The sequence below is a fragment of the Siniperca chuatsi genome, linkage group LG9 (assembly GCF_020085105.1).
Source record: "Siniperca chuatsi isolate FFG_IHB_CAS linkage group LG9, ASM2008510v1, whole genome shotgun sequence".
NCBI lineage: Eukaryota > Metazoa > Chordata > Actinopteri > Centrarchiformes > Sinipercidae > Siniperca > Siniperca chuatsi.
Genome location: NC_058050.1, coordinates 4,241,319 through 4,364,325, shown reverse-complemented (window position 1 = coordinate 4,364,325; position 123,007 = coordinate 4,241,319). Strand labels below are relative to the sequence as shown.

The 123,007-nt window shown below is 40.5% G+C and overlaps 4 protein-coding genes across 22 annotated transcripts in view; 3 read left to right on the top strand and 1 right to left on the bottom strand.

Annotated features, from left to right (window-relative positions):
* Nucleotides 1–6,397: 6,397 nt before the first annotated feature.
* On the bottom strand, nt 6,398–16,658 carry LOC122882306 (homeodomain-interacting protein kinase 1-like). Of its 6 annotated transcripts, none has more exons than XM_044209568.1 (17): nt 15,700–16,658; nt 14,929–15,120; nt 13,595–13,776; nt 12,327–12,450; nt 11,404–11,520; nt 11,226–11,294; nt 10,909–11,096; nt 10,310–10,816; nt 10,157–10,227; nt 9,387–9,501; nt 9,156–9,305; nt 9,003–9,073; nt 8,782–8,845; nt 8,391–8,700; nt 8,233–8,304; nt 6,980–7,074; nt 6,398–6,472 (listed from the first exon to the last, which is right to left on the bottom strand). In XM_044209568.1, exons 1-14 carry the CDS (start codon nt 15,964–15,966, stop codon nt 8,550–8,552), a joined length of 2,268 nt encoding a protein of 755 aa, XP_044065503.1. In that variant the 5' UTR covers nt 15,967–16,658; the 3' UTR covers nt 6,398–6,472; nt 6,980–7,074; nt 8,233–8,304; nt 8,391–8,549. The 6 variants fall into 6 exon arrangements, with proteins under 6 accessions (XP_044065503.1, XP_044065504.1, XP_044065502.1 ...); XM_044209569.1 differs by having other exon boundaries at nt 6,431–7,074; nt 8,391–8,505; nt 8,631–8,700; XM_044209567.1 differs by having other exon boundaries at nt 6,431–7,074.
* A 14,604-nt stretch (nt 16,659–31,262) lies between these two features.
* cspg5a (chondroitin sulfate proteoglycan 5a) lies at nt 31,263–91,116 on the top strand. 10 transcript variants are annotated; one of them, XM_044209562.1, is made up of 7 exons: nt 31,263–31,854; nt 54,167–55,169; nt 72,799–72,987; nt 80,861–81,017; nt 84,721–84,777; nt 87,927–88,028; nt 90,083–90,220. In XM_044209562.1, the coding sequence occupies exons 1-6, from the start codon at nt 31,758–31,760 to the stop codon at nt 88,011–88,013; spliced, it is 1,590 nt and encodes a 529-aa protein (XP_044065497.1). In that variant the 5' UTR covers nt 31,263–31,757; the 3' UTR covers nt 88,014–88,028; nt 90,083–90,220. The 10 variants fall into 10 exon arrangements, with proteins under 10 accessions (XP_044065497.1, XP_044065492.1, XP_044065498.1 ...); XM_044209566.1 differs by having other exon boundaries at nt 31,265–31,854; nt 80,861–80,939; XM_044209557.1 differs by lacking the exon at nt 87,927–88,028 and having other exon boundaries at nt 80,864–81,017; nt 90,083–91,116.
* Nucleotides 91,117–104,508: 13,392 nt separating this feature from the next.
* On the top strand, nt 104,509–108,672 carry elp6 (elongator acetyltransferase complex subunit 6). The gene is made up of 7 exons (XM_044209555.1): nt 104,509–105,029; nt 105,279–105,357; nt 105,458–105,528; nt 106,244–106,368; nt 106,754–106,970; nt 107,353–107,514; nt 107,918–108,672. The coding sequence occupies exons 1-7, from the start codon at nt 104,976–104,978 to the stop codon at nt 108,041–108,043; spliced, it is 834 nt and encodes a 277-aa protein (XP_044065490.1). The 5' UTR covers nt 104,509–104,975; the 3' UTR covers nt 108,044–108,672.
* Nucleotides 108,673–109,429: 757 nt separating this feature from the next.
* Nucleotides 109,430–123,007, top strand: part of LOC122882300 (SREBF chaperone) — a 47,910-nt gene continuing 34,332 nt past the window's right edge. The window contains exons 1-4 of one of the 5 annotated variants that reach the window (XM_044209551.1): nt 109,430–109,452; nt 116,767–116,967; nt 121,959–122,079; nt 122,616–122,773. In XM_044209551.1, the coding sequence (XP_044065486.1) occupies nt 116,846–116,967; nt 121,959–122,079; nt 122,616–122,773 (401 nt within the window). In that variant the 5' untranslated portion in view covers nt 109,430–109,452; nt 116,767–116,845. Of the gene's footprint in view, nt 109,453–110,699; nt 110,982–111,781; nt 112,270–112,351; nt 112,374–116,766; nt 116,968–121,958; nt 122,080–122,615; nt 122,774–123,007 lie in introns of those variants that run through there. The other 4 variants (XM_044209550.1, XR_006379326.1, XM_044209548.1 and 1 more) reach the window with 4 other exon arrangements.

The following is a 123,007-nucleotide window of genomic DNA, read 5'->3' as shown; positions in this document are numbered from 1 at the left end:
AAAGTAATTTTGGTTTACGCTGTGTCCTCCAAAACCCGACTGTGCCACTTTGAGCCAGTCAGATGTGGTTTCCACTCCATTTCAATTCTGCACTCAAAACAGCACATGCTGCTTATTCTGACCTAAATCGACCTGTAAACAAAATACCACGCGTACCACATTATTTTATTGCATTATTGTTTCAAATATTTTTGTCTCGGCTTTTTACAGCCTGTTTCTTTTAACTTGTGTAGCACTTTGGTCAACATCTGTTGTTTTTAAACGTGCTTATAAATATATTTGACTTGACTTGACTAATGTAGACTAATACAAACATATTTACACTGCTTGTCGCACCCGAATCCAATTTGAAAAGGTTCTCTACCGTGTCTTCCAACACATAAAAGTTGTGAAAAGATTAAAATTTAAGTTTACTACAGCATCTCCAACACCTGCTGCAGTTTGATTATCAGCTGACAGAGACTGAACGTCATACCTGCCGCCTCACATTGCGCCTGCACTCCATTTATCCAGGTTTCCTTGGTGGCACGCCGGGCAGCCTTAAGTAAGTACGTTTCAACACTTGCATATTAAGTCAATTAATGAAAACTTTGGTTTATTAAGTAATTTTTTGGCATTCCTGGTTGTCTAGTGCTATAAGAAATATAGCTGATCTGGTTACTGATAAAACATTTACAATTTTATCAAGTCAAATCAGATTTCTGGAGATATTTGCAAATAAGAAATAGTTTGGGGGAGTGTAGTTAAGCAGTTGCCTGGGGAGGTTAATATGTTAGTGCTGTTTTAAATTACCTAAAAATAATCATTCAGCTTCCACCTTTTAATAAGATAACTGCTAATGCAATATATGGCAACTGTGAGAACGCCAGGCTGATGTGGCAGAAGGAATGGAATTTGAACACTTGGGCGAAGATTATTCCCAGTGCAGGCTGGTTTATAAGAGAAGCTTGGGGAAAATTTACACACTATAAGATACTTCTATATTATTTTACACCTGTCTGTCTTCATAAAATGGGCTGTACCTGGTTGAACCAGGATTAAAACATTTCAGGACTGCAATGAGGCAAATAAAATTATACAAAATTAAATGGAATAAAATAACAATAATTTAAGATATAACAATTCAGTAATAATTAAACCAATAAGACATGTTGGAAATAAAAGTGTGTGCTTGCATTAATAAAAAGATGTCACTATGGGTTTTATAGATTTCCACCCAACGTGAAAGTATTAAAGTCCCCCTCCACGCAAAAATATGTTTTTCTTCTTGTTCCTGCAGTTGGATGTTTGAGCTTCACTGTGCAGAGTTTGACACTAGAAGGCTGTTTTCACATTCATCTGCTGAAAGTGGAAAGTTTCTCTGTGCTCAGTGAAAATCTGATTTAAGGGGTGGAGCCTCGATATGTGACATCACAAATAGCCAATCCTGGTCCACTTTGCAACGTGTACAAGTGTGATGTGGAAACATGAAGCCGCCAGGGCACATACACTGAGAACTGACTTTACAGTGAAGCAGGAGACATCTTGTGTCCATCAGGAAAACTTAAGGAATGAACAACATTTGCATATTCATAGATTATGGAATTTTTAATGAGCTAGACGGAGTAGATGCCCTTTTAAGGATTTTAATGTGGAACATATACTTTTTGCGGAAAAAACATCAGACAAATATTATTGTTCCAAGCAGACTATTTGTATGTATGTTTTTTTTTTTATATATACATGTGTGGAGGGGATCTTTAATAAAGGTAGCAACACAGTGTAAAAACTTTACTTAAAAGTTCACTAATCAATATTTTTATATTAACGGTAGGTCAAATAATTACGTGTAGTGTAAAAGGAGAGCAACTTTCAGCTCATTGTTTGGTTTTACAGCCCACAACTTTACTGTTTTGGTTTAGTCAACCTTGTTTCGAACAGCAGCAGGCAGCAAAACTCCCAATGGCTTGTAAACTGAGTTTGGCATGTAAAATTGGTGGAGTGTCCCTTTTTTAAGCAAACATAGCAATAACACTGTAAAAAGTTTACTGAAAAGTATGAAAGCACCGGGACCAAAATATTCTAGAGCATAAAATGTAAAAGCACTCACTGAAGTGTTCAATTGTATGAAGTATTTTAATCTCAATCTGACTGCTTTATTATACTGTTGGGACAGTTAATGAATTTGAAAATCTTAATCTGCAAAGTAACTATCGCTGTCAGATCAATGTAGAGCAGTAAAAAGTGCAATATTTCTATTTGAAATGTGGTGTAGAAAAATATAAAGTTGCACAAACAATACATTTGAGTTTTTAAATTTAAAACAAGGTACTTTTAAAGAAGACAGCTATCTGGTGAGTTTTGAACAAATTTCACAAAAAAATCAAAGATTAGAGAAAAGTTTGAAGTATGAATGCAAATTTGTGTAGCAGAACTTTCTTCTTTCCTCTCTCATTTATCGTCTCATGACCCCTCAGATTTATCTCGTGACCCTTGGAGGGGGCCCGACCCCTAGGATGGGAACCACTGGACTAAACTACCCAACAGTATATACAGTAGTTTAAAATAACTCCACTTTGAGCGGCTACAACAGTAAAATGCTACTTACACATTGATGCATCAGCATTAACAATCTAATAATGCCATATATATCAGTCAAAGGAGAACGGGTACTTTAACTTTTAATACTTAAAGTACTTTTTGCTGTATGTACTTTTACTGAAGTAGGATTTTGAATTAAGGACTATTTTTACATTGTTGTACTGTTACTTTTACCTTTAAGTAAAGGATCTGGGTACTTCTTCCACCACTGGTCTGGAATATTACCTCCGTAAACTTAATTCTTAAATGAGGAATACTAATATTTAAGGAAACATCATATTTGATAAGTAAGCCCATCCGCTTACCCCCCTCCAAAGGTGCATCCGGTAAACTGGTGATTAAAGGATCGGTAAACTGAAGATGAAGGTTGTTACTGTGTTTCCTGGTATTATGTGTGTTTTTCACACAAACTGCAGCTCCAGGAGGAGAAACTGGATTATCTGTTTGTCTCCCTCTTGCCTTTGTGTTGGGATTAGGGACGTTGCCACAAAACATCTGCACATAATGCGTTCACAGTGTGTAAACTACATTTTGTAGTGACATCACAGGCTTATCAAGCTTTTGTGGAAGTGTGTGTTTCATTCTTATTTAGGAAAAAATTGTCTACTCAGACTTCTTTCATCCCTCTTGGATCTTTTGTATTTTAGAGAAAAGAACGGTTTCCACATAACATTTTTCTTTTCAGATTTGTAATACGTCCAACAAAAAATGCATTTTCTCAACAATTGTCATAAACAGCTAATTGTACACATCAAACAGCAAATTTGCAAGATGGCAAAGTTACTTCACAAAATTTAATAAATAAACCATACATAACTGTCCTTGAAAAATTGAAAAAAAGGCTTGCTTCTTTATTCTTTCACATCTATTTTAGGTTAGACAAAACAGTACCTTATCACCGTGATTCAAATGTGATCAATGCAAGAAATGTTTAAATATAAAAATGCTAATTAGGAGAGAAACAAACAAAATAAAGACAATAACATCTCATTATTTTATTAATTTAATAAATTTTAACTGATGTAGTGGCGAAACTGAATAATAAAGTAAAAACTCAAATTTACATGGCAGAGGTACAGTATGATGTGCACAATTACTGGTTACAGAGAGAACCGTGTTGAGATTTTGGATTAAATCTGCAAATTTCATTTTGTGACCGTTAGATTGCTTTCTACATCCAATTTGCTACAAAAAGCCCTAAGACATGGAGCTTTGCCCAGCCTGGGGGGCACGTGAGGAGGGGAGAAGATGTTATTGGTGTGGTTGTTTTGCTGCTTAGCTCTCAGCTAGTAGCATTTGTGTGTGCATGTTCATACATGAAGTGGAAATGATAAGAATAACACAAGTCCTGACGCTGTTTAAAACCTAATCCCGACTGGCCAGCGCTATAATCTGGCGAGGGGGGGATTTCTCTGTCCCGCAGATTGACCATGAGGATGTTATTGAGAGGGATGAGGGGCCAGAGGGTGATTACTCCCTCTGTGGGATGGGAAGAGGGGGGATGGGGAAAGGACCTTTTTTAATTTTTGTGTCAGATGAGCAGGGCAAGAGGATACAATCATCAAATATTGTGGAAACAATGATGGTGCAGACGCAGTTCAGAGCCTTTCTTCATGTGTGGCATGAAGCTAACATTTTTAGCTCCTGATCGTTGGGTGCTGGATTTTGAACTTTACTAACACACCAGTTTCAGACACCCCTTTACCAAGTCCAGCTCACGGGTTCAGGAAAGAAAGCTTTTTGTCAGAAGAGTGGAAGCTGTGTGGAAGTGGAAGTTCAATGTTCAAATAGTCAGTCTGCAGCCTCATAAGTGGAGTTGGGTGTTTATAGTAAAATTTTATATCAGTATTGTGAATGATTTGACAAATACCTGCATTTATAGAAGTAAACTTTTTTTTTGAGGATTGTATAGACAATCTATCATTTAAACAGTGCGCAATGACAAGATTACTAAAATTTTGGTTTGGTAAAGTTTGGCCCGATGGCAGCGCCAGAGGAAAGGCCATGTTGTTACCTAACTTGAAGAGGTTTTATCCTCTCCGTGGTAGCCTTTTTAGTCCGCTCACACCAGAAAATGGCACAGCAAATTCATCTGCCAGTAGGTGGTTCTTGTGACGTAGGGACTACTTGCAGGGCTAGATGGGGAACTAATGTAGTTAGCTAACGGCTAACACGGTAGCGCGACGGGAACATGCTAATAATCAATCACAGCAGCTCTCTGAGCTTCTTTCTATTTTCTTTGTACTGTGCTGTTATTATCTCCCCCCTGGCATTTTACTCTCACGATTTTACACCATTTCATTCAATAAAAAGCTATTCCGAGCAAGTTAGCTTGCTAATTTTCAGTTAACTAGCATTGACTGTTAGTAAGCTCGTTAGCTTAGTCACTAACGGGACGATAAGTTCACACAGTTAATTGAAAAACAAATTTGTACTAGTCTGCAAACCATGTCTCTTTTATGGAGGGGTAAATAAAAATAAAATGACTATTGCTGTGATAACTTTCCAGAGTAAAACCTTGTCTTCAAGAAATGTTGACTTTACTGAGAAACAGAAGAGGAGGCAACACAAGTGAGAAGAGCCAGAATGAAAAGGAGGACTGGAGGATGGGACAGTACGGTGTTGTGCTATCTTAGCGTCTCTGGCTATGTACATTATCTTGCAAAGTGTACCTACAGCAGCGCTTAACTAAACAGAATAAATATACAGTAGATAGAAATGTTGCTGAAGTCGTCTGCTGCGTTGGCTGCAGTGGTCTGTGTGACTGTGGGGCAAGAGGGGTCTGTGTGTGTGACTGGCGGGCTGGCATGCTAGCTACCCCCAAAGGTGCTTGTGGAGCTTCTCAACTACGAAAACGTTGGAGCACATTTTCGAAATCTACACAGTTGATTTCTCTCCTCAGAAATTCTCAGAAGTGAATTTAGTGATGAAATAGCATACGGAAATTGTAAAAAAAAAACAAACAAACAAACAAAAAAACCTACAGTGTGGTGCTAGAACATTCTGCCTCGCAGTCCACCATTAGCATGGATGTATAATAAGAACTGGATATGGTTCAGTGGCCACTTGCGGTATTGCAACGAAATATTCCCCTGCGGCCCAAAAAGCATTTTGCCCAAAGGCCATCATTATAAAAGAGACGTCTGTAAAACTGTTGACACCTCGAACTGCAAACAAGGTCAATTGTGACTCTTCCTATTATATCTGTGAAGACCTTGTATAATTTTTACTGTGGTTCCTTTACTGCATTTCTTTAAATTAATTAGACTCATCAAATTAAATAGGTGTACTTTATTTGCCTTGTATTGAAACAATTGAAACTGTAAACCCCACAGCAGGATACAAATGGTGTGACGTAATGTCGGAAGAGACATTAAATAAATGGAATGACAAAACCTTGCATCCAATTAATCAATTTATTTATAATTTGAAGCCAGATTTAAAGCTGGAGTGCAGAACTTTTGTCTCCCCCTTCTGGCAGTGAGAGTAATTACACAAACACTGTCGACGCATTCTTATGATGTACGCCTACTGTGAGCTCACCCCAGGCTCCTGTTCAGAAATAGTTACAAAATATAGAGAAATTTCCATAGTTCCAAGACAATAATCCATTATTTAGGTAGAGTAAATGTAATAGCTACATAGCCTGCTCCAAATATTTTGCCAACCTGTCCAAGAGCAGTAACTTGATATCTGTGTCTGCCCTCGGTTCGTCACTCAGCGCTCTCCAACAAGGAAAAGCTAAAGCTACACCAATGGTTATCCGTGTTTGTCCTCGCCGTCAATCACTCTGAATGCCGTGTTTCTTTTTTATCTGGAGCATCAGCCACTTTTCTTGGACGCTTCTTAGGTTTTACTCCTAGTTGCTGAAGCCTACTAGTAGCTACGGTTTCTCCAGAGCCACGTAGAGAGAGAGAGAGAGAGAGTTGCGTCATCTCTTGGCTCATGGCTTTATTGGCGTGACTGCATACAATACAATGTTGCCATAGGATATTAACACAAACTATACAATCATAATAAACAAAACAAACAATGCTTAATAATACATTTTTATTTTTTACAGCAATGATTGCAGAGCTCGCTGCATGGCTCTGGGTTTCTCCCAGCTTCTGCTCTGGCAAAACTCCCAAACTAACCCTTTAACGGTAGAGACTGGAAGAAACCTTGGGAAGGACCAAACAAGAGGGAACCCCCCTTCCAGAGATAGTTTAGTGTCTAGTGGGCAAAAAAAAAAACCTGGTGCTGATAATTAAATGTAAAAAATTTATAAGAGGGAGCGCTCTTCACGAATAACTCTCCCAGTATCTCCTCCTCTCCTCTGGGTAACATCTAAAAACTATACTGGATGAGTGTTTCATCCTTGTTCCACCTGTGCAGGCGTTACTATTGACCTACAAACCTCCTGATGTCACCCTGCACCGTGGATCTGGTCTGCTCCGTCATCCCTCTGCGCTTCTTCAGCACTTCTTCGGCGCTGCTCTCACATCCATTGGCCTGGTGTTGTCAAACAAGACAAAAACATGACCGTTTTAAAGGGGCACCCCAGTGATTTAGTATTGCACTTACAAAGTTAGGGGTCTCATAAGAGACAGATTAGATAAAGAATGTTCAAAAGTGGCAGAAATCCTGACTTTTAAGGTGGTTTTTGTCGCCGTGATCTCTGTTGTTTTCAATGTAAACAAGACAGCAGCTGTGCAGCACCAGTTGATTCAGTTCAATTCAGTTTAATTTATATAGCACCAAATCATAACAGAAGTTATCTTTAGACCATACTCTTTATAATATTAATATTATATTGAGGATGGTTCAATTTCAACTTCTGTCACCGTGTGACCATGGCAACCATAGAAAACCAGACACAAGAGCTAATTTTACTGATATGAGTTCCCTGAATTTTAAACCTCTTCACCAGCAGTGAATAAAAATATCAATGAAGAGAAACAGTCTTGGAGCAATATCAGCTTCAAAGTTTGATTATCTGGTCCGAGCCAATAAAAATAATGATTAAGATATTAGTCAGCAGAACCATTTCCTCTATTTTAAGCTACAAGCTGCTCCATTTAGCTATGTGATGACTAGGTGGATAGCAGCAGCCTGTGGTGTATGGTACAGATCTTTATTAGGACTGAAGGTAGCCGGTACCCACAGAGGGGGAGCTGCGCCCTGCTGCCAACATTTAAAAATACAGAACATCCACATTGGCGGGAGCCAGACGCAGCAACCCAGTTAGACTCTCCATGCCCCCTAAATGCCAACTTCTCAACACATCTCAAGCTTGTAATGCAAACTTTCTGCTAAACATTTTAAGCCTTATACACAAGCTGAAATAACCCTAACAATATCATAAGGGTTATTTTTTCAAAGTTTGGAAAGCTCCCTCCAGCGCCACAGAAGACTGTGTTGTCACAGAGTAGTACACCTCATATTGAGCAAACTGAACTTCATGTGTCAAATCTGTGGAAATCCTATTAAAAATTATTCAGGGAGTCAATTCCACTTCATTTAACACAAGCGTAAAGTGTAAGATTAAATTGTAAATTCCTGATAATGTTAGAGCCAGCATTCTGCATACTGCTTCATGTATCAGACCTTTTAAGAGAATTTATTTAAAATCAGCTGATCCTGAGAGTGAGTTGCCATAGATGAGCCTACCTATATGTGTGTGTGTGTGTCTACACCCTCATCTTCATCCTCTTCCTCTATGGGGAGCTGCAGTCTCGACTTCTGCATAGATCAAAACTTGTTTGAATCTCTTGAATCTTAAAGTCTAATGATAGATCATCGAAACAGGAAAGTGATGCAACACTTACCTGTTGCCATTCTCCGAATCTTTACCAGCCACTTTTCTTGTCCTCAGACTTGTCCTGGGCCACCGTCGCTGGAGCCTCCTCAGAGTTGCTGAGTATTTTTGCATCTGGTGGACTTCTGTACTCACAGATGGAGAGACAGAGTTGCTGAGTCTGTTATACTCATATCGCAAGACATTTTCTGGCAAACAGATTTAAAAATATATTGAATTCAAGTGTGTGTGTTGGCATATGAGAGCCTACTTTGTGCGTCCGCAGCCCATCCAGAACTTGTCTTCTTCTCCTTTTCCCTCTCATCTCGCAGTCTGGGTTTCTGCACAGATCATCTGTTGTCTGAATCTCTTGAATCCTACAGTAACAGTGCAGTCTAACAGGGAAGTCACATAACACCTACTTGTTGTTACTCTCTGAACGTTTGGACTTCCTTGATGAAGCCTGATTAGAGTTGTGGAGCATCTCTGTGGGGAAAAAAGAAAACAAGGAAGTTCACATGTTCACCAACATTTGTAAACAAGGTAGATTCACAAAGTGTCACCAAACTACCCACATGTGTCATTTTTATACAGGAAATGGTTGAACTGAGACCCATTGAATAGGAGTCAAAGATTAGCTTACTTGTTTGTGTCTCCACCTCATCCAGGCTCATCTTCCTCCTCTTCCTCTCTGGTGAGGAGCTGTCTGGACTTCTGTATGAACCAAATATTGTTTAAATCACCTGAATTTTAACAGACAAATTTCACATGTACAAGCAAGTAAAATAATACCTACCTGTTCCCACTGTGTGAGGCTACAAATGTGACCCACGTCCTTTTCCTACGAGGTTTCATTTTGACCTCACTTGATGGAGCTTCAATTTGAGCCTCCTTTGAGTCATAAAGCAGACTCATCTTCCTTTCTGGCGAGCGGCTGTCTGGACTTCTGCATAGATGAAATGTGTTTGAATCTCTTGAATTTTAACAGTAAAATTGAATCAGTACACACAAGTTAAATAATACCTACCTGTTCCCACTGTGTGAGGCTATAAAAGTGGCCCACATTCTTTTCCTCTGAGGCTTCGCTTTGGCCTTGCTGGATGTAGCCTCAGTTGGAGCCTCTTTGGAGTTTTGAGGTAACTCTGGAAGAAAACGATGTTATAATGCTTAGAAAGTTAAGGGAAGCAATGGTTCAAAACCGGTTTCAACATACAAGTTAGTTACAGCATAGACTTAAAAGAACTTAAAGTTAGTCACTTGGTTGCTTGTACTGTAAAAGAAAATCGTAACTGTTTAGGGGCAAAAATGGAAGAATTCTAGAGACTTTTGTTGACGCTTTTAGTATTTATGACTATTTATGTGTGAGCCACATCCACAGCCATCCTCACCTTAGCAAAAAACATCAACGTACAACAGAAGCGATCAATAAATGATTAATGGATTATTAATCAGAAGTAAGCTAATTCAGATGTGATCACATACATTAGTGTCTCCTTTTTTAATTGAACAGACTATTACAGGTTTCTTAATTTCTGTAATTATTTAGTAGTAGCTTTCTGTCCTATTTCACTCGAATGATGCATCAGGTGAAACATCACTTTCTGCAGCACCGCTTTGATCGTGTTTGCCTTTAAGTTAAAGCGTGAGTAGAAACGGAGCAGCTGAACAAAGTGGTGAGTTTAGTGTGAAATAAAATAGCTACAACGTATCAGTTAGTGCTGATTTTACACTCAAACTTGCTTTCAGCTGGTGCAACAGGCTGCTGGTCCCAAAGTGAACTGCCATAGGTGAGCCTACCTTTGAGTGTCTGGACACCGTCTGGGTTCATCTTCCTCCTCTTTCTCTCTGATGAGGAGCCGTCCGGACTTCTACATAACCCAATTAGAGTTTGAATCTCCTGAACTTTAACAGTACAATTTCATAAGTAGAGAGAAGTTCATTTATACCTACCTGCTGCCGCTGTGTGCAGCTATAAAAGTGGCCCATGTCAGTTTCCTCCGTGGTTTAATTTCAGCTGTGCTGATTGGACCTTCAGTTGGAGCCTGTCTGAAGTCATGAAGAAGGCTCATCATCCTCCTCTTCTGCCTAATAAAAGTGGCCCTTGTCCTTTTCCCTTGAGGCTTAGTTATGGCCTTGCTGGACTGAGCCTGCTCAGAGGTGATGGGCAACTGCCGCTCTGGCCGGGTCCCTTCCTCGTGAATGGAGAAGCTAAGTTGCTGTGGTTCTGATGATCTCTGGTCCTCGTGGATGGAGAGGCAGCTGGAGACGGCCGATGCGATCCCCAGTACGAGGGGATGCTCTTGGCGACTGTGCCAAGCAGGAGGGACCTGGCGGGAGACATTATGCTGGTCCAGGCTGGCGCTTCTGGTGGTGCTGGTGGAGGCCTGCTGGTCCCTGTTATCAGAGCTCAGACTCTGATCCTGACAGACTTCCATCGTTTCACAGCACGATTTCACGCTGGAAGAAAATCAATCATTAAATCAAGCAACTACATTCATTCATCCACACCAGCACAGAGAATATATAAATGGTATTTAATGTAGACTTACTAGAAGCTGTTGGGGTAGCTATCTGCAATGTCATTCATGGTGATGAATGGATCCTCAAGAAGCTGGCTGGGTGTTACCCTTTTATGAACATCCAGATGAAGCATCTTCTTCAGCAAATCCACAAAGTTCTCCCGGTCTTCCATTTCTGCCATGGTGCCCTGATCTGACAGATGACAGGCTGGCCTTACCTGAATCAGAATAAATCACAAAGGTCAGTAAAATCTCTATGTATCTTAATGGCTCATGGTAATGAATTTGTGGCAAATGTTCTCATGTTTAAGAATTAAAAATCTGATTTGCCAAATGGGACTTCCTACCTTCTTCAGATCATCCAGGGAGGTGAAATAGCTTTCGGTCCAGGTGGCTTGTCCATATTCAAATGGTGTCTAAAGAGAAATAATATTCTATTAGCTAATCTGTCCCACACACAGTAAGTGGTATAGGATGGAAAGACAAAGAGACTGATGGAAAGACAGAGTTGTGTAGTGTTTGGACCTTTAATCTCCACCGACGTTCACGGCACCTCTTTCTCTGGAAAAAACAGATAGTTTTGACTCCATCGTTGAGAAGTTGCTGCGGTAGCTGACCCTGAGTCTGCACCATATGTCTTAGCTGTTGGTACAACAAAAAGTCACAAAGTTAGGAAATAGACATGTTTGCTTTCTTGCCCAGAGTTAGATGAAAAGATTGATCCCACTCTTATATTGGTACATTAAGTATGTAGCTGGAGCCGAGGTCATTAGCTTAGATTAGCTTAAAGTCTGAACAGCGGCTCCAACCAGGACTCCGGGCATGACGAAGACGCGGTGCGTTCAGGCGGGGACACGAGAGGCATCAAGCCGAGAGGAGCGAGAGAGAGAGAGGTCAGGCATCAGAGAGGCAGCGACAGCGTGTACAGCCAGAATATTTTTCACATCTAACGCGGTGAATTAAGGATTTATTTCGGCCAAATCAGAGTTGGCGATTGTAGGAACAGTTTAAGGACTAACCAAAACGGTTTTGGTGAGTTTTATTTAGTTTCTGTCAGAGTTTGAATGAAGTGTGTTTAAGCTGGTCTTAGTTCGGTGAAAGAGACAGAGGTGAATTCAGAAGGTGTATGGCTGTATTTTTCTGTTCAAGGTTAAAATATGTATAAGAATATTTCCTTTCTTGATATTTTGTGAGTTTATTTTGTTTATTTATTGGACTAAAAAAGCTTGTGTAACATTTCCAACTCGCTGCTTGGTATTACAACACAGGATGGGCCGGGACTAGCAGGTTAGCATGCTAATCTCAGTAGATATCTCTGCAACACAATACATAGATGTCGTTGACGTCAGAACTGCTACTACTTCACATTCTGTTGACAAGGTTTGTTTATTAAAAAAAAAAAAGAAATGCCAAATCATACATATTGCCCCTTTAACTGTAACACTGACCATGTCATATTCGCAGCTGCCAGGGTACAGCACATAGCCCAAGAACAGCTCCGCAGCAATGCAGCCCAAAGACCACATGTCAATGGCCACTGTGTAGGGAAATCCCAGGATGACCTCTGGAGACCTTTAGAAAAGAAAAATAAATACCAATACATTGTTTTGTTTTTTGTTTCGGCTGCTTTATTGGATATAAAATCCTAAGCCTTAACTCTGCTATAGAGACAGAGCGCAATTGAGTCCCGCCCACACCGGAGGGGAAAACAATTCATCGCTCTCCATTGACTTTATATGGCGTGAAGGTGCCTCCTTGTTACTTAGCGAACCACAGAAAAATGCCTAAAATCTGCTGTGTGGTGGGATGCACTACCAACAGCGTAAAGAACCCAGAACTAACTTTTTATAAGCTGTTGAACCGAAAAACTGAGCTTTTAAAGGTCCAGTATGTAGGATTTAGTGACATCTAGCGTTGAAATTGCAGTTTGCAACCATTTGAATACCGCTCAGATCATCCTCCCCAGTTCCAAGCGTGTAGGATAAATTACGGTGGCTGCAAAACTTGCGAAAAACTCGAACGGCCCTATGTAGAGCCAGTGTTTGGTTTGTCCGTTCTGGGCTACTGTAGAAACACGGCAGTGCAACATGGCGACCTCCACAGAAGGAGACCCGCTCACTCTGTAGATAAAAATGGCTTATTCTAAGGTAATGAAAACACAACGATTCTTATTTTCAGGTGATTATGCACTAACGAAAACATACTTATGAATATTATATTCAGTTTCTGCCAATAGCTCCTCCTAAATGTTACACACTGGGGAAAACTGGGATCATGCCACTCAGTTACCTGCACAGCAAGCATTTTGAAACTGGTCAAAGATCCAAATGTCATTTTTAGGCTAACTATATTTCTGTAAGTTAAGCTAAAGCATTTTGACAGAATGCAACTTGTGTTATAGTGGAATGTGGATAAACCAGAAAGCTATGCCGTATTATGTATGCAAGTGTTTTAGCTAACTACAGTAGTATTTCTCCATTAAAAGCAACATAAGGAGAAGGGACACTAAGATACACCGACAAGTTTGTCAATATACCGTTTCCTCTCTGGTAGACATAGGGTGCTAAAATAATCCTTTGACATGCTGAAATCTAATGTTTTGTTAGCATTTCAGCCCTTGGTTGCATTTTGTGGCGCAGATTGTTTTCCTCTCCGGTCGCCGTGGTTTTCAAAGTATGACGCACTGCGCTCTGTCTCTATGTTGGAAGTGACTTACCTGTAATAGCGTGGCTGGATGTAAGAGCCCCACTGTGTCTGTGAGACATGACAGGCCAAGCCAAAGTCAATCATTTTAATCTTCAGTGGCTGGTTTACACGGTCCACCATCATGATGTTGTCTGGCTTGAGATCTGTATGTACAACTCCTAGGCTCCTCAGGAGTTGTAGGGTTGTGGCCATCTGAAGTGGTGAATTAATCATGTAAGAAGGTCAATCACTGGACTTCAGATCGACGGATATTTCTGAATACAGCTTTGCCAAGTTTAGTGAAGACATCTGAGGCTGAGTGAGCTCTGTAAGATCTGAACTCAGTGTCATTTCAGGGCAAATTACTTATTTACACACAGTAGAACAGAAATAGAAACACCTTCCAAGTGAATGTAGTGGAATACAGTCCAGTACAATAGTAAGGATTTTTCTTGACTTCCTGCATTAAAATACACTGTAATACAGCACCACAAAAATCCCCCAAAAATCACTTTTCTGACAAATTCTCAACAATTGACCCTCCCCCGAGCAGCGATTCATGATAGCACATCCACTGTGTGGAAGCCAGTCCTGGATGCTGTCAGAGTTTAGGCTAACGTTAGCAGGTCTGCCCTGCTTTTTCATGGATTCTGGGTTTACACTCCAGCAACCCGGGCAGCTCCTTTTCCAAGATAGCGCTACATTTGCTAACACACTGATTAATCCTGATCTTCAAAGCTTTACAAGTAAAACATACTGTTTGAAAATCCAACAATAAAGCATCTAACCTCTGTCTTGCTTGTCCAAGTATTTAAGCTAAGCAGCCAAACAGAGTTATAAGAATGAAATAACAGTCTTCAGATCTACACTCCAATACAAAAACAATGTTTCTTTATTATCATTTATCATCAACAGTGAGGATGCTGACTTTTTGCCTGGGACATATTAGCTTTAGCCTCTGTTTTTTAGCACGATATATATATGCTGCCACCAAGTACATATTTGAGATACCTTTAACCTTTTTTAAAGGGTTCTCGTTTTAAAACCAATCTGGAAACATTGAAACGTCAGCTGGAGAAGGTGTTTTCAACCAGTGCTTGACTGAAATGAGAAGCCTGCTTTTTTCTAACTCTGCCTGAAATCAGTGACCCAGTGTTTCAAAAAATAATTCTGTCACTGTTATTGTAAACTGCTTATGTGCCATGTGAGAATGGAAAGCTTGACATGCATAGCAACAGTAACAGGGCTTGGTGAACGGTCATTGGCATTGTATTTTACAAATGTTCCTGCATGTATCCCCTCCTGTAGGTCTATTACATAAACCTTTTGTGGTACAACTCTAATGTAAGCAAAAGTGGCAAATACCTGGTGCAGGATTGGGCGGATTTCTTTCACAGAGAGAGAGCGGGACGGTTTCTTCTCTAGGAAATCCATCAGACTCACGTCCAGCATTTCAAACTCAAGACAAACGTGCTCTTTGTCAATAAAAGCATCATTGCATCTGACAAAGTTGAATCTGTCTGAGTCAAAAGCTCTCAGTTGTTGAAGGATGGCCACCTGGGGAACATATGAGATGTTTATATTTTGGGTATGCGATTTTAATCCAGTACACCTTTTTTTGTCAAATTCAGCAAATATCTCCTCACGGTCCGCTAGCTGTCCGTTCAGTGTGCGCGCTGAAAAAAAACTGTTTGTACACAACCCTGGCTCTGTAAATGGGAAACAAACAAAGTGGTTCGGACTGAGCCACACAACACTATTCCAGTCATGATTTGTGTGTCAGGTAACATTAAATGTCTTGCCCAGTGACATTCAGCTTACTTCCTAGTTTGCCAAGATGTGCTGTTGTTGTGATGTTAGCTATAGTAGCAGGAGAGTTGTGAGTATCGCTGTCTGGAGCTGCTGTGCTGGCTCTGGGAAACTGTCTCGTCCTCTCTCAACTGTAGGGACAGTTGCTAACCCACAACCTAGCTAAATTAGTTATATTACTCGCTGTGTCGTTGTTTGCTCTATATCACGGTATTTGTCATGGTATTGGATTTCTTCAGAATCGCATACCTTTTAAGATGAATGGTTTAAAGTACATTTGAAGCATCGTACAGATGAAAACTTTGACAAGCATCACTTCTGTTCGACCTCGTTCTGTGCCTCAGATGTAAAGTTGCTGTTCTTGATTATCTTCACGGCCACCGTTTCCTTGGTGGCTGCTTTTACGCACTTGGCGACTTTTCCAAAGGCACCCTCCCCCAAAAAAGAGCGAACCAAGTAGTCAGAGGAGGGGGAGGAGAGGACGCCTAGGACGGCCTGGGACTCCTCACCTGAAGAGGAGGAGGAGGAGGAGGATGTGGGCTCCTCCCACAATTTGTAGCCTAGAGGAGAAGGAAAGAGTGATAGACACAGCATGACACCAGCATTAAGGGTTTACATGCAGGGATGATATTTGTCATGCTCCCTTTGTGTTTAAGTGCAGATTGAATGAAAGAGTGAATTTTGGAAAAGGATTTATATGATTGCCGACTGAACATTTCATGTAAATATAAAACTACATAAAAATAAAATTAATCAAAAATCTCGGCGTAGATATGTTTATTTGGAAACGTTACTCCCACTGATTTCAAATTGCTTGTTTTATTTTTGATCACATTCCTGTTTGTAACCATTAATATGCCATTTTACTTCTTTTCTGATCAGACTAAATACATATTTCATTAAATTAGAAACTTTGATAGTCATGTAGAATAAAAAAACAAGATGAGAGAGAGGTGGTGCAACTATCTAAGCTTATGCTGTTTGTCTAGTTACTTTAATACATCTGCCTCATCAGTGGACACTATATGAATAAAGTGGGTAAACAGAAATTAGCTTTTGCCAGCAGTTTGAGATCACTTGTCGTTGGAAGGAAACTTATGACTTTTTGTCACTGAAACAAACAAATTGAATCAACTTACCATGATGTCACATGTGATGTTTTCTAAATGTTCCAAACAAGATTTTCTCGAAATTGAAATGTTGATCCTCTTGAACAAAATTACAGTTGAAATAATACATAGAAGTTATTTCTCACCTGCTGTTCTCTGTGACATTAGTTCATTCTAAAGGCGTCTATGGTGTCACATTCTGACGTTCTTTACATTCTGCAGGTAGAATTTCTTTATATTGTACTGTATGTCTTTTCTCTTTATTGAACACACATGTTTGCACCAATCCTCAAACAAACACACTTTAATGGAAATATTTTCTCTTGCATTCAACGTCAGAAATATCCGAGTACAGAAAAAAATACACATTTCAGTCAGATTCTTGCGTTTTCTGTTCTGTGGAAAATCAGCCAAAACTGTTAATCATATATATTTTTCAGTGTTCATACAACATTTACACGGGGAAGAGAAATGTTTGTCATTTTATACACCACTGTAATGCAGCATCATAATATGATACAATACATTTTAAATAACTTATATATACTTATTGAAAAGTTCCATGATCTACCAGTAAATGTAGCTGTCAACCTTAGCAGTACCGAAGCACATCGCATTCACCAAAGAAAAACTGATTAGAGACTTTATCTCGTAATTATGACTTACTATTACATAATAATGAGAAAAGATATCACCATTATGATATAACAGGTGTTACACCGTATTCTGTGACCCATCAGTGTTACAGCCATCATGGCGATTATATCATCAGTGGAATTAATGCAGAGACGACCCTGTGATAGTGGGAATCTATTTTTGAGGATCTACTACATTGCTGAACAGATAAAGATTATTTTACCATGATTATTACACTATTATAATGATCCTAATCACCATCATCATCTTTGTCACTATTATCATCATCATTATCATGACAAACATCATCATTGTCTTCATCGCTCAGATGTTAAATTTCATCTCAGAGCAGAGAATAAATCATTGCAAATCAGACTGTACCAGATGTCCGGTGCATCGTGGTTGTAACTGTGATTTTATCTGTGATGACAGCCATCACTGTCATGTTATGCTTTTAGACAGCAGTGTAGTTTTTGGTCCTTGTTGCTCACTGTACCTCAGAAGGAGTCAGACAAAGGACAATGAGGAAACAATGGTTCTGAGGGGGTGGGGAGGGAGGAGAGGAGTCATTAGAGGAGAGGAGGGATGGAACAAGGAGGCAGAAGAGGAGGAGGAGGAGGACAAAGAGGAAGGCAGAGTGGGAGGGAAGGGAGATGTCTTTGCATGCTTTCCTTTACCCCACAAGCCCATGTGGTGCTGTGAATCGCTGGCCTACTTTAGCCATCTCAAATTTGCAGTTCAAAATAAAGCCCATCTTTGAGCATGCTAATATTTGTTGATGTCTAATACTGTACCAGCAGTCAAAGGCGGACTCTGTGATGAGTTCTGTCATGCATTAATGAGAGCAGGTTTTCACCCTGTCTTCAAGGCTGCTGTCACCACCACTGCTCCAAAGAGGCCAAAACATATCCAAACTTTGCACTCGTTAATATTTGTCCAAGTCTAGTCCAGTCTATGTTTATCAAAGCCAGTCTTAGACTTGAATTAATTTAGTTTCATGAATTTCCAGTTTTTTTAAATCTGCTTCTTCTTTGACTGCAGCGTAACAATTTATGTATTCAGCTTACTTTAAACCTGCACTAATCTTTATTTTTTATATTGTATTTAAATCAATAATGTGAAAGGGTCACTCATGGTGACAGTAACACCCAACTCTGCAGCAATACAGAGCTTTTTAGCCTGTTTTTACTTATTGTTTTGGTTTGATTATCTTTCAGTCAAACCGGAGTTCAAACAGGCAGCCATCCGGTCCTAAGTCTGACTCTTAAACCTCTGAGCTGCTGCTGCCCTGGACAGAAAAATCAGACTGAAGACAGACCTGCTGCCTGCCAAAGAGGCTAGAAAAACTGACCATTCTGCTGACGCTCCTACTGAGAATATCTGACAGCGAGAGAGGAAGAAGGGATTGAGTGTTTTACACAAGGGCATTTTAACTTGACACATGGGCTCAAACAGTGACCTTTTAGTTACAAGACAGTCTGTCTCTTTGCAGTCTGCAGCGATGCTGATGTCAGATATCTCTATATTTAGGTATGGATTTCATATTCTTTGAGGTTCGACTGTCTCTTCCTCTCATATTCAAACGATGAGGCTGACAGCGGAGAGAGAAACATGATTGACACGTGTCTGTTGAAATTTGCTCTCACATCAGTTTTTGCTCAGTTAAGCAAACATTGAGATGAAGATGTAAAGTTAGTTCATAGGCCTGCATCCCAAAAATGAAGCCACATTATAAGACTTCACACACGTCATGGAACATTGCTGTGGTATGACTTTAATCACGCAGATCTCATTATTTCTGTCCATATAAATGAATTCTTTGAATTGATTTCATTGGCAGGTTCTAACAAAAATTAGGATGCTTCATATGTTGCAGCGTGTGCAGGCTTGCAGCCGAAAATGTTTTGCACACTTGCCCTTACTGTGTGAGCATGAATAACAGTCAGGAGTTCATCATTAGTCAGCAGTGGAAGAAGTACTCAGATATTTTACTTAAGTAAAAGTAGCAATACCACAGCGTAAATAAAGTACCAGAAGAAAAAGTACTCATTATGCAAAATGGCCCATTTCATAATAATATATATTATATCACTGGATTATAATTATTGATGCATTAATGTATAAGCATCACTAATGTTGCAGCTGGTAAAAGTGGACCTAATTTTAATTACTTTATATTCTGCCGGGTAGCTTAATCTATAACAATATATCATATTTTATCAGTTGATTTATATTTTGTATTGAAAATCTGAATCTGTGAAGTAACAAGTATCTAAAGCTGTCAAATAAATGTAGTGGAGTAAGAAGTAGAATATTTGCCTCTGAGATGTAGTGGAGTAGAAGTATAAAGTAGCATAAAATGGAAATACTCAAGTAAAGTACCAGTACCTCAAAATTGTACTTAAAGCTAGGGTAGGTAATGTTGTAGTAACTAGCAAGACACAGCTACATTTTGAAAGTATCCAACCGAAAAAATCCCACCCCCTCCCTTCAGGTCTCCTTCCAAAGCCTTTCCCCCAAAACACATTTCCATGCACGGGCAGGGTGTGCGCACGTAGGCAGGTAGACAGGCCGGTAGGCCAGCCAGTCATTTCATTCAGGCCAAATTAAATGATTGGATGGGCTTCTTACGGGCCAGCGACAGATACCGGATTTAAAAAATTTTTTCAGAGCATTTGGTTTATTGATTGCTGTCGGGATGTAAAGAGAATTTCAACAAATATAACAAAAAATGCTTCTGAAATACATTACCTACCCTAGCTTTAAGTACAGTACTTGAGTAAATGTATTTAGTTACACTGCCATTATCATTCATGTTCATTAATTGATCATTAGTTGAACTTGTATGAACTGTATTCCTCTTCTTGGTCACAGCCACATTTTTGCAAATTTTTATTGACATTAGAGACAGTAAACAACTTTTAAATTTGCCGGTGTAGAGTGTAAATAAATAAACAAAGCAAAGCTGCAGTGGGTTTATATAATTATTTGGGACCACACATACAAATTCATCAGCACTCATGGTCTTGTACAATCCATCAGAACACTAAAGCTTTGGGAATTTCTTCATCTAAGCTGTTCACCTCTTCCTCAGCTCAAGACATGAGCCTGTTGTGGCTTGTTATGTTCACACTGAGCATGTCTGTATGTGTGTGTGTGTGTGTGTGCGCATAAGTGAACACACTCCTTTCCCAGAATGTTTCATAATTAACATGGCCGCTCCCTCCGGCCTCCCACATCTGCACTGAATCTGCCACTACTGATGAGCTTTACACTTTACTACTCAACCGTTCTCTGTTTCTCTCTGTTTCTTTCTCTGTCTTTTATCTGTCAGTCCCTGCCCTCCCTCTGGTTTTACCGTCTTCTGACACACTCACCTCAGATTTCACCTTTACTCCTCACCTTCCACTTCTTCTTTTCAGCCATACTAGCAGCTCATGGGACAGAAATGCCGGTCAGTTCAGTCAAAACTGAAATATCTTGACAACTACTGGATGGATTACCACAGAATTGAAATGGTTCTCAGGGGATGAATTGAATTTGGTGAGCCCCTGACGTTTTATGTAGAGCCACCAATTAGAGGTTGTCACTGGTCCAAAATCCAATAAAGACCAGAGGAAAACTTTCCTGAACCAGACATGCATGGATTAATATTCAGAAAATGAGACCCAATTGGAAAGGGATGAGATTTATGTAGTTTTCACTTTTCAGTTTGTATTTTTAACTGGAAGTCAATATATTTTAAATTTGTATTATTATTATTAGTAGTATTATTACTATATTATCTTACTTATCTGTATATATTCTAATAGCACATTTTTTTCTGTATATGTTTTTATTTCACACATGCTTTGGCAATGTTAACATCTGTTTCCCATGCCAATAAAGCCCAATTGAATTGAAGTGAATTGATGAGAGGACAGTCAGAACACGTCTGAAATAGAAGAGAATTAGCAGTAGACTTGTCCAAACCCAAATAGAGCGAGAGAGAAGACCAACCCTGGGAGCAGCAGCCTGGTTTCAGACCTCTGAATCGCCGCCCATACTTTCTCTCTGATTTGTTCAGCTATTCAAATAGGTCTTGGTGCTCATTGTCATGTGTTTCACCCGGTTAGAGAAACAACTGACCGATCAGAGCTTAGTAGGTGGAATTAAGAGTGGGGACGTCATCTTCTTACATAACTAGCTAGCTACATTAATGAAAAATAGCGACAGAAAAATGGCGAAAAGTGTGGATGAAATTCGACATAAAATCTACTTATTTCTTTTTATATTAACAATTTATCAAATCACAATGTGACAATGTGAAAGGTGTCCCTCATAGTGATGATCCTACAGAGAATTATCACCTGAATCTGCAGCTCCCTTCGGCTTTACGGAGCTTTATAGTGAGTTTGTTAGCTGTCCGACCCACAACTTTACCGTTTTGGTTCAGTCTCACCGCTCTCATAGTGTAATTATCGCCCCGGGAGGCAGCTGTTTTCAGCAAAAAAGCTCTAAAAACCCACTGTACACTACCTGCTCAGCAGCAAACAGTAGACAGACACAGTTAGAGACTAGCTGGTGAGCATAGTGGAGCTTTTAGCAGCTAAAGAGCCAGATATTTCCCCCAGGAGTTGGTGGAGACCAAAAACAGAGCTAAAAGAGGGTTAATAATGACTCCAAATGAATGAACTGCTGGATGTGTAAATAAGGAACTGTTTGCTAATGTTTGCTAGATCAGCTTAAAAGGTGATGATATCAATGTTGTGTTCACAACTTGTTTCCGTGGCTCCCTAGTTACCAAAAAAACGAGTTATTGCAGGTTTGATTTAACTGCTCCTAGCAGCCGCTAAGCTTCCGTGTCAACTGAAAATGACATCAGGAGCACAGAAAATGTCACACGCTACTGATTCAGGCAAAACAAAACAACCGCCCCCACCCTCCCAACAAGAAATTGTCTACAAATGTTTGATTATCAGGTTATGGCAAAATCATAATGTGTCACCACCACTGACAAGCAGCAACAGTCGAAGATGAATTATATTCGTGTAATTTTTATCAGCTGATCAGATCTGAGACTCTGCTGATAGAGATCCACATTGTATTGAAATACAGACCCACGACAATAAAATGGGACTTAACTCTAACCTTGACCCAGTCAGATGGAATATAATTTGAACGTGGCCCACCTTGAGTCCATGTTGGCTTATGAGGAAACCAAAAGTCCTCTACCATCAACAGTCCAAAGTTACACTCGACCAACACTTATCATACTTACAAATGTATGACAGGAGACGGAGATGATTGCTAACATTGTACAAGTGTATACAGGTTGACATGCTGTGAGCATGTTCACGTGCTAATGTTAGTTAAATGTTACACTAAACGTCAGCATGTTTACATCCAACATTCATATGTATGTGTGTATGAATGCTAATGTTAGCAAAGCACAGCTGAGCCTATACGCACATTACAGCAAAGTAAGCTGAGCCCAGTGTGACAATGTGGAGCTAGAGGCTGAGATGTCCACCGTACAGATGCCAAGCTCATGCTGTGTCCAAAATCACTCTCGCTTCACTCATTCACTACTCCCTGTAAATATAATATACACTCACAGACACAGTGCACATTAATAAATTTGCTGTAAATGCATCAGTTCGACAAGAAGCTATTTCTCATCTGTAGTCCCTGGACTGATGTTACTCTAAAAATAATAAAAACAAAAGAGAATATTAATATTAGTATTTAAAAAACATCATACAGGACATCATTATACTACACCGTCAGGTATTATTTAAAACATGCAACACAGAGGCTCATAAGACAAGACATTACAAAGCAATGAAATAGGGGATATTAATGTTAATAGAAATATATACTGAATATGCAGCAATCATCGTCATTATGTGTCATCACTGACAGGTGTAGCTTTCACATCTATAAAATGTGACACATTGCATTGTGGGATTGTTAGCAGAAAGTAGTGTCGGACTCGGACACTCAAATAAGATGGCGGAGGGTAAACATAGTGCACTATGTAGTAAATAGGGAGTTATTTTGGACACAGTCTTACTCATATTTGCTTGTTATTTGCTCCACTAGTTTTTGCTCTCATTGTAAGTCAGTCTGCAAATGTTCAGCTGCTAAAAACTAGAATGTAAATACTAAACGGCTAAAAATGTCGTTCCAAACCCAGCTGATAAAAGCTGTGTTTATGTTTCAAATGTAACATGCTTTTCAACTTGCTGTATTTCAGTGACTGTGTGTGTTTTTCACTGAGTGCATCCAACTGTGAGTGTCTTAAATCCTGCAGCAGCTGAACCGCCGCAGGTCCTTGCCCTTTTGTTGGAGGAGCCTGTTGCTATAGCGATGGTTCCATAGTTACAGTTGATGAGCCTGTGGCACCCAGCGTTCTGTCTGGCAGGTCAGTGTGCGAGGCCACTGGCTCAGTGATGCCTGTAGATGCTTTGCAATCATAACAACAACCATCTGCACCACCATATAAACAATTGAATCAAAATTGTGCTGCTAGGAAACAGCTTGAGTCCAAGTTTGTTTCCAGCCAGCTGTTGACGTTTACAAAACCTGCAACAGCACAAAACAATTGAACCTATTTAATGTTTATGTCATTTATGGTCCTGTGAGTCAGCCAATAATGCCAAAAAAGATTTTGTCACAAGGAATTACAGCAATAGAAATCATACCTACTGTTTCCTCACTGTGTCCTGATCTCAAATGAAATGGCAGTAAAATTAAACTGTTCCTCGTTGTCTGAGGTCCTTCAATGTAGTGCTGTCTGCGCGACAATGCACGGTTACATAACAGAGATTTCACTTATCTATTTTACCAGACTCAACAGTCAGTATGCTTTGTTTTGTGTTTATTCAGACTGAGAGTCAAGAATGACTTTGACAAAAATTACTTTTGGTGTAATAAATGCAAAAATGACGTGCAAAATGTGTGTCACATTCACCTCAGCAAATCTACACAAGGCTGTTTACATGTCCAGAAAAGCTCGCAGTATAGCCTAATCTTGCTCATGCTGCTTTTTTGGCCTTGTGTCTGTTGTTGCCAAAATGTTGAGTTCTGTGACGTGCTTAGCCTAGCTTAGCTTAAACACTGGAAACAGGGTTAAACAGCTAGCAAACTCCATTAAATGTGTATTTCATAAGTTCAACTGTCATATTTGAACACTGTACGCATGTTTATACATGAAGCAATAGAAAATGAGACGCTGGTTTGAAGTGCAGCTAGCTCACACATTGGAGCACTGATATTCTACATCTCAGAAATCCTGTCCTTTTAGTTAAGTTGACCGCTTTGCAGAGTTTGGTAACTCTGCAAACTAAAACCCAGCTGACTGATGTATTGGTGGCTAATAACACACAACATTTAAATATGGCAGTTGTGAAGTTGTTAATGCTGTATTCATGCCATGACGGCAGAATAGGAAGAGTGGGAAAACTTCCAAATGATTCCAACTTGGGAACGTTCACCCATTATTCCAAGATTGATTATCCCTATAGTTAGCTTTGTAGTCACACCAGTTAAATTGAAATGGTCTAAATTATCCATTTGTATCATGTTACATATTTGTTGCGGTTTGTAATAGCTCCTTTTTAATTAACTGAATTGATTGTATCAGTGTTAATATTTGATTTTATGTTGATATGCCAGTGCCGGTGGCTTCACAGACATTTTGTCACTGGTTTGTGGACACTTACTGTATGTAGTTATTTTTGCCAAGCTGGAGATATCGTAGCTGTCAGAAATTCCCAGTGCCTCAGATTTAGAATTACAACTAGGCTGCCCATAATTATGTTCTGTACAGCAAGATGTGAATAAGGCAAAAGCTAGGCAAACTAACTGAACATACCTGAGTGAGAGTAAATGGATGAACACGTATATAGAATATTTAATACATGTATATACAGTATTCCACATATATAGTACACCTGTACAGAGAGCTGACTGTGAAATACTGTTTTAACATGTCAACATTGCAAACCACAGTTATTGTCTGTTTTTCAGGTTACGTGTGGTCATGCATGTTTTCATAGTTGACATTTCACTGCTGTGGGCATATGAGGCTTATGAGGGCATAAATGTTGCCTGTGTGTGTGAGCGTGCACATCGCACTGACAGGTTGCAGTCTTACAGAGTCCACACTGCACTGTGATGGCTGTGTGTGTGTGTGTGTGTGTGTGTGTGTGTGTGTGTGTGTGTCCAATCATTCTAGTGTTCATGTGCTTATGAATAGTAAGTGTGTGTCAGTATGTGTGAGTGTGTGTGTCATAAAAAATGGAGAAGGCTAAAATAGGCCAGCGGTTCACAGCACCACATGGACTTGTGGGGTAAAGGAAAGCATGCAACGACATCTCCCTTCCCTCCCACTCTGCCTTCCTCTTTGTCCTCCTCCTCCTCCTCCTCCTCCTCCTCTTCTGCCTCCTTGTTCCATCCCTCCTCTCCTCTAATGACTCCTCTCCTTCCGTCTCCTATCCTGTCCTCTCTCCTCTAATGACTCCTCTCCTCCCTCCCCACCCCCTCAGAACCATTGTTTCCTCATTGTCCTTTGTCTGACTCCTTCTGAGGTACAGTGAGCAACAAGGACCAAAAACTACACTGCTGTCTAAAAGCATAACATGACAGTGATGGCTGTCATCACAGATAAAATCACAGTTACAACCACGATGCACCGGACATCTGGTACAGTCTGATTTGCAATGATTTATTCTCTGCTCTGAGATGAAATTTAACATCTGAGCGATGAAGACAATGATGATGTTTGTCATGATAATGATGATGATAATAGTGACAAAGATGATGATGGTGATTAGGATCATTATAATAGTGACGAATGCTAATAATCATGGTAAAATAATCTTTATCTGTTCAGTAATGTAGTAGATCCTCAAAAATAGATTCCCACTATCACAGGGTCGTCTCTGCATTAATTCCACTGATGATATAATCGCCATGATGGCTGTAACACATCTGCAGTGGGTGTCCTGTAAGTGAAGGTTTCATGACTTACTATGTCACAATTATGAGATTCAGAACCTTTTCTCATAATTATGAGAAAACTATCAAGTAACTATGAGAAAGGGTTAATGTGGTAAGTCATCGCTATTTGAGAAGACAGAGGCATGATGGCGCTGCTTTATTTGGAAGATGTTAATGTCACTAGGTAATGTGGATGGTATAATCATTGGTGTGGTATTCTATGCCTTAAGTGAATAACCAATCAGGCGTCCTGATGACGTAATGGTGTTATGTACATGAGGTTGATATGTTGACGAACGTGAAATACAGAGTTTATGTATTAGACACTAAAAGTGAAAATACAATAAGCATGACAATTAGTCGTCTTTGGGAACAGCTATCAAAATAAAGCATGCGCTAAAGTATGATAAAATGTTTGCAGTGGCAATATAGATGAAATTCCTAATTATCCTAGTTATCTCATAATTATGAATTCTTTTCTAGTAATTGTGAGATACAGAAGTCATAATTACAAGATAGGATCTCTAAAAAAAATGTCTTTGGTAAATGCAATGAGCTTGAAGTAAAATGGCATTTTAATGGTTACAAACAGAAATGTGATCAGAAATAAAACACGCAGGAAAATGGAATATCTCAATTTGAAATCAGTGGGACAGCTGGTCATGTTAGGGTTAAAAAACAGTGCATTCCCAATGCAGCACTACATCCACTGAATTTAGGTTTGATCACTGTGAATGACGCACTTTAGCTGACGTGAGCTGTCCATATTTGTTTGCCTTTTCACTTCTATATTATCAAGTTGGTTTTATCATTTTCAGTTAGTCATTATTATAACTTCCATATGACATTAACATGGCATAAAATACTCATGTAACATGCTAACATGCTAATGTGGCAGCTGCTGGTGGCTGTAGAAAAAGGTCACTGTAGTAATTAGGATTAATTACTGATGGGACCGTGAATGCCCTTTTTCACAGACAACATTTTGACATGTCACAGTAGGAGAAGCACAGGTGTAAGTACTAAACTTTTCCATGTAGCTTCTTCAGTTTTAGGGTCCTGATATTGTGCATACTGGTTCACTGTCACACTGTCATGACTTACTGGATCACTTAAATAGATCGAAGCCATTCTTAATGTTATTAGTAACACCTGTCCTTTTCCTACCATGACAAGTCAGAATGTCTGCTGTGGAAAATGGGTATTCAATGCATTTTGTATTAAGAAGACTAACTTTGGAAGACACCTCCTTATTTGGCCAACTCAGGACTGATATTAGCTTTGGCAGTGGAGCTGCACTAGGAAGGGAGTGCTTAGGAAAGATTACAGCGACCAGTAACTCTGCCAATGTACATGTGGGCATGTGAGTATTGTATTAAGATAGGCTTGAAAACATCTGAACCTGTCCTTTAACAACAAGCCAGGGCACACGTCTCATTTCCATATGTGCAGCAAACGGCATTCTTATGAAATGAGCTCCAAGGCCAGATCCTCTTCTCATTACCACGTATATTTATTACAGAATAAGCTAATTAGACTAGATACAATTTAGTCTGCACGTATAGAGATATAGGTCATAAAATGACCCCGGGTCTGCTGTTTGCACACTTACAGACTGGCTGTATTGTGTTTGTTCCAGTTTTTAGGGCTGTGAACTATAAAATAAAATTGTTATTGCTAACATTGCAATTTGATTCATGCATGGATCACTCTGTTCTGATGATATAAGTGGTTTAAATTGCATCTATCTTGTGCAGCTACTAACAAACTGGAAAACTATGTTTTTTGCTGCTGTAGGGTTGCATTTTACACCTATTCTGTGATTTGATTAATACTTAAGGCAAGCTAGCAAGCGCTAATTACCTAGCATTAATATAAAAATAAGAAAACAAACCAAATTAGTTTAGAGCTTAGATCAAAATAATGGACCCAACCGTTCGCCAAGAATCACATTTTTCAATTTCCCCCCAATTTCTTGCAAGAGGACATTTGGGAAGCTGTTCTTTGCCGTAACTTTTTATTCCTTTTGCACTTCCCATGAAAAATAATGAAATTGAAACAAAAATCATAAAAAGTTACTGTTTGCAATTTTGATTAAGAGAGGTCCAGCTGTAGCCAAATGTGGGTTTCCCTGTTTATTCGACTTTATTTTTATTATGTTGCTTGCAGTATGAAAAAAAGAGCAAGTAGAGGAGACAAGATATGCGAGTGGGTGATAAGGGATAAGTGTTTGTTATGCTCAGGGTGGCATATCATATTTATTCCCTCTGCGATGGGGGGGGTCTTTATGTTTTGGAGGTGAATTAGATATTAAATGTCCCTAATCCATGTGTTGATGAGCACTGTCCCTTATTTAATATCACTAAAGCGGTTGGCCTGGACTGTGACAACAACAGCACGTGACCCGAACATGATAGCTGTAAGAGGAATTAACCCCAAATTCTGGAGAACGCCGTGCTGCCAGACAGAATTAGGTCTGGGAATGTGTGTTTGTGTGTGTGTACAGTGAAGGTTGTCCTATTATAATAAAGGACCTCAATCCTCAGAATCAATTCACATCCTGTTTCCTGTCGTCAGCTGTGTCACTGAGTACTGTGAGTCTGATGCCAGTGAGCCAGAGTTTTATACATTTGGGCCACATTCACACTGCTGCTTTAGTGCAGAAACAATCAGTAGCCTGACAACAGCCATTTAGCAAGCAAAAATGCCAGAAAGTTCCACTTTCTCAAATGTGGGACGTTACTGATTTTGTATGTTGAATATCTTTTTGTCAGACAAAAGCAATTTGAAGCGGATATTTTAGAAACCAAATGATAAACCCTCCTGGGGATCACTAAAGTCTTGGTTTATCTTAACTAGATTCCGAGACCAACTTGCTAGTTTTGTATGCGAAAACTGAAGCTGGATTTGTCATTATTGCCAAACGGTGAATTTTTAGCCATGCTAGCAGCGTGGCTCTCGGTCTGCTGGTCGGTCGGTGTACAAGTACAGCCTCACTGAGCTGCCAGCGTGGCTGTAGACTCTGATTCTTGCTGAGTGTTAATAAGCTTTGATTGTTAAATTAGCTCTGATGATTCACCTGAGACAACTGTCAGATGACAGCTCAGTTGAGGCAGCATAAGCATAGACAACAGTGAGTCAAAATGAGGAAAAGATAGATGAAAAGACAAATATCTCACTTTATTAGATTTGGGAGATTGGAAGAAATTAAAGTTCATAACAGATGGGATGCCTTTTGTTATTGTTCCCCTGTCCAACATTGCTGTCAGCTCATATTGGGATCACACAGTGGAGTAAATATAACCAGTCGCCCAGTGAAATCAGATAAAAGCAGAAAAGATCAGGAAGGTCGGCAGCGTGAATACTATAATGAATGAACTGATGGTTGTGTGGAGAAGTCCATGAGGCAGAAAGAGAGAGAGAAATGACGGGTGTCTTAGTACTTATTCAAGATATTTTTTGGCAACATTATTTGGGAGGATACACATTGTTCATACAGTGTTCCCAAAACATTTCTCTGCCAGAAAGGAACCATATTTTATATTATTTAAATGGAAGCCACCAAAATGTCCTTTTGGCCTACTTTTTACAATTCACTGAACACATTTTCTATTCCGCTAAACATTTCGTAAAAAAAAAAAAAGCTGGCATTGCTACTGCTTTCACATGCACACGTACACATAAATAACCAACTGCGGATACAGGCACACACACAAAACATCTCCTGTTGCCCGTTGCCCAGCCCCTCTCTCTTTATGCCTTTTTTTTTTGTGTGTGGAAGAATGCCCACAACCCCCACCACCATCATTACCCACAGGGCCCTTGGGCATTCATCACCATGCGTATCCCCCCATTTACCCCTCCAACCACCCCCCCCCCCACCCCCTTATGTTTGCTTCTCTGTGTCACCCCATTAAACAAAGCTGGTTGTTTTGACGCCGTCAAACACCACACTTTTTACATAATCTCAAACTGCTTCATCCTCTCCGACACACACACGGAGCGATGAAGGGAAGTTAAGCGCCTTCGAAATAGACCGATTTCCCTGGGGGGGGGGAGTGCAGAGTCTTCACTCCTATTGAGATCCAACACTCTCAGATGAATAGCAAATAACTGAAAGCTTTGGGAAAGAGAGGGAGGAGGTGGAAAGGTTTTTGGAAAAGAAGAGAGGAGGTGGAAAAGATGGGGAAAAGTGTGAGTGGAGGAGGAAGAAGAGGGAGGACGTCTTGGGATGCAGATGGAAGAAGGAAGAAGAGGAGGAGGAGGAATGTGTTTCCAAGAAGGGAGGGAAGGAGGAGGTAGAGGAGGAACAGTTTTAGGGAAAGGAAAGGATGGAAGAGGAGAAGGATGGGAGGAGGGAAGTAAAGGAGGAGGAAAAGTGTGAGTAAGAGAAAGAAGTGGAAGGACAAAAAAACTAGGGAAAAGTTGGATGGAGAGAGAAGGAGGAGGAGGGAAGCATATTTGGAAAGGTGCAGGAGAGAGGGCAAAAAGGGAAAAAAGAGGAAAAGGAGGTTAAAAAAGTCTTGGAAGATGAAGAAAGTGAAAAAGAAGAGAACGAGAATATCTCTGGAAAAGATGGAGGTGGAAAAGTAGGAAAGTTTTAGGAAAAAGGAAGGATGGAGAGAGGAGGAGGAGGGAAGTGTCTCGGGAAGGGGATGGAGGGAATAGTTAGAGGAGGAACAGTTTTAGGGAAAGGAAGGATGGGATAACATAGTTGGAATGGTGCAGGAGTGAGAACAAAACATTGTAAAAAGACATAAGATGTTAAAAATGTCTTGGAAGATGAAGAAGTGAAGAGGAACATGTCTTTGGAAAAGAGGGAGGGGAAGTCTGAGGAGATGAAACAGGAGTGAGAGTGTTGGAGGATGAAAAAGTCGGGAATTTTAAGGAAAGGAAAGGATGAAGGAGGGATGGAAACATCTTAGAAACGGTGCAGGAGAGCGGACAAACCGTGTTGTGGAAGAAAAAAAGGACAAAAACAATCTTGGAAAGTGAGGAGAACGAGGAGAGGAGTACAAATAGTCTGAGGAAGAGAAACGTGGACGCTTTGAAGGACGAAAAATTAGGAAAAAGTTTTAGGAACACGAAGGATGTAGCGAGGAGGAGGTGGAAAGCGTCTTGGAAAAGGGGGGGAGGAGGGATGAAGAGGAGGGGGTAGGGGGCATCAACAACCCTTTTTTCCCCTCCCCAGATGATGAGAAGGCTGCCGAGCGCGCTGCACTCCGCCGTGCGTTTGTTTCCCTCTCAGCTACAAAGTGCCCAAAGCACCGATCCGTTCCGAGCCGAACCAAGCCAAGCCGAGCCACGGCGTGCGTCTGCGCCCCCCGCCTCCTCCACCACCACCACTACCACCACCACCCACCCTCGCCTCGCCGCCTCCGACCGCCGTTTCTTTGGCAATGGAGCCGTAACCAACCTCAGTGTGCTTAACTGAGCCGAGCGTGTGAACTAGCAGCGGATACGAGGAGACAGCTGAGACCAAGCGGCTATGGAGGAGAAGCGCAGGGAGGCTGGAGTCTAGACTGCACGCAAATCAACAGACCCACTTGTCCGGATTACTTTTTGCAACATTTGAACTCTATTATTACTATTAGAACAGGGATTTCCTTTTTTTTTTCTCGTGTGATCATCTTAGGGTATCATTGCACGGCGAGGATGCAGGGGAAGGAGGCGAGCTTTTGCACGGGATGCTGGAGACTAACGCTGCTGTCGTGCGTCCTGGCTCTGCACTTGATCCCGCTGTCTGTCCATGGTAAGGAACTGCCCTCCACTGTGCACTTTAATCATGCAAAAACGTCCACATGTATTGCTTAATTTTCTTGCTGCTGCAGCACTCCTCTCTGTGGATTCAGGGTACCTACACACACTCCCACAGGGCAGCCAGAAAGGAGGTCAGTGAGGCTCGGATTGTAGGTTAGGAAGCACTTCACGCTCAACTGGCATTGATCGACTATTGGTTAGTGAAATTTGGTGACATTATTCTGAACACTATATTGGTCTTGGCAGTTTCCAGTCACTGCAAACTGAAAATAAATTGGATTTTGGATCATCTGTCCTCAAAAAATGTGTTCTATAGAGCAAATGTCGCCTTAATATCATACTGTAGGAATAGCATAAGCATTTTCAAATTCGATAGGAATTTTATATCGTTGCCTAGGGACAACCATGTCATGATTAAGTCATTATTGAACAATATGCCCCTGTAGGAATATTTTAGAGAATTCACAGGAAACAAAAATGGCATAAACCGAAATTAGGTCACAATAAAGACAAGTAGACGATCTAAGTCTTTATGAATATTATAGAGACACGAGAGGATGTAGAAATGAGGTCAGTATAAACCAACTGGACACCGTAGACACACTGCAAGACAGCATATTAGGACATTAATTGAAATATTGTAAGATCCCACATTGTAAGGACTAATATTTAAAGAATATCACTGAGATATCTTAAGATATGAAATGCAGTAAGGTCACTATCAGCTCAGTGCTGAGTACTGTAGACACTGTAAGTCATTATACAGCATGGGGGGGTTAAAAATACCACTGAACTCCCTCCAGACACTAAAGATATACCGATAGGACATTACAGTGGCATTTTAGGAGGCAATCACAGCAAAATCGGGTCACTAAATCATCACTCGTAGTATAGCAGACGACTATAAACCACTGTAGGAATATTATGGTAGAAACTACAGAGATGTGTGACAGTGACAGCGTCCAGCCGATGCAGTAAACCGGATCCCTGGAGGCGCACTGGCACTACAGCGACACAAAGGCGAGGATTAGGGCCGGGGGACCTGATGAATAATTCATGAAGGGATCTGGACGGACATTCTGATACACAGAGAGGGTAGAAGAAGAAGAAGAAAAACACCCGAGTAAACAAAAAAAGACACGGCGGCCTTCTTTCTCTGTGTCTCTTTGTCTGAGATTCATTGCGCACGGCGGGCTACATTACTGTCAGATTAATAATGCAGGAGCGTGCACGAGATGAAATCAGTCTGGCGTTATAATCCAATATAATCTGGTTGGCTCTTGTCATCGCACTGGCTGGAATTCATGGAGTGTGATGGCAAGGTGAAGTCCAAACAAAATCATGTTGTGTTTTATTTGGAGAACAAAAATCCACCTGGAAGCTTTCTAAAGGGGAAAAACTCAGTGGAACATCCAAGAGCCATGTTCCCTGACAGCTGCATATCTGAGCCAAATATATAATGATTTAGCACACTGACCAAATTATGTCCTTTCAGTCACCAGCCTTTGATTCAGTTTTCCCCTCAAATGGAATGGATATGAAGGCCTTTTCTTTTTTCTTTAAAGGCGCAAGTGCATTTGTTCCCCAGTTACACCCATAAAGATGTGAGAGCATCTAACCAGTGTTTAAATGCTTGCCCAGGCAGTGTAATGCACATGAATATAAGAACATTGTGTAGATTACTTGGCCTTATCTCCCTTAAAGGAAGAGTTTTACATTTTGAGAAATACGCTTACTTCGCTTTCTTGCCAAGAGTTGGATCAGAAGATTGATACCACTTTCATGTCTGTAAGTTAAATATGAAGCTACAGCCAATAGGCAGTTAGCTTAGCTTAGCATACAGACTGGAAGCAGGGGGAAACGGCTACCATGCATCGTTAAAAGGTAAAAACCTACCACCACCTTTAAATTTGACTAATTGACATTACATCTTGTTTGTTTAATCTGTTCAAAAATCGAAGTGTTAAAATGTCAGTTTGCGGAGAGCAGTGACTTTCTAGATTCTCTGCTGGTTGCCTAGCAACCTCATCATGACGACAAGCATATTTCCCAAAATGTCAAACTATTCTGTTAAAGATACAATATAAATGCTGCATCAAAACTATAAACCTAAACAGGAATTTCAAAAGTGATACTACCAAAGATGAAAAGATGTTTGGGCATGTTGGTTGACCCTGACTAGAGGTGTCAGGGTTTAAACTCTGCGTAGTCTCTTCTAATGAAGTGCCCTTCAGCAAAGCACCTCACTCCCTGCTGCTCTCGAGCCGATACACCAGCTGACACCTCAGCAAGAGGGAAGGTGATGAAAGGAAATGTTCCTTCCTGCACTGCAAGAAATCCCCATCTTATCCAATAATGTTTGACTGCTGGACCTCTGAAAACATCTTCCACTAAAAAACAAAGTAGAGCTGAGGCTGATGGGAATGTCATTTGATTTGCAGGTATTTGGTCATAAACCAAACCAATGTGACCTGATGATGGCGCTAGAGGAAAAGTTAAGGGATCACCAAAGTTATTATAATTTATCCTGTGGGGAACATGAATGTCTGAACCCAGTTTAAAGGCAATCCATCCAATAGTTGTCAAGATATTTCAGTCAAAGGGGTGGACCATGTTTGGGGATCAATATAGGATATTAAAATAATAAAATATCATATGATCATCTTAAGCTCACCTTTGAGCACTAATAATCACTTTATAACTCCCCTTCAGGAATATTTTTGTCACTTTTCATCAATGCCGCAGCAGGGAGTTTGTGTCAGGTGGATATTTAACAAAAAGAGGTTGGCAGATCCGGTGCAGACGCCTTAAAACAACCTTGGGCTAACCCTCCTCCTCCTCCGTCCCCCTCGCACACCATCACCACACACACACCCACCCACACACACACACACATACACACACACACACACACACACTTCTTCTCGCTTCACCGGTGAAGTGTGGATGCGGCAGCTTGCCCCACATCTGTGAATGATGCTCAGACGACCAAGGCCAACTGCCCTGAACTGACAACAGCCAACCAGAATACCATCAGTCATTTCCTGTCGGCTTTTCCTCCGGTGGCCATTTGCAATCCTCCTCCTTCTTCTGTGTGTTTAATACAGATGATATGTTGCCGTCCCTCCCATCCACCCCTCCCCCATGCACGGTTAAGATGTTAGATAGGTGATTGACAGAGTAATGGTTTCTCATTTCTGCACTGAAACTCGTGGCTGTAGAGCTTCTTCTATGCTCTTCTCTCCTTTCATCCTCCTCCTCCTCCTCCTCCTCCTCCTCCTCCTCTCTGTCTCTTTTTTGCTCTCTGGCCTGCTGACACATATCTGCTAGCTGGCAGATTTTCTTTGATGTGCAGTGGGTTAATCTTCAAGCCAAATCCTCCATCCATGACTCTACTAACCCAGTCCAGTCTTCTTTTTATCGCAGTATAGGGAATGAAAAAACACACACACACACACACACACACACACACACACACACACAAGAACAATCTTAAAATGTCTACAGCTCTGGTTATCAGTGAACAATGGCTTTGTACTCTCTCCTCTGCATCTTCTCTGTCGCCATGGAAACCACACACATCCGTTGACACTGGCTAGCAGAACAGCGCGTTCATATCGGCGCCATAATGTGTTCGCGCTTTGAATTTCATTAAGGCTCAAAATGTTGGTTGGATTTTGGCACATGCTGAAATTTCTTGCCAAGTCTGGTGGCTCTACAACTACTGACCATGCGTGTGTGTGTGTGTGTCCAAAGCCACTGACAATGGGTGTTGTCCATCATTACCAGCTCTCATTTGTAGATGATATCATCATTTGTACTGGTGTATTCATTGTTTCTGGATAATGATTTCATGCGCTGCGCACTGTGTTTGATTTTCAGCAGATGTAAACGTTTTACTGTTGACTGTGCAAACATCAGTGTTTTTTTACTTTCATTTTAGTGCCAGAGGGAAGATGTAGCATTTCAAGGGAAAATCTGTCTTCAAAGTTGTGTGTCACCTCACAGATCATCTGCAGTTTGCCTTGAAATTATTTTGGGAAATGTTCAGATTCAGCGTCTGTAATTTGGATTACATAGAATCTAGCTGGAAACATTCTACGGAAAGCAGAGAGTGACATTACTTTAGACACAGCATCACAGTTTGTGTATGTTAGCTGTTGGATGCTTTTGACTTCCCTGAGACTGAGTAATGGACTTCCAGAGCAGCCAGGACTGATGGCTGATAATTCATCAAAGTACTGCAGCTGAACACATGTCAAACTGCTGAAGCCATAAAGGGCTCAGTTAGGAGAGTAATTAGCATTAACATGCTACCATGTTAGTAGACTGGCAGCAAAAGGAAAGACTGCAGTGAAGTCAGTTTTGAGTCACTAGTTTCAGTCTGACAGCAGTTACTCTGTGATTTTTCATTGAGTACATACGTGCCCATGAGACACGAGATCATATAATCTGTCTTTTTCACATTTTGACTTGTCATTGCAGGAAAAGCACAGGTGTTACTAATAACATTAACAAAGACTCAATTTTTCTGTCCCAGTAAGCCATGACAGTGAACCAGCATGCACAATACCAGGATCCTGGAACTGAAGCAGCTAAATGGAATTCAGCCATCATTGATTTTATTAATTCCACCTGTGCTTTTCCTTCTGTGAGATGTCAAAATGTCTCCAGTGAAAAAGGTTTATTATGGTGTTATCTATGGTGCTAACCAGTGACCACTGCACTTGGGATTTTTCAACATTTACAATCTGTTATAAGAAATGTTATAAAAAAATGTATTTTGTTACTTTTAGGTTTTTGTCATAGTTTCATAATGGATGATTCTCCACCTCGTGATTTACGTTCAGTGCCACTGAGGGAAGTACTGGGAAGGAAGGAGGTCGGGGTGGTGGAGATGTGTGTAGCACATCTGAATTTCATGCAGGATACCCAAGTTTGCTTCCCACCACAGACCTGCAGTTAATGTTCAGTTTTATTAACCGTAACCGTGATCTTTCCCCAACTTTAAGCAGTATTGGCTTTACTTTACTTTATCTTCATCAGGAAAATCCACTCAGTATCAGTGCTGCTTTCCAGGGAATCCTGGGTACATACATACATTAAAAACAAACAAAACAATTAAAAATACATAACCCCATCTTAATGAGTTTTTTTCCCTCAAATAAATAAGCATGATCTTTCCCTAAAATTAAATATACCGTAGCTGTCATGCGCTGATATTGTATGAAGCAAGAATTATAAAAGCACTGGTGCTGGACATAAAAAAACCATTGTCACTGAATGTAATTCGGGGTTTTGTAAAAATTTACATTCTTTTCTGGCAATAAGTTTGGAAAGAAGACATACAGGTAAAAAAACAAAACAAAAAAACAATCCACAATCTAAGTATGTTTAATATTAATGAGACTTGCAAAAAACACTGGAGTGGGGAACACAAACAAATCCAGCAAAGATACTTAAATTAAGAGGAACAAATTTTGATGGTTTCTATGGTTTGTTACAAAATAACTGATATGTTTTGAAAGTAACTTTCCCCCATTTGAGACTCAAAAATAACAAAGTAGGAGACATTACTGTATATAAGGAACCTAAATAAAGAAACAAGCAGAAATACTATACACTATACATTTGCCTTTGAGGCTTTTTAGTGACATCCAAAACAACTCATGTGACACTGGAATGAACATATTACCAGTGTTTCCATTCATAATGCAGATTATCTTTCTGACTGTAAAAACTATGATTTTTTAAATGATCTTGTATGATCAGAAAATTACATTGAGCTAGTCATTGATGGTTAAAATGATTATTAGATTATTCAATTAGTCAATTTACAGAAAATTAATTAAAGATAGTTTTCATAATTAATTCATTTAACTAATTAATCACGTACTATTATCAAACATTTACTTACATTTACAGCTTTTCATTATTTTTTTTACATTTGATAGATTTAACAACTGATTAAAAAACAATCGATAATGAAGCCCTAATCATCGCACTAGGTGTTTTGGATTCAGTCACCAAAGCTGAATTATTACCTGAAAGATGGAGAGTCTTTTCTCCCTCGGGAACAAGGAGGGACAAAAACTTTTCTCGCAGCACTAAATTGAGATCGGTGGTGGCGATTATGTGCCTCATCCCAGATAAATCTGTTTGTTGGGAAACTAAGTGATCCTAATCTCATTTGTAATATCCTCCCACCTGGATCTGCCTGCAGGGCCAACATTAGCATACTTAGGTGGCCACAGGCTTGACCCGACCAGCTGCTGGCTTCTCTCTGTGTGACTGTGTGTTTGTGTGTGCAGACGTACTGTACTGAACATGGACGTGTGTGTGTGTGTGTGTGTGTGTGTGTGTGTGTGCATTTTAGCCTCCTCTGAGGTGCAAATGTCCTCATACAAGAAAGCAACAACATTTTTTGAAACGGGCATAAAATCTGAAACACAGGTTATGTGTTGCAGGTGAAAATTATGTTTGTTTTTCATAATTTCGAGTGAGCACGATTTTGTTGTGTTCGTTAAACAGTTACATTTATGCAAACAAAACAGTTTAAGCTATAGGCAACTAAAACTGTGGTACTGTTTTGATCAGAAGCTTTATTCACAGTAGATATTAGTGTAACGGCATCATTATCACATAAAATTACATAAAAGCAAATGTTGTTAATGTCAGACTCCAGCCAGTCAGACAACAGTGACAGAAAACCTGCAATGATGTGATTTTCTGCCTATTTAGTCTTTAACTCTTAACTTAAATGTTTTCATGTTCCACCAGTTAATCACTTTCTTCCTCCTTCAAACAGCTGTTAGCCCTAAAACATTTAATTATCCTGGTTTTCAGTGGGAGATTTTAGTGTCTCATTATGGTCTAATCTAGTGTGGCTAACACACTGATTGTATAGTACTGTAAGCTTTGTGTGATCAATAATAATGAAGAGCCTGTGCCCTTGATTAATTGATTGTTTGATTTGATTTGATAATTTAAAAAATCTTCACGGCAGCAGTTACAGTCATTGAGGATAGAAACACGATGAAGCCTTGTGACACATTTCCATTGTGGTCCTCCAAGATCCAACAAACAACAAAAACCTACAAAGGCAGTGTGACAAAGCTTACTAATCTCTTTTAGTGGTTTAAAACATGGGATACAAATGACTGAGAAGCCATCTTTTCAAGGCCAGTTGAATTTACTCTCATGGGAAGATAATTCCAATGTGCTGCAGCAGAAGAAATTTAAATAATATGTTTTCACACAACATGCCTCTTGTAAAATTTCTACAAGTTTCTCTACTTTGCCTGTTGGATAGCTGCAGGTTGAAACTAACAAATTATGATGACTTCATATTTTTTTATTTTTTCACTGACTACTCAGCCCAGTATCCCTAGGAACTATATTCATATTGGGTAATTCTGCAGCTCACAATTTACATCCAATGCCAACGTTTAGTGCTAATGCAGGGTGCCCTTTATGTGGTGGTGTCAAAATGTTTTAGTTGTCTAAGCCCTAATCATACTATAACCTTGGTTTATTTGCCATGACTACAATCTTTCCCTAACCATAACCATACCGTAGTTTTCATGCACAGTTATTGCAGAATCGTCCAATATCAACATTCTTGTCTTGCGATGGGTAAGGGTTGGACTACTATGTAACTCAAGTTGAAGACAGACTTGGGCAATTGGCAGACAATGATCACAAACCTGAATAAGGTGTAAACATGCCACAGTATCCCTGTTTTTATTATTATTATCCCAGTACTCCCGCTAGCATATTCAGGTTTCTCAAAACAGGCACTAGGGCTTATCTAGGTCTCTAAAACCACAATATGATGTTCACATGGGCAAACATGACTGAGATACGCCTCTCATCTGACCCTGTTAACATTCAAATGTAAGATTCAGTCAAAACACACAGTACATGAGCAAATACTGCAGAATAAACAGAAACTACTACTACTGATGGTTACAGCTCACTGTACCCTGAAGTTGTTGTTAACCATAGTGCTGTTTCTGAGGCTTTTCAGCCCAGACATGAATAAAATCCTGCTAGTAAGTTTGCAAGTTTTAGCATAAAAATCATCTAAAAATCTTATAAGATTTCCACAATGGCACCACCTGAAATAGCACATTTTCTCGACCTTCTGAAACTCATTTAACACAGTGTCATCAAAGACTTAAGTGTGCCGGTATTTCTCCTCCATGTCGTCGTCCTTGTCAGCGTCCAGGTGTTTTTTTGCTGCAGCTCTCACTCACAGGTGTGGCAGTTGTTTGGGGTGTTATTGTCGCCGTCCTTGGCGGTGGTCGTCCAGAAGTTTTTTTTACTGCAGGTGGAGAAGGTCATCGAACGACCCGACAAAGTTTCATGAGCGGTCTGACAGTGACGGGCTGCTTCTGTCCTTCGTGCTCAAAGACGAAACAATTAGCGTACAGTACGTGTGCTTTTTTTTTGCAGTGCTGAGTTGGCGTTCTTCTCAAACTCTGGGCGCCCTTGAACAGTAATTTACATGTTTTTGTGTGTGTTCATATAGGTGGTATGTGTGTGTGTGTGGGAGAGATAAAGGGTGAAAAAAAGATGGAAGATGGAACAAGAGCACAATTTCTGTTTGTGCATAGACTTCAACCTGTCTCTGTGTGTATGTGTGCTTCAGTATGGTTCCTTCCTACTGTATATGTGCCATAAATGTGTGAGCGTGTGTTTGTTAGTGTGTTAAGTAGGTGCTAGACTGTCTGTGTATCGGCGTGTCCTTGGTGAAGCGAGTCATTGAGTTCATGCTCGTGCACAAGCTCCCCTCCCCTCTCCGTCTGGCTGTGCACGGTCCTCGTTCCTCCCCAGCACTCTTCTTCTGTCATATTAGCATTCAGTCCGCCCATCACACCCCTCTCTGAACACACAAACACACACACACACCTGTCATGGCAATAAACCAGGTTCAGCAGTGGATTTATTTGGTTTGTGCGATGCTGTTTTCTCTTGTATGATGAGTTTGTTTCACAGCTTATGTTCAGACTTAAACAATAGAGTAGAATAAAATAGAACCAAGACAATTTGAGCTAAAACGATTTCTCAATCAATCGATTACTGGATCGAGAGGAAATTTTAACCTTTTTTTTTTAGTAAATTGTCAAAAAATTCACTGGTTCTTTGTTAAATTGTGATGGGCATTTTTCAATATAGACTAACTGCTTAATCGAGAAAATAATCATTAGTTGCAGCCCTAAAGACAATAAAGACATAGACAAACAATAAACACAACACACATCATAAGTCAGCAGCAGTACAGCAATATATGAACAACATCTCCCAAAACCCACCCGCTTTACGCAGCAATGATTGTAAGCAGGGTTTGAATTTCTCTCTCAAGCTTTTTTTTTCTCAACTATTTCTGGCACTTTCTGTTTGAACAAGCAAGTGCTACTCTATGAATGTCTCCCAGGAAAGATTGTCCGACAGTGTGTGCTGTTGCCATCATATTTAAACAAATATTGTATCTCTCTACTCTCTATAACAGCTGCAGTTACAACCCTCCTTCAAATGTGGCCGTTCAGAACAGCTACAAACACTTTTGCCATCCAACGTGGCCAGACCCCCTTCATTGTATCTAGTTCTTTTACTTAAACCTAACCCAACGCTTATGAGTGTGAAAATGTGAAAATCTTCTATGCATGACCTCATACACATGCAGGGCATGCACACGTGTCCACACACGTACTGGTGTGGAATTGCACAGTATCACATTTTTCAACCTCATAAAGCCACAGTTCTTCAAAGATAAACACATTATTATTAGGTGTGTGTATCCCTGTGTACACGAGTGTGTGTTTAATGTGTGAGCATGCAGATCTTGTCGGGTTTGCAGCGCCACATCAAGTCTAGCGAGGCCCAAGACCGTTTCCATGGCAACACATCCTTCCTCCATCCCACCACCTGTGGAGTCAGAAATGAAAGGATTTATGTGATGAAAGGAGAAAAAAGAGACAGAAAGACAGAGAGGAGACAGAAATGCTTGGAGAAAGAGATAAAAAAGACAGAGAAAAAGGAAAAGAAAGGGGACATTCCAGAAATGAAAGGATTTATTTGATGAGGAGAGCGGAGAAGGGAGGGATGAAATGAACGAAATTTGTGAGATGAGAAGAGGGAGATGAAGAGGAGGTGAGGAGATGGCAAGACAGGGAGAACAAGAAAGGAGAAAAGATGAGTAAAAGAAGAACAGATTGAGGAAGAGTGAGAGTGGCTGGTGTAAAATCGATGCATATGTTTTCAATTAGAGCCTAATGCAGATGTGTGCATTTCCTCTTTATATCGATATTAATGAGCAGCGTTGAGTAAAGATAAGCCTCATGTCTTATTCATGAGTGAGTGAGTGTGGGAACGAGAAAAGAGAGGAGGAATGTGTGTGTGTTTGTGTGTGTGGTTCTCTTGAGGTTCAGGTATTTGAAGCTAAAATCAATGAGAATGAGTTAAAGAGGCTCTCCCTCTGCTTCATCTCTGCTCAGTACAGTCATTTTTATAAACATTAATTAAATCATCACAAGAAAGTCACTAATCCCAGTTGCCTAGTTTTTGTAATTTTTGGGCTGGATCAAGTGTTTCTATCAAGGTAACGTGAATGTATCAATTTGCAAATATTGGGATGAAGTTTTATTAAAGTGCATTCACACTGTGGACAAAGTAAATATTGACGATTCTTTATTTGTACAAGTTGGACCACTGAAGTGGTTTTTCAGTCAGTGATTAATTGCCACAAATCAGCCCAAAAATTTTTTTGTTTATTAATTTGCTCAAGTAAGAAAACACAAAAAATCGGACAGTATATAGACGTCTCACAGTATGCACTGACTGTGTGTCTGACAGTTCAGAACATACCATAAACTCTAGTTGTTTCTTTCATTTTCCTCTTATTTCCTCTTGTCTGTGTTCGTTAGTAATCTTTTCCCTGATGAAGATCCAATTGGGATTGGAACATTGTCTATTTTAATACATTTGTGGAGAACTTTGTTTGGAGTCAGTGTGCGTTACCCTTTTCATCTATGCACTTTTCCAATAGGCTGTACCTCCATGTGATGTGCATATAATTATGCACTTTCAATACATTCATTAAGTGGAGTCACAGGAGCTTTTGGATGAAGACTGGCGCCACTTTGCCCTTTTTTCTTGGCTAAATAAGTGACTGCAAGGAAAATTTTGCACCTTGCACTTTAATTACTTGCTAATTGTCAAATGTTACACCCTCAAAACTGGACGTGACGTCATTGGTTTGAACTGTTGCTTTTTAAATAGTGAATACTGAGCATTTGAATGCTCAGTATAGAAAATGTGAATTGTGCTTTATTTGTACTGACACTTAAACTGCAATACATATGCCATATTGTAATGGGATTTTACATATCATATAATCAGTGAAATAAAAAAATATTTATTGAGATTTCACCATCAACCCCTACAAGATACAACCTCCATATTGTTTCTACGGAAGCCTGTAAGCTTTTTCCATCTGCCATTTCAGTGTCCAACCTTTCCCCTTCTCCCTCCAGTCTGGGTCAGCAAACTGGCTGGCGGACCCTATCTGTCACAACCAATCAGGTTCCTCTTTACAGTCTGTCACAGCCAATCAAAGTACCCCGGGTCTGTGGGTGGTTTAATGGCTTCCCCTCTCCAAACTGATCTGGGTTAAACAAAAGGCGAAGCCTGAGGGTCGGCGGCTCGCCAGCACAGGCTAACAGCACTTGGCCTTAAGGCGCCATCACCCCCAAACAATCAGTCTCACATACACACACACACACACACACGGAGACAAGCCAAACTCTTCTCATTATGACCATCCACACCCTTCACCAGAGGAGCTGGAATCTACCCCAATTACCAGCGGGTCATTCTGGCAAAGAGACAACACACACACACACACACACACACACACACACACACACACAAACATAAACAGATTCACAGACATGCAGTGTGAGGAATCTCCTTATGTAATACTGTTTGATTATCTTATGTAAAGTGGGAGGGAAACAAACAAAGACTCTTTTATTCCATCAGTTTTGTCTCATTTGGGCCTCAGCTGGACCCAGACTGAGTCTGAAACCCTGAACTGACTCGTCCTGACTTGCCCCAACCCCGACCATGCCAGCTGACGTCTAGTCTGCCAGGTCGGTGGCTCTAATTGGGTAAAAGACGCTGGTCATTGTTGGTTGAGCTAGGGTTGCACTTACGAAGAACTAATTGCCGAATCGTGCCCCTAAAACAGTCTGTCCTTCCGACTTATTTAGTTTTTTATTGAGTCCTAGATTGTTATTTAGTTTGAAAAAGTCAAAGAAGCTACCACAAGGTTAAGATTAGTTTCTAATACATCGTGGTGTGTTGGTTGTAACCGGCAGAAATCTCTCTCTAAAACAAGCCTTTTATGAATTACAGAATGTGATGACTAAGTTTTATAACACATGGGACCTTGAATTTATTTAAAACCCCACTGGACAGTACAACAAAAACAAAAGAGCTTCAGTGAGATGGAAAACCTCAGTCTTTTTTGTTCATTACTTTAAATCGATCAAAATTCTAAAGCAAAAACTGATTTTCCAATCGTGTGCAATCTTTTACTAAAATTGTGCATCATAAAAAACCTGACTCAGTGGGTCCCTTATGGGCTCATTAATTGTCCTCATGTGTATTATTAGAACTTTATGGACTGTTTGGAAATCATGATATTGTCATAATGGTGATTCATTTCCTGTTGTGTTTATCGCACAGAACCAAGGGAGATAATTCGACATCAAAGTCATTTAGATGTCACACTTAGATTCAAATTTGTGCATTTATACTTTATTGGCATGACTTGTGGCAGCTTTAATAACTTTGTCAAAGCCAATCAAACAATAATTGACAGACACACATTACTTAATTGTGTATGGGTTGTATATTTTCTACAGTAACTGCAGTGCATCAGATCTACTGGAAAAAAAAAGCCGTTGTGTACCGGTGTGAATCAGAATTTACTTTGTCGAGCATCCACAGAGGAGCCATGCTGCTCCCAAACCAGCTGTCCGTCAAAAGGTTCCTCCTTGTTAATCCAATTAGGCTAATGAGGCGGTGAAAGGGAGACAACTCCACTTAATTGGAGATCAGTCCAGAGATGCACAGTGAGGATTCTGGCAGACTGACACCACTGTGGTCTCCTACAGCAGACTGCCTAAGTTCTCATAGTTTGTGTGTGAATGTGTGTAAAATGTTTGTTTGTTTTACAAGATAATGCCAGGACAGTTAAAGACTGACTACCTCTGTAGCTCATAATATGTAATTTGCAGATCTTACTTTTTATTTTCTCCTGATTAGTGATTGTGGAAATGAGGCCTCACTGTTGGTGTGAAGGGTTTAGTTACCTCTGAACAAGACTAAAGAGTCTACAGCTCTGTAAGGCTGTACTTAGGCATATTGGTCCATCGGACTAAATGCTAACATCGACATGCTAACAGGCTGATGTTTAGCAGGTATGAGTTCACCATCTTAGCTTAGCATGTTAGCATCCTAACATTTGTTAATTAGCACTAAACACAAAGTACAGATGATGCTGATGGGATTGTCATTAGTGTTGCAGGTATTTGGTCATAAACCGAAGTATTAGACAAATTAAAATTTGACCTGATGATGGCGCTAGATAAAAAGTGAGAGGATCATCAAAGATGTAACAATTCATCCTGAGGGGACTGTTAATGTCTGAACCAAATTTCATGGCAATCCACGCAATAGTTGTTGAGACATTTCATTGAAAACCACAAATGTTAACCTTAGCAATAGAGGAAAATTCAGGGGATCACGAAAGTCATAACAATTCATCCTTTGGCCACCATGAAATATCCATCAAATAATTGCTGTGATATTTCAATCTGGACAAAATTGGTGGAAAGATCAACCGACATTGCCATCCATAGAGCCATGCTGCTAGCGTGGCCAAAAATGGGTGTTCAACCCATGTTAGCTCATTTTTTATTCCATGTAATTGTGATGTTTTTTTAAGCAAGCCACAGGCACCGCAGCTTAATGATGAAGCCAGTGTGGAAGTGACTTCAGTTATAGCTGTATTATTCACAGATAGATTCTGACTTGAAAACACTCAGATTGTAGTAAAGGGATTGGAAGATGCCAAACTTATTTCCATAAGAAGTCAAACATGAGAGTTTCCTTTCTTGTAATGGGAGTTTTGCTGGTGAAAGACAGTGTAGCAGAATCGTGCTACCGTGAGTTCCCTTGGCTCTGAGACACACGTTGAGACCATGTTTTCAGGCAATATTCTTTATTTATTTCTTTTTCTCCACACACAACCTTCCCTTCCAGCATCAGCCGTTCCTCCGACCACCTCTGCTTCTTCCTTTGTGTCCAGAGAAGCCAGCCTCCCACCTCCACAGGCGGGTATTTCTGAAGGTTGCTTAATTGACAGGTGACTCACTCTCAGCTGTGTTGCGTTCCTGCTTACTTGTTCCACCCAGACTCCACCTCTGTTTATCCAAAACTGGCTTTTCAGGCTGCAAACAAATGCCAAAAATGAAGCAATGGTTGTGTTCAGTCTTCATAATGTCTTGTCAATAACCTGAGGGTGATGTCACAGATGTGATGTCCTGTATGGAAATAAGATGACAGGGTGCAGGGTGTACAGGATGTACAGGGTGTTTCTTAATACAAGGCCTATAGGCTTGGTCACACTTCCAGTACTCCACCTACAGTCCTTCTTGAAGCCCACAACTCTGAGGAATTCATGAATTCATGTACTCTGATAGAAGCCAGGACACTGTGATCACCGTCTGCCATGTGAGCAAGTGTGTCCTCAATTTGTAGCAGTCAGTTAAACAAAAATACAAATATGTTGTAATGATGATCAACACGCTGAAATAAAGTCTGACTTTGGTATTACAAATGAGACCTGCACGCAGACTATTAGAGACCCCGATACTGTATGCAGGGATATGAATAACCAGGTTTCTCATGTTCCTTGTGAATGCCATATCCTAAATATGATCGAAACCAGGTTACTAATATGCATTGTTTTTCCTACACCGATATTAAGGCGGTTTTAACTAACTTACTAAGATGTTCTAAAAAATAATCTAGAATCTGCAACCATCTGTGCATTTAGAGATGTTTCTGGTGGAGTGGCATGGCCACCTGCTGATCTTAATTACAAACCAGTTTGCCATCTCTTTTTCATGGATCTGACACCCTGCATCTCCGTTCTCCATATGCCTGCTCACCACAACTTTGCTCTGCGCTCCAAGAGTAGTTAATGTTATGATTATGATTTGGATTGTGATATTAAAGTTAAGATAATAAATAAACAATGATATTGTCGCAACAAGAACAGACACACAGGACTTTTAAAAGGGAGCCGTTGTTTGAATTTGACTTTTTTTTAATATGTCTAAATATTTTACATAAAATGTTCAGACGCTTTTATAAATGTTTATTCACATGAATTTAACTGTATTGCTTGCAGAAAGCTTAAAGGTTCGATTACTTCAAACGCTGAGCCATGCTCAAGATGATTATTCAAAATCTTTAATCCAAATTAAATTCTAACATCAATAATAATTTTAAAAATGCTAAACAGAGAATTAATTATTTAATAAAATTGAATAAATATTCTACTACTATTACTAATACTAAGAGTAAAAATATTTTAACAGTAGAAATGTGTTTATTCACCCATAAATAGTTCAGTCCAGCTTGGGACAGTTTTGCCGCCTCGGAGGGATGGTGAACCCGCACGTGTGCAAATAAATTAGTATTTATTTGTATCTGGCTAAAACTCATAATATCCCCATATACAAGATGTATACAAGTTTTTCTTTGACACTAAGACTAAGTCATCCATGCTGGCATTTCATTGGCGTGCTGTGCCATAACTCCCCCCACCCCCCCCTACTCCTGCCGCCCCCTGGCAATCAGATCGCCTATCTGCAGTCTCGAGTCACCACGACTGGACGATATGAAAATTGAAACGATTGCCCAACCCTAGCACAAGAGTCATGCAGTGGCCTTCAGCAAGTGTTGCCTCTTGCACCAGGAGCATCATACTGTAATATAACTCGGCTGAAGCGGCGTGAGATTTGAGAGCAGTGATTTTAGACAGAACACAGTAGATTGAAGATCTCTGTAGAGTGTTTTCCCCCTCGGCTACTGACAGACTGGCAGAGTCGGAGTAAAAGTCCAAGAGTCTTTCATAGACCATGAAAGCATCTCCCATCCTCTCTCCCTCTCTCTGTCACTCTCCCTCTGTCGTTTTCACCATCTCTCTCCATCCTTCACTTTGTCACATCCTCCCTCGGTTTTTCTCTCTGGCTTTTTCTCTTTCTTCTCTCTGTCATGATTTGTCACATCTCCCTGTCCCTCGTCACCATCTCTCCTCCCTGCCATTCTCTCTGGTTGTGTGGCAGCCATTGCTGTCTGTTTTCCAGCCTGTACAGTTTGTATTCTTCATGCCCGTTGCAGCAGCAGGAGGAGGAGGAGGAGTTAATTGTGTTGAAGGCTGACTGGTTTTCCCAGTAGATTCACCCAAACACTGCGCTGATCTGGAGAAACTGTCACTTAATGAGTGTATTGTCGTCAGATGTGTGTGTGTGTGTGTGTGTGATTGACAGAAAACACAAGCGAGAGATAAAGCAAACAAAGGGGAGTATGATTGTTTTTATGTGTGCTTAAGAGAGAGGCGCACATTTACGGTCTTGAATTCTAATTTCCTGGTGAGCATCAAGCATTTAGTGTGTAAAATGCTTTTGTGTAGTAACAGTAAAGCCTATTCTTTATGCGTGTGTGTGTGTGTGAGCGTGGTTTTGGCATATTACCTTGGGCTGCTCAGTTGATGTGTTAAACAGCAGTGGATTGTGGTACTGCTGGAAGGATTAGCCCCAGAACGACCCCGGCTTCAAAGACGCAGCTCACTGCTGCTGCACCACAAAACAAAACCTTCAATAAACTGAAGCCGTCCACCTGTCAAACGCCTCGTGGCCAAAGTGACAGCCTCACGCCTATTGATGACACCATAACATGCATGCATCCTTGGTTTATTTTGGCGAAGAATATCTATTGATCAGTGTTCATGCTCTTTCTCAGCACTGTCCTGTTTCACACATACATTGACACAATTCAACCATGTGATCCTCTTTACTGGCAAGAGAAGCAGCAACTGGTAGAAAAAAAGCCTTGCTCAAGGGTACTTTGATAGTAGATGAAGAGGGAATAACATGCAGACGTTCCCACCCCAGATTCAATCACCCTGCAGCAGCAGCGGAAGAAATATTTTAGTATATACAATGTGTTGTATATAAAGGTAGAACTAATTTCTTTAAAATGGAAAATAGAAGCTGAGCTAATATCTCCTGTAATGGTCTATAGTGTATGTTTTAGTGCTTCTACTGGTACTCAATCGGGAGTTTCTGGGATTTGCATGTCAGTTCATCGAATCAAGTGCCTGTTCACAATCACAGAAATCGAGAAAAAAGAGGGTTCACCTGGTGCCCTAGGGGGTTAAGGTGCAGACCATGATTTGCAGCGTCTCAGGTTTGCATCTGACCGGGGAACTTCGTCATTCCCCCGTCTCTTGCTCTCCTCATCTCTCTACTTTCAATCTAATAAAGGCATAAATATCCATCCAAGAAGAAGCAAAGAGACCAATATGTTATCTCATATTACTCTCAATAGACCAGAATGCAGTTAAATCACATGATATATTGTTATAGAGTTACTCAACAAAACTCTTACTCTGTTGCTCTTCACCCATCCTTAATGTTCTGTCCAGCTAAATGTATAACCTACGGTACAACTCAAGAAATTCCTAGTGGATTAATTGACTCCCTGCTTTTCATTAACTCATTTATCTCTCAACTGAACTGAAATGAAACAGATTTTTTTTTAAATAATCTCAGCAGATGTATGCAATCATGCAGAAGGATCTCTCAAAACACCAACTTCAGAAAATTCTTGTGATGCCAGAAATGTGACGTGTCATTTTCCTGTAACAACTAATGAATTACAGCTCAGTCTTCGTATAAGAAAGTGTGTTTTTATTTTTGTATATATCGGCCCTTACAAATAAAGCTGACTTGAATGATTAAAGTTCAGGTATGTGATCTATCTTAAGACATTTGTGAAATGGAAATCACTAACTAGAGGTAGAAGAGATTGTGTTACTCAGCAAGCAGTTCTGGCTTCCTTTTTTAAGTGATGAAGTTATTACACTGTTGCTCCTTACTGAGGGTGTGAACCTTTTATGTCTGTTTGTTCCCAAATCAGACATCACGTCATGTAAGTCATAAAACTTTGGTGGAGGTCATGATAAATAATGAACACTGGCTGTGTAAATGGAGCTCACTGAGTGTTGAGGAGACATTTAGAGATGGACAGATTAAAATCCCAGAGGGTCACGGTCAGAGTTTATCTTCAGTCAGTAAAGATCCTCACATATGCCATTTAGTGGAGGCTGTTTACCAAAGCTCCTTATACGACCCCAAGTACACGCATTTATTCACTGTGGGGGATCAGGGTGGGAATTTACCCCCCAAACCCTAAGGCACGAATGTATGTTGTCCAAAATGTATAAATGTGAACCCTTTTCATGAGCGTAGATGACAGTGATGAGGCCACAGACTGAATATTAAAATATAACGCTGGTGTTAATTCAGCATTTCTTTAATTAAAGATAGGTTGATAAGATTTCTCCAAACTTTTTAGTCTTATTAAACACCAATTTTTATTAATAATTTTGTCATGTTACTGGAATGACTAGGACCTCAGTCCCCATAAAAGACAAAGGTTTTTTTTGGCTTAAAATGAACAAAAATGATTAGTTACTTAATTAGGACAGTTATTGTCCACTATGTGAGAAATTGTCTTTGGCTTCACTATCAGTTTTAAAGTATTCAACTAAGAGGAAGAAGCCCAATTATTGCCTTCAGCTGAATGGCTCCAGTTAAGGTATGCACTCTGTGGGCTGTCTAAATGCATCCTGGGAAATGCAGGAAAGAGTAGAGGCAGATGATGTTTTTAATTATTAACAACTCCCCAAGAAACTAAAACCAACATGGATCTGTCTTGCTAACAAGTACAGCGCTCAACAGTGAGGTTCCAGAAATGAAAGTCCCATTCATATTCTGAATAGAGGATTTTGATTATTATCCATAATGTCGTAACCATCTAAGGTAGACTTGCCACGAGCTATGAGATTGTGAAACAAAGGTATATGCTCCTGTAGAAGCCACAAGTGTGTATGAAATCAACTTTGTTTTAAGAAAAACACATTTTATTCATGATCTCATGGAGAAGTACTACACTACCCACAATCCTACAGTGTTACAGCGACGTCTCTGATTGGTGGAGTGAGCTGTTACCATGGAAGTGTTTACCCCACCCATGAACCCACAAACAGCTAGTGAGATTTTTCTTTAACTTTATTTACACACTAACAACTTACAACATGTTTAGCTAGTGAGTTATTGCTAACACTGAACTCTACGTTCGTTTATGTTTTGTTTACCACAGAGCAACAATGATTTCTCTTTCTGACATGCTGTGTATTCTTAGAGAATCACTACAACACTATAATAATGACAAAGGTTATATTCAAGAAGAAGCGCATTACTATCATTAGGTTGGAAGTTGTTGGAAAGGTATGATTTGCAATGGTTTTATGGGATGCATAGCTCCTTCACTCTTAAAATAATTATGTACACAGTCTTGTATCTTTGCCTTTTTTTCTGTTTTCCAATCTTTTTTTTGTGTGCTGTGAATCAAATGATTTATGGTCACGATTCATCTCGTAGTTGGTTGGCTTGGTTCCAGGGCTTAAAACTCTTTATATAAGGATTTTCTGAAACATCAGTGGAGTGAATTAATGGGAAATTCACTTCCAGAACCGGAGCCTTTAAAAAAGTGGTCGGTAACTGTTGAGCTCTATTGTATGTGTAGCCACAGTCTGATATGATTGTTGTCCAAAAAACACATGAAAAAGCCGAACCGTTGCATCGGGTAACATATTCCTTCTTTGCAATCAGATTATTATTATTATGCAGTCAGATATTGTGGTTTATTCCTCACAGCTCATCAAACTAACAAAGTAGCGTAAGCAGAAGCCTGATATGGAGCGACTTTCAGGTTGACAATGCAGTCATGGAGTTGTTTCAGGATAAAATGAACTCACTGTGGTGCAGACAGTGAAAGAACATGTCACCCAATGCAACAGAGCTCTTTAATGTGTTTATTATGTGGAATTCTGTTAGCATGATAATCAGGCTGAATCTTCACAGAAACTGCAGTAGTGGTTGGTAGGATAACGATAACATCAACTTACAACAGCCTCCATAGCTGACTCTGGCACAGGAAGATGACGTCCCCATTCTGAATCCTACCTGCAAAGCTCTGATAGGATCGGTTGTTTTCCAACCAGGAGAAACAGCTGTCGATAGGTGCGCTCCAAAACCCATAGTGACCGTGACCGTGGCCCAGGCCACTCGCCGTAGTTTGAGCGGAGTGGCCCGGGTTTCCTCTCCATTTGTATATGTCACACAAAATGGCACCTGCTGCTTGAATCCGTGTGGCAAGCAAACAAAATACCACATGTACAAGCAGCATCGTAAACAATACAGACTAATAAACACATATTTCACTTGGCTTATAGAGGCTGAATCTAAATGGAAAAGGTACAGTTGTGTGTCTGCCAACACTTAAAAGCTGTGAAAAGATTACCACAAAGTTTACCACATCACCACTACTACCTGCTGCTTGATCATCAGCACCCTTGCAGCTATGTAACAAGTGGCATGCCGGCATGACCAACTGTTTTAGGCTGTGGCTACAGAAACTTGTTAGCAGGATAGATACATTATTTAGTCTATAAAATAAAAAGATAAATCTCAACAAATCATGTTAGTTTAATTTTCTTTCAGTAGATAAAAAAACAATGCTTGTGTTATTGTAAGGTTTATTTCAACTCTACATCAGAAAAACTGTTGTCGTTTTCATTTGTCAGTCATGATGAACAGTTTCTGTGTCATCTTCACATATTCACAGCTTTCTTACAATTGTCGAGACGCTGTCTTGTCGAGACGCTGGATCTCCTCAAGATCATCACCTAACCCCTGCAGGGCACCCCCACAGTCTCCCAAATCCCTCTCCGACCCCATAATCCGTAATCCCAGCTCCTCGCCATTCAAGTACATTAGTGAATTATTCCTTTAATCCAATGGGGGAGCGACTGTAAAGCAGCTTTTTGCATGACTCAACGAGCCGCCCTCGGATGAAGTAATCGACCAGAGGATAAGTATACGGCCAGTCACGTCTTGTTTTAATTTGTCAAGCCTTTCAGAAAAGGGTGGTGCTGTTTTCACCTCTCTTGTCCTCATCCAGTTTATTTTCAGCCCCTCGATTGTTGAATTTTTCATAGTAATGGTTGCTGCATCTTCTGATGTCATGGTCATCTGTGTGGGATCTGCATTCTTCTCTACAGCTGGCTGCACAGAAGTACACTTTTCTACAGTTAAAGCTGTAGAACACAGTGTCAGACTATGAAAACCCCGGGTCCAGAACACACTGAAAGTAATTGCATTTTCAAATCCTCTATGGTGCCAGATTGAGGACAAACAGTCCATTCACCACAAATATAATGTCAACAGAGTAAAATGCCCAAACTCATGTTTTTCTCATGTTTTTTTCATTTTATAGATATTTTATACATTTTCAAGGGTATTTCTGAATTTCCTGAATAATTTCTCAATCTATTTTAATGATACAGAGAGAGTATTTGACAATATTGGTGCTTTAAATCAAACCAGCTGCTTTTCAACTATAGACATCTCCCTGACAAGCCCTGCACTCCAGTAACTGGCCCATTTGAGAGCTAGTTTTTCCTGAGCTGATCGATACAAACTGTGGTCTGTTTTTTGAGTGAAACCATTTTCACCTCATTAAATTTGCTGAAATTCCCTCGCCACTATGTTTCTCTGCTTCTTTTTCAATCTGAGAGGAAAAAATCTGTGTTTTTTGCCTTCATTCAGGTCATAGTGGGGCCACTATCTATGCACACATTTGTGCTCAGGGTCTCACAACACATATCATGGTCCAAGAGGCTTGGTGAAAGGTTTACAATCATAACACCTTCATGGTTTAAAAATGTATAATGCAGAGTAATGATTAAAGACACTGCTCTCCAGTAGTATAAATTAAAAAGCCATAGTTCTCCTGTGAAAGCCTTAAAACAAACTCACTTTTTCAGTTGTTATATTTTTACTAAGAAACCTTTTTTTGTGTGTGTGTGTTTGTAGGTAACGTTATCGGGACCAATGCCACAGAGCCGGACAGCATGGTCAATGTTACCTCCCTGCTTAATGAGGAAGAGGAGCCTGTCAAGGTCAACGAGATGAGCATCTCAGCCAGTCCCGACATGATCAGCACTGTGACCCCGAGGGTGGGCCGGATCCCCCATGCCGGCGAGGAGGAGGAGCAGAGCAGCGGCATGTTCGGTGAAGCGGTGGTTCCTACGGAGGAAGTGGGTGTTGCAGCCCCGCCCCAGCTTAGCCCTGATTCAGCTGAGACAGAGCACCTGCTGCCTAGCAACCCACGGGGTCCGGAAGTCATGGAGGGCGATGAGAAGGAGGAGAAGGAGGAGAAGGAGGAGGAGGAGGAGGAGCGTCTGCAACACACCGACCCGCCTTGGATCCACGCCAAGGACACAGCTGTGTTTGACCTGGATCACCTTTTCACCACTACTACTACTGCCCCACCCTCGGCCGCCACCAACCCCTCTAACCCTGACGTCCTCCATGTGGACTTCTTCGACCCTGCCTCTCGTGGGCGCAGCCTCGACCTGGACCCGCCCTCTCCTTCATCACTGGCCCATGAGCTGCAAGGTGGTGACCCGACCTCCTGGGCGATGCCGGACAACTACGACTACCTCACACCCTACGAGGCTGGCGTGTCCCCCACTGCTGATGAGTACACCTACAGCACCACAACCGACGCCTACGAGAGTGACGAAGACCTCCGGCTCCCCGCTGGGTCTCCAGCTCGCTCCAGGCCCCGGGTCCCCGGGTCCGGCTCCTTCATACCTGGAGCGGCACTTCCTGGCGCAGGAGCTCCGGTACCAAACGTCCCTGCGGTAGCTCCTCCAGCGGCCTCACCGGTGGACGGGTCAGACGGGATGGGTGGATGTCGTGTGGGCTACCAGATGGTGAACGGAAGTTGCCGCTCGCCCTGCGACATGCTGCCCAACTACTGTTTCAACGGGGGACAGTGTTACCTGCTGGAGGGCATGGGAGTCTTCTGCAGGTATGAAGCGACATAAACAAACACGTTCACCCAGTGACAAAAGCATGTACTGCACACTGCATTAACAAAACAAGCCACTACCACTCAGCAATATACAGGCCATAAGTAGTCCTCCAAGTTGCACTAATCTTTTTCATCCGCATCAAAACTTGCACCAATTCTTCTCAGATTCACAACTTAGTCAAACCTGAACTCATAGATGTCATACACATGCTGCTGCGATCAGTGCAACTTACTTTTTCCAGTGATTGCAGGACTTCTAATGTCTGTTAACACTAAACCTCCATAAATATGTTAAGATATCATATAGAAGGGACACTCCTTATAACTTCAGAGCTTGCCTCATAATCATCAAATTTAGACATTTTCTTCAGTATCAAAGGTAAACCGGTAACTTACTAACTCCATGGCAACATTGTACTTGTTGTACACCTGTTTGCATAACCCGAAGTATGATGGGAACTGTAGGACCAAAACTCAAGACCTATTCCTCCCACATGTAAATTGGATTTATTTTATGCTGTTAATACAACCGTCAACATGGTGTTTATATTGCTGGAACACTGACACTCTACTAACCTAACATATCCTGTAAATAACAATATCACTAAGACATGTAGTGGCTTTGCCTTGAGACTATAAATGACACACACACACAGTAAAAACAGTCTAGAGTTCAAAGGGTTAATCAAGAAAAAGCAAAAGAAGTACTAAAGAAATCTGACGTTCTTGTTGAAAAATGTGCATTTTACAAAATGGCAAAATGGCTGTGTTAGGCTTCATCAGGGTCATTCTTTTGCATGTATAATCAATAATAAATATATTCTTCAGCATCCACAGTGGGTTCTACAGAGCAATCATACACCAGTATGGAAGATAAAATGTTCTGTCACTCGATGTACAAGGCTCCATGAAACTCTAGATTTTGTGTTCTGCTCTGCTGGTCAGGAACATGTGGAAAAACTCAGTGCAGAATAGAAACCAGCGCATTATTGTCATTTTTAACAAGAGAGCGTTAGGAGGAAATGTCCCCTCTTTTGCCAGACTGTATGCTGAGATTCAGTTTTGTTTTGTGAGATTTGGTTTTCCTTTGTCATACAAACTGTACACAGGCACACACAAACACATATTATAGCATGAGCAAATACATGAACACATACAAAGAAAGTGAAATGCAAGGTTTTGTAAACACGGACAAAGACTCACTCATATACAAACACTAAATTGTATAGTTGATATTATTTTCATATTTTGCCCCCTCTGCTGCCCATTATTGATGTACACTCTCAAATGTGACCTGCTTTCCAGGCATTAACCACAAACTGCAGTAATGACTTTCCTCAATACTCGAGCCAATGGGGTTGCCGTGGTGACGAATCTAGGTGGAGGTTAAAAGTCAAACGGATTAAGAGAATCATTTATGAAAATATGGTGTAAGCCACAGAGTAGTTCCAGCTCAACTAGCCCTCTGCCAATGCATCTGAAAGTCAACCATCACAGGGCATCTGTGATGAGAACAGCTACACTTGAGTTTAAAAAAACACATCACATCAGCATGACGGGTTCAGGATAAGAGCTGCTGCAGATGGGGAAGGGTGATGTGTGCTTTATCAGATAGCTTTTCTGATTCCTAATACTGTATTATTGTGGAGCTGATGTCGTTCATAATATAAATTGAATGGAATATGAAGGGATCAATTCCAAACAATCTGCAGTAAGAATTACTTCCTGTCTGCCTTTAGATGAAAATTGATTCATCTGCTTTTCTTTCCCCTTGAAACATTTTCCCCTCCGTGATTCTCCGTGTCTGTTCCCTCTCGTGTGCTCTTAAAATCCACCCTAACACTGTTTAACACTGTTAATGTCCGGTCACACCAAAAAGTAGCACAGTGAAATCCATCCACGCTTCCTCAAAAAATGGTGGCATAGGGACTACTCGCAGGGCTAGGTGAACTACTGTGGCTGGCGATCTAACCGCTAACACGCTAGCAGGATGGGAATATACTAGCGCTAGTCAGTCACAATAGCTCTGCGACCTTTATTTTTTCTCATTACTGAGCTGTTTACTCCCCCCTTGCATTTCATACAATAGAGTTATTGAGGAAGTTAAAAAAAAAAAAGCTCTCAGAGCTAGCAAGCTGTCAGTTAGCAAGCTTAGTTTTGTTAAAAGACATATTTGTACCATCAACTTCTGTCTCATAACTGTCTGCAAACCATTCCTCTTTTGTTTTGTTATACTATATACAGAGGAGGTTAAATAAAAGTAGATGATGCAACACAGCTAATAAGCTACGACAGCGTCCTCCATTTTGGACTCTGCAGCTCTTTGTTCCTTCAAAGGTCAGTACTGTCTACTGCTATCGGTCGATGTATTCACGTGCCAAGTTCACCAAAGTTGAACCTGACACAAAAAATTTTTGGAGATTTATTTAATCCCTGTGACCGAATCCATAGATAGTGGTGATTCTATTGAAATCCATTGATTTTTCTGCAAAAGTTTGCCATTTTAAATGCTGGTTAAAGCCTTTACTAACTGCTATTAGTGATAGATCCACTATGCTGTGTGGAGTTTCTTACTCCTGCTGATAATTGGCTAAATGTCGAAGATGTATCACCTTGAGATACTTTCATTAGCATTACAATGAGGTGGAGATGGTAGTAAATGCCAAAAACATCAACTGTAAATATCAGGTTTAGGTGTCAGACCCTGAGAACAAAAAAAAATAAAAGCAAAAAAGACTTCTTTCTACAGCCGCCATTTTGTACTGATGGTCAACATCCGTACAGAAAGAAATCCATCATACCATGAAGATCAATTTATACACCCGCTCTAGGCTTGGCTGAGGGAAAATGCTTTCACAGCAATTTTATCTCAAAGAAAACACCTCGAATACAGTGCATATCACAGGCTGATGAGACCAAAAATGTCAGATCTGAGGCTGATTTATTTCATTTTTTTCATGTTTGTGCTATCATTTACATAAACACAGGCTTTGCATTTCAGAATGGGAGAGATTTTACATACATTTCCCCATAATCATGAAACAAATGAACCAACCAATCAGTGAGAAGAGACCTCCAATTAGTGAACAGCTGCACAGATTATCATGCAAATTTATGCACAGTGGCGACCAGCCTTCTGACCGGAGAAAATATCGGCGTGACTCACCCTGCCAACAGCTACACACATAAATATCAGACACATCTCAGTCTAAACTAAAACAAAACATTTGAAATGCTGAATGAGATGCTGAATGTCTCAGAAAACATCAAGACAGCCCAGATTTACTTGTTCTGAAAAAACATGTACAGCTGTTTATGTCCCCAGCCTTCCCACCCTTTATGACCCTATGACCTCCCTCACCTGACGGTTATATGGAGCAGACCACAGCATCTCCACCCTCTGCTCACTCTGCTCTCTACCGTGTGGGCCAATCCCATTCACCTGATGTAGTGACCATGGATCTGATCCTAGCCGACCTTTCACCACCCCCCTCCCCCATGTTAAAAGTCGCATCATGAGTTTAATTAAATTAATCAAAATAGTTGAAGATTGTTATTTGACAGCAGCCTTTTTCAGGTACAATGCACAGCAGTAGGGAGTATTCCATCTACAGTAAACCTTGAAAATATGGTGTCTCCCTGCCTTCAAAGCAGTCTGGGAGCCCAACAGTTTTGTAAATCCTTGAAAAGTTTATGTCCAGATTCATTGCAAGGGTTTCAAGATCAAAAATTATGTTGTTTTTTTTTTTATTTAGGCGGACCACCCCACCAAAGGGGGGGTGATAAACAGCTAATTCAAACAACGCCACAGTTAAAGCCCTGGTCACACCTGACAGTGGCACAGCAAAGTTTTTCTGTGTCTTCAAGAAATATGCGGTGCTAGAAGCTTGCTAACAACTCGCAGTTGGTCAGTTGGTGAACTTCTGCAGCTGGCGAGCTAAACGCTAATACTTTAGCCAGCCGGAAACATGCTAACACTAGTCACTCACAATAGCTGTCTGAGCTAGCTAGCTTGTAAGCTAGATAAAAAAAGGAGAATACAAATTACAGTGCAGTGCAAGATATAAATAAAGATACTTGTATAGACTGAATCCCACACAGTGTATTAAAGGTCCAGTGTGTAGGATTTAGTGACATCTAGCGGTGAAATTGCAGATTGCAACCATTTGAATACTGCTCGCCTCACCCTCCCCTTCCAAGTGTGTAGAAACTACGGGGGCCGCGAACTTGCGAAAACAGGGAACGGCCCTTTCTAGAGCCAGTGTTTGGTTTGTCCATTCTGGGCTACTGTAGAAAAATCAGAATCAGAAATCAGTATCAGAAATACTTTATTGATCCCCGAGGGGAAACTCTTTCGTTACAGCTTTCGTCACGTCAATGCACACAGGAATAGAAGTACTGAGCAAATCAAAATATAATACACTATAATACAGCTAAGATAAATTAAGTACAAGTACATGGTAGTGTATAAGTACGTGGTGGTTCAACATGGCGGCCTCTGTGGAAGGGGACCCTCTCCCTATGTAGATAAAAACATCTTATTCTAAGGTAACGAAAACAACGATTCAGTAAAGAAAACATACTTAGAAATATTATATTCCATTTCTGCCAATAGCTCCTCCTAAATGATACACACTGGACCTGTAATTTCCATGTAAAAAAAAAAATTATTAGCTTAAATACATCACATTATATTCTAAAAAAAAAATCCTCTTCCCTAATTTGCATTTTGCCATATTCACTGTTTATGCAAACTTGCTCATCAATAACATCAGTTCTGACTGTTAGAAAATGATTGTTAGAAATATTTAGAATTGCCAGTGACTGAGCGGGAAGCAGAAAAAAATCATCACAGTTCTGTATCAAATCAACAGATTACAAGTGTTGACTGAGAGGGAAATGGAGCAATGCTCACACAGCGCTGTTGAAAAAACTCTCGCTAAGCGGACAACATGATCCAGATATTTAGGGCAGATTTTGGGCCTCAGTCAGCAGATAGTAGCAGTGAAGAACCTCTTGAGAGTCAGTCAGACGAGAGCTGGAGAGAAACTGAGAGGCTTTGACTGCTGGGAAAAAGCCCAATATAGGTCAATGGAGCATTGGCACAGATGAGGACCAATATGTTCCTCTGTATGTGTGTGTGTGTGTGTGTTTAGACATGATCGTGTGTCTGATTACACATGTGACCGAGTTTGTGTGCGCATGTGAAACTGTGAGTTCATGTGTGTTCCCAGTGTATATTATATATTACACTACTATATTTGTGAGTGTTGTATGTTGGTGCGTGCAGCTGAACTGGAGCTGCTTCACACATCAGGCCAATTCAATTACAGCGGGATGAATGTTTGGACCTTTAGCCCTCTGCAGTAAAACTCATGACCCTTTGAAGTGCTGTTTACTGACCTCAGACCAGCCTGTCGTATCTCTTTCCTACAGACAGAAATTCGTACCTGCAGGGCCGGGAAGCTTACCTTTCTGAATGCAACTGATTACATGTTACTGATAACCTGCCTCAACACTTTCTACAGCTGTTAGAGAGATTAAGAATGAAGTGATTATAGATAGATATCATTTCATTTTCTTCCCCATACTTGCGCTAAAACAATATTTTTACAGCAGTAGTGCTTAAACTGTGCTTGAATGGATACTTTTTTAATAAATGACATGAAGTATATTTGAACTTTAAATTAAATATGATTAATACATTCACGTTACAAATTGACATCATAATAAAGACTATCAAAAACATTTTCATTACTAAAACAAGTAAGTACAAACCCTCTGCTCTGCTCTACAAACTGTACATGCACCTGTTCAGAAAGCACACATTTTACAAATCTGGTTTAACAGTACTTACTAATGCTACTAAGAGTACTATTCAGCCTGGTGAAACAGTTGCGTAGTATCTTCTGTACTGTACCTCTGGAAAAACTGAAAGGCAACACACACACACACCAGCGTCTTGATTTGCCACCGTCAAATTTCCTAGCTTCAACATGCGGAAACTCTCCACAAAAGCAGCAGTCTTATCACATGCTGTATCGTGACTATGTCTTCTGTCAGTTGCTGCCCGTCACATGGCACATTGCTATGTGACATGTCCGGTGTGTGTTTCACTTTAAACCAGATTTACGCCTGAAGCAAAGGGATTAACAGGAGTCCCACCTTAGATATCTACAGCGTAGGTTTTGATTTGTAGTTCAGCGTTGGATTTCACTCATTTATGGCACCTCCGCAACACTAGACAGATGTATCATATGTGACCAGGCCGTGTCCTGCTTTAATTATATTCCACACACGAACTGTGTTTATATTCTTTCATTTACTTTGTGATAAAGAGTGACGGAGGCCTATGTATGTTCTTTTATAACTGGAGTTACATCCAGGTAACCTATTCGTCTTGTCTCATTACTAGCGACAGGACCGTGTCTACATTCATTCATTCATATAGAGCGGCAAATTTATTTTTATTTTTAAACCTTTATTTATTCACGGACGTTTCACTGAGAGGAAGCCTCTCTTTTGCAGGAACACCCTGTTGCAGCAGATGTCTTTGCCACACGTGTTTTACTGAAAAGGAAAAGATAACTTCCTTAACGTTGTCTTAACGCTCAACAATCTCTACTGGCGTCAGAAACATGTCGGAGAAAACAAAGCAGCAAATGACAGTTCTTGCGGTCCCCATGAGGTATCTTTGTAGACGCTGCTGTGGAGGCAAACATCAGCTGTGGCGTAGCTTCGGTGGCTATGTGCGTAGGCTCCATTGCTATATGTAACCCTTTAGTGCACAACTATAAATCAAACTACAGAAAATAACAATATCAAGGATTACAATATCTCTATCTAATTGGGCTTGGAGGCTACAAAGGTTAAACGGAAAGCCTGTGTTACAAAATGGGGTCATGGAGTTTGAAAGATGTAGGCTTTTACCAGGCAGGGAGGGTCTAATGAAAAAATTCTACAGAGTTGCATTATGGGAAGAGTAGGATCCAGTGTTTTTAAAACTTGAACTATATTTGGGAGTAAATGTCAGGAGATCTCATTCTCTGCTGCTTCGATTTTGATCATTCTCATAAAAGTCTTTTTCTTGCAAGTCCCCCAATTTTATGGAATTGCAATAATATATTGCTGGAGTATCCCTTTAACATTTCGTACATTCATGTAGTCCTGTAGCTTCAGGATGAATGTCCAAATGTTCAGTTGGTAGTGAGAAGCTAGAGATTAGTAGTGCAAACTGAGGTAAAAATGCATCCGTTGAAGTTAAAAAGGTTTCAATTTGAGCAAAAAATGTGTGTGTGCTTATCCTGAAGTTAAAGGTCACCGTGAATGTACAGAGCAGAGGAGCAAAAATAAGACGATCTGGAGGAGAGTAAGAGAAATTAGTCTGAGCTGTCACGCACACTTACAGAGTCTGTGTCTGTTGCTAGTTTAGCCACAGCAAATGTCTCAAATTGTCATTTCAAGAGTCTGCAAAAACACTCCAGTGGTCAAATTCATTCGCATAAAGCGAGACAAAAACACACCTTTATGATTGCTTTCATTTTGTTAGATTTTAACTGTGAGTTTAACTGTGTGAATTGTGATTTTGAAGGTATCTGCGGCATCTCCAGCACTGGCTCTTCTGTCCCTCTGACAAATGGGATCTGACAGCATAAGAGTCATAAATCGCTTCCTCCTCTGGAGCTGCAGGGCTGAGGACCATATTCGGAGAAACACATGAGAAAACAGAGGGAGGGAAGGAACGAGGGTGTGTGTCGGAGAAACAGAAAGATAGGACAAAAGAGAGGGTCTAAATATTCTGAATGTTTGTGGCAGAAAAAGTCAGATTTTGAAAGAAAGAGAAAGCAAGGGAACTGAAAAGGAGATAAAGAGTGATGGAGAGGAAAAGAAAGCAAGAAACGATCAGCAGGAAATGAAAGAGAGACAGAAACAAAGAAAGAGAAGAAGCGAGAGGTGGACAGAGAAAATGAGAGGAGGTGGAGGAGAAACTGAGTGAGAGAATGAGTCAGAACCTTCTAACATTTGCCAGTATGGAAACGACTTGGCCGAGCCAGGTCTAATACACTGTGTGTGTGTGTGTGTGTGTGTGTGTGTGTGTGTGTGTGTGTGTGTGTGTGTGTGTGTGTGTCCTGCAGCTTGATGTAATTAAGGGAAGGTTTGAGCACCAACAGCAGTTTGTATCCATTTTAGATTTCATGACCAAATCATGGAAACACACTCATATACACTCTTATACTTTCACAGTATTAGGGATCACTTCCAAGTCAAAGAGCATGGGGTCATGGAATCAGGCCAGAGGTAAAACACACAGGAAATTTACGACTGCCGAGAAGGTCGGGAGAAAAGACACACACACACGCACATAAATACACACACACACACACACACACACAGTTTGTTTTTGCCAAAGGTAGGCTGGCCCAACGTATTCAATTGTTGACACACACATACACACGCACAAATTTGTTTTTGGCAGTGGTTGTCTTGCTGCAGGGTAACTAAGTTAGGTTCACAACAGATACACACATGCATGCACACATACATACACACATGCAAACACACATACGTGTAGGATCATCAGGTTTTTTATTGATCTTTATGTGGGCAGGGCTAACAGGATTTATTGAACCAGTTCAGCCTATCTCTCTCTGTCTCAGTCTTTGTCTCTTTGCCAGCCTCAAATTCCTCTAAATGTTTTATGCTCGTATTTTGAAAGAGTTGCAGAAAGGAAATCGTCTGTAGTAGCCTTTATTAGACCACAATTTACAATTCCATTATAATTATCTGCCATTTGGATTCTGTATATTTATTTATCTCAGTATTGTGTAGACGTTATATAGAGTTAATACACCTAAACCTAAACTGTTAAATGACAACTATTCTCCTACTTGATGTTGTGTAAGAAGTAATACACAATAAGTTGTGCTGATAAATTATATGATAAATTATAAGAAATTATTACACAGCTTTGTTCAATACTCGATTCTGATTGGTCAATTACGGCATTCTATGGTCTATTATTTCTGCAGAGCAGACCGCTGCTATGAATAACAGACCGTTGCTATGGACGCAGTTCTGATCATAGACTTTTGAGTCCAATCATATCAATCCGCAGAAAGAAGTCCTGTGTCAAAAAAACATTTTTAAATCATTTTTAAATCAATATTTAGTGTCAAATTATTATTATTTCTTTAGTAAGTATCCATGTAATAAGCAGGATAACGTACAGCGAGCCGGTCAGTATTGCGAAATGAACCCCTTCAGGGTGATTCTAGACCCCGACGTCAGGGTTAATTTCACAATAATGACCAGCTCGCTGTACATTGTCCCTTTCATAATGAACAAGGTGGAGGCATTTCCTGCACAGAGCCAATTATTTTCAATACTGGGACCCTTCAGAATGTATGATTACCATTATACTATGTACATTTACAAGATGTGTTATATATAAACAGAGCAAGCTTAGTTTGCTTAGCAATGGTGCAAATTTATGTGTCAAAGTCACCGATTTTGAACTGTATGTGATTGCATTTCCAGCCAATTCACTGACTGCAGTGATTCCATTGAAATGAATTGATTTCGGGCATACATTTCACTGTTAGAAATGTTGCTGTGACCAAGCCCTGAGACTGATTTGTCCACCAAACTTCAGTCTACTCACCAAACCTTTGTAGGAATCTCTTTTGAGTTACAAGCAAACTAACTGACACGACCTCTTTGGTGGAGGTAACCACCAAATATCCACTTTATTTTTCGGAATTTAGTGCATCAAGATGAATCCATGTGTCAGCCTCTCCTGAGGGCAATCTGAGCATCTTTTCAGCTTATATACTGTATTCCTGTCAGGGTCACAAGTTGAGGAGCTTTCAATGAATGCATTCCCTCGATGGCTGATGGTTGTAGTAACTGTGAGCGAGGGCCACATCTGCATACCGGTAATTGGTTTGCAGTTTATGATATTGTGAGTGCTCTCCAGGGACGCAGGGGTTTATTCAAATGGGTTTTGGTCCCAGTCGTATCCAGAGATCCATGCTGATTGGGTCATTTTCAGTGTTAACCAGCCTCTCTTTAAATATGATAGCACAGTCTGTTGACAGCAGAGATAGACAGCTCTGCAGAAAATGAAACGTAAATGGGACAAGCAAAGAGAAAATTAGTAAATTAGGTGTTAATATTTTGCTCAAAACAATTGTTTTGGATGGTAGAAACTGCAGTCCTTTTCAGGAATCGTCATGCAGCATCACACTCATACGGTACAAGACATTGCTTTTGTGATCATTTGTTCAGAAATACTTGGTACAGTTCTCGCTCTTCTTGCCTTCCCACTTGGCCTAAACCCTGGAAAAACTTCACCCGACAAAATGTCTGAAAGTATCTAAACATTAATATGATGGTTTGAATTGGTCAGATTCTTCTAATGCCAAATAGAGAACACCAATTATGTCGAAATGTTTTCAAATCCTTTTTCAGTTTTCAAATTGAGGGATTTAGCCTTAATGGCTGATTGAATGGAACAGTTTTCTCCCCACTGTGGTTACTAATAAAGTTATAATGGGTCCATCTGCATAATGGAAGCTATTGCAGTGATAATTTATTTAAGCTGGTTTGTTTTTTAATATGGTGCAGAGGACTGGATGCCTCAGGGAAATCTAGGAGGATGGCTGATAAAAGACAAAAAGCATCTGACCTAAAATAATACAATAATGTGTGTGTTTTCAGATGGAGGTGGCCTGGATTGTACAATCAATATTTTTTTCTTCACTTATCTACTTTATTTATTTTATTAGATTGTCTATCCGCAGCTGCTGAGTTGCCAAATCTTTCAGACATGATGAACCTGTTGCAGCACAGACATCCAGTCTTCATAACTGGTTTTATTTTTCATAGTGTGTGTCACATGCTCTCAATCAGCAGCACAGCAGCAAAGCCAGACATCAACAGTGACAGTGAAAGACCGACTGTAGCAGCAGGGTGTCAGTATTCTGCCCAGTGTACAAATGCATAACAATTTATAGAAACTATGAATAGTTGAACTAGAAAATATTCATGTCTTAAAATAAATTCAACTGACCAAATAATTAAGTTATTTCAATCATCATTAACTGGTGCTGGTATAGATACTGGCAGTAAATCCACATACAGGCAGTGATGAGTCAGAACTTGAGATTGAAGTATAAAAAGCATCTCTTAAACAGTAGGAACTGAGCACATTGTTCACAAAAACTTGAACTTCCCAGTGATGGATGAACCTCTTCACCAACCCCAAACGGAGCCGCCAGAAAGGGAAAGAAATGTCACATGACACGATCTAAGGGGTATTAAAATAAAGTCACAAAGTCATCTTTCACTATCATAAGAACAAGTGTGCAATGTCACGCAGTGTAGCCACATTTTACAGTGTCTGCAGTCTGAGCATGCAGTGATTTTATAATACCATTAAAATAGAAGACAATAGAAGAATAAAAGAATACATAGTGCATTGTTCACCACAGTGGAAAATTGTCTTTAGCTCACCCAAACATACAGTAAAAGCAGCACGAGAACATGCAACACGTAGAACAAATGTGGTAACAAAACACCTTCTAAGTATAAAACACAACACTAGAACAAAGCATAAAACGATAAAACATAAAATAAAATACTCTGGAGCGAGTTTTGTGGCTCATTTAGAGTAGTGTTTGACTACTGGCAAAGGCACCCCCAAAGTTTAGATCATCAATACTTCTAGAAAAACTTCTAGACTAGTGGTTCCCAACTTTGGCTTGTGACCCTTTAAAGCAAAGCAATGTCTACTCACTACCCTTTGTATATTTGGTGCATATTTCAACCCGTGATGTTGAGAGTGACGGTCCCTTCTCATATTGTTTAAGTTTTAGATTAGCCTAATGAGCTCAAATGATCTGGTATTTCACAATAAAATAAAAGTTTAGAGAAAAGTAAATGTTTTCCTCTTTCCTAACCTATTAATCGTCCCCTCAGATTTATGTTTGAATTGACTACAGCAAATTCAAACTAGAGCATTTTGTAAGACTACAAAGCACAAATTTACAGTATATTGAACTAACTAATAATGTAGAGAGTGAAATCATCCAGTGATGTCTCTGAGATAGGTGATGGCGAAGTCACACAGCTTTTATTAATCAGCAGTCAGGCATCTTTTTCTTGTTGAAACAAAGCAAAACAAACTAACTATAAACTTTTATCGTCTTTTTATCGTCTTCCTTCATTACATTTCCCATAAAGTCGTCTAATCAGATGAGATCAAACTTCCGTCGTCTCTCCTCCTCTTCTCTGTCAGCATTTTGAAATCAAATCCAGTTTTTAATCCTGCCCTCAACCTGACCAGTGTTTGTCCTTCCCCTCACAGCGAAAGTTTGCTCAAATGAGGTTTTGTTTCAGAGCCAGAATCAAAGTTGATGTTTTACAGTCCGAACTTGTGATATAAAAACATTCCGGAGGCACTGAGCCATACCCTCTCCTGTCCTCTGGTGGTCTTTTATCATCAGATCTACCATCATCAGATCTTTCTGGGTGCTTTGACTCAGTTTTTCCTTCTTTCTCACTCTCTGCAGTTATTGCATAAGAAAATATGCTTTGCTTCAAGGAAGAAATGTTTAAAAATAGTGTTGTTTTAATGCAAATATAGGACTTAGGTGTTTAATATTCAGTAAACACCCTGCTGTGCCCTTTCCTGCCAGTCCAGATCCAGCTCTTTTAGGTCTGGCCTTCTGTTTGCTCGCTCTTCCTCTAACCTTCCAAAGACTTTGTTGTAATGCATTTTCCCCCTCTGCTTGTTCTCTGTTGATATTTCCCTTAACATGTTTGTCCTTTTGTCAGTCAAAGGGATATCTCTAAAACCTGTTCAAAATTTGAATGAAATTAGTTTCATTCAAATTGGTGCTTTTGTTTCATACTGTTTTCATCCTAGATCTGTTTTTGTGGCACTAAATAAAGTTTCGCTATTTTTTCAGTTGAGAAAGGAACTGTTTAGTTTTCTAATATATGTGGTCGATTTATCAAAATTATGCCTTCTCAAAAATTTGCTCCGACGTTTGCAGAGATGTGAGGAACTGCTAGCCAAGCGAGACCGGCCAATCATCTCTGCAGCTAGCAGTCTTGTCTTGGCAAGCCCTTTGACCATTAACCAGTGGGTCTGATGTCTCCACAGCGTTTTAAACATAAGACATAGTAATTCAATTTGAAAGATAGGTTTCTGAATTGAAATCTAATATTTGCTGCGCAGCCATTGGTTTGGCTGAAGCCTGAAAGGTTACTCTTGTACGGTAGCCCTACGTCTGTGTACTTTTGGCTCCTTATATGTACAGATCATGCCACACTTCAATAAAAATTAATAAATATGTATAGATGAAAACAGAGACAGCATGGTGTATGATATATATAAACTTGCTATATATAAACTTAATATATCATCACCTTTTAAGTTGATGTGGTGAACTTGTTAGCAAACAGTTGCTTTTTTATACATTCAGCAGTTAATGTCAATCTTCTTTTAGCTCTTTTTTTGGTCTCCACCAACTCCTGACGGAAATATCTGGCTCTTTAGCTGCTAAATGCTCCACTATGCTCACTGGCTAGTCTCTAACTGTGTCTGTCTGCTGTTTGCTGCTGAGCAGGTAGTGTACAGTGGGTTTTTACAGCTTTTTTCACTGCAAACAGCTGCCTGAGGTTTGTAAGAGGTTATGTCGTCTTGCTTTAAGCCGCAGTTCGGTCTCCTTGGGTTGGAGCTGATATTAGTATTTTCAGTCTCCAAAAACACCTACCATTGCCTGTCCTCTGCTGGCCTTCAGCCCTTAACTGACTAAACCAACTGTCTGTCTTGAATTAGCCTTTCATCACCCCCCCCCATCTCCTCCCATTTCACCCTCCATTACTCCTCATCAAAACCAACAGGGGGTCTTATTAGAGGGCCACAGCCCCATCAGCACCATTGTCACCCTCTGTAAGTTAAAATAAAGACTCCCTCTCTTTCTCCGTCTGTCTGCCTCTCCCTCTCTCACCCCAGAGGGCCAACCTAATCAGGTAAATATTGAGAGGATTTGTTAGCTCTTTGTAATGTGGCTCGGGCCACCCTACTGCTAAGTTTGCTGTATTTCTTCCCGCTCTGTGTCAGTGATGGAGATACTGACGGGTTGGGGAGGAAAAAGACTCTGCTGTGGGACACAATGGGAAGGCCTGTGGGACGCGTGGGAGTTTTTATGGGGGAAAGAGTGGGAATGAGGGAGGCTGGTCGACACAGAGGGGGATTGGAGCTTTTAATGTTGAAAAGAGGTTTGACAGTAGAAATTTTTTCCGGTTTGATTTCTGCTCTGTGCAGCTGCCCTGGGCGTGAGACTTTTGGAGAAGAAAATCCAATCTTAGATTGTCTTCGAATTTCAGCCAAGAATTGTTTCCTCTTGTGTCAGCTTATTAAACTATGTTCCAAAACATCTTAATGGATATGGTCATTCTGTATTTTTCTTAGTCAACAGATCCCACAAAAATACCAGAACCAACAATGTGTCGGCACAAACGTAACTCAAACAGGAGTAAATAGTACATTTGTTCAGGACTAGCGTGTGTGACCAATAAGCTGGGGAAAAAACCATGTCAAGAGACTGCTGAGCAGTAAACGCTACACCTGCTTCACATCAGCATGTTAGCATTATCAATTTTGAGCCTGTTAGCATGCTGACATTAGCATTTAGCTGCCTTAGTACAGCCTCACAGAGCTGCTAGCATGGCTGTAGACTGTTATTAGTTTTTGGACAACAATGGAGCTCTATGGCTTAGAGGAATAAGATGGCTTTGGATACACAGACAATACTTGTTAGTACAGTTCAGTTCAATCGTTTTCTCGTTTCTTTACAATATAACTGAACCAGACTATTCACCTTGGACTGCTGTGTCTTCCTCCCAATGTCAAAAAAAGAAATGAAAAATCAGTTGCACGAACTGAAAGCAGAGACATGATTCAGCTGGAGGCGCTCTGCAAAGTGCAGGAAGGAGGAGGAGGAAGGAGAGATGGGAGGGAGGAAAGATGGAGAGGTAAAGAGCCAGTGAACAAGAAAAGAGATTTTCAAGAAGACAAGCAGCGGGAGAGAAGGAGGAGGAGGAGGGTGAGGAAGGGAGGGAGGGAGGGAAATAGAGAGGAAGAAAGAAAAGAAATGGGAACTAGTGACTAAAGCACGACTGTGTCCCTCTGGACGGCTGAGCGAGGATGCATGCGTGTGATGGAATGACATGTCAGCGCTGCATCTGCTCCGTTTGCCGCTCAGCTGGGTTGCCATGACGCCCAGCACATCCTCGCTTGCTCGCCTTCTTCCTGTATGCATCCCTTTCTCGCTCTCTATTTGCATCCCTCCCCCGCCCTCCCTCCGTCTACCTCTGACTTACATAAACCTCTTCTTTGTATGAACGCAGAATTGCGCGGAGGTTGAGTAGATTGAAGTCTCCTTGAAAATGTGATATTGAAAATGTGAGCCAGGAGACTCAAAATGTCTCCTGGCTCGTTGCCAGCGCTTCCCTTCAGCTGGCAAAATCAAAGCGTCATGGATTCAGGAAGGATACAGGAAGTCGGTCGGTGAAAGAGTCTGCTTAGCATGTACAGAACGTAGCCGGAGCAGCATGTGCCCCGACACCTCCATTCACTTTATACACCCTCATCTGTGTGTGTGTACGGTATATACTTGTATTACTCATGTTGTGGGGACATAACTCTGTTTACTCAGTCACAATGTGGGGACTCGCCTTCCTTTTGGGGACAAAACGCAAGACCCCATAACGTAAATCACTACATTTAAGGGTGAAGACTGGGTTTAAGGTTAGGTTAGAAGAGAGATGGACTACTTAGGGTAAGGAGGTTGGGCAGAGTTAGAGTTAGGGTTAGGCAAGTAGTGGTTAAGTAGATGGAGAATGCAGTTAATTGCTTTGTCATTTGTTAATTAAAGCTGTTCTGTTCCTACGGTTTCACCCACTTTTGCAGTGGGGAAACATACTGAGAGCTTCTGTGGCCATTTTGGTTTTAAGTGAGTATTATGACCCCAGGATGCTCAAAACCTACTGAAACAACTTCTCTGATATCTATGAAAAATACATGAGTAAGAAAACGAGCACTGTTTCCTTCACGCTTGAAATACCTTTGGCAGTTTTGTATTTTTACTTTGTGTGTGTCCGTGTTTGTGTCAGGCAGTTTGACAGCCCTGTGGTCACAAACAACACAAAGAAAATCAGTACTGTCTTTTATGAAACAACACGCCCATTAACCCACAACCTCGAACTAGATGTCTTCTTTGACAAAATGACTGCTAGCATGAAAGTAATATTGACACGTGGTAGAGATACTGACTGACTACTATTAAGTACAAATATAGGAGAATAATCTTTTAAAATATTGGATAATGAGAAATTGTATTAACTGAATCTAGTCCAGAAGGAAACCAGACACAAATCTTAACAGGAGTGTTTTAAATGGAAACAGGTCCTATGGTCACGCAGACAGGCTAATGCACAGCCACACAGTCTTCCACTCATGTGACAGTGAGACAGCGTCGCTCAGCAGTTATAGTCTCGTTAAGCGGTGAAATAGATTTGCCATTTGACACGCCAAACAGTCTGTAGACAAAGCCATCTGCCTCTGTCGTTTATGTCCCCGGGCGGACACCGTACTCTGCCAAATGGTTACAGAGGGAGTCTGGGACTCAGATGGCGGCTCTGTGTGTGTTTTTGTGTGTGTCCACATATGTGCCCATAATGTACATCCACACATGGATGCCCATATGCATTGTGTTAGATCTTCTAAACGCAAATGTCTTTTATGATTGTGTTGACAGAGTCTGTGTGTGTTGTGTGTGACAGCGAGTGTGTTTATTGACGGGAAAAAGCCACGGGCTCTTTTTTTTCATTTTCACTTTCTATTTTCAGACGCACAAAGTGATGACATTATCCTTTTTTGAATAAAGTGTCGTTCAAAACCTGAAAACGACTCTTCCATCCTGCTAACACGCCTGCGGTCGATTACTTCACAATAACACCAAAGATTTATGTAACATGCAACATGTTGTGAAACGTTAGAAGTTCTTAGAGCTTCATATGAAGAGCTTTTTCAGAACCGAGGCAGTTAAATATAATCAGGAACAGAAAGGAAATCTTGAATGTTCAAAAACAGACTAAATTGGAATAGGGAGGTGCTCAAAGCAAACACGACCGTTAAATGATACTTAAAAGCCAAATATACGGATCTTGCCTAGCTATAAATGCAAAAACTGACATTCTTACATGTAATTCACTGAGTCCCGAGCGTCTCATGGAATCAATAAGATGTGGTTTTACCCAACTAACCATTTCCTCTTTTGTTCTCTTTCTCTACTTTCTTCCCTTTCTTCCTGTCTGCTCACTACTCATTTTATTTCACACCTTTCATCTTTTCATCCTCTCTCTGATTCCTCTCTGCCACGTCTCCATATTTCAAAACTATTTCTCTGTCATCTACCATTTTTTCTGCTCTGTTTCTTTCCTCTCACCCCATTTTTCTCTTCATCTTTCCTTCTTCCTGACTCTTTATCCCTTTCAACCTGTTTCCCTCTGTCCTCTATTCCCTCTCTTCTTTCTCACACTGTGTCTCTTTTAGATGTAACGTCCAGGATTACATCTGGCACAAGGGTGCTCGCTGCGAGTCGGTGGTGACCGAGTTCCAGGTGATGTGTCTGGCTGTGGGCGCCTCAGCTCTGGTGGTCCTGCTGCTCTTCATGATCATCGTCTGCTTCGCCAAGAAGCTCCACGTGCTCAAGACGGAGAACAAGAAGCTGCGCAAGCGCAGGTGAGGCTCCATCAAGAGTGATAGGTTAATTTAAAAAAACTGGAAGCACTTCACCTTCCCTTTTTTATTGGTGGAGTGGGTCATCCTGCCCCAGCTTGGAAGCATGATTCACTCCAGTTCACAAAGAAAAAAACTTGAAAATATATGGTTATTTAGTCTTTTTTGGGGGCTATACCTTAGGCCCATACTCCCTAGATTTATTTTCAGTAATTCTAATGGGATTTTAGAGAAAAAGAAAGATGTAAGACTTTTCTTCCCCACAAAGTAGCATGTGTTTGATGAAGAAATATACAAACCCAAGTGAAAATCCATCTGTCTGTCCTTTTAGTGTGCGTGATGTGTCCTGCAGGCTCCACTCATCTTTGAATCAGTGGATTCATTTGTCTAAGTTTAAAAGATCAATCAAACAAAACTAAAAAGTAAAGTCTTCAGTGCTTTGCTCAAAGGCATTCCGGCGCAGCAGATTTATTATCAGTTACCCAGCAGACACACGGAGCCTCGGCTGCGGTACATTACTTCCATCAGTGTTAAAGATTGAGACAGACTGGTCGATAGAGAGAGAGCAGAGGGGAAAGGAAGTTTGTTAGGAATAAAATCTAAAGGCTAAGCAGACAAACCAACAGCTTTAAACCCTTACTGAAATTCAATCAGTATGTCAGTGGTGTCTAGAAATAAGTCTTGGAGAGGGAAAATAGTCTTGAAGTTGAAAAGTATAAGTATAAGTAAGCTTGTGGCACATACTGTATTTGTGTGAAATATGTTGATCAGATCCAAATGTCAACAGGAATTGTCGTCATACCTAAACGACAAAGTCGACTCAAGATAGTATTTTTCTGGTGTGGGATCCAACACTCACCAGCAGTACTTTTAATTCCAGTTTAGGCAACTAAAAGTAGAGATAGATTAGGGAAAGATGGTCTTCATGGTTAAAAGAAACATTGACTGGGTACAGTCCAAATTTTCACGATTGCAGCTTCGAAATCTAAATTCATAATTTAATCTTAATTGAACACGTGTTCCTATTTAATGTGTTTAGATGTGTGGAAATGAGGCTAAGGGATGAGTGGAAATAAACAGATGAAGACCGTGACAGAGCCGACATCACTGACAGGGAGAAGCTTGAATACTTTTTGGAAAATGTCAGGAGCTCACAGCTGAGTAACTCTTTTATTTTAGAAAGATAAAATGGTTGAGATTCAGGGAAACATAAAAGAAGAAAGGAGGAGTAAGCGACAGCATGTGTCCTTCACAGGAGCTGAGAAAGACGAGGCCGTGGAGGCTTTTGTGCCCTGAGCACAGGAATTATTTTTCACAACAATAACTTCTTCTCACAGTTACTTTTCAGGCAAGAATGACTCGAGAATGATTGAGGCAGTAGAGGTTCAGTGCCTTGCTCAAGGACATATGATAGGGATTGAACCTGTTATGTTTCAGCTGCAGTATAATATTCTAACATCTGCACAGCAACAATCACAGCATACAGAGACGTTTTAGTGTGTCTGCACCAGTTTTATTGCCCTCACATAAATAAAAAGGCTGAAAAAGCATTTGAATTAGATTTATTTCCATGTTTTAGTGACCCTGTTTCCTTCTGATCAATGTTCATCTTATTAATCTAATTTTAACATTCAATATGTGAACCACATCCATACACAGATGAAAGTAGAAGGTTGTAAAGGTGACGCTACAATTTCAATCATCCCTCATTTGAGTTAGTGACAGCGAAGAGGCTATGAAGGTAAAAAAAAAAAAAACAGATAGAGGAGGAGGATAACGATGGGAGGAAGAGGAGGTTGATGAGGATGAGGAGGGTCTGTGAGACAGAGGAGGATGGGGATGGGGGGGATGGGCGACAAAGAAAAGAGACAAGGACAGTCTGAGGGAGGAGGAGGGGATAGGATAGATCTGCTGAAATAGGAAGCGGTTTCAAGCAACCAAGTGAGGAAGACAATGAAGGAATGCAGGAGGAGACGAAGAAGGAGGGAGGATGTGGGAGGGGCGGCATGGAGAGCTGATGGTGAGCAGCCGGCAGAAAACCAGATGACAAAACAGATGAGGGAGGCAGTGGGAAGAGAGGAAGAAAAGCCGGTGTACACTCTCAGGAAAAGGGGTTCTGTGAAGGACCAGGAGAGGGTTCTGTAGGGTTTGAGATGTTTTTGACGCTTTAAGGATGTTTATTGTATAGGATCAAGCTCCACTGGCTATATAGAACCTTATGGTGCTTCACCAATAACATTGTTATATGTATGCATATATACGGTAGAGGGAGGCAGAGAAAATAAGAAAATAGTGAAATAATTTTACATAAAGGTTTGCATTTATTCAGCTCCCCATCCTCATAAGCCCATGTCCCATAGTGATCTCTTTCCCTGCTCCCTCTGTCGCTTTCTCAAGAGTTCATATCTACATTCTTGCACATGAAACTAATAATAGTGCATCTAACATACAATCAGTGACCACTTTATTAGGTACACATGTACAATCTATTGCAACAGCTCTGCCATAAATTCTACCTTTACAAAGTTTATAATGTTCACTTTTTGGTGACTTTTTCAGAAATGTGTAAATTCAATTATATGTTTATTACTGAGGTCATAGTTAAAGGTGGTGTTGTACTGGACTACGTCATATTGAGAGGTGTATCAAATGTTTTTGTCCCTCCCATTTATATACATGAGGGGGGCAGAATATTAGAAACATCATCACTAACTATGACCCCAGTGCTAAAAGATATACTTGAATTAAAACCTGTATGACAGTGTCACAAATATTACAGGCATCATAAAAGTAGACTTTATGGCTGAACCGTGGTATTGGATTGCATTAGATTGTACAGGTATACAAAGATACAAAGAACCATTCGACAAAGTATGAAATCCTCCCAACTCATTTCTTTTCTTTCTAAATGCAAACATGTTTGTAAGATTTCATTGCTGATGCGTTTCAGCCATATGCCTTCCTTTGCTCTGTGCCACCTTCTTATAAATAAGCAAGAATTTTCTTGAAATGAGAGCCAAATTAATTTTTACTTGACTTTTAGGACTCAAAAATAGACATAAATGACTTTATAAGATGTGGACATTTTGCAGTGTAAATATGGAAGTGGAAACATGAAGCTCAGTGAAAATTCATTACCATGTCTAGTTTTTTTTATGTTTTTTTTTTAGATTTTGCTTTTTGCTTTTACTTATGAAATATATAATTATTTGAATCCCTCAAGCCTCATCTCAAAATTAAAGAACCTCAAAAAAGAAAGCTATTTATCACTAGGCATTACAGCAGCCATGATGATGGTCAAAAAGGTTGAAAACTGTTAATTAACAGTCATGTATATGATAAAATGTTATAATACCATCAAATTGACCACAGAATATTTTTTGCGTGAAATATATGGAGAGAAAAAGACAGAGGGAGGTGGACTGAATATAAACGAAAGAGAACAAGAGTGACAGACAGATTGAACGACTGAATTGACTATAAAGAGGAGTGGGGGGGATGGGGGGTCGGTTTGGCGTTGCTTTGCCAGTGCCGGTGTTTTAGCGACGATCTCCCTAGCAACAGAGCCATCGTGGATGAGCAGCAGCCCAGCGGTCGAGCGCCGTGGATGCAAATGTGAACTGAAGGACCAAATCCTCAACACCAGATCCCACACTACAGGGTCTATGTTTAGCTCGACGGGGAAGGTTATCATGATAGTCATGGTGGAGGAGATTATGGATGATGAAGATGATGGTGAGGAGGAAAAGTGGTGCAGTCAGTAGCAGCCTTAATGCTAGCTAGCAGAAATTTAAAAAAGGAGAAAAGGGTGATGTCACTGGTACTCTGCTCTGGATCCAGCTGAAAGTAGGGCAGTCTGAACAGGAGGGGGGAGGGAGGGAGAAACAGGGGGAGGCGGTGTTGACCTACATACAGCTGTGCGACCTGAGTGTGTGTGTGTGTGTGTGAGTGTGAGTGTGTGTAGCAGCAGGGTGCAGCATGAAAGAAACAACACAGCCTCATCAAGTGGTCGGCTAAAAGAAATCGAAGAGGAGGAGGAGGAGGGTGAGAGATAAGAGGAGTAAAAAGGAGGGCAGGCTAAAACGGGGTAAGGGGGGGAGTGAAGGAGAAACTGTTGCAGGAGAGGAGAGAAGAGAAAGTGAAAGAGAGAGAGGAATAAGAGAGGGTGCTTATAGAGGAAAAAAGCTCAGCATGACACAACATTCAGAGGAGTGTGTGTGTTTGTGTGTGTGTGTGTGCACTGCTGACAAGGCTCATGAATACATGAGACTCCCACACTCCCCCATCTGCTGTGGGTAATTGCAGTCGCAGTGTTTCTCTGCCGCAGTTGAGATCAGACCCAACGTCCTGGTCAAAGATGGATGGCGGGAGAAAGAAAGAGAGAGTGAAGAAAAGATGGATGAAGTGCAAAATGACTACTTCATTATGGTTAGGGGTCCTTCGTTGTCATGGTTACAACAATAACCACTTGGTTAAGGTTAGGGAATAACCGTGGTCATGCTTAAAGGAAACCAACATTGACTTTTGGTTGGAAACAAACTGCAGTCTCCCGTGGTAAAGTCGGATTTTTTGTTGTACCCAATAAAATACCATCCAGGAAGTCCGGTTGGAGTAACAGAATAACGCGTATCAGACGCCAAAACACTGTACAACAGTTTGTTATACTCACAGACAGGATTTCACAACTCTCAAAATCAAGGCAGCAACTATGTTATTTTTCGTCGCGACAGTCGCAAGGTAAGCAGTAGAAATACACGTTACAAAGTAATCTAACAGGAATGCACGCTTGCACATATTTTAATGCCCAAAGCAGCTTGTCAGATGACGTCGCGTTGTGTTGCAGCAAAAGTTGAGCCTGGTTCAAGTTTTTTGCCTGATGACCCTGTGTTGTTTTGCCGCAGCTCCCTACGTTGGCACCCCGGCTGCATCAACGCTTTCTTGCCAAGAGTTAGATGAGAAGATTGATACCACTCATGTCTGTACAGTAAATATGAAACTAGAGCCAGCTGTGGCTAACTTAGCTTAGCACAAAGACCGAAAATAGGTGATAACAGCTGGCCTGTCTCTGTCCAAAGGGGGAAAAAAACACCTACCAGAACCTCTAAAGCCCACTAATTAATATCCTGTTTGTCTAATCTGTATAAAAACCAAAGTGTAAATACAAATTTCCATTTTAGAGGGATTCTATACGGGACTATTTCTTGGTAGCTGGTATTTTGGCTCCACAGAAAGAAAGCAGAGTGAGAGGTCCAAAGCTGATTTGTGGTGCTACAGTTTGAGATCACAAGTGATGTCGGGAGAACAGAGCTCTCTGTCTGTCTCTCTCTTGTCATTACCTCATCTTTGATTGTCCTGTCACAGCGTTCATTAAATATAAATATGGAAGCTCGCATGAGGAGCAGAGACGGGCGCAGGATGTAGATCACGGCCTCTTTAACTATAGATATGACGGGGGAGTGAAATGATGAGAAGGAGAAACACAACGAGACGTGAGGGCGGCTGGTGCTTTTTGGTATCTTAAAATGTTCAGTGTAAAGGTTTATATGGGTGCGGGGCAAATGACAGCCGTTTCATATATCGGAAGGAAGATTTGGGAGAGAGAGAGGAGACAAATCTGTGACACTCTTGTCAAAGTTATTGTTTCATTCGGTCCCTGAGACAAACATCTCTTCCCTTTGAGAAGTCGGAGACGAAGAAGAAAGAGGACGAAATTCAAAGAGTTTGGTCTAACTCAGTCAAGAGGAAACTCCCAAAGTTTGCTGCTTCCCTGACGAGATAAAAGGAAAGTCTGTGTTTATCTGCGCGTGTTTTAGAGCGGTACACCAAGTTTTCATGAGTCTGTCCTGTTGATCAGATTAAACGGTGAATGACAAAAGCACAAATACTGAAATCATCCAAGTGTCCCCAGTACATCAATAAAAAGCCGTTTCTTTTCCACATTCCCACCACTAGTAAAAGGAAACCTACTATGTTTTCATTCATGTAAAACGTATTATTATTATGAGATACTTTATGATGCAATAATTATGTGATTCTACTTTGTAAACTGTGAGCAAAGTTTGCATGCACATTGTGTCAGTAGGGATATATCTACTCAGCTGCAAATAGTTTAGTATTGCATCATAGTGGATAAGATATGCTTCTATTTTATGCTATTTGATGTATCATTCCGGAGTTATCTTAAAGCTAATAGTTTTGACATTTTGGGAAATGCGTTTATTTGTTTTGTACATCTGCATGTCCCTTAAAACATACAGCACCAAACAAACAGGACAGGACACATGATATTAAATTATGCACATTATGTACATCACTTACACCATATCAACAAGGGAACTACAAAAACTAATAAGATCAGTGCAGAGTTGGGTAGCTTGTTTAGCCAGATTTTTATTTTGTGTTAGTTGTTTGTGTTTTAATGTCATCTGGTAGAGCATTACATTAACTGAAAATGCTGACTAAAAAGATGTGGCAGAACATTATTGTTGCACAATATTTTTTTTCTGCTATGGAACCTCCAGCCGTGTTACACTTCTGACCAAACTCCCATTAGTGGTCTTTGAAAAACAGGTGATTTGGGTCTATCAGTGTCAAATACCAGACAGCATATCAGGTCTGGTAGATTATGTGCATCTATCATTAGAGAGGTGTATGTATCATTTCTCATTTAATAGAGCATTAATGCCCTATTATCTGTCAACACAGTGGGGTTAGAGAGAAAAGCATGGGGTTAGTTTGTTTGCAATAACCTATAATGAACATAAAGAGGATTATTTGCGTTAACACCCTCATCACCTGTCAGCTGAGTGGACAAAACGCAAATCTCTGTGCATTGTGTGTATTGTTTAAACTAGAAACAGAGTCTGTTTTTGTCTTGACTGGTTTCTCTCTGTTAGTCAAGACAATAGTGACTCAAAGTTTAGCCTCTTTCACTCGAGTAAGAAGCACGTAACCTAAATCTGATGGTAAAAAATGAAACATTTTATTCTCAGTTTGTTGCATCACAGATTAAATGTTTGTCTCTGTTGTTTTTTCATAAACTTACTGTCTAACTAATGCTGCTTTCTTGCTCTTTTCTCCCCCCTCCTTTTTTCCTCTGACAATCCCTTCTGTCTGTCTTTTCTTCAACAATGTAACTGTCCTAAATTTGTCCTTTTTCTTGCCCATTTTGTCCTTTCTACCTTCCCTTTTCTCCTTTTGTTCCATTTTGTTTCACTGTCTCTTTCTCCTTTTGGATTTGCTCAACTGTCTTTTCTCCTTCTCTCACCTTGTGGATCATCGCCTGCAAATGTCACTTCACCGCCATCTCTTTCTCCCTTCCTCCTTCCTTTTTCTCCTCCTCAATTCTTTTCAAATCATCAAACTGCCATGTACTCTTACTATATTTCTAAAATTCTTTTTCATTATCTGGACCCCCATATTCCCCTCTTTTACTCTCTTTACCCTCCTCTTTTTTTTCTCTCTCCATGCGATCCTGTTTTCTCCTAAATGTTGTTTATTCTTCTTACTTTACATTTTTCATCTCCCACCTCCTTCCTTCTCCTTCTTCCTCTCTCTTTTCCAAACGTCCCTCTTCTCCTTAATTTCTCCACATCTTCTTTCTCCTTTTTTCAACCTCTTCAAACTCTTCTCTCTTCTTCTCCTCCTCCTACTCCAATCAATATCTTCCAAATCCTTTCCTCCTTTTCTTCACCTCCCCACAATGTCTTTATTTCTTTCCTCTCTTTTGCCTCACCTCGTCCCCAACTCTTTCTTCCTTTCCCTCTAACTCTTTTTCCCTCTACTTCCTCCCCACGCCATATTTATTTTTCATCTTCTTTTCCACATCATCTCCTCCCCTCCTCCCTCTCACCCCCATCCATCTTCCAACACCCAGCAGTAAGTACCGGCCTACATCGGAGCAGCACAATGATAATTTCTCGCTGTCCACCATCGCTGAGGGCTCCCACCCAAATGTAAGGAAACTGTGCGACACCCCTCCTAACGTCCCTCATGCCCGTGCATTGGCTTACTATGATAACATTATCTGTCAGGTAACGTGGTTCTCGCCTCTCTCTCTCTCACCCCTTTTTCTGCATCTCCCCCGCAATCCCTGCCCGGGCCCCCTGACTCCCCTAATGCATGGGCATGAGTATTCTCCGATACTCCGAGGTGTGCAACGCTAAGGAGGAGGATGGGCGGGGTCGAAGTGCGAGGAAGGATGGCAGGAGTTTTCTCACGGAGCGAGGGAAATACGAATGCAAGGGGATGAGAAAGAAAACTATAGGATGCACATAAAAGCTTATTTTAGACACGTAGAGCAGATCAAGCCTTGTTTGTCTGACTGCATTTTGATTTAACTGAGTTACGTAAACCTTCTTAAAAACTGATCGAATTTTTTCAATCCATAGAATAATTTCTACTGGAATACATATTATAGACTCTTGAAACTTCCTCGAGTTGCAACTAACCATTATTTTCAGTACTGATGAATCTGTCCATTATTATTTTTTGATTCAACAATTTCAGAGAATAGTGAAAAATACCTATTTACAGGAGCGTAAGTATGTACTGTAACAGCTCAAAGTATAAGTATACAAGCCGTGACTGAGCCCTTGCAGCATGTTACCATAGTAACGTGATGGCTGTTGAGTCTCATAGTTTCATTGTGTTTATTGATTTAGTTTCCCTGGTTTATTGCTTATTGATCCTATTTTGAAGGTGACAGCAACACACACGCACACATAAGAGATGACAAAAAGTAAAGAGTTCAGGTACTGTATTGACTTGCTGTAGAAGCTTTGTTTTTTTTCATTTCAAGGTGAAAATGTCTGGAAAAATGAAGTCTTAAGCCTTAACTAGTTATTTTCCGCACGTCACACAACATCCCAGTTGTTTATTTTGACTGAACAGTGTCCAAGGAACACTTATTTGCACGCTGACAAAGAGACGATGCAGCATAAATCAGCTCAGTGGGTGAATGAGGACACTAACACAGCCAAGGTTAGAGGTTAAATTCCCCCTGAAACTATGCAGACTGAACATTTATGGACTGTCCTCACAGCTAGCAAGCCGCCCTGGCTTTAACTTGACCCCATTTAAGAGAAAACTCCCACAATCCTTTGCTGCGACCCCTCCCCACCCCATCTCTTTCTAACCTGCTCTCTCTCTGATCACCTCTTGCATCGCTATGTCATGGCATTCCTGCTCTGTCGCTAACATGCGCCACCCAGTGGACATGTCAGCCACCGCTGCTCCGCTTCGCTATCTGTTTATAAATCTGTACTTATTACAAAATGTCTGCTTTACTTGTTTATCCTGAAAAAGGGTGGGGAAGTGGGAGGCACTGTTATGATTGTTCAAAAATGGTTTATTGTGGTTTTCTGGGGGGGAGGTGGGGGAAGGATTGATGTCACAAACAGGTAAGCTAAAGGTGTGGGACTTTTGTGAGAAATGGTCGGGGTAATCAGGATAAACATCTGAGATGCAACGCCTCGCGGCTGCCTGCAGGTGGCAGCAGAGAGCCGACAGGTGCCTCACTAACTGAAGCATGGGTAGCTAGTAGCGGCAACGCTATCGTTGTAGCAGCATGGGTAGTTCTAGTGCTACAACTGAGGTAGAGTTTGTTTTGATTTGATTTGAGATGTGGTACCACCCTCTAACAACTCCATCAGTAGTTTTGTTCTCTTGTAAAGCTACGGCAAACTAGTTGTTTATCTATAATTGTCATTTCTTTCATGCTAGCTCAAGAGTTTTAGACATCTCATTTCTTTAGAGGAAAATGTCTCATTTTAACCACAACCAAATACCATTTTCACAACCCTGACAGACGAGAAATCCCAAAAGAGTAATAAAAAAACATCCATCATCACCTCCTAAGAATATCTCTAAAATGTCAACTTCCTAACTCAACACCACCTACATATCACAACCTCCAAAATCCCCACTCATCCACTGGATTGAATAGTATTTGTAAATACTTAAAATGATTTATATTTGCACACTTAAAGGTACCCTGGGACATTTTTGACCACTAGCATGGCTATGGCTAGTGTGCTATGATAAGTGGGTCCCCATTTTGTTTGTATCGTGCACAAGGATGCACATGCAGGCGTTGAGCATTTGTGAAACTCAGTATACATTTCTGCTGCCAGTTTCATGCCGTTCCACTGATTGACAGAAGAAGAAGAAGAAATGTAGCAATGCACAAGTAAAGGCAGGGAAGAAGACTGCAAGCTAGTAAACATGGATGTAAACAATGCAGGTTTCAAAAATATTAATAAAAATCTGCTTTGCAAATGTTTTATGGGGAAGAAAATGCATTCAGCATTTTTGTTAGGAATCAAGGAAATACTCAGTATGGTTAGAAAGAGTGAATGTGAACACAAAAACTGCACAGGGTACCTTTAAGTAACAAACAGGGTTGGGTTCTGATACGGTTCTATTTTGGATCTGGTTTCAGGTTGGCAAAATCTCCAAATTCACTCTACTCTACTACTACTACTCTATTCAACTACGAGACTACTTGTTTGCAAAAGAAAGAAGCATCACTCTGTAACACTACTCTGTAATCAGTAGTGTGTTTTTGCAGTCCAAGAAGATTTACAGAGTGGTGAGTCTCCTCTTGTCAAATGATCTAACTGATTGCTTCGCATCAGCAGTCTGAATCTCCCAGTTTTGCTAATATTTAGAGCCTTATAGAACTGAATCTGGACTTTCACCATCTGGAGCAAGTAGCCCGTGAAAAATAAGGTGTGTAAAAGTTAGTTTATCAGTCTGAAGTGTTTCTGCCTTCTATGCCAACAAAAGTTGATTAAAGATCTCAACAGAATCTTTGAGTTTAATTATTTATAACTTTAGTTACTTCCAGATGTTGAAAGCCAAACCTAAATAGATTGGAGAAGGGATTTTAAAGGATTCTGATTTGATACTGGATACAGATTCAATAAAATGGTGTCGAACCCTAACCCGAGTAATGAATGAGTTAAGTCAGTCAAAGGAAACAAGTAAAAACATCAACTTGGTGTAAGCTCTGTGACTGACAGCCTTTCTTGGCATTATCTGCATGGTCCAGATGTGGCACACTCTGCCCTCTTGTCCATCCATTTACCCTAAAACAAACAGAACAGATTTCCAACTACTATTCAGCCCAGGTTTACTTTCTAACATGTTCTTCCAATCACGTACAAAACTCATTTAGACACATACAGTAGGCTTGCCCAAACCAAAAACCATACCAACCCCAAAATACATCCACTAATAAAGCAAATAACCTCAATTCCCTTCCAGACTAATAGCCCTGTGACTGGAGAACCTCAACAGAAATATCCAAACCTGTATTTACTGTGAAAACACAGAATAATGGCCAGGCAGCACAAGAGAGTCTGTGTTTGAACAGAGTCGGTTTCTACCTCAGAGATACTGTAGCCAGCTGGGAATATCAGCTGACGTCTGAAAGGAAGTCTCCCACTATTGGTCTCTGTCTCCAAAACTCGATCTCTCTCTGTCTATTTTATCTGTCTGCTTCTATCTCTTCCTGTCTGCCTCTTCTTTCTCTCTCCATCTTTCTCGCTACTTAATCTCTCTGTATCGTCTCTGATCTGTCGCTCCTCCCACTCGTCTTCTTTCTTTCTGTCAACTTCGATCAGTCTCTCTTCATCCTCCGGCTGTCTCTGTCCGTCTCGACCTGTCTTTCTCTGAGGATGCCTTGTATGGTTTTGAGGAGTATAACCCTTTGCCCCATCCCCCTCCCCTCAGAAAACCATGAGCAGATACACCTGGGAGTGTAAGACCAAAGAGGAGTCCGACTGTGAGGTAAGACCAAATCCCAAATGTCAGATAGTCCCGCCCCCCTCTCTCACCTTTCCAAACAGCTCTCTCATTGTTACTGTGGCCCTGTCAATCACCCTTTCTCAACTATCAGTGGATCAATCGGAGTCTTACCCCCTCCCACCAAATGAATAAAAACAAAAAATGTATCATAAAAACGTGACACGAGACAGATCCACACACATAATGTCAACTGAATAGACTTATAACGTAACTCATAACTTGACTAGACTTATAAAATCAGGTTTACCAACACTTTTTGGTAGACATTTAGTAAATATATATAAAGAGAGTAATCTATGAGTTCCAGTTAATTAAGGATGCAAACAAACACCAACATGGATTGATGAAGCTCAAAGTTTACACTTTTTCTTCAGCTGCTAATTGTGCTGATTCTTCGTCAGATTATCGTCTTGTAAAATTAAGGTAACACTGTACCGCGAGCAACAATAAAGCAATAGATATTGAAACAGAATTTTAAAGCTCAGGAAATTGTGTTTTCCAAGCTCAGCTTACACAAATTTGTATCTACTCAAATATGAACCTGGAATTGAGTCAGTTTGTGTTTGCAATGCAACCTGTCACCCAAAAGGACACACAGTTACATGTAAGCCCCTGCAGAGATAAAACCATGAAAACTGTGTGAAATCGCCCTTTAACGCACATAAAGATGCAGAGCCTGGAGGTAAAGTTCAAACCCAATCATAAACGGACATAAAAATTGCATCGGTCCTGCGGCAGGAAACTGTTGACCTTGCGAGGACCTCCGCCACACACACACACACACACACACACTGAGGCTTTCAATGGAAGAAGAAAGCTCCTGCAGTTGGTGGAGAAAAGGCAGAATTTACTGAGAAATTGAACAATACACAAACAAAGAAAGACAGCTATGTAAAAAATACACACGCACTTATGTTTCCCTGCAGTAATAGAACACTTTGTGCTTCATTCACTGTGGTAGATTGAACCCTCTTGTCCTCAATCTCCCCCCCACAGTGATTTAGCAGAGTCCAGCCACACAGTTTCCTCCGCAGCAAACGGTGAAATTGAATTGTGTTTTGTCAATACTAAATAAATTCAACACAGAAAATGAAATTGACCGGGCAGAGCTGGCCGCAGTTTCTAAGACAATTTCACTTCCATCGACTGAATCAGTTCAGACTGACTGATAAAAACTGAACTGACCCTAAAGTCCAAATGCTGCAGGCATGCAGTAGAATTTTGCATTTAAAAATGAGCAAATTGTCCCTTTAATTTGAATAAGTTAATATGATCCTTTACGCATTAAAGTGATGGTCTGTAAAATCCTTATTTTTAAAAGTTGTATTTTTTCGCCGTCTTTGTTTCTTATTACCAGAGGTGGCCTGTCACTCACACATTGTGGGCGGTACCGTGACATTTTTTTCTTTGGACTTTGAAACTTGACTTTTCTGTAAGTTCATCTGTAGGCAGTTAGCATGAGCAGCACTGTTTCTATCGCTGCTCACTGCCCAGTTCCGTTTGTCCAAGCAAACAAACTACTGCGACTGCTATGGAAATTTAAAGGACATCACTCTCTTTGCGTCAGAAGACTTTCCAGAGGAACAACCTTCAAGTCGCGGAGTATTCAGAGGAGGGATTACAAAGATTACATGAAAATGTGGGATGAATTTCAAACTTTTAAGACATACTAGACCTAGACTTTGCATCATGTTTGAGACATGGTCCTTGTATTATGTACATTCACTTATTATCTGGAAACACGTTATGCCCAGTTGTTGATTGATGTGACCAGTGATATGACCAGTCCTTCTCGTCCTCTTATTCCTCTGCACTCCACACAAACACAGACGGACCTGACACAAACACATTCTTGAATGCAAACACAAATAAAGACACATATATTCAGAGAAAAGAGCCAGTCGGTAAACACAAACAAATCACAAACAACTATGTATACACATGTGTGGAGTCTTGGAGAGAGCAGGTTAATACACACACACACACACACACACACACACACACACACACACACATATACCAATACAAATACTTTAATCTGAGGTTTATGTGCCCAAGCACAAAAAAATGACTAAAGCTAACAAACACACAGGTGTACTGACTCTCAATCAATGTAAATTCAAAACACATTGAATCAGCTGCAGGAAAGAGCTGAAGAAAAATACTGATCCAGACACAAACACAAACTCTCACCCGCCGGCCCTTTGAATCCAATAATAAGGATGTCGAGCTGCACATTTAATTTTTAACATACATACACACGCAGTGTATAGTCTGTGCACCATGATCAAGATGAGTGTTAGCTAAAATTATATAGCCTCAAATTTAGGACCCCATTTCCCATAAACCCCATCACTTCCTGAAAAGAAGATTGCCTTATCTAATAAAGAATTAATTTTTTACTTAACTTGAAGCCCCTATGTGTGTGATTTGAACATTTCTAACTTTCTCCTAATCGTAGGCAATCCATTAAGTAGTTGTCGAGACATTACACTCAAAACCAACAATGTCACCCTCATGGTGAAGAAAAGTCAGGGGATTATTAAAGTCATTAGGATTCATCCTCAGGGGACCATGAATGTCTGTACAAAGTGTCATGCAGTCCACCCAATAGTTGTTGAGATATTTCAGTCTGGACCAAAGTGGTTGACTATCCCTAGAGCCACGCCACTAGTGTGTCAACAAAACACCTAGACTGCACCAGTTTCAATATGGTTGTTTCATTTTTCTACGAACAATAACATATGCCCTCACAATTATTTGAAAGATGCTTTAATCACATAAAAAAAATCTACATATAGTTGGCTTTTAGAAGATTAACATGGTGGAAATAATTTACCAGTTTCTTAAAATGAACGTGAAAAGTATCTCCTGATGCTGAAATAGGTTCATGTAGCACCTTAAAGCAAACAATCCACCCTTACCAGCCCACTAACAGACAAAAGGACATTAGGAACTGTCCATGTGCCTCCATCATCATCATCATCAGAACCCTGTTTATCTCTGTTCCCACTCCCCCCAAAATGACACCCACTTTAAAGTCCTTGTGACTCTGTGCCTCCCACCCACCGCCCGCCCCCCCTCCACCCATGCACAACAATGAAATCCAACAAACAAAAAACATTTTACAGTTTCACGCTGACGGGAGGACAGAGGGCCCCTATCCCGTAACCATGGAAGTGACATATCCACACGTCCTGCCTGAAGTTACTATCTAGGCCAACAGCCACCGGGTAAATGCTCTCACTGCTCTTCCTTTCTGAAAGTGCCATTGAATTCAAACGCAAACATTCAACTAGGGTGTGTGTTGACACAGGCCTCAGGGTCTGGAATTTGATGTGTGTGTGATTGTTCGTGTGTGCGCGCGCGCGTGTGTGTGTGTGAATCTGCCAACCTGCGTGTCTGAACGAATGTGTCTATCTCACCATGCTCTGCTTGTGTGTTTGACTGTAAGGGTGTGTATGTGCCCGTTTGTGAGTTTGTGTGTGACGAAGAGGCGCAGACGGACGCCCCATGATGCCTGGGTTCAGCAGGGTCGATGATGCCATGCAATATTAATGGGGATAAGAGGCTGGAAAAACTGAGCTAAAATGGAGTCCGCAATCAATTTGTTCGCTCTGACCTTAATTAAATACAGATTAATTGAATTGAAACCTCTTAAAACTCGTTGAGGGTTTTTTCCCCAGCGACTGCTTGGGTATGTATGATGGTGGTACCCACAGATGAACAGGCAGGGTGGAGAGTTTATTTGTCTTTTTGTTTTGTTTTGGGACAATAAATGGAAGGAGGATGTGAAGCAAGAGGAGATGGTGTGTTCTGCATGAGCGATCATTACTGTACATGGGGGCATATTGTTAGGGTCTTGCATGTGGATGTGCATGTGCTTCCTGGGTTGCCTGAAAAGGGACGGGGGGGGGGTGTCACTCATGCAGCTCACCTCACTGTCTCCTCAACCAAACACAACATGCCAGCCGAGCATGATGATTATTAAACAGTGGAGCCTCCGAACCACTGAAATGGCTGCTACTGAAACTGGTTTTGCTTAAAGTAACAATACAATAGCTGCAATTTGATTTTCTTGAATATTTTATGGTATTCTGCTGCATTCTGGCAGTCTCTAAAGGATCATACCAGTGTTTTTTTCCCTACAAATCAAATATACTCTACATCCCCAAAACAATGTTGCCATTTTGACTATATTTTTTCAACCATCGGTAGGTCTGTAGGACTGTAGGACTGTAGGTCTTCTTCACAGCAGACATTTTGACTTGTCGTAGTAGAAAAGGCACAGGTGTTACTAATAACATTAACAATGGATTTGTGCCCCAGTAAGCCATGATAGTGTGGCAGTGAGCCAACATAAAAAGTACCAGGACCCTGAACCTGAAGCAGCTAAATGGAATGGAATCATTAATTTTATTGTGCTTTTCTTAATGTGGCATATCAAAATGTTTTCTGTGAAAAGGGCCTTTATCTGTAATGGATTACACAACTCAAGCAAGTTCCAAGATTCTGCTTATTGATTTTCACACTACAGAAATTAATGGAATAGCTACCTGAAGTAATAGGAATAACAGATCCAAAAATATAAAACTGTAAAGCAAGCATTCAGAACAGGTCAGCAAAGTAAAGATTTGTAAACCGTGCAAACACACTGGTGTGGTTCTTTAAAGCATGAAGATGGAACATGAAAATCTGTTGGCGTGCATGAAATAAAAGACAAATCCAAAGCTCTGGGAAGTTTATCTTTGTTTTCTTCAAGCTAATCATCAGACAAGAACGGCGATGTTGGATGATTCTGCAAAACACTGGCTTACGGTCAATGACAATGATTTTTATGTCCAATGCTAAAGTTTTCTACAATACCTGGACATGGCAACTACAGCATGGTTTGGGTTAGGTAACTGAAACACTTGGTTAAGATTATAGAAACTTTGCCGTAACAGTTAATAAAAGGATAATGTTAATTGCAGGTCAGTGACAGGATGTGAACTTTGGTCTTCCGCATGACAATCTTCTTAATTTGGCACTGAATGTTGGCATTGGACATAAATTGTTGCAGAATCATCCAATATGAATATAATTTCTCGGGTTAAAGGGCTTTGTTTCTTTGAGGAAATCCAGTTCTGATGGGTTGGTCAGAATTTGCTACAGAGGTTTTAAAAGAATTCAAAAGTTTTCCGCCTATTGGCAGGGTCAAAGTTGCAACTGAAGCGTGAAACTGTTGTTGTGGTTCTAACTGTGCTTTCTGCCCCCACCCCTCCACCTCCACCCCTCCCTTGGGTAGGATGATCCTAATTCCCAGAACAAGCTGGAGGACCCGGTGAAGGCCCCGCCCAAGGAGGACGACTCCCTCAACATCCACAACTCTCTGACCCCCAAACACGAGAACCACAAGGTCCTGGGCGAGGAGAACTCCTCGGAGGTAAACTCACTGCAGAACAACATGATGTGAAAACAAAACAAAAACAAAACGACCCCAGCAACCTGACAACACCACACCGAATACGACAAGGTGCGCCGGCAACGGGAGCCCCCAAATCCCTCCCTGCTCTCCGTCTGTCTGCTGCCGAGTGCGCCTAACCGGTCAACCAACCAACCAACCAACCAACCAGCCTGCCAGCGTACCAGCCAACCAACCCAGTCTGCAACCGTCTCCGACACGGCAACACTGCCACCAAGCGGCCCGGGCCGCTGCAAAAAAACGTACACCGCCACCACCGCCGCCGCCACTGCCCCTGCTGAGAGTAACAGCCCCACCCCCACCAGCCTCACTCTGCCGCCGCCTTGCAACCCCTTACATCCACTCACGCCCCTGTTTCGCAGCCCCGCCCCCCTTGTTGCTGTCACTCTACTCCCCCTTAGCTCTCTTACCTGCACGCACACACACGCACACACACACACACACACACGGAGCATACACAAATAGTGAAAAGATGTAAACATATACTTATATGTATACACACACACACACACACACACCTTCCCCTGCCTGCATTGGTGTATTTTGTAAAAAGAAAGAAATCATACAGAAGTTTAAAACGTACGTAAAACGTCATTGTAAAAAAAAAAAGTTAAGATAAAGCTACTGAGAGGTTTTGATGTTTGTCTGACTAATCCAGTGAGTATGTATAAATATTGGAAAAAAAACATTTGCTTGGATTGATTTAAAAAGAAGCAACACAATGTGTCTTGGTTTTCATTGATGTGATTTCTAATCCTTTGATGTACTTGTTTTTTTTTTGTACTTTTTTGGGACTTCGAACAGAGAATAAACAAACAAGATTCAGACAGTTGTTGAAATAAACCTTTTTAACATGACCTCTGTGGATCCTGTGTTTTCCTCAGCGTTGTCTCCCCATCCAACTCCATCACTCTGCATGGCTTTGAACGCAGCTTCTTAGATCCTTGTCCTAAATTCGCATCCCTGCATACACCCACACATACACACACAGGCTAAGGAATATTTTGGATGCTTTTTCCACATTATGAAGTCAACATTTACATATCTCACTTATAATTTTATTAACTCACCGGCAGTAAATAGTTGTTTTTAACAGATTCTATTAGTAGTAGAAGCTAAACTGTTTCACTTATTCCAGGTCATCAGAATCCACTTTCAGATGCGCTTGAAGGTTCATTCTTGACCTTGAAAATAGCACAAGGTCCACCATCACCAAGGTTAAACCATCTCTGTGACAACTGAGCCAACTCGATCTGCTGATGAAGGCCAAGAGATGTGGCTGAAAGCTCACGAATAACCAAATAAGTGGATTCCGTGATAGAAATGATTTTGTCAAAATGATGAATATGGATTTACACATATAAAAAAATGATAGTCTAACCTGACCCATCACCTCAAATGCAAAAAACTTTACACATTTCTGTTGCAGTAGAACCATTTAGTTGATCCTTTATATCTAGAGGCAAAGAAACCCTGTTGATGAAAAGCTCATAACTTGGGTTTTGATGATTTTTGTCTCCTAATTAAACTTAACTGAGTCATTACATGCTCTTAGATGAGTTACAAAGGGTAGATTAGCAGCTGGGAAAAGCACACAACTGCCTTCGGGCCCCAGAACTCCAAACTGTGTGCCAACTACGCTAATCTAATTAAACATTTCTTTAGGAATATGCACCACTAAAGCACCATATCAACTGAGGGTCGGTGCCTGTCTTGAAAATGGTCCCTGTGTTAAAAATAGGAATTTTATAACTACAAGGTTTTGACAAAACAAGAGCAATTTGGTATTTTATGCCAGGAAGTTACACATAAGGCCACATTCATGCAAACTTTGACTGATAGATAGATTTAAGTTCTTACGTCGGCGACATTATAGGGAATAATAACCAGGTCAGCATGTCTCGATAATGTGCCTGTGTGGTTTATACAAGAGCCAGGCATGAACTCAGTCGTCTTCACAGCACATAAACACCAGGTACCAGTCTGCTGCTTCTGCATGTTCCCTGCCTGCAGAGATGCTCCCCTGTTTCAAGCTGGACACACACACATGCAGACATGCTCACACCTGCAAATATATAACACTTACAGATGCACATGCTACGGTGGCCGACAAGGGCAAACCCACTGCAACTTAAGAAAACACATAGAAATAGACAAAACACAAGCAAATTAAGAAAACATCTTCATCAGTTTGACAACACATCCGCTGCAAATACACACAACGCAACCAAATACACAAACATGCTGCAATACACACAACGCAACCAAATACACAAACATGCTGCAATACACACAACGCAACCAAATACGCAAACGCGCTGCAAATATACAGAATGACAACGGAAGTGTTTCCAGAGGACACTAAAATGGTTTGACTCACGAAGTCATTGTTTTTCTGTTATTTTGTTTTGTTTCTCCACTTTGCACAGTCTGATCTGCAGCATGCACTCACCGCACGGGAGCACGCAGATTCAAAGAAAAAGTATGTAAAGTTTTGAAAATTAAGGTCAATTTGAAGGAATTTGAAAAAAAATAACGTGGAAAACTACAGTTAATCAGAGATAATAACCAGGTTCATCAGTGATGACAGACGGACTGTAGCCTGTTATGAACATTGGAGTGACCAAGTGCACATAAATAGTGTTTCATAGGTTAATATCTGACATAAACTAAATCTCCTCACAAATCATTAAAATTACTGATAGCCTAGAATTCCACTTTTTTGCTCTGCAAGGTCTTGCCACAAACAGTGGCAACAACAAGCGTGTCCAAGCCGCGTTCAGCACTTTTTAGTGTCCTCTGGAAACACTTCCATTGTCGTTCTGTATATTTGCAGCGCGTTTGTGTATTTTTAGTTGCGTTGTGTGTTTTGCGGCACGTTTGTGTATTTGGTTGTGTTGTTGTGTATTTGCAGCGCACGTGTTGTCAAACTGCTTGTGTTTTGTCTATTTCTATGTGTTTTCTTAAGTTGCAGTGCGTTTGCCCTTGTCGGCCACCCGTAATATACAGTATATGAACAGTGAAAAATACACATCTTCTGTAGACAAACACATATTAACAACACACCCACACATGCAAACACATTCGTACAGCAGAAACTGAAAACAATACAGAATGTTTTTCATGATCATATTACAACTTTTATTTAAAAAGGTGACTAAACTCGTCGGTTGACAAAGTGGTTGATTAAAATTCTCAATTTTCTAAATTTAGAATTCAATTCAATTAAAAAACTGTTTTTAATGGGCATGTGGAGAAACTGTCTGTTGCACACTTGCTAAACAAATCACGTGAAAGTCATAGCCCTTCGTCAGGCATCACATTCACAATATGATCCAATATTTATATTATATACAGTATATATGTTGAGAGGGAGAGAGAGAGAGAGAGCCACAGGCTGCAATAATCAATCATAAGGGGAGTCAAAACTCAAACAATATATGTCAAAATCAATATTCTGCATAACAAGTACTTATACTTTTGGTACTTAGTTTATTCTGATGCCAATATTTATGTACCTTTACTTAGGTAAAATTTGGAATCCAGGACTTTCACTTGTAACAGAGTATTTCTACACTGTGGTATTGCTACTTTTACTTAAGTAAAAGACCTGAGTACTTCTTCTGCGAGAGGGTTGGAGTTAGCTTTAGTGGCTCTAGTATAAAGATGTTTGATTTTGTAAATTTGATGCCCGACGAAGGTCCATGACAGAAATGTTGTATCTGAAATAAACTGCAGTGCTGACAGTGTGCGCAAATTCAACCTTATTCATTCAAATGGACATGTAGTCTCCTCATATTCATCCCTGCATGCCAACACACAGTAACACACAGCCACACACACACCTCCCACACATATTTCAGCTCTGCTCTATAGCACTTTTTGTTCTATTCAGGATGCTGAACTGGCACAATAGAGCACGCACACACACACACACATGCACACTTATACTCATACATGCACAAAGCATCTGTCAGCTTCCCATGCTCACTGCCGCTCTCTTCCTCGTACACACACACACACACACATTTCTACTTCTATACTTGTGAGGACTCTCATTGACATAATGTAGTTACCAGTCCCTCACCCTAACCTAAACCAGAGCTCAAATCTCAAGTAATTTGAGAAAAGTCCAAGTCAGGTCTCAAGTCATTCGGGAGAAGTCCAAGTAGAGTCTAGAGTAATTTGAGACATTAAATCAAGTCTCACATTATTTGAGACAAGTCCAAGTCTAGTCGTAAGTAACTCGAGTCAAGTCAAAGTCGGGTCTGAGGTCATTCGAGTTAAGTCTCAGTAAAGTCTCACATCATTCGAGACAAGTCTCAAACCGAGTCCTATGGGCAAGTCCAAGTCACAAGTCTTCATAGGCAAATTGCAGTTTAGGATCCAAGTCTTTCAGGTCTCTGAATGCTGACTATTAAAATGATGCAGCATTGAACTTTTTTCTTAAAAGCTGTCTTAGTCTCTTTTTAACAGACATATATATATATGAGACCAAGTCCTTTTTAAAGCAGTACTCCTACTTATTTTTTCTTGTTTCAGGATTTTACAGCTTCAAAACTCGAGACTTGAATGTTTTACTTTCAAGTCAAGTCAAGTCTTTAAGGAGTCAGGTCTCAAGTGGGTCAAGTCTTAAAACAGTCAACTCTATGTCAAAGTCTCAATTCCCAGTTTTTGTGACTGAAGTCAGGTCCAAGTCTCAAGTCTACAGCTCTAATTGTAATCTTAACCCTTCCACTTAGTCTTAGTCTTAGCCCTTTTGTGCAAGGCCAGACAAAATATTCTCTCTCTCAAAAATGTCCTAACTCTAAAAGTATAAAATTCAAATTGGTTCCCACAAGGATAGAACTACAACAACACACACATCCATGTGATAAACAGCCCTGAATGGGTCTCAGATGAGGCTGCAGCATTGCCGGCCCTTTGTTGGGTTTCTCCTTTGGATCACTGAGAAAGAAGCGGGTTAAACAGTGTTATTGTGGGGGATCCTTCCCAGGGTGGAGGGCTGCTGATGGGTGGAGGGTGGGGGAAGGTCTGGGTACACTTCTCTTTCTTCAAATAAATAAAGAGGGGGGTAAGAGAGCATTTCAGCCCCCAGAAGGTTGAAGAAAATACTTTTTTTTATCCAGAATAGGGAGCAGCAGTCGGCAAGCTACAAAAACAGCAACAGCAGTGATTATCACCCTCTTTTATTCCTGCCAGTCTCTCTCTCTCTCTCTCTCTCTCTCTCTCTCTCACACACACACACACACACACAAACACACACTTGTAGAAGTTGGCACACGCAGTAGCACATGACTGCACATGTTCAAACACACCTACACACAGACACTAAAGGAGGGTCCTCAGAATTGCAGCGAGTGAGGCCAGAAGTACCAGTGGACGCCATGGCAACAAGTGGGCATTACATTACCCACAGCGAGAAGTGCAGCAGGATGAGGGAGGGGCCGTCATTCCTCTGAGAGTAACACTGTGACAGAGTGAACCTTTATGTGCTTGTTTGTAAGAAAAAAAATATCAATTTACGGCCACTAAAATGCAGTTAAAAATGATAAAATTGCTTAAAAATGCCTGCCGATCAACCGGAAAGTCATCCACAAGATGATTGTCCTTTTTTTTTTTACATTTTAATTTTATTTTGTCTACATCTTTGGTGGTAAGTGTTCATCGCTGTGGTGTCTCTTCTATTCAGGGGTCAGCTGTCAATCAAGCATTGTGGGAGGGAGACAGCATCGTCTCTTTCCTTTAAAGTTCTGGGCCAAATGAAGGCAGACACATTTTTAAACACATCATTTTTGTTTTCTCAATTTCTGGCTTCATCCGCACGTAGCTATTTTCCACTCCCAAAAGCGATTTTTAAATTGGACACTGACCTTACCTTGTACTGCAAGCACGGATAACAGAGATATTTCATACTTGTCTCACAATGGAAACACATATGTCAATGAAAACACCTCCACTGTGTGTGTGTCAATGTTAAAACACTAAATATTTCACAAAGAGGGCTCAGAGGTGAGTTAACGGAGCGTTACTCTACTGAAAGTGCTGTTTTACTTGGCCATGTTTCTTCAGTCCATCCATACAACCCCACTCGATGGTGACAGAAGGGCATGAGTTTGCTGTTTGAAAACTGAAATTGAAAAGCTTTTAATGTTTGTGAATGCTTTTTTTTTTAAATGACAGAATTCTATTTCACACTTGAAAGTAAATTTTCAGTTCATCCAAATAAGTGTGAAAATCACCAGAGGTTTTGTAGGTGGCACTCCTGTCTTTGTTTAGTCATGATGCCTATCGCTGCTGATGCTGAACTGCCCACTTTTTCTTCTGTTTATTCCAAACTAAATGTTTCTGCAGCCAGAAACATGCAAGTGATATGCAGCATATCACTTTCTGAGCTAGCACTAAATGTTCCCTGGGAAAAAAAACTACCAGACACCAAAGTTGGCAACAGCAAATGGAGAATGATAAAGCTCCATTTCCTTCACACCAACTATCCAAAAAACATTTTGGCTTGATACAAGCTCATACAAGCACTTACAAAAATTAAATACATAGTAAATACATCCCGTCGAGATGACACTGATAATTGTTGGTAGTAGCAGACCTGCATGTTCTGTAAAATCAGGAAACAGAATCTGAAACTGCTGAATATTTTTCCAACAATAAAATGATGTAATATGGAAATGTTGTTTTGTATGGGCTGCATGGGCTGACCAATGCTTTCTAGGAATTAGATAATGAGGTCAAGGTCAGAGCTGCAAAATATTCCACAAAGCATTCTTGTGACCGTGTGAAAGATGATAAAAGGAGTTTAGAAGAGTTTAAATGAACTGATTTTAACCAACAACGTGGATGTGAGCATCTTAACACCTGATTCCTGCGAGTAAAGCAGTAACTGGTTGATCCATATTTATTACAGCAGTAAAAGGACACCCTGACCCCTTGTCAGTGTGTATGTGTGTGTTTTCCATGTCCGCTGACCTTTTGAACATTTTCGCTACATCACTCTCTTCCTCTCTCTGTCTTTTTCACTCTCACTTATCTGCTGCTGGCGGCGATTTCATGCATCTTTAGTCAGAGAGGGCGTTGTTGCCATGACAACCTATTCTGATGCTACAGTCTGAGCAGACGAGATCCAAACTCAGTGACCTCCGGGTTCCTCTGACTTACACACACACACACACACACAAACACACACACGGGCGAGGCAGATTAAGTGACTCTTATGCAGCTTTACTGTCATCTACTAATAGACTGTAGCATATCAGAGCATTAAACCTACTCTCGACTTCACATTAGGTTAAATGTTAAACCCTGCGATCTCTCCGAATGATCTACATCCTCTCCTACACCGCCATCCAGCTGTCACTTACACTTGTCTCAGGGCGCGCACACACACACACACACACAACTTTGTTTCACTATCCCTGTGGGGGACAGTCATTGACATAATGCTTTCCCTAATCCTTTACCCTAACCTTAACCATCACAACTAAATGCCTAACCTTAACCCTTACCCTGACCTTAACCTAATGGTATCAGCTATCAGTAATCAGAATGATGACAGTATGCATGCAAACTTTTTAAAAAAGGCATCAAATTATGATCTTTGAGGGCAGTACTATTACATAAGTGAAGGTGAATGAAAAACCCAAGTAAAAGTCCTGAATTACAAATTTTACTGTAATCATAATATAAAATTATATTAACATGACTGCTTGTATGTGAAAGGGGTCGCTTGTGGAGACAAACCCACCGAGAATAACCCGGCTCTGCAGTTCCTCTCAGTCCAACACAGATTTTTATCGTCTTTCAGCTCATTGTTTTGGTATCACGGCCCGCAAATTTACTGTTTTGTTTCGGTCTCAACGCTCCCATCAGCGTCATTTTCGGCCGCAGCCGGCAGCTGTTTTCAGTGACAAAGCTAGCGACTTGCTGGTGAACACAGTGGAAGAGCCAGATATTTCCCTCAGGAGTTGGTGGAGACCAAAAACTGCAGCAGCCAAGGCTAAAAGGAGAGTGAATATTGGACTTAACATTTTGTCAGGTGGCCAGAAACACGACTCCAAATGAATGATCATGCTTTGTATCTGCTGGATGTGTAAGTGTCTTTGCTAACAGTTTGACCATATCAACTTAAAAGGTGATGATATGTCAATGTTGTGTGTACAGCTTGTTTCCGCTGCTCCCAAGTGCTCACAAAATCAGTTATAGCAGGTTTAAGTGAAAGTATAGAAGCATTAGCAGCAAAATGTACTTGAATATCAAAAGTAAAAGAAAGTGTCATATTTTTATATATGTTATTGGTTTATTATTACTAATGCATAACATGTAAGAACCATTTTAATGTTGTCGGGCAAATTTAACTTAAAATACAAGAACCTCAAAATTACACTTAACAGTACTGTAAATGTAAATGTAAAGAGTTACTTTCATTTTCATTTTATACAAAACCATGCAGCCCTGCTCTCATTACAGCTGGACTTTTGGGAGCTCTCTGGATATAAAATGTGTGTGCAGGGTTTCAGGAAAAGAAATGGGAAACAGAGAACATGGTGAAGGCGTGTCAAGATTTCCTTTTTTCCCCCTCTGCTGTTCCAAGTCAAACCTGCTGGGGCTTGGGATTCATCAGGAGCCTGCGATTGGCTGACGATGTGGTGGAATGACCGTGTTAGGATCCTGAAGGGGCTACTGTGATTGGCTGATGCAGGCGCACACACATAGTAGTGTATGATGGAGGCATACAAAGTCATGCATGTATGTATGCAAAAACACACACATGCTCAAATTAACACAAAATGTACACGTTTGGATTTACATGCATGCACATATAAATACACACACACACACACACACACACACAAAAAAACACATAGTGACACACATGTATGCACACAGAAAACTGCACAAGTGCACTTAATTTAGAATTACATGCATGCACGCACCCAAGCACACAGTGTGCCTTACAAAGCTGCCTGAAAAGGAGGGATTGAAACCAAAAGGAAAGAGGGGAGAAGCGAGGGGGGGTAAAGTCTAAATGAATCATTCTGGCACAGTCTAGTTTACTAATGAGGCTCTGAGGAATGCTGCTGATCAGAACAGGACCCTTTGGCTTCTTTTCTGATGGAAATGTAGCGATACATTACCAGTCTAAAGCCCCACCACCCCCCACGCCCCCACCCCCGCTCCCTCTCTCTGTCCTGCACTACTTGTGAATGAGTGACTGGTTTGGCAGGAGGGCAGGTTGATGGCAGCGACTTCAGATGGCTGAGAGAGTGATGTGATCCAACTGTTCGCCTCAGGAAAGACTGATGGTGATGATGAGGCCGTGTGACTAAATAAAGTCCTTTTGTTGTTATTGTGGTCAGTGATGTAGTGTTTTCTTTGTTCAAGCTTCATCTTTGGCTGCAGTGATATTTCTTCACTGCTCATCCTAGAAATTATCACCTGTCAATCAAAAAGTGTGGGTGGGAATGTTTTCCTTAGATTTACTGTTGATAAAATTTGACTTCCTGTAGGTGGCTCTTCCATTTCTTCCCTGTTAACTTTTGGATCTGAATTAAGGACAGAGGGTGTTGTTTGTTGTTCAGATTGTAAAGCCCCTTGAGGCAAATTTGTGATTTGTGAAATTGGGCTATGTAAATAAAAACTGACTTGACTTGGATGGATTTTTCCTCTACCGCCACCAGCAGGTTTTTAATGCAATTCCAATTGTGGAATATGCACCACACAATATAACTGAATTGATAAGGGCCTTAAGGCAGGTCCTGTGCCATATTCATAAAAAATTGGTAGACACTGGTTGTACACCATGGGTGTCAAGGCACAATGTAATAAAGCTACTACGTGAAGTCTTCTGAGGGTCAATAGGGGCACAACAGCACATTTTTCCTGCAGGGCCCCAAAGAACAAGTACTTCCTGTAGCTCTGTGTTTTTTAATTAGTAACAAAATGGGTATTGAATTGTATATATATCTATTCTGTGTGTTTATGCGTCGGTATATCTCTCTGTCTATTCCTGCATTGTAAGGTGACCATCGACTTGGAGCTCCACCTCGCCAAGAGGACTAAGTTCAAGCCTTCCAGAGGTCCTTTTGCCCACTACGACGTCTACCTCTGCAGGGTGCCCAAAACCAAACCCAGAATACCCAGCTGGCCCCGTGCCAAGACTGTTAATGGCCCCAGCAGAGCTAAGGGCCGAGTCCTGCGGTGGGAGGACGACATGTACCCTCCTTCTCCCCCATGTTCTATCTGCAGCCCCGTCAGTACTCGCTCGCTGCCAGCCTCCAAGATCAACGAGCTTCAGCGGTCCAGACCGTGGACTCTGAACCCCTACATCCCCTAATGAACTGTTCCTCATATCTCACTGTCCTGGCTGTCATCTTGAAAATTGTTCTGTGAATGTATATGTTGCATTTTGTTGGCGTTTACCAGAAGCTCTTATTCAAGGAAAACAAAAATTCACAAGAATTTCTGTGGGATTTTGCTTCCATAGTTTGACATACTGTATGTCAGGTTAAAACAGGAAGTTGGAGCATAAAGCATTTATGTTATTGGACCAGGACAATACAGTCTATGGGACAACATGGACAACAACAACAAGTGACTCAGACGAAGTGGATGCTAGCTTACATTTTGTTGTAGAGGTTGCTGGCCTCCTCTGGCAGATGTCAAAAAGTCTGCATTCCCAAAAAATTATAAATGGCAGCAACTGTGAAAGGAAAAAGAGTTTTTAGAAGTAAATACCCAATAATTGTTATGGGTAACACATTATTTGGATAGTCCGGCTAGAGTATTTTTTGGTTTTGATTTTATTATTTGTTTATATTTTTTGTCTACAACTGCACAATGACATAAACAATGACATTAAGCTGTAATACAGGAAGTAAAACAACTACACTTTGGTATTTTTTAAAAACAAGAAAATTCTGTTTTTACCATTTAATTAAAAAAAAATTTAGAGCAGGCAACAATAATAAAATGAGGAAAAGGGACTAATTCATTAATAAAAAATATGATTACAAACGCCAATCAAAAAAAAACTTATTCTGAGTAATGACAATGAAAATATTTATGTAAAACTTAAAAAAATATGTATATGTGTATGTCAAGAAAATCCTCTAACCACAAAGGCTCCCGATAACCTTCGCAGAGACAGAAACCCAAGCATTTATTTATACATTTGTGTACCTGTGCCAACAATTATACCAGAACAAGCAGCCAGGCAGTTTGTCAAACATCCAATCAATGACAGCTCATTGGACTGTTCTATATTACTCTTCTCACATGACACAGTGTCTGTACTGTGATCCTGGTATTCAACTCATTCACATCTTACTCAGCAGTGTAAAATAATATTGATGTCTGTTTTTTGTTGCAGACAGACGCAGTTGCAGAAAACTAGTCCATCTTGATTACGTGACTTGCCATAGATTCTCATTCTGAGAACTTGAACTTGATAACCACTGATGTTTTTTTTAGCACGACCCTAATTTGTAGTTGATTATCTGGTTGGTCAAGATTACAGACATACATGTAGACAGAGGTGGTGAAAACACAAGTTACAACACATCCATTGGAAGGATGTTGCTTTAACTGCTAAACAGCTGACAGTGTTAAAATGCAATAGGTTTATAGTTCTCATTTTTAAAGCTGCGCTAATCAGTATTTTTATATTAGCTATGGATCAAATGATTATATGTAATATGAAAGGTGTCGCTTGTAGGGATGAACCCATCATCTATCACGCAACTCTGCAGTTCCCCTCAGAGCCTTTTAGCGACTTTCAGCTCAGTGTTTTGGTTTTATGGCCTACAACTTAACTGTTTTGGTTTAGTCTCACCACTCAACTTTCTTTCCAGCTGCAGCAGCTGTTTTCAGAGAAAAAAAGCCTCAATAAACCCACTGTGCACTACCTACTCAGCACCAAACAGCAGACAGACACAGTTAGCGATTAGCTGGTGAAAATGGTGGAGCATTCAGCAGCTAAAACGCTCAAAGGAGAGTGAATATTAGACTGACATTCATCAGGTGGACACAAACACAACCCCAAACAAATACTGATGTTGCTACGTATCTCCCGGATGTGTAAATGTTTGCTCACGCCCCAACAACTTTATAAGGTGATAATATGTTAATGTTGTATTTACAGCTTGCCCCCCCTCCAAACACTTAATGCAGCTTCATCATTTTGGATAATATTTTAAAGACAAATCAAAAAAACTAATTGTGCGACAACCAAGAGCCAAAATACTATCTAATAAACAATCTTTTGGTGTCACAGATGTAAATATGCATGCGTTCTTTTCTTTGACGTGAGTTTGCAAACTCAGACTCCAGCAAGGTTGAGTCAGGGTTTGGTGACTTGACTACAACACTTGCTGTAGCACAGAAACAGTGGAGATGGAAACGATTTAGTCAGGTGTAATTACTGAAACATGTGACCTGAACTGCAGCGCACCAGCGCAGGGATGCTATTGCTCTGTCTGAGATGTTTAGGAGAGCTGTTTTATTAGTAGGGCAATATGAAACATGGTTAAAGATTAAAATGCAGAGTCATTGCATTTACAGTCTTGATTCCTTTGATATCGAGCTGCTTGAGAGCTACACACTGCCATCTGCTGATTCAAAAAAGATAGTTGCTAATGCTCTATCTCCCATTTTACTTGAAAGTGTTTTATTCAGCTGTTCTGCATGAACCACGAGTATAAGATGGATGACTTACATGAATCAGCCTGCATTTTATCACAAAAGATGAATTGTATGCAGATTTTCAGCTTTTCTATTCAAAGCAGAGCCACGCACCTTTTGTTGGCACTGATCTTCAAGAATGGATGATAAAATATTTATATGACAACAGGTGTCTACATGTCTATATTTGAGGTGGTAGAAGATGTAATTCGTTTAAACCTACTGTAACATATCATCACCTTTTAAGTTGAAATTATCAGAGAAAAAGTGCATATTTACACATCCTGCAGTTATGGAGAAACATGATCATTCATTTAGAGTCGTGTTTCTGGCCTGATGAATGTAAGTCCAGTATTCACTCTTTTTCAGCTCTGTTTTAGGTCTCCACCAACTCCTGAGGGAAATATCTGGCTCTTTAGCTGCTAAATGCTCCACTATGTTCACCAGCTAAACACGATGCTATGAGAGCGGTGAGAGTGAACCAAAACAGTAAAGCTGTGGGCCGGATAGCTAAACAATGAGCTGAAACTCACAAAAAAGCCGAGGGGAGCGGCAGATTCAGCTGATAATTCTCTGTACGTTCAGCAATAACAGGTTCAAGTACACTGTAATGTTGGTTAAAGGTGATTAAATGAGTTGTGCTGCAGACGCATGCAAACTTGAGTTCAGCTGATTAAAGTAATTCAGATTCTCTTATGCTAAAAGGACACTGATGCCTCCATATTCCCCCTTTTAGTGTAGGATTGATGCTGTATCACATGTTGAGCAGGAAGCAGGGTTGTGCAGACGGAGCATGCTGAGCTAAAAAAGAGGGATTAAAGCCATCCTCTCCTTTCCTGACATAAGGTACGGCTTCATGCTTAATAACCTCTACAAACTTGCTAATATATCCGTATATATGAAAAGCAAAGAAGAGTGATTGCATGAATGAGGTTCACATCTGGTTTCCTGGTGCAAAAAACACATTGTCTCAAAGTTTTCAGCTTTAACACGGAAGAGACTCTTGCAGAAGATGCTAACAGACGGATTAGCAAGTAATGATGTAGATGATTACAGAAATAACATGGAAATATTTAACAGTGCGTTTTCAACCAAGGGTAAAGCACTTTAACAATGTAGTGTTATAGAAACACCTTTAAAGGAGGGTTAGTTCTCTCTTGAATCATGCTTAGAAGCTAAAAATGCATGAATTTAAAGAAGAATCTGATCTAGAGTGGGACAATGAAGAGCAGAGTTCAGGTTTGGTTTCTCTGAGGCAGAATTTGTCACCAGAGAGATGAGAATCATTCCTTTACTGCCATTAATTTAACTGTGGCTGACTTTATTCCTGCGTGTAACTGCTATTTCTAGTGATACTAATAACATTGCCTCTATCACCACAATTACCACTACTGCTACTACCATTACTCATTACATCGGTACTACCAGCAGGAGGCGGTGTCTTCAAATTAACAAGGACGGAAACACATCGAAGAAGTCGCCATGCGCTTGCAAAGATCGTCTATTTCGATCGCTGTACATAGCTGTCACCATGAAGACCATTCTGTCACGGACGTGAGGTGGTTGGTTTTCCAAAAACAAATACGCATGGAACCTTCAATTCAATCTTCAAACTTGAGATTGTGTTATTGTGCAATATAGAGTTAATAGAGCTAATAAAACTCGCAAAAATAATTCTGAAACGTAAGATATATATGCAGCTGTAAGCCGTTACTAACGGTTTAAGTTCTCCGCGGTCCGAAACGACTTTTCCGATAGATGCAGAGTGAGACATCTTGCGGTGTTTTTACTCGTCTTTGGTAGCATGCTACTTAACGTTAGCACAGCAGCTAGCATAGTAGAGAGGAAAGCTGTCAAATTAAGTAGAATCTCTGATGTTACTTTTTAAACTATGAATTTACAAGACACATTTTGAGATCAATTCCTGCTAACAACTCCTATTTTGGAGCGTTATTTTAGCTCACTTGCAAACTGTTTAGCTTGTATTATTTGCAGTTAACGTTAGGGTTAGCTAGTAAAGTTAGCTATGTTTACAGAGCTCAACAGTATCTTGAACACCTCTCCCGACAGTTTCACACAGGTGAGGAACATTTTTAATTTATCTAGCATGATGATAGGCACTGTAACATTACACATTGCTTTATTAGGTTGTACCACACTGTTCTATATGCTGATGTTACTGTATGTGAGTTCCTGTTGTATTTGCAGCAGTCTTTAACAGCTATGTAACGTTAGCCGCAAAATGATCTAGCAGCATTTATATTTGCCTAAAGCTAATGTCAAGTTTGTAACTTTGTCCTAACCTACAGTCTATGGTCCTAACCTACAGGGAGAATTTATCTTGGTCTCAGACAGACAAAGTGATGCCTCTTTCCTCATTCACCACTTCCTCTCTTTGTACCTACGAGGTGAGTTCACTTCTCGACTGTCATTGTGTTACTAAAATGAGCAATTTAGCAAGGTCTGAACCGCAGCTGAGGTCGCTGTTTTTTGTTTTTTTAATTTCAGCACGCTGCAGAGTGTGGTTTCTGGGTCTGGTGCAGTCCTTCAATCATTACAGTGCAGTCGGTCAGAGATTGGTGAGTCTCCACTGTTATCATCCCTGTGCTGTAGTCTCATTTACCATTTACACTTTAAGAGGAGAGTGTTATTTCAAGACCTCATGACATGAAAAGTGAATATTTACCATTGCAGTCAGTGTAATATTAATGAGTTTATTTTGCACGCATTCAACTGAATCATATTATGTATTATCCATCATATCTGTCTCTTCCTTTAAAACATACTTTGACCATTAAAAAGCTCTTTTGTTTCCATCCTTGATTTTTATTTCTTTTCTCGTTACTTCTGTATTATAACGTCATTTTCGTTCACAGGAGTTTGTCATTATTGGTTACTTGCTTCTAGCAAACATTTTCCAACATTGAACTCCAGATGAGCACTGGATAAAAAGCCTAAAAATAGTGTGTGTTACTTCAATTTGCCACATGTTACATAGTCAGTGAAATGCTGATGTGTCTGCGTAGCTTTTTTGGCTTTTAGTTTTAGTTACGATGACATTGAATCTGCGTGTATCTGTAAAACTAGCCCCTCGTGAGATGTATGACCCCATTGTTGTTTATCACAAACCTTTTTTACTTAATTTGTAAAATACATATTAATTGAGACCTGGGTTCACTGAGTTAGTTGAGAACACAGCTAGCTGCTTGCTAGCAATGTTAGCCTTTATTTGGTGCCATCACAAGTGCTGACATTGAATCTGTGTGTATCTCTGTGTTAATTGTGTGTCCTCAGGGTGTAAGCCTAGCACAAGCAAAGGAAAAAGGTCAGCTGGTTTTCCTAGAAGGACTGAAGGAGTCGCTGTCTGTTTTGATTCCTCAAGAAACCGACACAGGAAGTCAAGCCATGGACTTCCTCAGGTACAAACAAATAATTACTTTGTTCTTGTTAGGTTTTTGCAACTTTATTTTTGTTTTGTCTTACCTGCAGACTTATATATTTTTATCGTCATATGTTATCACTGTTTATCAAATCCATTTGTAACCACCATGTAAATTAACTTAACTATAATTGTAAACTATATATTTCTGTCTGGATTACCAATCCAACAGTATTACATTTACACAGTACTCTCAAGTTTTTGTCCGGTTTCATATCAAGATGTAAAATTATATACATTTTTCCTCATATTTCCTGACTTCCAGACCTATATAGGAATCCTGTAATAACAACCCACATTTACCAGTCTGACACCTTGTTACGTCTCTTCCATTATCTCCATCTCCCTCATTTCTCTGTCTTTAGGGATCCTGCCGTTGGCCTGAAGAGTCTGTACGAGTTTGTCCGGGCCAGTGTGAGCAGCTCTGGTGGCCGGGATGAGGGGATGGGCGGGGCAGAGGAGTGGGGACCTCCGGTGTTGCTGGTGGATGACCTCAGTGTGCTGCTGAGTCTGGGGGTGAGCGTTGGAGCCGTGCTGGACTTCAGCCACTACTGCCGAGCCACCATCTGCTCCCAGCTACAGGTTAGATTCTCGCTGTCAAAGCATGATTGCATTGCTGTCTTTGGATTGCCGTAAATTAAAGTTAATTCAATTATATTATATAGATTTTGGTCATGTAAATTAAACTTGCATGGCCAAAATCTCCCCACCAGCTTCAATTTGCTTTTATTTGAGACGTTTTACGGGACGTATACTGTTGTCACCTGGCACGACCACGGCTGAGTGAGTTGGATGTGGTTTAAAATGGCATTTGCAGTTGTATGTATTCATAACATGTATTTACTACTGAGCATTGACTTGCTGTATGTTCAATAAGAGAGGTTAGGATAAAGTGAACATCTCTAATGTCATGTTAGAAAAAAAAAACTCTGTCTTACCACCATAACTTTGACTTTGACTGCAGGGAAATGTGGTGATGGTGGCACGCTGTGATGGGGAAGAAGAGGAGGACAACGGAGATGATGAAGGCTCAGAGAGACTTCTGAAGGGCCTGACCCACCAGTGTAGCCTCACTCTTCATGTACAGGGTCTCACCACTGGCTACTGCAGGGACATACACGGGCAGGTGTGTGTGTTTGTCCGTACAGTGTTTCGGATTCTGAATGAACAAACATTTTCACTGTATAGATGTGCCAATAGTCCACGACTGAAGATAATTTTCATTAGCGATTAATCTGCCAATTATTTTCTCAATTAATCTGTTGGTTTACCAAAGTTTCAGTTTACTATCATAGAAGACAAACAGCAAATATTCACATTTGAGAATCTGGAATAAGTGAATGGCATTTTTGCTTAAAAAATTACTTAAATGATCAATCGATTATCAAATTTGTTGTACGTTTTTTAAAGTATTAATACCTAAGTGAAATCAGTGAACATCAGTAACTTTTAAAGGTGACAAAAATAGTGATATATATAGATTTCTGCAATAAAATTGCAAGTAAACCAATAGTGTTCTTTGTTTTCAGGTGGAAGTGTGTTGGAGGAGGAGACAAGGTGACGGACAGTACACACAGAAGAAACTCTTTCAGTACAAGGTCCACGATAAAGGAGCCTCCTTCTTTGCTCGTGGGACGTCCAGCGCTGTTCTCTAGTTCCACCTTTCAGCGTTCTCGTTTGCCTTTGTCTCTCTTACATGTGACAACTGACTGTTATATTTCAATATCACCAGACAATACAAATGTTGGTTGTCTAGCTGCCAAAGTGGTTGGTGAACTAGACAAATTTACGAGCCATAGCCAAGCTTTGCATTGGGATGCTCGCTAGTGTCATTGACCCGGTCTGGACCCCGGGCTTTCTGGAGGAAGTTCACTGTGATCCTGCCCACTTCTCAGATCTGTTTCGGCTGTTCAAATAAGTGAAGTGAAAACAAAACGGCAATTCAGTCTGATTATCAGGCTGGTCTGCTGAAGGTGTTGACTACAGGCTCATGCTATTGTCAGTATTCGGGCACTAGATGAATCAGTTTTTGTTTGTTGACAGCATGCTATGAATGCAGACCGTTTACACGTGTTCTGGTTAATGAACAATAATGGACTGACTGATAGTTATGCTGTAGACCAATAAATAAAATGCATCGGTCACAGGGACTGCTGGTGTTTGGGCGTGAAAATAATAATGAACAAAGAAGATGAATATTTCCACCCAGAATTGTTTTACAACTGAATGGAGCTGCAACGCCGCTGGATCTTGGTTGAATAAAATCTAGTGAAAGTGTGAAAAATGTTGTCATTGTCTGTGTCCACACTAGAGGTCGCCCTGTCCTTGCTCTCCACACTGCAGGGTGAGAGGTCGAAGTGGAGAGGGCTCTCTGATTTGACAACCAGTAGATTTGAAACGCTGTTTCTGCATGCCAGCATCAAATTCGAGACATACAAGTTAGCCTCTAGCTACTTCCCAAAACAAAGGAATAATACGACAGTTGCTCGTCTGTTTACCCAGGAGGAACTCAGCAACAACTACATTTGGGGATCTCTGAAGTTTGTCCAGGCAAGTGTGCGAACAGTTAAGCTATTACTCGTTAGCATTAGCCGCGTTACGAAAGTTAGCTCCGTGGCGGAGGAAAGCATGGGAACTATTGAATTGTCTTATGACATAATGTTAGCCACTGAGCGTTGTTATGGCCATAGCAGCGAGGTTGTAGTTGATGTGCTCACAAGCATCAGTTTTGATGATATGAGCCCCGGACGTCCCAAACCACACTGTACAACCTAACGTCGTCACTGTGCTAACGTTAAGCAAGCTAACTTGAGCGTCAATTTGGTAACGTTTCTATAACTATTCTCATAGTTTGACAATGACAGCCATGTTAATCAGGTGCTTGTAACGCTAGCACCTTGTGGCATGTATGACCCCATATTTTCTAAGTAATTAGTAAAATACATATTGATTGATTTTGACCACTGGGTAAAAGCTAGGCGCTTGCTATATTAACGTTAGCTATGTACTGTTAGCCTTTAGCTTGGTGCCACACCATCACAAGTTGTCTGCAAGTACAGAAAAGGTTGGCTAAAGTAATTGAGAGTAACGTTAGTTGTATGGGTATATTTAGTTGTAACCGTGAACATAAGAAATAACAATGTAGTGCGTGAATTTGGTCATTTAGTTTTTAAAATGCTCAGGTTATGGAGTGCTGTTTGTGCTAGAGACTAAGTCAGTCACACACGCACTCAGGTAACTTAACGTTAACTTAACGTTAGCAAGCTAACAATTACTGGGTTTGTCGTTAACTTCTACAGTTCATAAATTGTGTTTAGTTAAGTCGCAAACTTAGGTGTTCGTATTTAATTCCGACTGATGTGACAAAGTCTTAAAATAAGTTTTACGTAGTGAGAGTTGGAGACACCCTGCAAGATACTGGCAGCTAACGTTAGCTAGCTGTTTCCACTAACGTTAGTTAGCAAGCGAGCAGGTTACGAAAATAGTTATGAAAATACATTCACCCAATCAGAACAATCAGCGAGGCTTATTTGTGTGTTATCTTGGGGAAATTTGAATCGCATTAAAACGTGATAAATTGGGCCATTATTTGCATGTGCCAGCTCAGTGGTATCTACACCTTCTCATGTCAAACTAAAGAATTGTTGACAAAGGTCATGAACTGCTTTTTGGTTGAGGCGTTGCCAGAGACCTACTCATCTAACATGCTTTGTGGAAAATGTGAAAGATATATATATAGTGTACAGAATTTCTACTTTTCTGGAAACCTGTGATGGATTACTCAATCTTAGATAAATCCTTCTGTTCTTGCCTTGTCTTTTTGTCAAGGTCTTCCCCATGACAAAAGTAAAACTGCACTTCATTTATTTGAGGAGCATCATTGTTTGTCACCCCTGAGCATCCCAGGCCCTGGCTTTGGGAGTCACTGCGCTAGCTTGTTCCTGGCAGGTGATGTTGCCACAGGGTTGCATCATCCCTGCATGTGTTCACTGTCTTGTGATAGCTGTTTCACTATTTTGGCTAGTTTAACTAGGGTCTAGATTGTAAAGGCAATTACATGTACTGGAAAAAGATGACTTTCGAAACTATACCAAATATAATGTTCTTTTACAGATATGTGCATGATAACCGGCAGATATAATTAATTAAAAAAATAAAAATTCAGTGTGTCCTTGTCACAGACATCCTTGTGAGGAAATGGACTGCCTGTTACACATCATTGGTTATGTGGTTACTGATTGACAGGATATTTCTGTGAACAGCTCTGGTTGTAAAAGGCTATGTTGCAGTAATCTGCTCATCCACATCAAGCTGGTCACATTTACAACAGTTCTAATGGGTGTCACTGATCAATGGGTGTCACTTGTACTTGCAACTATGAGATTGCACGTTGATGCAGTTATGTTCTGGAAAATGGACACAGCCTAAAGCTCTCTGGCATGTTTGTGGATATTGGTATAGTTTTTGGCTTGCAGTAAACTTGAAGATAATTAGTAACGCATTTAAATGCATTGCATGATACTGAAAGTTGTTGATTATGCCATTGGAATCTATAAACCTTGGGGATGCATTCAAGCTGGGCATTGAAAAGAGGTAAGCTGGTATTTTTTAGCTTTTTTTCCCCCAAATCTCCCTTTCCAGTGTAGGGTGTACTGTCTTAGTTTTGAAATGGCTTTGATACAGTTCATCCATAAACTCAGTGCACCATTTTGTTCACAGATATGTTGTAAGCATGTGGCTTTATAAATCTACCTTAATCTGCAAGCCACCAAATTAAGCTGCAGAGACCCACAGTGATCTTCCTAACTGAATTTGCGCTTGCAAGGTGAAACACTGTGTCTGTCATGTCTGTAGCTGGATTTTTGTTTGCAAGTAAGTGTGCTGGCTTCTCACGTAGGAGGCATATAGACTGTTCTTTGTTAGATTATTAGTTGCGTAGCACGTATCCGCAAAAGCACGTAGTTATTTAATGAGAGACATTTTCCACTCTGTGTCATGAAGATTTATTTGTAGTTTGTTGGGTTTAAGCAGAAAGTTTTTTTTATTTATTTTTTTATTCCCTCGTCTGTAGTAGCTGGTATATACCAACAAACGCCATCCGGACAGACAGAATAGGATTTCGAAAACAATCGCTGGTCTCCTGCCAAAGTGGCTGTAGAGAACACTCACAACTCACTGGCCTGAAACAACAGTTTACCTGCGCTTGACCTGTAGCTGGTCTTATTTTTCAGCTCTGGTAGTGAAGTTTTAAAGCCTCCGTCAAACTTGTCATGCTTTTGAGATGTGAATGCCTACAGGCTGTGAACAGAGGAGGAAGGAAGCAGTGGGGGGTGGCCATAGGCCCTAAGCCCTGCTCGTTGAGTTTCCGATCGGCTCAATCCCGGATTAGTTCACTGACGGAGATGCTGCTGAGCCTTTGCCAAATCAGGTCTGACTGCTACACCCACGTAACGACACAGCACGCAGTGAACTGGACAAACAGCTGAGAGATGCAGGAGGAATTCATTCAAAGTTTTCCCTTGCGAGACAGTGAGCAGGACCTGGCTGAGAGTCGACTTTCCTACAGAAACAGAGAGCAGAAAGGCTTTACTTCAAAGCCTTTGCAGAACCCATTGTGAAAGCTTGCCAGGACGTTGCTGTTTTTACTGTATAGGGTGTTTATAACAACAGATCAAGAGACTCCTGAGGCGAATACCTCCCAGGGAATGTTTCCGTTGCTCCCGGGGGGACGAGCCGAGCAGTCGCACACTCTGAATGAATCAAGAGGGGAGCACTATGTTAACCACAACGCACCGCTTAAACTAAAAAAAACCAGTGCTGCTGCTTTCAGGGGACATAAACGGCAGCGAACCAGAGAGATAACCTGGTCTCCCATTAGCAGGTATGGTCTCAGAACAGTTCAAGACTTATGTATGATGGATACAGCGTGGTCACTGCTGATGTGACAGAGCTGTGTTGTGTATTGACATCATGTGAGAAGCTGAGGTAAGAGAGAGCTGTGAGAGCATTATATTTTTTTCTATTTTGTAATTTATCTGTGTAAAATCAAAATCACAATTTATGTACATTATATGTACATTTTGTTTTGTTTATTTCACACTTGCTTTGGCAATGTAAACGTCTGTTTCCCATGCTAATAAAGCCTCTTTGAATTCGAATTTGGTAAGGTGGTAATGGTCAGTAGAATGAGATACTGTGTAAATCCAGCTGCAGTATGTGCACCAGGGCAGCCAGTTAAACATTGTAATAGAGCGGTTTGTAACTTTAAACAGTGATCCTGTCTGCTGAGTAAACAGAGAGACAAGAGCTGAGATTGAGCAGAGAAGTCAACAGGAGATTGAGTTGATATGGGAAACGGAAGGAACCGATTTTTGTTTGAAGTTAGGTGAACCTCCCAAAAGGCAAAGATTTCACAATTTTTTGTACTCAGACCTTGTTAATCTTAAATGCGTGTTCAGGCTGGCACTCACAAAGCCATAATACAATAGTGTATAGTTTTGAGTATGCTTGGACAAAAATTTGAGATTATCAATTTGATGATTTTCAGTGGAATCATATTATGGCGGTATGAACATATCATTTAACAAAATTCTTCGAATTAATCATTCTAAGCAAATTGTAACTTAAAAACTAACCAAATGAGTCATGTAAGTTTGTCTTTAACATATTGAGATGAAGAGTTTTGTCTAATGTAATGCATAGTAGTCGCGCACACTTAATTGCAGTAAACATACATTTTAGGGCTGCAACTAACAATTACTTTCATTATCTTAATCTGATGAGTATTTTGTTGATTTATAAATTAATCAAGGGGCCTCTAAAATGTGAAAATAGTGAAAAAGCCCATCACCATTTACCAGACCCAAGGTGCTTTTTTCCCGACCAACAGCCCAAAATCCAAAGGTATTTCATTTAATACCACAGCAGTCTAAGCAAATGTTCATATTTGACTTGCTGGGACCAGTGGACATGTGACATTTTTGCTTAAAAAAAATTATGTTGATTTCAGTCATATTATTCAGTCCTAGCTTTGAGTGAACTGACTACTAGCTGTTGTGTCATTGAAGTCATATAGTGCATAGTATTGCTGCTATAGCTGAGGAACTGGCTGATTGGCTGGTGATGAGCAAAGTCACCTAAACATTCAGGTGCAGCAACTATTCACCGTCACTAATGAGGAATCAGGATTAGGGCTGCAATTAACGGTTTTTTCCATTATCGATTAATCTGTTGATTTATTTTCTTGATTAATTGTGTCGTTCATAAAATGTCAGAAAATAGAGAGGGGGGGAAATGGCCATAACAATGCAGAAAATTCTCTTATTTTAGAAGCGTGGACCAGTGAATGTGAATATTTTTCCTTGATAAATGACTGAAATAATTGATTTCTAAAATTGTTGCCAATTAAATCATTTCAGCACTAGTAAATACTTAAAGAACCTCCATTAAATGCTACTGTCTTCTGCCGTGGCCGGCATATTCCTCTGTGCATCCTGAATGGTAGTGGAATTTACCCACTGTCTAAGGCTGTTTTCAGGGAACCTGGTGGTTGTTTTTTTCAACCAGGTGTTTGCTTCAGTGTAGCTGCTCAGCCGGAGTTGCGTGTTTCCTACTGGTGGGAACGTGTCCACACCTTTTTTGCTGCTGAATGAGCTGTGTGTTTAAGTGCTGTCTAGCTTGTCACCCCTGTATGAGCTGGTCTGAAGGAAAAACACACCATGCCTGTAGTCAGCAGCACGTGTGCCAACACATGGAGTATGTAGCTAATTAGGTGTTCTCCCTATAAGAGCTGGCCTCTGTGTGTGTGTGTTACCTGTGTGTCTGTAGAGATGTACCCACAAGATTTGCCCAATGAGATGCAAGGTGATTTTTATAAAACCTTACAGCTAGGCTACAGTTTTGTTTCACATGTGTATTTGTTAACCCTGGACTTTCAGGAAGCACGAAAAGAAGAAAGCAGTCAGAGATCACACACAGTATCTTTGTCAGAACATGTTTAGACATTTAAAATCATTTGGAGATAAATCTGAATAAAAAATATACATATTGATAGACAGTCATGGGATGTCAACATCGCATATAATTATTCACCGCTGCTACCAGTTTCTACACTACTCTGGCTTTCCAGCACTGCTCATGGGCATCGCAATACATTTTCAGCATTGATACAAATTTTGACAGTTGATTAAATGTTTAAGTCATGTATCAAGCAAAAGTGCCAAACATTTGCTGGTTGCAGCTTTTTAATTGAGGTTGAGATTTTCTGTTTTTCTCTGGTTTATACCATTGTAAATGTAAAACCTTAGGTTTCCAAACTCTTGGTGTACAAAACAAGCAATTTGAGAATGTCATCATGAGCTCTAAGGACTTATGATGGGCATTTTTCACTAATTTCTGACATTTTATACCCTAAAGGATTGATCAGTTAAAGGTGGGGTCAGTGATTGTAATCCAGTATGCTTTTTTTTTTTTGGTCAAATTCAGCGAATATCTCCTCACTATCCACTAGCTGTCGATTCTGTGTGTGCGCTGAAAAAACACCTTGTGTTTGTACACAGCCCTGGCTCTGTAAATGGGGAAACAAACAAAGTGGCTCGGACCGAGCCACGCAACACGATTCCAGCCAATCAGCAATAGTTTGTGCTTGTCCCGGCTACTCTCCCTCTTCCACGTCCTCGCCCACAAGGAACAGAGCTACACCATGATAGTCATAAAACTTAAATAACATCAGAGATATTACCCTACCAACTTTGTAGAAAAATATTTTGCTTGCTGCGGCAGACCTCACATTCTTTCCCTTAAAATTAGACGTCTTCGCCTGAGTAACGTTACTCGTCCTGCCTGTGCTCTTCTGTGGAATTACACCATAGTAAGAAGAAAATCTAAATAACCTCAGAGATAACCCTGTCATGTTAGTTTCTTCTTTGTTCTTTTAGAATTCGCAATAAACAATGTTGCTCCATATAGGCCAGCCGCGATACTTACATTATCGACTTATTGTACGAAATATGGACATGACCTCGAACATTTTTGCTGACCTTGATATTGCCCGTTGTGTTTGCATGCGTGTTTGTTTACATAAAAGAATGTCACTAACATTTTAGCCAATATGTATGTATCCACCGTTTACAGCCGCTTCTTTCACAATGGAGAGAAAAGGTCATTTTGGGCATCACGTGACAGGAAGTTGTAGTTACACGGTTTGCCCTCGGGCCGTATTGCCCAGTTGTTAGTGTCGTTGCCTTGGCAATGCGAGTCCACGAATTTGGGGGGGCGGAGCTTCTGAAGGAGCACTGAAGGGAGGGGTGTATTTGTTTGTTGATATTTGAACTCAACAGCCAATCGTTCTCCAGAATCGCAGACTCCACCTTTTTAATTAAGAAAATCCATTCAATTAATCAATTACAAAATTATTATTGGCTGCAACTTGCAGTCCTAGAGAGAATGTAGCTGAGTAAAACTGCTGTATCAGCTTTGTGCTGTGGAATCAGCCATTGAACCAAGTGACCAGATGGACACCATCCTATACGTGTAGGGCTGCAACTAACGATTATTTTCAATATCAGTTAATCTAAGGATTCGTTTTCTAGCTTGACTGATTTTTTTTTCTACAAAATGTCAGAAAATGGTAAAAAAAAAAATTGCTTATTATCGATACATTTTCAGAGCCCAAATTGACAAGTACAGATTACTTGTTTTGTCTGACCCATAGTCTAAAAACCAAAGATAATCAATGACAAAGAAAAGCAGCAAATTCTCACATTTGAGAAGCTGGAAAGTGGGAATGTTTGAAATCGACTACAACAAAAGTGTCCGATTAATTTTCTGCCAAGTTACTAATGGTTTCATCTCTAAATACCTTTAAATCGAGCAGATGTTTACTAACTTATTCCATTTCATCAAAACCTCAAAGTAGGAGTGCAAGTAATAATTCTGTTTGTTGTTTTTTTGTAATAAATTAGTCTATAAATAATGACAATCTCCCTAACAAGTTTTCTTTTTTAAACTGCCCAGTAACCCTCCTCCCCACACAAAAAGAATAAAAGGAGAAGAGTCTCACTGTGTGTATATATATATATATATATATATATATATATATATATATATATATATATATATATATATATATATATATATTTTATGATATACCCCTCTTGTGTAAAAGTTTGTTTTTATTATAAGAATTGATATTTATTGGTTGATATTTTTAGACCAACTCTCTGTGATGTAACTAGATGTAGAGGTGAATGTGTGTGGGGAAACAAAACATTCATTTGTTCACATTGCAGTAATTTCTACAATGTGAAAGACAAACCAACGACTGTGAGTATTTTAAATGATCTGTTAAACTATTTAATTGTCTCACTCTCTCCTCCAGGTCCCTGGATGCCCCGCGGCGCACCGTCCTCGGCCGCGCAGTGCTTCCCAATGGCCGGGAGTTGACCCCGTCCGTCAGGATGACGCTGCGTGAGCAGCTGAGAGAGAAGATCGCGGCGGCCTTCTACCGCCATGGGCTGCTGTGTGCCTCCTACCCAGTACCCATCATCCTCTTCACCTCCGCCAGCATCCTCACCTGCTGGTAGGTGTTCTGTCTGGGGTTTGGTGTTTATGTTTCTATGCTTAAATTTAAATTGAATTCTGTTTTTTTGACTGCTGGAAATATTAGTTTTTCTTGTGTCAGAAAGCTGTTGATTTATCTCAGTGGTCATTTTTTAGGCCATCGTTTGTAATGTTAAAGCACTACTGAGAATCAAAGTCACCAGTGAAAATCAGTTCTGGCAGAGCTATGAGGATGCAATAACATGACATGGAAGTGGTGTATTTAGCTCTGTTGTGTAGAGCGTTTGGGACGTATTTAAACACATGGATGTTATGATGGTCGTGTAATTGGCCAGGTGTGTGTAGGTGAGAAAGTAAGCAGGGTTAACTTCTTACACAAGCTCTTTTTAGGAATTAAACTATTTCTGTCACTTATCCTGTGTACAAAGAAGTGCAACACTATGAAGGCCTTCCAGGAGAGAGTGTGTAAATGTGCGCCATTATCCCCATATGTAAAAATCATCACATCTACTCCCTCTCTATGACTGTTGGCTTTTCCCTCGGCATGTGATATACGTAATTCCAGATCGAGTCCTCACATGGAGAATAAATCTATAGTTTATGCAGTAAAGACGTCAGGAGAAGCTTTGGAATTTATTTCCTCCAGTAAAAGACGTTACACGAGCCGTCAGAAACTCCTGTAGTGCTAGCCTAGCAACAGTAATGCCATAATGCAACACTCTCTGTTGGAGACACTCTTTTCATTTAAAAAGAATATGTGATGTTCTTGAATCTAATACAACCCCCACTTTTCCAGAAAAAAAATAGTCTTATATTGAGGCCAATACGGTATTTTAAGACGTTTTTTCCATTTGCACATGTGTGCTCACAATCTATAGATACTAAAGGATAAAAGATGGAATGGGGAAAAAACTAAATCGTGTACGTGTCTGATTAGTAATAGATGAATCCATTACTCGTACCTATTCCTACTTTTCACTCCGCATTTGCGTATGGCCGTTTGCAACAGCTATAAATACTTTTGATTTCCGACAAGGTTCCGTCGTTGGAACTAGTTTTTGCAAAACTCGGCCCTTAGAATCCATTGGAACTCCTGTTCTCGTCAACGGAGCAAGCTAAAAACTTTTTTAGAACAATTATTCATAGCCGGCATCCCCTGTTGGGATGGATGTATGACTGCAGACCTCTTAGGAGTACCTGCTTTTTAGTGCAGGCTCCATTAAAACATGAGAGAAAAGCAAACTTGTCATCCAGTGTAGACTGACTGAATTGTAGAGAAAGTGATTGGAGGAGGCAAGTAACCGGCTCAACTCATCTGAACTGGCCATCTGCGCACACATAACAGCCCCCCGCCGACACATTGACACAAACATTCACAACACACGCACATATCTACTCTGGTCAAAAGAGAGGACATAGGTCAGAGAGTTGGCCTGGCTTCATCAGTAAAGCTATTGTAAAACAATCTCAGCAATCTGAAACACACACACATGCACCGGCTGCGTGCTGTCCTTGCAGCACCTTTCAGCTGGGGTGCCGACCAAATGGATGACTGACCACCACCCGGGGCGAAATGAAAGAAAAGAGCTTGACGACGGGGATGTTAAAGGCAGGACTAGAGCAAAGGGCTGTGAGAAAATGGCCTTGTGAGAATGGGAGGCCTGTCCCTCCATCTGCCTGTCAGGAGGGGGGCTGGCTCCACACAAAAGAGGCCTTTGTGGAGGTACAGTGACCTTGGAGAGTAGGGGAGGCATGGAGGGAGGGAGGTGAGAGAGGGAGAAAAACAGAGAGAGGTTTCCATCCAACTGATCATCCAATCCAAATTTGTTAAAGGGAAATAAATAATATTTGGACTAACCAACAGCACAAAAAGACAATACACTGTCCGCATGGAAGCTGATAATGTTATTGATCAATACCAGTGACTCATTTCCCAGACCCTCCCAATCTCACCTGCAGTTACTACATACAGAAATACAAAGACTTGATCTCAAACAGGCCCTCAGCTTGAAGGCTTGTCATTAAAAATTGGAAAAGTGGGTAATGTCATCATACATTATCATAATTGCACATATAGTGTATTCACGTTAGGTCTAGCCTACCCTCCAAGTAGGGCTTTGTATAATTTAAAAATGTTCGGTACCGGTAACGATACGTTGACTTCAATACCGGTGCGTGAACGATACTTTTTTCGATACCACTTTACACATTATGATACAATTACTTACTTCAAAGGAGGAAGCTGTTCAAAGACCTGTGAGCAGCTGGAGAAATAGTTTTTACACTGCACACTTTACTCAACCTGGATAAGTGGACTAAAATTAAGAAAATGAAGGAATAACTGTATAGTATTGGACTATATAAAATATAAATAAATGTCAGAAGGAACATTAATAACAAACAGTATGGCAGCAATACACCATTGTAGCGTCTAATCCAGTGTTGTGCAAGTTACTCTGGAAATGTAATTAGATTACTGATTACTGATTACTCCTTTTGAAAGTAATCAGTTACTTTTCTGATTAGTTTTTTTCAAAAGTAATTAGTTACATTAGTAGTTATGTTACTTGCCCCCACCCAAAAAAACAACAGAATAACCTTTTTGGCCCGCTCATGAGTGTGTGGGTATTTTCTCAATGATGCGGCGAAATGAAGGTGAGTCCACAGTGGAAATAGGTAGCATATCATCCACGATAAACCCAGCGACGAGTTTGTTCAGTTCTTCTCCACTTACGATTGGTGTTGGACGGGAGAAATCCAACTTCTGTTGTTTAGCGGGAGAAGGACATCCACTGGCACTGGACTCGACAGTAGAAGTTGATGCATTGGTCTCGTCACTCGGTGCTTTCTTGATAAGTCTTACCGTGATGTGCTGCCCTTTCAGGTGTTTTAATAAATTAGATGTGGAGTTTTTCACGGTTGAAAAGGTTATTCCCCCCCCCCCCGCATAATTCACAACGCACAATAATGTTCTTGCCTTTGACCGAAATAAACTCAAAATAATGACTGTATTTCCAGCTACAGAACACGAACTTTTTGCTCTCCATGCTTATCTTGTTTTGATAGTAATCACCGCTAAGGCGCTTACCTGTCAGTAGGTCTCAGGTAAATGACGTCGCGTGGGCGACAGGCAGGGATGACGCCTGACGCTTTGAAAAAAAGCTATTTTTCTTTTTACAATCTCTAGATGATAAAACGCTGCATTCTGTTGGCAACAATATAACGCAGCTGTAACGCAAATTGACCTGGGAAACCAAAACAGTGAGCCCTGTCTCTAGGCGTAACATATGTTGTTTTTTCTGCATGCCTCTACGACATGTAACGTTAGACAGCCAATCACCAGCACTATTAGGTCTTGGTACAAGCATGCTGCATGCTTATTGGCGCACTGAAGCTGCAATAGTACAGAGAAGGCAAGACTAAAAATGAAAAGTAGTAGTAAGTTAACTTTAGCCTATATAGCTAGCTCGTAAAGTGACAGGAAGTCGCCTCCTTTCTTAGTTTATTGGAATGCAGTCAGTTCAAAAGCCTTTTAGTGATGTTAACTTATTGGCATGAGAGCAACTGAAGGAATGTAATTCAGTATGTGTGTCAATCTTACCACTCATGAAGTATAAGTTTTCCACTGCTGTCAAAGTCATTGTTTTTTAGAGACTGGCCGTGGGGTTTAAACTATTCCCATAAACTATCCACCCATCTTGTACCTTTTTATAGGAATAGATAACTATCTCTACCACAAAGCGCTATAATCCAAGCAACTGTAGCTGTCATATTTTGTAGGATGCGCGTGAGCGTGGTTTCCATGGGAACGCAGCCGTCAAGTGGAAGAAAAACCTTGATCGCCTAGTGTAAAAGTTGATAAAGAAATTAATAATGTCAGTCTGACGCCTAGGCTTAGTAATGCTTGAGTGCTAAAAGTTTTCTCTCCCACTATTGTGGTTTTAGAAGGATTAGAATTAGCTGTGTTTTTGTTAATCCTGTGATGTGGGTATACATGATCAGTAAGCAGAAAGAAAGAACAAAGGTACTATACACAGACACACACTCTTTTCTCCATCAAAGGAAACTGTGTGTAAATCTCTTTAAGCCTATTGTCTATCCATCTACTGCCACCACTGAAAGCTCAGTCTGTTAGCTATGTGTCAGGGTTGCCCAATAATATCATTTCAAAATGAACTTGCTACCCGTACACACACACACACACACACACACAGGACAAGAAATTAGTGTTTTTAGCTCTCTGAAACAGTTTTAAGGACCCACCCATTTCCAGGAGAAAGAAGGAGTGGGTCTCTCCAGGTAGTACGGTATGGCAAGAAAAGCCGGAGGCCCTAGTTTCATGTTCTTTGAAGTGTTGCATAGTGAACACAGTCACAATCCTTTAAACAGAAGCGCTCAGCTTTAGCATGACTGCATCATCAAGCAGTCTTATTATTTATATCTGTCCACCTCTGTCTTTGAATGCATCTATTTGTATTTATCTGTCAATATTAATATTCATTAATATTAATGATTTGTTGTTTAATGAATGAGGGAAAATATGTGGTATTTGGGATTTATTTGTACATAATTATATTTGGTTATGTATCAAGCATCTGCTGTACAGCTTCACAAATACTAACAGTTTGATCGTATTTCTGCATTTCATGTTATAATACTTTTTTGCTGCTTGTCAGGATGAGAAAGAAATAGTCAGGCAAATATTTAGACTCTGGTAACCTGTGATGGGCATTTGTCCTAACTACTGCCTAAATGATGAGGTGACATGTCAACAAAAAGAGATTAGATTAATTCATAGAGGAAATAATCCTCAATTGCAGCCATAATTTCTAATACTATATACAGCACTGATGTCCCAGTCAAAATATCAGTTGAACTGAATTTCCTTGTTCCTTTGTTGAAATCATTTCAAACAGATTAAATCAGCACGCTTTGAGAGGTTGAGTCATTCTCTCCCTTGTATTTCATATTTATGATGTACCCTGTGACCCCCTCCTTCCTCTCTCCCAGCTATCCGTTATTGAGGCTTCCCCTGCCTGGGACAGGTCCTGTAGAGTTCACCACAGGGGTGCGAGACTATAGCGTCCCTTCCCATGAGCCTCAGGGAGACCTCGGAGTACGGCCCGACTGGGTAGGAGAAGAGAGAGCGCGCACACACACACACACTCATTTATATACATCCCAAAATGTTTTGTGTCTGACCGTCACTTTCGCATTATTCCTTCAGCTGCATTCATTACTTAATCTTAAATCATAATCTTCATCCTAACTAACTAATTATAATCTTAAATCTGAATCCTAACCCTAAACTCTTCACAAAATTGTCCTCACTCTGAAAGTCTAAAACTGGTTCTGAGACCCAGATGTAGGCATAAAAGTTTCACAGCAAAGATGGAGGCTCATGAATAATGAAAGCAGAACATGAACACAAAGCAATGGCTCACTTACTTGTCAGCAGTAGTTTTAATTTACTGTAAGCCTTTGAGCTAGTGACACAGGGAACTTTACCGCATTCAAGGACGACCGTCACTGTCTGAGTTCTGGTTTAAAAAGCAGTCAAACTGTGGCACATTACCTGCTAATGTGACTGGTTCAGTTTCATGTTTTGTCTGAATGTGTCACCTACATGTCTGCGTGTCCCTGTGTATGTTTGTGTGTGTGCTGTAGTACCAGGGTCCTCCGGTTGCCTACATCCAGCAGGTGTTGGTGAAGGCGGCGGTGTCTCCTTGGGACAGCAGCCTTGTGCCAGTGGACGTGTTTCGGTCGCCGCTGGGTCGAGCCTTTAGCCTGCTGGAGGAGATCCGCAACCATGTCCACTCCGACAAGTAAACACACACACACACACACATACACAGTGGTAGATGACAACCCAGATGTTCTTTTTAGTAGAAGGATGTCAACCGTGTTTACAATTATGCATGTCCCAACTATAGAAAAACTAGGGCTACAACTATTATTTACATAATTGTTTAATCTGCTGCTTATCTTCTTAATAAAGCGATTAAAAATACTCAAATTTGTCTGACCAACAGTCCAAAATCCAAAGATATCTGCAATAT

Excerpts from the sequence above, each read along its gene's own strand:
- elp6 (XM_044209555.1), top strand. The coding sequence starts at position 104,976 with ATGTTTACAGAGCTCAACAGTATCTTGAACACCTCTCCCGACAGTTTC. Across the intron at positions 105,358-105,457 it reads CCTCTCTTTGTACCTACGAG|CACGCTGCAGAGTGTGGTTT; the intron begins GTGAGTTCACTT and ends TTTTAATTTCAG. Across the intron at positions 107,515-107,917 it reads GCAGGGACATACACGGGCAG|GTGGAAGTGTGTTGGAGGAG; the intron begins GTGTGTGTGTTT and ends CTTTGTTTTCAG.
- cspg5a (XM_044209556.1), top strand. The coding sequence starts at position 31,758 with ATGCAGGGGAAGGAGGCGAGCTTTTGCACGGGATGCTGGAGACTAACG. Across the intron at positions 55,170-72,798 it reads GGCATGGGAGTCTTCTGCAG|ATGTAACGTCCAGGATTACA; the intron begins GTATGAAGCGAC and ends TGTCTCTTTTAG. Across the intron at positions 84,778-90,082 it reads AAGAGGAGTCCGACTGTGAG|GATGATCCTAATTCCCAGAA; the intron begins GTAAGACCAAAT and ends TCCCTTGGGTAG.
- LOC122882306 (XM_044209568.1), bottom strand. The coding sequence starts at position 15,966 with ATGCTGTGTCTATCACTCTTTCCTTCTCCTCTAGGCTACAAATTGTGG. Across the intron at positions 15,121-15,699 it reads CATCTGAGGCACAGAACGAG|GTGGCCATCCTTCAACAACT; the intron begins GTCGAACAGAAG and ends TATGTTCCCCAG. Across the intron at positions 11,295-11,403 it reads AACGTCGGTGGAGATTAAAG|ACACCATTTGAATATGGACA; the intron begins GTCCAAACACTA and ends ATTTCTCTTTAG.